We start from the raw sequence: 120,640 nt of genomic DNA on the forward strand, positions 1-120,640 counted from the left end.
TGTGTCTCCTTTTGAGATCGCTAAATTATGTTTTAGTTTTAAAAAAATGCTGAAACCATTGGGGGTGAATTACCTCCAAAGGAATTATTGAAAATAAATGTAATGGTGGGGGCTAATATTGGCCAACCTCATAACCCACATAAACTGTTGTTGATAGGTGCTATGAACAAATCTAACACTCTCCCATTGTATAAAAAGGGTTTGAAAGAAGTTCAGCAAATTAATACTAAGTCTGCTCAATTTCATAAAAAGGTTTTGTGCCAGACACGTGTAACAGAAACTTGTGAGTTGGACATAGCAGTATAAAATTTTGGAAAAAGAGCAAACTGACTTTCGGAAAGATAGATCAACTTTACACCACTTAACTAGTCCTACACCATTTAGCTGAAAAATACACCACTCAAGCTCAGGGAAAATATTATGTTTCATATTCATGTATTCATAGATATGAAGACAGCATTTGATTCAGTTTCTAGGAACAGCATATGAGAAAAATTGATTGTCACTTCATTGACTGGCATCTCCTTACTCTAATTATGAAACTACACGAAAACAACATAATTCAGGTTAGATATGGTGTTCTGAAGAACATCCCTAACTTCCTCCTTTATAGAAAGAAACTTTGTTTCGGTCATTGACCAATAAAAGTGCATTTTATAAAACAATCAAAGCAAAATTATCCCCTAACATCAATAACTGTTAGCAACCATTTGTGGATGAAGCCTTTATATACTGTACATTCAGAAAGAGATGAAACAGAGCTACATTTTGGCACCTTTTTAATGTAATAGTTACATACAAGTCTTTTGGTGCAAGTCCTATCACAGAATTCCATTTCTCCTCCTTTGGTCAATAGGAGTTACTGTATGCAGATGATTCAGGAATCCTTTCTACATTTCAAATGGGTCTGTGAAGATGCCTCAGGACACTTGCCCCTCATTGCAAAAATAATGGCCTAATCATCACTCATGACAAAAGCACTAGTAATATGCTCAGGAACCTTTGGAAAACGTATCACACCTACATCAACCAAAGAAATATGTGGTTCTCAAATGAACAGACAAGACTCACCACATTGCAGATCTTTAGTGTCTGCAAGATACTAAAGGAAAAAGGTTGTGAGCTGCTTGACCTATGTCACACTGGTTGACAAATATCATGTCAAAGCTGTTCAGTCAAAAATCTTATGGGCCCTGAGTTGTGTGCTCCACTGAATGTATCCAGCTCTTCATTACAGCTGGTATTGGGCACGATGCAGCTGTCATTTAACATACTAGCTTATATTAATCTGTTTTAAGAATCCCCAGCCTCTATGACCCTGTAGGAAATCTTCATAGACAGTTAGGGTAAATTCAGATTTAAAACCCTGTAGTCTTTTCTACTAATAATTGAGCTCAACTGCCATTGAAACAGCCCTATCAAAGCTGGAACTGCAGGCAATAAACCAAGATCTATAGAAAGACCTAAGCTCCAATTCAACATTGTTTAGCTCAAGCTTATTCAGAAGACTCATCTCAGTTGTATCCTATCTTGCCAGTATCCTTTGCCAAGTGCAAAGGAGAGGCTTCACATTACCCAAGCATGCTGCCTTAGTATTAGAAGGGAGATTAAATGCCATTCCCCTAACAGAACAAATGTATTCTTGCCCACTTGAGGAACGTAAACCAGTTGCCCATGTCCTTCTCCACTGTCCTTTTATTTTATTTACTTTACTTTACTTTACTTATTTTATTATTTCATTTTGATCTGGCATAATGACTTAATTAGTAATTAAATTACATAGAATGTAATTTCTATGAGTAGTGACTAAACACTCTCATCATTATCCCTGTAGCAGTTAAATCAATGACAGCCTTTAAGAGAGTGGTCAAATTTTGTTTAACCATTTTAACGTAGAATGGTATAGCTTTGCTGTATAGAAGAATGCAAACACTACTGTGCAGAGTTTTAATAATATTCTTTCATGGTTTAGTTCTCACAACAATGTTATGTAGTTATTGACAACAAATAAATTTCATTCTATTGTGACATAAACTTGTCTCCACATTTTTTATTGATCTGAATGTAAATAATAGCTCTACATAAGATCCAGGACCTGAATCCAGTAGGATCCTGGATCACACCTTTATACTAGACATTCCTAACAAAGATTCCTGATTTATGGAATATAAAGTATCATGTCACATTCACCATCAGTGTTGAGGAATGAAATGAACAGACTTCCAGGGAAGAAATAGTGAACTGCAGATGGTCATTCCAATGACTGTGGTGGCTTGGAGAGCTAATGAGTAGACTGGCTCTTTGTAATTCTTTGGACAAGGATAGGACTTGAGATCATCCACAAGTGCTCCAGAAAGTTGCTTCTCATGAGGAGACTGCAAAACAGCAGTTTCCAGTGGGTTTAGAGCTCTTGGAGACAAGTGAATAGCCATTTTGCTCAAATCATGGTCAACACCTTTAAAAGAACACTGGGTTCACATACTTCCTTTTCTAATCACTTTTGGAAATTGTTTGTTAATTGCTTTTCAGCTATAAAGCTGAATTGGATTGACAAGTTTTATAGCATCAGGTGGGTTTCCTTCAATCCTTTGGAAAAGAAATTTTAAATACATGTTTATGTACTAAATCCCCCCCCCCCCCAAGAATAAACAGCAAAAGGATGATTACAACTTTGATTTCAGAAAGTTACAAACAGATTAAGGGTCCAGATAAATTTGAAATAAGATTTTGGAAATAATTATAAAGAATCCTTCCCATGGAAAAATAGTTTTGTTTTGAATTCATAATAGTAATAGTAGTAGTAGTAGTAGTAGTAGTAGTAATAATAATAATAATAATAATAATAATAATAATAATAATTTAAAAATCAGACACTAGAGGGAACAAGAAGGAGCTAAAGATTACAATTAAAGGAGAATACTTAAATTTACTAATTTAATACAGAATGAAGCAGAATATTTTAACACTGGACATACTGAAGGATATTTTTGAACAATGGACCCAAAAGTTAATTTTAAAATTATCTGCCTCTATAGATAGCCCATGTTTAGAAATGCTATTGAAAACTAACAAGTATTACCTGACATGATTGAGACTGATTTGAAAGTGGATTTTAAGTATTTTAAGAGGAGGTGATAAGTTACTAAAATTGTTTATACTTGTGATGAAGGGGGAGGTCACAACTTTACACATTTCTTTTCTTTATCTTTACTGCATTCTTATTTTTTCTTTCTTTTCTATTTTTCTTTTTTTTTCTGCACCTTCTATTTATTCTTTTTATTCTTTTAGTTTGTATTAATTTTATTATTGTAAATTGTAATCTTTAATAAAAATATTATAAAAAATAAATGAAATGAACACGTGTTATTTCTATTAAAATGAATGATTTAAATAAAATTTAGCTATGCTGCAATTTACACTTATTTGGATGTTACTTTAGAGATTTCTGGATTTTATCATTAGCCTTTCTTCATTTATTTGTTTGTTTAAATATCTTAATTAGTTCCCTGGTGTTGAAAGCTTAGTGGTTATCATAGACACAGTGTAAACCTGCAAACAGATCAGCAAAGTGCCTGAGAACATTTTGCCTACTGGAGAAGTTTATTTTTCATCTTTAAATACAGCTTTTAACTCTTAGACTGAAAGAAGTGCAGATCAGGTTGTGAATGTAACATTGACTTTTTTTCCCCCCCTTAATGTAATGTAGCATGTATTATTGATTGAAGGAGGGGAAAGGAAAAGGGGATTAACTTTAAGTTATGATTTCATGGAAAGAGTTTGCATTCCGCTCATTAGAATGTAAGGATTAAAACATGCTGAAATGCCCATACTTGAAGAACCATTTCTAATGTGACAAATATTTTTAACAGTTGTACCAATTCAATTTATTAAACAAGTATAGAAAGATTTACAGAACTAAACTTGGGGATGAATGTGGATATCTTTATTTTCTGAATAACATTCATGGTGACTGAATGTCGTCCTCTAAAATTTAGAAGAATTTGAGGGTCAAGTGAACATACCAGGTGATATAAGGAGAGGAGCCTTGTCTTTCAAGTAGCCTGGTGCTGTTGTAAATCTATCAACTATTTTAAAGCTCAGAGATATAATAAGTTATCAGCCACCTTGTAAATCTATCTGCATTCAGTTTTTCTATTTCTCACAGAAAGCAAACAATTATTCTGCCTTCTGGTTAGCCTTCATCCTATAGTGAATCTGTTGGTAGTGTGGATCTGAAATTTCCTCTGAGCTAGATCTCAGCTATTCCTTTTTAATCCCAGTAGACTGTTGTGTTAAAAATGAGAATATAAAACAAACACCTTCATGCAATAAGAAAACATAATAGATAACCTTAAAATGGTCTCAGCAAGTGGCAGGATTTACTTAATCAGTTCCCAGCTTGGAGGCTCAAAGGGTCTAATTAGGGTTTTTGTTTTTTTGTTTTTTAATGAGAAAGCAAGGAAATTCCAGGACTATAGGCTAGAATGAGAAGTGAGAAAACATCCAGAAAAACAATGGCAAGTTCCTGAGTATAGCAGGTGAATATAATGGAGATTACCACTCAACTACTTGACAGGAACTTCACTCTTATTGTTATTTAAGTGTGTATATTCTTGCACATCCATACTCTATATTCACAATTCTATACTGAATACTTTAGGCCTTTTATCAGTTCTGAATAAGGAAGGCTTTTTTTCTACAGGTTCTGCAGCTCCCTGATGTACCATACAGAACAACCCATGGATAAGAGAGAAGAAAACAATCAAACGGTAGTAAAAGAATTCATCCTCCTGGGATTTGGGAATATTTATGAGTTTCAGATCCTTCTCTTTCTGGTATTTCTAGTGATCTATCTTGTGACCATGTCAGGGAACTTTCTTATTGTTGTCTTAATTGTAGCTGACCAGCGCCTTCACACTCCAATGTACTTATTCCTGATAAATTTGTCTTGCTTAGAATCATGCTACATTTCAACTATTTTTCCCAGAATGCTGGACAGCTTCCTCACTGGAAACCAGTTGATGCCACTAAATTCCTGTTTCACACAGTTATATTTCTTTGGGGGGTTGGCTACAGCGGAATGCTACCTTCTTGCTGCCATGTCTTATGATCGGTATTTAGCAATATGCAAACCATTGTATTATGTTATGATTATGGATAGGAAAACCTGTCTGTGGTTAGCAGGTTGCTCTTGGATCATCGGGTTTCTCGTGAACTCTGTTCCAACCTATTTAATAAAACAGTTAGTATTTTGTGGACCTAATGTAATTGACCATTTCTTCTGTGACTTTACACCACTACTTCAAGTATCCTGTAGCAATACTGTGAAAATTCAGCTCCTGATATTTATTCTGTCAGCTCTGTTTGGATTGCTTCCTTTCCTTTTAATCCTTGTCTCCTACAGCTGCATTGTACAAACCATTTTAAGGATTCCATCCACTGTAGGAAGGAAGAAAACATTTTCTACTTGCTCATCACATCTCACTGTAGTTACACTCTTTTATGGAACTATAGTGATAGTATACGTGTTGCCAAAAAACAGAGCACTTAGAGATCTTAATAAGATCTGCTCTGTGTTTTACACTGTTTTGACTCCCTTGGTAAATCCTTTTGTGTACAGTCTAAGAAATAAAGATATCAAACAAGCTTTGAGAAAAGCTATCAAACATTTTTCTGGTTGACTGTAAGCAACAATCTTTCCTACTTCCTGCTCCTCATACTATCGTTCTTTTTCTTTTAATGGTGTGACAAACATAAAAGTGGTGTATTGTAATGCCATCACAAAGTGATACAACTTCCAGTTTAGTAACAGTATCTACAGCTGAAGATTACAGAATAGCTTTTTCACCAGAACTTGTTTGCTGTCCTTAATTACTGTAGTTAATTAAGTGCTACTGAATTTGGTTTAACTCTTGATGGACAAATGCTGGCCCTCTTGACTTATAGCATTTTCCAGTTATATCTCTGGGGCCACTCATTCATTTTATCCATGACTTTTCCTCCGTTCCCTCAACCTTGCCTGATATACTTCTTTCTAATACCTCATCTACTCACATAACGTTCCCAAAATTTATGAGTTTCCTTGCTGGTAATTGTCTTAAGGGATCAGTCTGATACTTAGTGAACTTAAAATTGGTGATGAAAAGATGTAAAATAGAGAAAGGTATAGTCTCATTTACTTGAGCCCTGCTGATTCATTGACCAAGGGTTTGGGCTTGCTTATTTTTGCAAACAATAATAATAAAATAATAATTCTGTACTAATAATCAAAATATTTTGTGTCCGTAATCCTGAGTGATGATTTACTAAGACCAGTTCCACTTTGCTAGCATTACCACCCCCTCTGTCTCTTGCAAAGCAATTTGAATCCCATCTGGGAACATCTTTACTTCTGTTGAACCCTGAACAGAGAAGATACCGAGAATACAATGAAATTATCAGTGCTCACCACCCCAGCTGACAAAAATAATAATACCCATATAACTTATAGGAAATAACAGAAATTGTAATGAATTTTTTCTTTATTTTTTTCAAGAAATCTATACAATAAAATGAAAAAAAAAAACTCTTTTATTAATAAAGAGTCTAAAACCAAATTTCTATTGTTCCATACATACTTTGCTACAGAGTGGCACTACCATCAAAATAAGATTCTCTAGCTCCAGTTCTCTCTCTTCTGTGAATAAATCATGCAGGGAGAACTTGTAGTTCAGTGGCTCCAGCTACTCCCCTCCCCCCCCCCCATGAAAGCTATTTAAAGGTAAGGAAATCTAATATCTGGTGGAAGACGATGGGTTCATCATAAATTTTTATGCTCATGTGGTGTCTGCATACTCTGTGATGTATTTATCAGATTTTCTACTACATTTATAATCTGTTAGAACATTCAGCAAATTTTGTTACCACTCATTGTGAGATCCTGTTGGATTCTCTGTGGGAATTGGAGGCACTGTCTTGCAGTGATTCTGTTTCTACTTCAGTAGTCAGTTCCATCAGCAGTATGTATACTGTATGTATGGGGAGTGGGGAGAATGGAGGAATGGCTTGGCTGTTGGGTGCTCTAGCATGGGGTGCCCCAGGGCTCAGCTATCTCCTCATTATTATTTAACATTTAAGTAAAACACTATTATTTAACATTTAAATGTTGGAGGAGGTAATCCACTAGTTTGAGGTGACAAATATATCTTTAGCCTGATGATACAGGTAGTGCTCGCTTACCAACCACTTGTTCAAAGTTACAACAGTGCTGAAAAAGGAGACTTATGTCCAGTCCTTGAAGTTGCGGTTATCCCTGTGCCCCCACTGTCAGCAATCACAATTCCAACATTTGGCAACTGACATGTATTTACAATAGTGGCAGCGTCCCAGGGTCACATGATCACCATTTATGACCTTCACAGTTGGCTTCTGACAAGGAAAATCAATGGTAAAGCCAGCAGGATGTTGCAATCCCTGGTCACATGACATTCTGCTTAATGACCTTGTGTGATTCGGTAATGAACGCAGCTGGAAGTACCATTGTAAATTGGGCATGGTCATGTGATATTTCACTTTACAACCGCATCACGTAATGACAGAGTTGTCTGTCCCAATTGTGGTTGGTAAGTGAGGACTACTTGTACTCAAATTTACATTATCATTTCAAGTCTCGTTAACATAAGTTACCATGGTTGCATTTGAGTCAATAAGGTAGGGTGCCAGATAAGTCTTCTTTACAATTTCAGCTAGTAACATATTGCAAGTTGACTATGCAACTCTTGTGGTTTCATAATTCATTGCTTTATTTAAAATATATGAATATAGGTTGTTTTCAACAGTAAGCTAATGAAGAAGGTTTACAGATATTTCATGAAATGCAAGATAAATAGTGAACGCCAAAATAATTACAGGTGGGTAAGAAGAGCAAAATAAAGAAAATATGACAAGATCTAGTTTAATTAAGTTTTCTTATCAAATGATCTTTGCAATTAAGTCCAGGTTTCACAATTATAATATAACACTTTGGAAAAAAGATGCAACAGAGTAATCCTGCCCCAGAGGCTAGGATGCAAAAGATTTCTACAGCAACCATGTATTTCCCTTTGGTGCTTACGTAAGTGGGTACAAAGGAGACCCAAACACTACAGAACACCAACAAGCTGAATGTAATAAATTTGGCCTCATTAAAGCTATCAGGCAGGTTCCTTGCAAAGGAAGCTACAACAAAACTAGCAATGGCTAAGAAGCCCATATAGCTAAGGACACAATAAAACATGGCAACCGATCCTTCATTACACTGAGCTGTGATCTTTGTGCTCTGGGATGTCATGTCCACATCTGGAAAGGGAGGACTTACTGCTAGCCAGACAACACAGAGTCCAAACTGGCCAAGGCAGCAGAGAAGCATAATCGAGTTAACTACTCTTTTCCTCAGCCAGGTTCTCATGTTGGTTCCTGGTTGTATAGCTTTGAAAGCTAAAACTACTGTGATGGTTTTGGCCAATACAGAGGAAATGGCAGCGGAGAAGATGAGGCCAAATATTATTTGTTGGAAAAGGCAGGTCACTCTCCTAGGCTTGCCAATAAAGAGCAAGGCACAGAGGAAACAAAGCAGGAGCAAGAAAAGGAGGGCATAGGTGAGGTCCCGGTTGTTGGCTTTGACAAGTGGAGTATCCCTATATTTAATAAAAATGATCAGTATCAGAACTGTGATGAAAGACATAATGAGAGAAGAGGAAGCTAGCAGAGTTCCCAAAGTTTCAGTATAAGACAGAAAGTCTATAGATTTTGGAATACATTGATCTTGTCCTTGGCTGGAATGCTCATTATCTAGACATTGGTTGCAATATTCTGCATCTAGGAAAAGAGGGAGGAAAGGAGAAAGAGAGAGAGAGAACACAGTATATAAAATCATTTCTCTGTTTCTGTCTCACACAGATATAGACATGGAGGATTGCAAAGAGTATGATTCCAGATTCCTTGTAATTGTTATTTTGTTGAAATTAAATGTACTGCAAATAGTAAATACAATAATATCTCAATTTCAAATCTCAGTTCTGCCATATGCGTTCTAAAATCAGAATTCTAACCAAAAGTGCAAAGTAGGGTTATATGCTAATAGACCTTTCAAAATCTTTAAATGTAACTTTAATACTTCAGAACAATCATTTAAAGAGAGTCAGTAAACTGCAGTGGATAGCTGCTATACTAGGACAGATGAAGATACAGGTTTAAGTCCACCCACAATTACAGAACCAACGTTTTTTGACTACTCATGATCTCTCAGCTTCTCCTATCTCACAGGCTTGCTGCAGTGGGAAAAAATGGAGGGAAGTCTGTGTTGAACTCCTAGAGAAACAGGTAATAGAAATCTAAGGAAAAAAAATAAAGGAAATAAAACAAATAAACCAACACATGTTGTAATGAAGCTAGGGTGTCCCATCTGATCTCTAAGAATCATCCATTCCTTTTGCTCAGTGTGAGAGGTGTCTCTGTATATCTAAGCATGTTTTGCTCTATCCCTAATTGTGAGAACTTTCCATATCTTGTTTCCATAACTACCTGTTGTGTTAGAAATCATGCCTTCAGGGCATGGAAGGCAATCATAGCAGCAAATTGGTTCACCCTCTCGAAGTTGTTTATTGTATCCAGACTGACAATTCTCAGTGCAGGATGAACGGGGTGATGTCTAAACAGAAAAAGTAAACTGTTATCTTTAGTTAAAGAGTCTTCTCATTTTTTTTTATCTCAAACCCAGATTCCAGATAGCTAAAACTCAGATGTACTTATTCATTTATATAGAGCTAATATACCATTTCTCCTTTACTTCATTCCATAGTCCTCTCCCCACACAGTTAATCATTTACACAGTGTTTCATATGACTACTGGAATCATTGCATCATGGATACTTTTCACTTTAAGTTCTGGGAGATTTGTGAGGAAATATGTCTGAGATGTATCATTTTTAGAGTTACATTAAATATATTCAGTCAAAATCTTGGTATACATTGTAATAAGAAAACAAGAACCAAATCATGGCACAACTTCTTCTATGCCATCTTTAGGAGATTGGCAGCATGGATACAATCACCACCTGAGTTATCCAACTGATTTTTCTGATTCATTACCCTCAGAATGAGAAGGTATGGAGGCCTCTTTCAGCATTGCCTCCCCCAACACTTGGATGAATGTCAATGGAGATAAATGTATTAACTGATGATTTACCTGTTGCTTTCACGAGCTACATTTCCAGTTAGTTTCCACAAGGAAACTTATATTGTACCCACACCATTTTTACTTCTCAACAATTCAGTGAGGTTGCTTCAGCTCAGGGACCTTGGCCAGCCAACACAGAGAGCAGTGAGAAGAATCCGTTGCGTATCGGGGCCATTTCAGGAGTATGAATGAAAAGCATATTGCTTAATTATGAAATGCATTATAGCAGACTGACAATAGTCTCTTTTGTATTTATATTTTCTAAATGGCTGGTTGATTCCACACTAGTTCTCTCTTACAGCTCCTATTGGGACCTCATATTGCCCTGTTTGTGGAAGGCATGAAGGGAGGAAGTAGGAAAAAGAAAATGAAAAAGAAAGGGGGGGGGGAGTTTCAGTTTCACCTCTTAGAAAATAACCAAATACATTATTTTCCTGAATTGCACAGCTGCTTTAGAGGAAAAGACACAGCTATTTTAAGAATCTCCTGGAGGAACTACAGAAGCAACTTCACATATTTTGAAGGATCTTTTTTATCTTGAAAAAGATTATCTTGATATTTTGACAAGGAACAAAACTTAGTTTCACAGGCAGAAGGATAGTATTTTCCAGCATTTGTACAGGAAAGACAGCTTATTTTTGCACCCATGTGAAATAATGATAGAATTAAAATTTAGTATTTGAACTAAAAGGAGAACTAAAATGTCTCACCTGATTGAACCAGCTATTCCATACGACTGCATCATCTTTAAGTGTGAAAGCCTGGCTTTTCTGACTCTGTCGCTCCACCCTTCCAACTTTTACCTGAGAAAAAGACTCATTTGGGAAGACGATGCAATTCACAATGTCATAACCATCCATAGATTCTTGGTCCTCATTAAAATATATTTCATCCCCAGCACTATTGTTAAATCCAATGGTTTTTAAAACATGATGAAGCTAGATGAATACAGATTGACTTAGGTTTAACTGAACTATGAAGGATATTTTTTCCATGATCTACAAAATAATATTCTTGCAATTAATGACCAAATGATATAATAATAGTATTACTAATTACAGTAATATAACTGCTCATGTTTCACACACATCATGGAACTATTGTGAGGAATACAGTAGGACAAATATGTCAATATGTGACTTTTTGAAGACTTCAGAAGAAAGACTGACAGCAGATGCAATATGAATAAAAAATGGTGAATCCTTAAGTACATTTTAAAATCCTGATTGTTCTCAAAACTTAATCAAAGTAGACTTTAAAAGGGCATCAAAATAGTCTCAGGTAGTAGATTTGGCAGATACGGAGTTTCTGATGGACTTGACAAAGTCCTCACAGGAACCTCTAGAAAAATAATTTCAGTGTTCAGACTTTAAAGTTATTGTGGTTGCTCCATCAACAACAGACTGATAATTTGAAAGTGTGCATATCTTATCATAAAAGCTGATTTGGGGTAGAGAAAGATTGTTCTGTTTTTTTTTACAAAATTGGATTTATGAAAGAGTTAAAGGAATTATATTACTTAAATTAGACATGAAAACAACAGTCATTTTTTGCTTGGGCTATTATTATTATGGCTCACTAATTAAAAATCAGAGAATTGTAACATTAATTTAGAAGGAGCCTAGAGCATTTGGAAGTAAACATTTAACCAAATTATGCTGAACTCCTTTAAATGATTTTTAAAAAAAAAAAAAGCAAACTTGCCTATTCTGCCCATATTCTCCAAAAATGCACCTATTTCCTATGTTCCTCCTTGGAATACACAAAGATACTGATATCTGAAGATCTTTTTTTGGGGGGGGGGATAATTGAGTCAGTTATCTGGTTTCATAACAACATCTATAAAATGTCGGCATTGGAGAAAATACCTGCCACTGTTGAATATTCAGAAACCTTGACCCATCACGTGTTTCTAGTTGTCTGTGCTTGGAACTATAAGAATGCATTTCATGGTAAGCTTGGGCTACCATATGTACAGAATTGTAGGTACTGTAGCTTTGGCCTGACATGACCCTTTCAAAAACAGCTGCTGGCAAGGACTCCATCTTTCCTTTTCCTCTGCAGCTTATCTGATCTTTCTCAAAGTCCAGATCTTCATTATAGGAGCCCTGTCTAAATGCAAAGTTACAAAATTCCTTGATGAAGATATCACCTTTAGGGTGTAGAGAATCCAGCGAGTGAAGAAAATCTTGGAATCCTGGCACAGTGTTGGTGTGAATTGTGAAAGACAAAGCACCATGGAAAGGTTTCAGAAACCAGAGCCCCCTGGAATTGACAGCAGTGAAATCCCACTGAGCAGTCATGATCAAAACTTTCCTTATGAAAGCTTCTTTTCTGTAATAGACATTGCAATCCATCCATATTGTGAACATGAGGAGGTCCCGGGAATCCCCACTTACAACTACCACATTGGCGCTGGTTTGAGAGTATGCATTCTCAATTTTATCTAATTCAGTTTTAATTTCTGTTGGAGAGGCAGTTTTTGATGCCAAAGCCTGAGTGAATGACACACAAATATCATGTTTTGGGAGCAATGTGACCAGGAAGCTCAAAAACATTTCTCCCCCATTATTATCTGGTGCCATTATGCCTATCCACTTCCACGAGAAATGAAGAAGTAACTGAATTATTCCTTGGAATTGTAATGATTCACTAGGGATCATCCGATAGAAGAATGGGAACTGGATTTTATCACTCAGCACAGGTTCAAAAGAACCATAACTGATCTAGAGGAAAAGATAGGAGTAAGCTGAGTCATAGTGAAATTTCTATCTGCTGTCTTCACTGGAAGCAAAGACTCTCAGCCTGAGAAATCTGCTTTTTTTTTTTTTTTAAATGGCTGAATTTAGGAATTAACTTGCTTATGAAATTACAACACGTTATATAATACCATGGATTACCTTCTCTGCATGAACGCCATAGCAATTAAAAAATTAGATCTAAATATATAGATAAGCTAGTAAGGAAAATCCATGCCTTACGGGGTAGCAAAAGCATATCAGCTATTACAATCTAGAACCAAACCAATTTTTTCAGAACAAAGAAAGAAAATATTGTACTAGCTTTTTTTCACTAAGTTTTGAGAAAGACTTTCTGAGAAATTGGAGAAAGAAAACTATTTCACAGATGTTTTTTCCTTTTTTTTTTTTTTTAATTCTGTGAGGTGGTTAGGGAAATTCCTCCAAATGTTTTTGTCTCAGAGGTTTTATCGAGGATGAAAATGAGGCTGTGAATAATTTTTATAGAGAAAGTAAAATAAAATCAGTATAACTGCTTCTGCAATTTGTTACGTACAACCAGAACAAATAATGTAGAAAAAGTAATTACCCATGGATGGATTTGTGAAAATACTCATACTAATCAAAATGGTCTAAAATGCCTTAACTTGCTCTGGAGAAGTTCTAGAAACTATTTGGTTAGAATTCTCTATCTAGTCATCCTTCGCTGACAGTTATTCTCTGTATATGAGTAAATACACTTCTAGCTTTCATTCTAATTTTACATGAAATAACATTTGAAAACTGCCATAGGAATGCTATTTCACGGACTTTTGACACTGTCACTAATGCTATAAGCAAGTTATTGAAAGGTTCTCCCCCCCTCCCACACAAAGCCATAAACAAAATGTTGCAATAGACAATAAGCTTATGAATTTTTCTTCTATCATCATTGCACTATCCATAGGGAGAGATTAAACATAAATTAAATACATCTCCATTTGTAAAATAAAAGTATTAACTTTTGATCACTGACATAGCTATATGCAAAGGACACATTATGCGACATGTTGTCACAATAAAAATAAAAATCCATTGAATTGTGCATAGGCAAGATTATGGACATTATTAAAGCCAATCAAAACACCAGTAGAAATCAATTACCCTTGATAATGATAGTCTTTAATATCCCTGAAATAATTGTTATACATTTGCACCTGTTTCTTATATCTTTGTGAGGTTTACATTATTGTAAGCATCAGATTATGTTATTTGCAGCCAAAGGCTAGAAGTCCAAATGAGCAAAATTAAGAGAATATGTAAGAAGAAAACACTGCTAATCTAACTATAATTTCATGTAGCATCAGTTGTCAGCTGAATATCCACAGAAGGTGACACAACTTATCTCTCAGAAGATTCATACCTGTGGTATCTTGTAGATGCCTATAATATTTGAAATTTGGATGGAATTTTCAGAGCCAAGTCCCCCAACAATGGCCAAAAGCTGCTCTTGTGTGTCACATCTATAATTATAGCTTCCTCTTTTTCGTGTTGTAAGCAGCTGTAATGTATACAAATAATTCAGAATTCCCATGTAATAGTTGTCCACTAGGCGGAAACCCAGAGTGATATTTGATAGAAGCCTAGGATTTTTGTTGATCTCATTAACAGCAAACACAGCAGCCAAGATATGCTGATAATTCTTTGGTTGCATCCTGAAAGTTGAATTGTACGAAGATCTTAAATATTATTGAAAGTAATATTTTTATTAATAAGAAACTGAAAAAATTTTTTCCTGAGGTGGTACAATTCCTCAGTGACAATCAGTTTATCTTGATTTGGCTTCAGGTAGGAAAACTTTTTGAGCACGCACAACATCTATGTTTTCATTATCACTGAGTTATTCCAGGCTCTGGAAATATAAAGGCTGGAATGTTGGTATTAAAGATCTCACTTCAGTAAATACACTATATCTCTGTCACTTTACTCTGATTATTATCAGACATTAATCTTGTGACCTAAACCAAGATCCTCAAAGCTTCAAAATGAGAGTCCTGTTCAACCAATTTGAAGACTAAACTCTTCTTTCATCATAGAGGTTTTATGCTAAATTGGCTGAAGTTTGCTCAGTTTAGCCTGAATCAAAAGATTGCTTTTTCCTGAATTCATATGTTAGAGCAGAAAGTCCGGTTTGGAAAAATGTCATGCTTATGAAAATGATTGTGAATTGAGATTATGTACTTGTGACAAACTCTAATTCTTTAAAATGACTTTCTGGGAGGGAAAACTTTCATATTTTACAAAGGAAAAAAAAATGATAATAATCCTTACCTCTGTCTAATCAAATTAAACAACAAAGGAGGTTTTTCAAAAGTTCCCACACCAAAAAAAGCAGAATGCATAGAAAAAATCCCAGCAAAAATATAGTCCCCCATCAAATAATATTCAGGGAGGATCATACGGTGATTGTCTGCATCATAACTAATTGCCAGATGCCTGGAGATAGTATCAGATGGTAAAAGTACCAAAAGAAAGAGAAGCACATTCATTATTTGAACACGCAAGGTATGTTAACCAGTTATAGTTAATATCCAAGAGATTTAATCTGGAAGGAATGCTGTATTACTGTTGAGATGTTTGGCAGCATTTTTACTTTCACATATCATTTTTTTAAGCAGTAGCATTGTTCAGTAGAAGCAATATTTAATTCAATTGTCATCCTATGCAAACCAGTCTGATCTCCATAAAGCCATCTGACAAATATCAGACATACAACAGTCTTCTCTTCCATTGCTTTAGTCCTAATTGTGAATCTCTTAGGTTATATACAAAAGCGAAATAGTTATTGTGGTGAATCCACATAATTCAACAAATCTGATTTGCAAGCAATGTTTGTTCATCTACAGGGACATAGCAAACATTTAAATAAATCACTGTGATTTCAATAATTGTAGGGGTCCAAATGGCAATGCATAATTAGAGTGCCAGATGTACTGACTTCATGGGGGAAGGGGGAGAGTTTTCATTACTTTCTATCAGGAAAAGTAGAGAGGTACTACAGGGCAGATCCAGATGACACCACAGATTCATTACTGCAATATAGCATACTTGGGGTTTGTATAGTTTAAGAGTTTCCAGAACCTTGAACTAGTGATGCTGGCAGATTGCCTACTAACTAGTGCAGGATACCAGAATCAACAGAACTACATTAGTTGGCACTTGATGTATAAGAACCACATACGGCAATAAATTAACTTATATACGCTAAACAAAATAATTGTCTTACTAGCTGAAGGACTGAGTTACTCATTAGGAAAACAACTAGCAATTGGATCAATAGAAAACACCATCTTAAACATGTCCCAACTCTCAGAGGACCACTGCTAGCCTTGCCGGAGAACTTTTTTCCTGCATAATTCTCAAGCTATGGGATGCAGTTCGTGGAAGTTAGACCTCATTTCTAATGTTTTTGCCTCCACAAAAAACAAAAGAAAACCCTTTTATCATGCATGCTTAAAACTTCCATCAATCTATCAATTCTATCAAACATTACCATAAAACAGTATTGTACCTTTCTAATTAAAGAACACTAGCCAAACAAAGCAGATTCCAAGTTGCCCAAGGGATTAAAGAAACACAATAGAAATATGTTCTCAACTATTGAATTAATTATTAATTATAAATGGCAGCTCAAAATGACAATTAAAAACACTACATATATCTTCTACGAGGGATGGAGTATTCTGTTTTGTAATAATTTTGTCTCCTGAATTGTTAAAAACCATACCTTTAGGATGGGAGGTAGATTCATAGTGGCAAATAGGTTCTCTTTCCATAGTCATCCATGGTATTCAAAATTACAACTTTTAGCACATGCAGATTGGGTCTGCATCTAGAATTTAAAAAGGGAATACCTATGTTTCATTAGTGATTTTTTTCTAAATTTCTCCACTTCCCAGTATCTCTCAGGACTAAGGAGTACTGAGTAGCATTTTCTCTATAATGGGAATAGTTTGTGGAGGAGGAACAAGAAGAAAACAGAATCATTCATCTAACATTCAACGAAGGCCATAGTGAGGAGATGATGTGGTGACTAAAAATCTAACGGTAGGCATGTTAGGAATTTCAGGAAGGAGATCAAACCCCATTGAGACAGCAGAATATCAATTACAGTGGAGCCATCTAAGAATGTCTCTGGTTCCCAAAGACACTCAGGCCTGATGACACAACCAGGTCTTAAGGGACCTCCTAAACGAAAGCAGGGAAGGGGCACACCTAACTTCAGGGAGGAGAAAGTCCACAAAGAGGGAACCACGGCAAAGAAGGTCTGCCTCCAGGGACCCACCAAATTCAAGTCCTCAGCCAATGGAATGCGTAACCTGTCTTCCCTGCCAGTTCTAATGGGATGGGCTGGTGTGATTGGGGAGAGGCAGGTAACCTGGCCTCATGCAATGAAGCACTTTAAAGGTCAAAACCAGCACCTTGAATTGGACCCAGTAGCAAACTGGCAGCCAGTGCAACTTGGAAAGCAGAGGTGTAACGTGTGCTCTTCTAGGAGAGAACTACCCACATTGCCGCATTCTGCACCAGTTGAAATTTCTGGATATTCTTCAAGGGCAGCCCCATGTAGAGCACATTACAGTAGTCCAATCTGAAGGTGACAGGGAATGAATGACTGTGAACAGACCCTCCCAATCCAAGAAAAGGAATATGGTAGTCCTTTGGGTTTGAAGAAGAAATGTTGCTGTGTGGTTCATCTGTGGACTCGGTGGTGGCTCTGAAGTCCCAGTCTGGAAGCACAGAGTATAGTGCAATGGGGGCACTGGATGTCCATTGTTGTAGTAACTGTGAGTATTATTCTGTGATGCCACTCATCGTTTTCTATCAGTTTTTGGTGGCGCTTGTCTTCAAAGCCTGTGGAAGCTTCATAGCACAGGGCTCACCAGTGGGTTTTATCAGCAGCCACAGCTTCTAGTTCCCTTGTCTGGGTGTCACAGTGGCATAGGGTTTCTTTATAGTGCTTGCATGGTCAACCTCGAGGTCTCTTTCCAGATTCCAGTATACTATAGAGCAACTGGTGAGGCAAATGGTGGTCATACATTATGATGACATGTCCCACCAACCGCATCTGGCCTCTGATAATCAGGGACTCAATGTTAGTGGGCTCTGTACTATCCCAGACCTCCAGGTTGGAGACATACTCTTACCAAAGAATGCTGAGAATGGAGCAGAGAGCGCACATGTCAAAGTTCTCTACTTGTTTGATGCACCTTCAGTACAGAGTCCAGGACTCACATCCATGTAGGAGAGAAGGATAGCCACAACTCTGTAGACTTTCAGCTTTGTGGAGATATGGGTGTTGTGTGGATTAAGCACCTGGCATGCAGCCACCCCAGTGCCTGGCTGTGCTTGATGATCCAGGAGTCCATTTCTTTGTCTAATGAACCATTGCATGAGATGAATATTCCAAAATATTTGAAGCTGTTTACATTTGTCAGCTGGGTGTCATCAGCAGTGATTTTTGGTTCCACAGGGTTGGTATTTGGCATGGGCTGGTAAAATACTTCAGTCTTGTTCATGCTGATAGTCAGGCCGACAACCATAGCATAATGCATAATATACCATAGTAGATGTTTATTATATAAACCAAACAGCTAATGTGGTGTAGGGGTTAAGATACTGGATCAGGACAGGAATAACCCATATTCTAGTCCTCTCTTATGCACCAAAGGTGGCTGGGTGACTTGGGCTATTCATTCTTTCCCAGTCCTAGACAGGAAAGTTGAAAAACATTCATGGAATGCTCCTAAATAAATAAGTACTTGCATGCCTATTAACAGTTATGTTACATTGTTTTAATTGAAGATTGCATTGTTCTTATTATTGGCTCTTAAATTTATCAGCTTGAATATAGGTCAGTGACTATAATAAATTGAATGAATGTATTGTTCAAATTGTTCTGTTATCTACATAAAGATATGGTTCAAACATACCTGCCAGTTCCTAACTGTTATGATACTAAATGATGAAATATAGCATGACATCTCCTTGCAGGTTTGCCCCTTCATATTTGTATTGCAACATTGCAAGCAAGTCAGAAGCAAAGTTTATGTCGCAATGTTTCATTGTACATTTCAGCACTTCCCTCACCCCACTCTGTGGATACATTTGTATGTATGTATGTGTGTGTTTAAAAAATAGTTTCATAAGAGCACATATAAAAATCCATACTTGCAAATCAACAGTGGCTATATTCTTCCAGTGCTGTATAATAATGGGGGGGGGGGGGGGAGCTCACCCAGCAAGAAATGTCCATAATTCTAGGTGAATCAATTAATTCTAAATACTTGGGATATTGCTTAGAAGAATATGTGCCTGATAAAACCAAAATGTTCCCCCTTTTCCTTCCTCCTGTAGATATCAACCAAAAAAGAAGGAAGGAAGGAAGGAAGGAAGGAAGGAAGGAAGGAAGGAAGGAAGGAAGGAAGGAAGGAAGGAAGGAAGGAAGGAAGGGAGGGAGGGAGGGAGGGAGGGAGAGAGAGAGAGAGAAAAGAAAAAGAAAGAAAGAAAGGAAAGAAAGAAAGAAAGAAAGAAAGAAAGAAAGAAAGAAAGAAAGAAAGAAAGAAAGAAAGAAAGAAAGAAAGAAAGAAAGAAAGAAAGAAAGAAAGAAAGAAAGTCCTTTCATTCACAGAGGAAGCGTTCTGTAATCAAAGTAATGAATTTTAGTTCAAGGCATAGAGTCATGTATGTAAGACAATTACACCAACAAGATACTCAGGCTATATTGAGCAGTTAAAGATGTTCATGAGATACATAATCACAGATTATTTTTCCTTGGAGTCCTGCACGTCATGGAGGGGCAACCTTCTCCCACATCAATCTGTTACAATGAAGATCTGATGCAAATCTCTCCCTAGGCTCACAAGTTTTTAGACTTTTTGAGATAGAATGAAGCATAGTGTTTTGCTCAAATAGGTCACCAACCACACTTAGTTGTTGTTAAATTCTCCCTCACCAGTAAATTTCCCCTGAGTACAAGTAATAGCAAGTGTATTAACCATAATGCCAAGGAAACTGGAACAAAATTTATAAATGAAAATCATGTCCAAAATCTGTTTGGATCTATATTTCAAATGTTATGAAAGCTTTTCAGGAGGAAAGAAAGATGAACATAACTGGACATTAAAGATAACATGGTGATGTGCAATTCTCAAATTTCAACTATTTATAATAGATGAGGTGTTTTTTGATTTGCTTTGTTTTTACTTGAGAAGTGCTCTGCATTAAATAAACAAAACAGTATTTTAATCACAATTTGTTGTTAATTTGATCTAGCAAAACCAATGTAATAAAACCAACTCTATGGGTGAATAACAGAAGAAACTGAATGGTGATTCTTGAAATTAAGGTTGAAATATTTCCCTGTATAAATAAGTCATGACTACACTGATGAAGGTATGTTACATTTTACTTTTTTTCTTGCAAAATTCTATGGTTATAAACAAATTAAGTGTGCATAATGGAATTCTTTCAGACACAGATGGTAGAAACAAGTATCTGTGAAAGTCAAGATTGAAATGTTCAAAGACAGTGCCAGAAAGAACGTAGGGTTTTTTTGCTTTAATTTTGGAAATCCAATACTAATTTTGTCAGGTTAAAATAGCTGAATTAAATATATATATAGGCTACATCTTACATAGGCTACATCTTACTCTAAAGGACCAATTTTTCTTCTTCTTCCATATTTCATACATATATTATTTTGTATACATTTATTTTATCTTCTCTCTAAGGAAAATAAGTCATTAAATTTATTTTTTTTAATGAAACTTCCAACATTTGCTGGATGTCTAAGAAAGAAATTTCTTAGATATGTTCTTTAGAATATATTTAGAATAAATATAGCTTTTTTCTGCACCATATGCAGTGGGCTTAATGCAAACACACTTCTTATCAATTCATAAAAGCAAAAGAGAGGGAGGGAGGGAGGGAGGGAGGGAGGGAGGGATATAGAGAGAATTGGCAACAGAACATTTGAGGAAAGAGAAGTCAGGCTTCTGAGGGTTTATCTTTTTCTTTCATTATCGCATATTTTGATATCAAAGACAAAATATCAATATTATTTCTCACATTGTTTTTCTCAGGGGCAGTTATCTGAAACTACAGAATTAAAAAATCAGACATACATCAATGAATTCATTCTGCTTGGATTTGGAAACCAAAAAACCCTACAGATTCCTCTCTTCCTCTTGTTCCTCCTCATCTACATGGGGACCATGACTGGGAATTTACTCATTATTCTACTAGTTGCCCTGGATCAACACCTCCACACCCCAATGTATTTTTTCCTTGGGAACCTTTCATGCTTGGAGAGCTGCTGCAGCTCTAACATCTTACCACGAATAATATCCAGCTTTCTTACTGGAAGCAACATGATTTCACTCAGGGCTTGCGTTGCACAACATTATTTGTTTGGTTCTTTGGGAGCTGTGGAATGTTACCTGCTTTCTGCAATGTCTTTTGATCGCTATTTAGCGATATGCAAACCACTCCATTATGTCACCATGATGAATGGCAAAATGTGTTTCAGACTGATCACCTTCTCTTGGATTAGTGGTTTTCTAGCAAGCACTGTTACACTGATTATCATATCCAAGTTAGTTTTCTGTAATAATAGAATTGATCATTTCTTTTGTGACACTTTCCCACTTATAGAATCACTTTGTGGGGACACTTATGCTTTAAAACTCTTTCTTTATGTTTTAAGCTCAATATTTACGTTTCCACCATCTATATTAACTCTAACCTCTTATACTTTCATCATTGTAGCCATAGTGAGAATGCCTTCTACTATAGGGAAACAGAAGGCATTTTCTACCTGTTCTTCTCATCTCTTGGTAGTCACTATTTTTTATGGTACACTGATGAGTATTTATGTGGTACCAAACGCCAATAAACTGAATGGGCTTCATAAAGTCCTCTCTCTCTTTTATACTATCTTGACTCCCATGCTCAATCCTATTATATATAGCCTGAGAAATAAAGAGGTGAAGGATGCCTTCAAAAAATGTATGTCATTCCTCTTTCTTTAAATTCATGGAAAAATCAGATATCAAAAGAGTTGAATGTGTTATTTTCATGTAAATGTTTTCAAGAGGAGTTTGTCATTCTATAATTATGACATCCTTTCTAAAGAAACTTTGTAAAGATAAATTATTAATTTTTGTGTATCCAAAATGATTTTTAACTAGGATTCATTTTATAAACTGTGCAAGCATTTAACTGCAATTTGTAACATGTTGAAATAGATTCAGAACTCTTGGCTTTAGGATTACTAAAACAGGAAGTCTGTGTTTTGGTTCTTTTTCTTTTTTTACCCAACAATATTCTTACTAGTCTTCCTTAGAGAGAGGGAGAAGTAAAGTTAGAAATAGATAGAGAAAATTTAGTGAGATATATAAGATATAATATAAGAGAAGTTTAAAGAAGACAAACTGTTGTGCAGTTCACCTTTGGACACAGAGGTGGTTCTGCAGTCCCAGTCTGGAAGTGCAGAATCTAGTGTGATGGGGGCACTGGAAGTCCGTTGTTGTAGTCACTGTGGGTATTATTCTTTGACACTGCTCCAGTTTTCTATCAGTTTTTGGTGGCACCTGTCTTCAAAGCCTATAGAGGCTTCATAGCACAGGGCTCACCAGTGGGTTCTGTCAGCAGCCACAGCTTCTAGTTCCCTTGACTGGATGTCACAGTGGCACAGGGTTTCTTTCCCAGCATCTTTGTAGTGCTTGCATGGTCAACCTCAAGGTCTCTTCCCAGACTCCAGTACTCTATAGAGCAACTGGCGAGGCAAATGGTGGTCATACATTATGATGACATGTCCCACCAACCACATCTGGGCTCTGATAATCAGGGACTCAATGTTAGTGGACTCTGCACTATCCCAGACCTCCAGGTTGGAGACATAGTCTTACCAAAGAATGCTGAGAATGGAGCAGAGAGCGCACATGTCAAATTTCTCTACTTGTTTGATGCGCCTTCAGTACAGAGTCCAGGACTCACAACCATGTAGAAGAGAAGGATAACCACAACTCTGCAGACTTTCAGCTTTGTGGAGATATGGATGTTGTGTTGATTAAGCACTCTAGTATGCAGCCACCCAAGTACCTGGCTGGCCTTGCTGATCCAGGAATCAATTTCTTTTTCCAATTAACCATTGCATGAGATGAATATTCCCAAATATTTGAAGCTGTTTACATTTGTCAGCTGGGTTTCATCAACAGTGATTTCTGGTTCTTGTAATGAATTTAAGCCTTATATATATATAAATCTATATAATCATATAGCCATAGAACAGCCATGTTTATCCTATTCATGAACTTTAATAGGAAACTCACGTTGCTGGTATGTAAGAATGTTGGAATGTATGCCAGACCTGGCACAAATGAATTCTCAACACTGATAGGGCTGGAACGCTGGTGGGTGTAAGGAATAAACTGAAACATCATGAATTTCTGAGATAACGGGATGAGAGGCACCATTCTACAAGTTGCCTTACCTAACTGAACAGACATGAAACGTTCCTGATATGTAACGTACCTGGATGATGAATTGGATGAATTCTAAGTAAACAAGTTGGGTATAAAAGAAAGGATGGAAACCATGCCCATTTGGAAGTGCGAGACGACTCTTGTTGGAGCAGGGGATGTCCTGAGTCTGATTCCCAGCCCACTCTAGCACAGCCTGATCAACTGTGTTGAGAGTGTATGTAAGTATTTTGTGTGAATGAGTAGCCTTGTTGGGCAGAAATATTTACAGCAACTTGGGTAGCCTAGTAGGGCAGAATTGTTTATTGATATACTGTTGTTAGCCTAGGTGGGCACTTACATTTATTGATAGTCTTTAATGAGCATATATTTTATTGTAATAAATATTAAAGGAATTAGAGAAATTGTATGTATTAATCAACTTTGATTAAACACTGATTAAACACTTGCTTTATTCTCTGTCCAAATAACACAAGAATAAAAAGAACTAATTTTAACCCCAATTTGGAGTGGATTCAGTTAATCATTTTGTAACATTCTACAGGGTTTGCATTTGGCAAAGGCTGGTAAAATATGTCAGTATTGTTCAAGCTGATAGTCAGGCTGACAACCATAGCATAATGCATAATATGCCATAGTAGATGTTTATTATATAAACCAAACAGCTAGTGTGGTGTAGGGGTTAAGATACTGGATCAGGACAGGGATACCCCATATTCTAGTCCTCTCTTATGCCCCAAAGGTGGCTGGATGACTTGGGCCATCCATTCTCTCTCAACTGTAGACTAGAAAGTTGAAAAACATTCATGGAATACTCCTAAATAAATGACTTCTTCGATGCCTATGAACAGTTACATCACCTTGATTTAATTGAAGATTGCATTGTTCTTAGAATTGGCTCTTAAATTTATGAACTGGAGTATGGGTCAGTGACCATAATAAAAGTGAATGAATGTGTGGTTCTAATTATTCTGTTACCTACATAAATCAAATACACTATTCAAACATAAATGCCAATTGCTAACTGTTATGATACTAAATGGTGAAATATACCATGACATCTCAATGCAAATTTGCCACTTCATAATCACATTGCAGTGTTGCAACCAAGTCAGAGGCAAAGTGTATACTGCAATGTTTCATTGTACATTTCAGCACTTCCCTCATCCCACTCTGTGGATACATTTGTGTGTGTGTGTGTGTGTGTGTGTCTTTAAGATGTAATTTCATAAGTGCACATGTCAAAATCCATAGTTGCAAATCAGATGTGGTTATATACTTTGAGTGCTGTGTATGAATTTGGGGAGGCCCTCTGCCCTGCAAGAAATGTCCATAATTCTAGGTGAATTAAACAATTCTAAATACTTGGGATATTGCTAGTGCCTGTCTAAACAAAAACAAAAACAAAATGTCCTCCCTTTTCCTTCCTCCTGTAGATATCTAACAGAAGAAGAAGAAGAAGAAGAAGAAGAAGAAGAAGAAGAAGAAGAAGAAGAAGAAGAAGAAGAAGAAGAAGAAGAAGAAGAAGAAGAAGAAGAAGAAGAAGAAGAAGAAGAAGAAGAAGAAGAAGAAGAAGAACTTTTGTTCAAGGAGGAAGCGCTCTGTATTCAGAGTAATGCATTTTACTTCAAGGCATAGAGACATCTCTGTAAGGCCATTACAACAAACAATATATTAAGTTGAAGATGTTCATGAGATACATAATCACATATTTCTTTCCTTGAAGTCCTGCACCTCATGGAGGACCAACCTTCTCCCTCATCAATCTGTGAGTGTGAAGAGCAGGTGCAAATCTCTCCCTCGGCTCACAAGTTTTTAGACTTTTTGAGATAGAATGAAGCATAGTGTTTTGCTCAAATAGGTCACCAATTGCAGTTAGTTGTTAATTGCTCCCACTCCAGTAATTTTCCCCTGAGTACAAGTAGTAGCAAATGCATTAACTATAATGGTAAGGAAACTGGAGCAAGAGTTATAAATGAAAATTATATCCAAAACGTATCTGTTTGGATCTATATTTCCAAATATTATGAAAGCTATTCAGGAGGAAAGAAAGATGAACATAATTGGACATTAAAGATAACATGGTAATGCACAATTCTCAAATTTCAAATATTGATAATGGGTGAGGTGTTTTTTGATTTGCTTTGTTTTTACTTGAGAAGTGCTCTGCATTAAATAAAACACTATTTTAATTGCAATTTATTGTTAATTTGGTCTAGCAAAACCAATGTAATAAAACGAAATGTAGGGGTGAGTAACAGAAGAAATTGATTGGTAATTCTTGAAATTAAGGATGAAATATTTCCCTATAGAAATAAGTCATGACCACACTGATGAAGGTATGTTACATTTTACTATTTTCTTACAAAATTCTATGGTTAAAAAATTTAAGTGTGCATAATTGATTTCTTTCAGACACAATTAGTGGAAACAATTATATGTGAAACTTAAGATTGAAATGGTCAAGGTCAGTTCCAGAAAGACAGTAGGGTCATTTTGCTGTAATTTTGGAAACCCAGTACTAATTTTATGAGGCTGAAAGTAATTGGAATAATAATATTTTTTTTAAAAAAAACCCACATAGGCTACATCTTAATCTAAAGAACCAATATTTCTTCTCCTTTGATATTTCATACATATATCATTTAGTATTCATTTATTTTATCTTCTCTCTAAGGAAAATAAGAAGTCATTAAATAAAAAAATATATATATTATGAAATTTCCAACATTTCACCTGCTTCTTGTGCATGCTTATAGCCTGCAGAAATGGGAAAAATATTAAAAATGACCTTATGAGAGAGAGAGAGAGAGTGAGAGAGAGAGAGAGAGAGAGAGAGATAGGCAGGCAGGCAGGCAGGCAGGCAGGCAGGCAGGCAGGCAGGGAGATTGATCTAATTTGCTGGATGTCTAAGAAAGGAATTTCTTAGTTATCTTATTTATAACAAATATAGCTTTTTTTTCCTCCACCATCTGCATTGGGATTATATACATTCCCCACCCCCCAGCTCGTAAAAGCAAAAAAAAAGAAAAGAAAAAAGAATTGGAAACATTCAACATTATAAATGTATCAATCGCAGAAATAGAACATTTGAGGAAGGAGAAATCAGGCTAAGGGAGGTTTATATTTTTCTTTCATTATCACATACTTTGATATCAAAGACAAAAATATCAATATGAGTTCCCACATTGCTTTTTTCTCAGGGGCAGTTATTTGAAACTACAGAATTAAATAATCAGACATTTATCAATGAATTCATTCTGCTTGGATTTGGAAACCACAAAATCCTACAGATTCCTCTCTTCCTGCTCTTCTTCCTCATCTACATGGGGACCATGGCTGGGAACCTACTAATCATTCTACTGGTTGTCCTTGATCAACACCTCCACACCCCCATGTATCTTTTCCTCGGGAGCCTTTCATGCTTGGAGGCCTGCTGCAGCTCAAATATCTTACCACGTATGTTATCCAGCTTTATTACTGGAAGCAACGTGATTTCATTCAAGGCCTGCTTTGTACAACATTATTTGTTTGGTTCTTTGGGAGCTGTGGAATGTTACCTGTTATCTGCAATGTCCTATGATCGCTATTTAGCTATATGCAAACCGCTCCATTATGTCACCATGATGAATGGCAGAAGGTGTTTCAGGCTGATTGCCAGCTCTTGGATGAGTGGTTTTCTGGCAACTGCAGTAACCCAGTTTATCATGTCTCAGTCACCTTTATGTGATAATAAAATTGATCATTTTTTTTGTGATACTTTCCCCATTATAGAATTATTTTGTGGTGACACTTATGCCTTCAAACTATTCCTGTATGTTTTATGTTCTATATTTACATTTCCACCATCTATATTAACTCTAACCTCTTACATTTTCATCATTGTATCCATAATGAGAATGCCTTCTACTACAGGGAAACAGAAAGCATTTTCTACCTGTTCTTCTCACCTCTTGGTAGTCACTAGTTTTTATGGCACCCTGATGAGTATCTATGTGGTACCAAATGCCAATAATCTGAATGGGCTTCGTAAAGTCCTCTCTCTCTTTTATACTATCTTGACTCCCATGCTCAATCCTATTATATACAGCCTGAGAAACAAAGAGGTGAAAGATGCTTTGAGAAGGTTGTGTTATTTTTTGTTCAGATTCAGATATATGTAAAAAAAAAAAAAAAAAAAAAAAGACATGGGAGCAGATGTATTTTTTTCCTGTTTTATAATATGAAATTCAACTGTTGAAATGCTATACTTTTTAAATGTTTGTTCTGATTGTTATGATAGGAATGCATGCATTAAATTACTGTTCACTTAAAATAATCTCTGTAAATTTGTGGAAAAAAATAAATGTTTAATTTTTTGCACATTGAAAATGTTACATGGATTATTGTGGGCTAGCTTATATGGAATAATCATAAAGAATGCACTTGGTATTTTAACTTTATGATTATCTTTCAAATGTAGTTGACTAGTATGGCTTTACCAAACATCAAAACGAGTCTGGCAGCAACTTTTATCATGAAGGATAATATTTTGTGGACTGCAGCTCACCATTATATTCAAAATCTTCTTTTGTTTAATAATACTGATTAGTTGGAAATACACAGAGACACACATGCATGCACACCCACACATATCCACACACACACATATATGACTCCGTTGGATTTTGGGCTACTATGGACTAAAACATTTTTCCTCCTGAAATATATACAATGATGTCTGTGTGCGTGTGCATGTGTGTGTGTCTTTGTATGTGTGGCTCGAGTCATTGCTGCCTCCTGGCAACTGCCTGGACAAGTCCCTGCAGCTTTTTTGGCACAATTTCAGAAGTGGTTTACCACTGCCTCCTTCCTAGGTCTGAGAGAGAATGACTGGCCCAAGCTCACCCAGCTAGCTTTGTGCCTAAGGTGGGACTACAAATAATGGTCTCCTGTTTTCTAGCCTGATGCGTTAACCGCTACACCAACTAGGTTCTCACAGTAATATTGGTTAGGTAATTTATTTCTTAATAATTGTGCTCTGAGTTTTTTACATAATGAATTTCTTCCTTGGTGAATGTTGGATATATCTACAGAAATGAAGCAAGTTTTTAATAAAAAACAACAACTGTAAAATGTTTTACATTTTTAAATGTCAATTTATTGGGATGTCAACCTTGTTTGAAAGCTAGGTTCAAATTAATTAAATATGCATAAAGAAATCTCAGAATCTAAGAAATAAAAATTGTTTGAGCATAACATGGGAGAAGACATCTATGTAGCTAACTAAAATTCAGAGATATAAATTTCAAAACACTAAAATCTGCCCCACCCCACCCCAAATCCCTAGGGAAAATAACCAGTAAACCATAACCATATCCACTACATGGCAGAGCTGTGGCCAGTTTATATCATCCCTGCACCCAAATCTTTAAATCCACCTCCTTCATAAACATTAAATCCAGTCCTTAGCTATCCCAAAATTGCCCATTCCATTTCTTTGACATTATAGAAAATTCACATGGACTGGTAGATGTGCAGGCAGAAATCTTGAACTCAGATTTTCCCAAATATGTTTGGACTAAATCGGAAAGAGATTATGAAAAAAATAAAAAAAAATAAATGGGATTATTTTATAGATGAACACTGTACAATAAACATTCCCTAAATTAAAAATAATAATAATAATAAAAAGATAATTTGAAGATACTCATCTCCCTAGCCTACCTCACCCCACTTTTTCCATAATGATGTGCCTTGGGAATAAAAGAGCTTCTTCCTTCTCTGGGAAAAAAAAAATACCATCATGAAACATCAATTATAAATTTACATTAAAAACATCCAGACATTCGTGCAAGCACATTATTAGTAAGAAAGCTATGAAATAAATATAAAATTAAGCAATATACTAGGATTAAGACTGAATCTCTGTTCAAGTTTCCACTACCCCAGAGGGAGTGGTAATGTCTTTATTTATAGATGTCTGAGTAACATGTTCTAATCTCTGTTTCAATAATATTAGATCTTCTTTTATGGGATATATCTCCTCCCTTTTAGATATGTATTGTATTTATTTCAAGTACAAGTTTCCTTTCTTTGTGCTTTGTCTCATAATAAAATAAAATAAAAGCAAATGTGAGAATGAACTTGAAATATCTTTGTGGCTTTATAAACGCAGCTACAAGTTCTCTCACATGATAGGGAAAGAGATTTTAAGTTGGAAATGAAGATGTCCATATTTCTGTACTGTGTCTAACATATTCACATCTAACTTTAAAGCTTTCACTTTCTATGATGGATGTTTTTTTCTCACTGAGCACTTCATTCTATTAAATTAAAGAAGCAGTGACATAATTGCAAATATCAGGAATGCTGTGAAGTTAAGACAAAGCAGTATAACTAAAGACACTCTACAACTGAATGATTTCTGAAGAAATTCTGTCTCAGCTCCAGATGTTCACCTTTCTATATCTGTCATGACTATTCCATTGAAGGTACCTAGCTCTTTTGTTCCTATAAAGTGTTGTTATCAATGAATACTTCTTATGTGTCTATATCAATGACTGATTTCAGCAAGTACTGTCTACATACAGTAGGCTAGGAAAAAAATTCAGTTATGTATCTGAAGACTCAAGGTATTAATAAATGGTACTGAAAATTAAGCTGGAAGGGGGAAAAAATCAGTATGTCATGCTTTAAGTCAGAAAATTCTAATATGAGAGCACTACATTTGAGTCAAATGATTATTTATATTTTAAAAATCCATGTTTTTTCATATCATCATCATCATCATCATCATCATCATCATCATCATCATCATCTTGTTTTATGCCAAGTATAGATTTGATTTCCTTTTTTAGAAAATAAAATCATACTTACTTGAGACCAAGCTGTCAGTAAATGTATCACCCAGTATAATATAAATAGATAGGTGGTCCTGTAAAATAAAATTTTAGCAAAAAAGCCTATAATAAAAAGGAAGTGGAAGTGAAAATAGAAATGGAAAATTCAAGGAAACATAACCAAGTTTCTATACTTATAATTTCCATTATCACATAATTTGAAATTGAACACAAAAATATCAATATGATTTCCATTTTATTTTTAAGGGGCAGTTATTTGAAACTACAGAATTAAAAAATCAAACATTCATCAATGAATTCATTCTGCTTGGATTTGGAAACCACAAAATCCTACAGATTCCTCTCTTCCTACTCTTCTTCCTCATCTACATGGGGACCATGGCTGGGAACCTACTCATTATTCTACTGGTTATCCTTGATCAACACCTCCACACCCCCATGTATCTTTTCCTTGGGAGCCTGTCATGCTTGGAGGCCTGCTGCAGCTCAAACATCTTACCACGAATGTTATCCAGCTTTATTACTGGAAGCAACATGATTTCGTACAAGGCCTGCTTTGCACAATATTATTTTTTTGGTTCTTTGGTAGGTGTGGAATGTTACCTGTTATCTGCAATGTCCTATGATCGCTATTTAGCTATATGCAAACCGCTCCATTATGTCACCATGATGAATGGCAGAAGGTGTTTCAGGCTGATTGCCAGCTCTTGGATGAGTGGTTTTCTGGCAACTGCAGTAACCCAGTTTATCATGTCTCAGTCAGCTTTATGTGATAATAAAATTGATCATTTCTTTTGTGATGCCTTTCCAATCATAGAACTATTTTGTGGTGATACTCATGCCTTCAAATTGTTCCTTTATGTTATAAGCTCAATTTTTACTTTTCCACCATCTATATTAACCCTGACCTCTTATACATTCATCATTGCAGCCATAATGAGAATGCCTTCTACTATGGGGAAACAAAAGGCATTTTCTACCTGTTCTTCTCATCTCTTGGTAGTGACTATTTTTTATGGTACACTGATGTCTATCTATGTGGTACCAAACACCAATAAACTGAAAGGACTTCGTAAAGCATTCTCTGTGATCTACACCATTATAACCCCCATTCTTAATCCTATTATATATAGTTTAAGAAATAAAGAGGTGAAGAATTCTTTGAGAAGACTATGTTACATTTTGTTGAAATTCAGAAAAATATAAAAAGATAAGATGATTTTTCCTGTTTTATATTTTTAAATGAAATAATTTTCCTCTGATAATTTAGAAAGATTTTTATTTGTTAAGTGACGGTTCTTCTGTCTTAAAGATCAGCTCTGTAGACAGATGTTTCAACAGAAAAAAATAAATGTTTTATCTGTATTGAAATATATGTATCATTGTGGACTAAGTTATTTAGAATGTCATGAACATCACACTTCGCATGTTAACTTTTTTTGTATTTTTCAATACTATCTTACGGATCTTGCTTAGCCAAAATATCAGAATCAGTCTGATCGAACCTTTTCTAACTAACAAACATTATTAAAAGGCATAATAAAGCCCAGGAAATTTTATTTGTTTAATAATATTTGTTAATCAGAAAAAATGTTATGAGACTCCTAAATTTTGGCTCTCGTAGAATAACACAGAAACAAATATTTATTCTTTTATTTTTTAGTTTGTATTAGTTTGTATTGTTTGAATTGTAATATTTAATAAAAATATTATAAAAAAAGATAAATGAAATAAACACGTGCTATTTCTATTAATATAAATGATTTAAATATAATTTAACTACTGTATACTGAGAATTACAGTTATTTGGATGTTACTTTAGAGATTTCTGGATTTTATCATTAGCCTTTCTTCACTTATTTGTTTAAATATCTCAATTAGTTCCTTAGTGTTGAAAGCTTAGTGGTTATCATAGACACAGTGTAAACCTGCTTACAGATCAACACTCATTGCTAGAGAACATTTTGCCTACTGGAGAAGTTTCTTTTTCATCTTTAAATACAGCTTTTAACTCCTAGACTGAAAAAGGTGCAGATCAGGTTGTGAATGTGTCACTGTAACATAAACTTTTTTTCCCCCCTTAATGTAATGTAGCATGTATTATTGATTGAAGGAGGGGAAAGGAAAAGGGGATTAACTTTAAGTTATGATTTCATAGAAAGAGTTTGCATTCCACTCATTAGAATGTAAGGATTAAAACATGCTGAAATGCCCATACTTGAAGAACCATTTCTAATCTGACAAATATTTTTAACAGTTGCACCAATTCAATTTATTAAATAAATATAGAAAGATTTACAGAATTAAACCTGGGGATGAATGTGGATATCTTTATTTTCTGAATAACAATCATGGTGACTGAATGTCGTCCTCTAAAATTTAGAAGAATTTGAGGGTCAAGTGAACATATCAGGTGATGCAAGGAGAGGAGCCTTATCTATCAAATAGCCTGGTGCTGTTGTAAATCTATCACCTATTTTAAAGCTCAGAGATATAATAAGTTATCAGCCACCTTGTAAATCTATCTGCATTCAGTTTTTGTATTTCTCACAGAAAGCAAACAATTATTCTGCATTCTGGTTAGCCTTCATCCCATAGTGAATCTGTTGGTACTGTGGATCTGAAATTTTCTCTGAGCTGGATCTCAGCTATTCATTTTTAATCCCAGTAGACTGTTGTGTTGAAAATGAGAATATAAAACAAACACCCTCATGCAGTAAGAAAACATAATAGATAACCTTAAAATGGCCTCAGCAAGTGGCAGGATTTACTTCATCAGTTCCCTGCTTGGAAGCTCAAAGGGTCCAATTAGTTTTTTTTAATGGTAAAGCAAGGTATTTCCAGGGCTGCAGTCTAGAACAGGAAGTGAGAAAACACCCAGAAGAAGACAATAGCAAATTATTTCTGGACTGTTGCCAATAAAACTGTATAGATATATCTATGTAGTCTTTACCTTTTTTCCAGATAATGCAGATGATGATAATGATGACAACAACAAAGGAATGCTTTGTTGTTAAGTCTATCCTGATATCTATCCAGAAGCTCATCACCATTGGATTAAACAATTTTGTTCACTGGGAGAAAAAAGTCCAGAATTCTTTGATTGAATAGATGCCTCTAGATAGATATCTCTTTGGATAAATGCTACTGATTTTAATCCCATGTGTTCTGCTGTTCTGGATTGCTGCAATGCATTTGTGTTCTGCTCTGTGTTCTACACTGTTTTGACTCCCTTGGTAAAACCTTTCATGTACAGTCTGAGAAATAAAGATATCAAACAAGCTTTGAGAAAAGCTATCAAACATTTTTCTGGTTGACTATAAGCAACAATCTTTCCTGCTTCTCATACTATTGCCTTTTTTTTTTTAATGGTAAGACAAACATAAAAGTGATGTATTGTATGCATGCATACAATGTATCATTATTAGATGGAAGACCCATTATGATATTCTGACCTAGATGCCTTATGGATCCAGAGGATTTCTAGGAGAGCCTTGGTGGTTTTTCTGACAGTCTGGTTGTTCCACCATGCATTTTGTTGCCTGTTTGAATAAGGAGGTGATCAGGGCTTTGTATGTATACAACTGACTTCTCACTAATCACAGATCTTCATATGCCTGGATGAGTGGTGCCATGCACAAAGAGTGAACATGACCAAAGATATGACTCCATATTCAGGCAATACACTGTTGCAGTAAAGGTAGCAGGGCAGGCTCACTTCTCTGGCTTTATTGCATCTGTTCATCAGGAAGCTTTGTTCAGACCAACTGCTCTCTACTGGGTAGAGTGATGGAGTTACTCTTCCATCTGACATCTGTGATGAATTTATCAGATTTTCTACTAAATTTATAATCTATTAGAATGTTCAGCAAATTTTGTTACCACTCATTGAGGGATCCTGTTGGATTCTTTGTGGGAATTGGAGGCACTGTTTTGCAGTGATTCTGTTTCTACATCAGTAGTCAGTTCCATCAGTATATGTATGGGGAGGGGGGAGAATGGAGGAATAGCTTGGCTGTTGGGGGCTCTAGCATGGGGTGCCCCAGGGCTCAGATATCTCCTCATAATTATTTAACATTTAAGTAAATCATTATTATTGAACATTTAAATGTTGGAGGAGGTAATCCACTAGTTTGAGGTGACAAATGTATCTTTAGGCTAATGATACAGGTAGTGCTCACTTACCAACCACTTGCTCAAAGTTACAACAGTGCTGAAAAAGGAGATCTGGTCCTCAAAGTTGCAGCCATCCCAGTGTCCGTGGTGTCAGCAATCATGATTCAGACACTTGGCAACTGGCATGCATTTACAATGGTTCCAGCGTCGCATGGTCACATGATCACCATTTGTGATCTTTCAGGAAGGAGATCATTCCAGAGTTCAGACAATAACCCAAAAAAGGTCCATCTTCCAAGTAATCTCAAGATTGGAATCTACTAATCTCAGCACATACAGAAGGACTTATATTTTAAAGATACCCTGGTCTAATCTACTGAAATGTCCATGTAGATGCTTTTGCACAATAGCCTTAATAATTGGGTTTGGTCTCAGGATGATAGTTGGTAAGCAGCTCTGAATCTATGCTTTCTGTTTTATTTTTATTTTTATTTTTATTTTTATTTTTATTTTTATTTTTATTTTATTTTATTTTATTTTATTTTATTTTATTTTATTTTATTTTATTTTATTTTATTTTATTATCTTTCAACTTTCAAATTATCTTTTAATTAGGGTCATCTGTGGAAGTCATCTGTTTGCTCCAGCTGCAACTCAATAAAATATAAAACAGGACTCAAGAATGGGAAAAAGGAAGAAGAGACAGCATGTACACTCCACAACACAGATTCCACCCAAGTCTTTGCAGCAGCAGAAAATGAATGAATATACAATAAACAGACTTCAATAAGGAACTCTGATCCTACTTACTCTCCAGATTGACATGACACATAATTCTTTGGAATGGGATCTACAGACAGAAATTGAAAGTCAGTAGCTTACAGAACTTTCTTCTTCCCCAGCAGAGGATGTTTCCCCCTCCCCAGACTGCTGTTGTTTGTTCAGAAGCTGCATTGCTTATGCAAGATGGGGATGATATGAACTTAAAAAGGGAGAATGTAACAGACTGCATAATGAGGCGATGCCTGTTCAAACTGCAAACAGTCATCTCGATGTATTGTCGAAGGCTTTCACAGCTGGAATACGATGGCTGATGTGGGTCTTCCAGGCTGTGTGGCTGTGTTCTGGAAGTTTTGGTTCCTAATGTTTCGCCAGCATCTATGACCAGCATCTTCAGAGGACAGGACCACAGACAGGAGCAGTTCTCTCTGTGCCCAAGATGATGTGACCCTTTGTCGGTATTTATACCCACCATAATATATTTTATAATATATATATTATATATATATCCTAGTGGATATAGTATTTATACCCACTAGGGTATATATATTGCCCTAGGGTATATATATTACCCACTATAAATACACAATATTTATGGCAAAATGTTAGGAACCAAAACTTCCAGAACACGGCCACACAGCCCGGAAGACCCACATCAGCCAGTCATCTCAATCTTCAAATGTTGGCCTCAATCAAAATAAGGTTGACTTACTAAAGGAGTCCTTTGTAAAGTATACTGAGAGTCACACAAATAAAACAGCAGAAATTGTAAAGACGCCTGCTGCTCACACCAACAAGCAATGAGCAGCTAACAAGGAATTTAGAGCTGACCCTACTGCTGAATCTATTGTAAGAAAAAGAAATAATTGTAGAAGGCTTAACCCTCAAGCAGAAAAAGGGCAGAGACAAGTGCCTTGATAATATTACGTCTAAGGGACCTTTTTTAATATTTATGTCTAATTTTTAGTTGAGCATAGGAAGAAAAAAAAATCATATTCATATTCCCATCCTAGATGGACCTGGGTTGATTTTTCTTTGTTAGCATTGCATTGAGCAAATGTATTATCCCAAGGAGAGTAATTAATTTCTTGTTTATTTTCTGCATGAAATAATTTAATGCAGAGGGATTAAGATAAATAAAGGAGTATTCTTTGATAAGTACAATGTTTGTGGTCTGCTCTGCTGTTTTCCACTCAGCTCCCTTAAAGGGCCACAAAGAAGGTTAGCAAGAATTTGGAGAGAGCTGTGAAAATGCAAGTATGAAAGCAGATTAGTTTTAATGACTTTTCTGAATCAGTATGACATAAAGGCTTTTCTTCAGTCATGAATACAACCAATCTTTGCATTTGTTATTTCTCAGTTAGTTCAAAATAAATACGGGGTCTCTGAGCATTCTGTGTGCTTATAATATAACGTGATTATATCAAGTTTAATGTGCATCAAAAATGGATTAACCATGCATATTGAAAATGGCAAAAATAGTAGAAAAGGAAAAAGTGAAGAAATTGGAATGCAAAATCAAAAACAAAGATAGAAGTAATGGCAGGAAGAAAAGCTAGGCCAAACTTATTGCTTATTACAAATTTAGTTCCTGGCATCTCTATTTTAAAAGGATCTTAGAAAGTAGAGAGAACATTATTGTGATGGGCTAATTTTATAGCTCAAAAGGGCAGTTCTCAATGACCTACTGATTAATTTGTCATGTCCAGGGTTTTAAAGTTTTTAAAAAATTCAAATGAATATACATGGATTTAAACCTTTAGGACCAAATTGAACTGTAACATACTAGAAGAATTTGTGAAAGTATTGTCAAAATCTCTGATCTACATATATGAGAAATACTGGAGAACACAGAACCTCCAAATCATCAAGGGGAAAATAAATAAACTCATTCTGTGGTAACTGCCTTGAGAATCTCTCAATCTCTTTCATTTTTTTTTCTCTCTCACACACACAACCACACACAACCACACACACATAAATATACACACATGTATGTGCACACATATATTTTGTTCTTGGAGTGAGAAATCAGTCAAAAGTCTAGTCCAGAATTGTTTCCATTCCTGAGAAGGTTCTCACAAGAACTTTTTTCACAAACCAATTTGCATTAATAATTCCTCTGGAGATTTACTGAGCTCTCTGAATTCATTTTCTCTTTTGGATGTTCTAGTCTTAACTCATTTTCTCTCCATCCATCCATTCTTAAGTGTCTTTGAACAGAATTACCCAATATTGTTTAGAATGATCAGTAATAATAATTGTAGTAGTGGTGGCAATATTTCTTTCTATATTTTTCAGTGTTGGGAAACAAGACAAATGTGAATGACTTCATCCTTATGGGCCTGACCAACATCCCGGAGCTTCAGACCTTCCTCTTCTTTCTTTTTTTGCTGCTGTATTTTGCCAGCCTGTTAGGAAATACCACCATTTTGCTCATAGCACTGGGTGAACCACGGCTCCATACTCCTATGTACTTCTTTCTTGTAAACCTCTCTTGCTTAGATATTTGTTATTCTACAGTCACTGTACCAAAAATGTTGGCTGGCTTTCTTGTGGGACACTGGAGGATCTCTTTCATTGGATGTCTCACTCAGCTCCATTTTTTCCACTTCCTAGGCAGCAGTGAAGCTTTATTGCTGGGTGTCATGGCATATGATCGCTATGTAGCTATATGTAATCCACTGCGTTACATCACTATCATGAATAAGAAGGCCTGCATTAAGGGAGCAATAATTACCTGGACCACTGGATTCTTACATGCTCTAATGCATACAATTATGACTTCCCAGGTAATTTTTTGTGGCCCCAACAAAGTGCAACATTTCTTCTGTGACATCAAGCCCCTCTTGAAGTTGGCATGCCGTAGCACCACCCTGAACCTCAGCCTTCTCAACATCATCACAGGTTTAATTGTTTTGCTCCCTTTCATCCTTACATTTCTGTCATATATCTATATCATCTCCTTCCTTTTTTTAAAAGTTAAGACTAAGGAAAGTAGAACAAAAGCCTTCTCTACATGTGCATCACATCTCACAGTTGTGACTCTTTTCTATGCAGGGGCCATTTTGACATATGTTCCTCCCTCCTCTGGAGAATCACTACAGCAAGAAATGATGGTCACTCTTATGTACACTATTGTCACTCCAGTTATGAATCCTCTGATTTACACTCTAAGGAACCAAGAAGTAAGAGCTGTTATTAAAAAATCAATATCAAACATTCAGATATTACATATGAATTGAAGACATTATTTTTCCTGAACCTGGAGAAGGTCACTTTTTTGTTTTAGTGTAATACAACAAAGATTTTTCTAGATTTGCATGGTCCTTACTAGGATTTCTGGCCATCAAATCCATAAAAACTGCTACAGGGTCAAAATAATGACACATACAGTACCTTGATGTCATCATGCAAATACTGCAACTATGTACTTGTGTCACAACGTTTGATACAAACACAAAAGTCATCGCATTTGCATAATGGTTTTTATACTTTATCACCCCCTACCACCCACCACCACCCTGGATGTTCAAACTTTGTGGAACTTATATGGTAGCTGTTCAGAATTAAAGGTGTTCCTCCTGTTTTTATTATGGTGACATTATCATTCAGTATTCCACGTAATGATGGATAAGATATTGGATTTTTATTATGATATTTTTAGCAGATATTGTTTGTTTGACATTCTTTGACACTGAACATGTTATAACTTTATTGATTTGATTTTAGTAGCATTGTTTGAAGGTATTTGTTTATTTATTTGTTTATTGCTGTACACTGATTAATGTCATATGACTAAAGCATCTAAAAAGAACTTCAATTAATTAAATCAGTTAAATCAATAAATATGCCTAATATACATTGAATTTTGGTGTCTTTGGTAAAAATTGATAAGGATAAGTTCCCTGAGGATTCTTTCCTCTGATGGCAATTATAGTAATAGTAGTAGTTATTAAACATCTACATATTGTTGGTACACAGAAAATATGTAACCATGTGGGATAGTAAAATAATAAGATAATTTTGCAGTAATCAAGCAATTTCCTCTCAATACATTTTTTTAAACATCTCATTTAATACAGTATATATGGAAACATCATTATATACAACAGGGATTACTTTCAAATTGAAATGCACAAACTTGAACTCTTAAACTTGATGCAGGCAGTTATAAATCCAGCTTTCTTCAATGATACGTAAGCAAAAAGATAAATCATGTTCTTGGGATATTAAAATATTTTGGGAATTTAACCCATTGTTTTGAAGGAATGTTCCCATATCATCTTCCTAGGCAGTGGTTGGACCTCTTTTCATCAGATATGAACAAGGAAGTGTCCATCACTTGGAATGAAAATAGCAGAAAACTCCCAAAGTGTTACACCTATCTCTTTATAGATACCTTCAATGTATGTTTTTGAGCCTTGGAAAGGGTTAAATAAAGGTTTGTGTTTTGTTTGTGTTTTGTGTTTTGTTTTGTTTTTGTGTTTGTTAGTTTCCTATTTTTCTATTTTTACAATCTCATTTTCCCCATGTTATTTCTTTCACAAATGTTCTCTCTTGGCCTATGTAGTTCTATACATTCAAGATGATCTATCTACAAAGGTCATAGGTAAACTTTTAGGTACGAGTTTAGGACAATTATTCAAGACTTTTCCAATAACACTAACCTTCTGCTACTGCTTTACTTTCTGAGTTATTTTGCTGAATTCAGATTCCAGAGAATTACCTAATAAGTAGTGGCAAGGATTATTTCTTCCTTTCTTCTTATCCTCTTATCTTTTCCCTACTTTCCCTACTCTTAGTGTACTTCCTTTCCACTTGAAAGTCTTCCTTGTTTGATCTACTTGAAATTCTTCCTCTTTTGAACCACCTAGTAGTTTTCCAGGCTTTCTTAAGCATACCCTCTTTCATCAATTGTTCAAGAAATATTGCGGTCCCTTGTTGTTTCCTATTAATTGACTTATGCCACTCCTTCCCTTTCTTTCAGATGTCCTTGAGAAAGTCCCTCTTTCTGAATTGGCAGTCCACCTCTCCAGTTGACTTTGGTGACTCCTTTTAGTAAAGATTCTGCGCAAGATATGATACTCTTTCACATGCTGAATGATATTTGGGTGGTGAAGGTGCAGCAGTGATGGTGCTAGGCTTGTCTTCATAATTTGTTACTTTGGGCCATTAGATATTTCTGTCCCAGCTGACATCTTTGGACCTTTAATACAAATTTTGGAGAGATATGACTGCTGTGTCTAATCAATCTGAGTTGGACCCAATTTTAATTGTAACTATATAATATAGTATAATAATTGAAAACAGTGGGATTTAAGTTAATTGGGACAAAAATAGTGACCTGTTCTAAAAATGAGTATATCATTTTATATTCAGTAATATACATTGTGCCAGCAGTAGGTGATATTAAGAACAGCTTTTTTGATGTCTACCAGTCTGAACTACTTCATCTCTGGTGTTCCCATGTTACTATTTTATTTGGGCGGGGGGACAAGTCCTTGCATTTTTCTTGGCAAGATTTCAAAAGTGGTTTGCCATTGTCTCCTTCCTAGGGCTGAAAGAGAGTAGTGGCCCAAAGTCACTCATCTGGCTTTGTGCCAAAGGTGAGACTAGAACTGACAGTCTCCTGGTTTCTAGCCTGGTACCTTAACCACTACACTACACTACACTGGCTCTACACTATTTCTGGTGCTCCAAATTCCCTAAATTACTTTTAAAAATTCTCTCTTTCTCTCTCCCACCCACCCTCCCTCCCTCCCTCTTTCTCTCTCTCTCCCTCTCCATTAAAAAGACACAGGGTATAGGATACAGGCTAATGATGCAAAGCAGTTGAACGATGGGACCAAACCTCAATGCCTTGTGAATCTGGAAGTCAGGTTTTGTAGTCTATATAAAGAAAGGAAAGGAAGAAGAAAACTATCGTAAATAAAAGTGCTGCTTGTTACACATAATCTGTTATTGTTTGGTTGGTTGGTTGGTTTTGGTTTTTTTTTTGTTTTAGTTTTGTTACAGCAGTATAGAAGGAAGGGTAAGGAAGGATCCTGAAGATGATAAACAGAACCTTATGGACAGAACCCCACAGCAGAGATTCCATGCCTGTTCCTGTGTTATGATTTTTCTCACTCGCTAGTGATGGGCCGAAGAGGGGACAGGGGGAAAAACCCAGCAAAACCAGAGGTTTGAAGCAATTTCCTTATCACATACTGCACATGTAAAATCAGGAGAACAACATTTGACAATCAGTCTGAACAGAGGCAGAGCAAGGAGTGGCAACACATTTCCTGTTGGCATAGCTTTCTACGACTAGGATTAGTAGCAGCACTTTAACAGCAGGAGGAAAGGCTCAAAGAGTGGAGTACCACTTCAGTGATTAAAAAAGTTAGTTACCTGAACCCCCTCCCAATTTACCTGGATTAGCTTTTCAATTATTAGACAAAATCTAATCTATTGCTAATTATAACACCTTTTAAAAACTTCAACAGCAATCCTGATTTTTATAAAAAGATGGCATAGGACTAGATATCATCTGCTTTTATTAGTAGTTAGATTTATTTCCCATATTTTCTCTAGGAGTACAAGGCAGCAGAGAGCATTTAGCTTACCAAGAGAACTCCCATGGCAAAATGTAGATTTGAAATTGAGTCTTCCCAGTCTAGTTCAACTGTTTAACCTCTATACACTACTGGTTCTCTTGCATTTCCTCTCACCACATTTGTAGTAGCATAGAACTCCTGAATCCTCCATAATATATTGCAATTAAAAAACATGGAAGACCCAGTGCAGCTTGTGGTAATGTCCATGATGTGTCAAGGTCCCGAAACATCGGCCAACAACTTTTTGATTAAAATAACTTACAGGTTTTCCAATATGAAGATAACTTTTGGAGCTCCATTATTTGAACTGAAAGTCATCCATGTCCCATTATAGAGAAACATTTGATAAATTCATTATTTTCAGCATGCTGGTGTTTTGGTTATCCCTTTTCTCCTCTTGAGTACCAAAAGAAAACGCTGTGGAGATCTTTTCTCTCTTAGCTCCCAGAGTTGGATTTGCATTTTTTTCCCCTTCCAAATGTTACATTATTTTGCTGAAGCCTCAGCTGAACAAGAAGGAACAATTAGTAAGGGGGGAAAAGTATTTAATAATCTGTACCAGTATTCAGCTACAAGGGACAAATCAGTCAGAATTATTTTCAGATCTTTCAGTGAGATTTAGAATGTAATCCTATACTCATCAAGTGACACATATATTTATCTCTGTGTGTATGTATACATACATCCATGCACAAACATCAATAGGTAAGTACTAGTCCTGTAAGCCAAGGATCATTTTAGTTGGACAGCCGCTTAAGTTTTCTATTACAGTATTTATTTTCTCAGATTGTAGAGTAGAAATCATGGGATTAATTTAGAGTGAACCTAAACAATTACAGTTTCCAAGGGAATGATGGGGTGATACCCAGATAGAAAAGATCAAAATACTGTAATTTCTCATATGCAGTTCTGCCCATTGCAAGCCTTGCAATTCAACTACATTTATTCCAGTTCTTCAAATAAGAATAAATTGTTATTAAATATTAAATGCATAACCTGCAATATCCACCTAATAAAATGAAGAAATAGAATTTCAAGTCCAGAAGTTAAATTATAATGAAAAAGTAAACAAAATAATAACAACTATCTCTCCAGAGGGCCAATTAGCCATTTGTTTTGTAACTAAAGGAACTCTCACATGACTCCCGAACTAGGAAATATTCCAAGATTTAAATGATCTCCACAGATTTTCTGACTCCTTGATATAGGTTATGTTTTAAAATGTCAGCAGTCCTAATAATATGATGCTTTTATATTGTACAGAGAAGCTGATTTCCTTTAACTTGAGCAATAGGATGCAGACCACAGTATCTCATTAGAATTCTCTAAATGAAACTGATTGTATCCAGTGAATATGTTGAATGAATGAAAAATGCAATCTATCCAGGTATGAACTTGTTATTTAGTTTGGGAGCTAAAGGAGCAAGCCATTTCTTATATAAGGCTGCTTACAACTCCTTGTTTTTTCTCATTGTGAAGGTTTACTCATTTCATTCCATGTGGTTCATGTGCTGACTCATGTCTTCTTTCCTATCTTCTTGTAGTGCAGAAAGAAAGGAATCATAAGCTAAAAGCCTGTAGGAGTAGAAACCTCAGTTTAGGTTTTGTAGACTACAAGTAGTCCAGGCTGGGGGGGGGGGGGGAGTCTGTTTCTGTTTCCCTACCACTGTCCTGCTTTCCTGAAGCTGTTACATCAGCAGCAGTGATAGTATCTGTCCTGCCAAGGTAAATTTCACTTAATAAATTTGCATAAAACCTGGAGGGAAGTCAGAAAAACAGGTAATGACCAGCATAAGCCTGTGAATATAGAAAGAGTTTCTGATGAATTTCACCACTTTCTGATATTCAAAATGTGTTTTTTACCAAGAATCTGCAGTAAAGAATATGTCTTCCAACTGTTCAGTAATCCTATCAGGCTAGATCTTAAACTGCAGGTCAGTCCACAGAAGTTAATGGATAATAACATTTCATGCCACTTCATTAAAAACTTTTTCTGAACAGCCATCTGCATTTTTTCCCCTTTATACAGCTAGAGGAATGATTTGGAAAACTGGAAACCTTGTTCAAAAACAACATGATTTAGCTATGGAAACATTTGGAGGATAAGATGAGAAAGATGATATTTGTCAACACACATCCATGATCCTAAATTAATAGGTAAAACTCTAAGCCAAGATATAATTTTGAAAGTTCAGTAATTTAATTTCCTTACTAAGCTTGCCTGAGATGATGGTCATGGGACATTGCCATTATATCTCATTCGTTCAGGCAGGGAAAGTTGTGGCAAGTGCAAGAAGGGAGCAAAAAGCAGGAGATAGAAAACTGCTGATTTCAGGATGCTCTGTAGCTCCCTCTGCAGACATACTGTATCAGTTGTCCACTTTTGGGTGTGTGTGTGAGAGATAGAGAGACACAAGAGAGGTTTAGTAAACCAAAACTTTGATATAGCTTTAAGGTAGAAACCAAATGCTGGAAGTCATAGTTAATACAGGTAATGGTAGGGAACATTTTCTTTTCCTTCTGCTGCAGCTTTAAAGAGGATACTGAGGGTACTGAGAACTGTGGCTTGAAGTTTTCACAGGAAAGTTTTGATCAGTATGTAATTTACAATAGACTTTTTAAACTATTTTTTCACTATATTCATGGACTCAGTGTGGTGGACTAATTAAATGCTGGACTAGAAGGGGGAGACACAGCTGGGTGACGTTGAGCCAACCACTCTTTCTTGGCCCTATACTGAGAAATCCAAAGACTTATATTTATTAACCCTCTCTTTCTCTTTCTCTTTCTCTTTCTCTTTCTGTCTCTCCCTCTCTCTCCCTGGATTCTTTATTTAAAAAAGAAATTGTAAAGATTCTACTAAAAAAAACAAAAGTAGGGAAAATGACAGACATTTTATGAAACTAGCATGGTTGCACTGATAGGTTTCAAATGTGGAATTAAAAATGGTAGATAAACATATTGGAGTGGCTTAAGGCATCAGGCTAGAAATTGGGAGGCTGTGAGTTCTAGTCCTGCCTTAGGCCCAAAGCCAGCTAGGTGACCTTGGGCCAGTCACTTTCTCTCAGCCCTGGGAAGGAGGCAATGGCAAACCACTTCTGAAAAACCTTGCCAAGAAAACTTCAGGGAACTTGCCCAGGCAGTTGAGTCAACATTGATTTGAAGGCACTAAATAAGTAAGTAAGTAAGTAAGTAAGTAAGTAAGTAAATTAATTAATTAATTTTAAAAAATCATATGGAGGATCATAGAGCAAAGGACATACAGTTAAAGAAGACAAAAAATGACACCAAGAGAATAGTTGAAATCCATTGGAATTGTGGAGTCTTAAAACATGATGGAGCTTCTCAGGTCTTTTTTCTTCTTTTTGGTCTTTTTAATTGGAAATAGTATAAATATTAGATAAGAAGAGAACTTGCACTGAGGATAAGGTCAACTTTTGTTTCCTTGCTTATTTCAGAGTTTAGCTCAACTTGTGGTAAATTCATGGAAAGTTTTCTTGGCAACGGTATGGAAGTGGATTGCCATGGCCTTCTCCCAAGAGACGTTTTTGACTTTCCAGTCTACCTACACCATTGGTATTCCCTGGAGGTCTCTGTCCCATACCAGCCAGGGCTGACATTGCTTGGCTTACTAGTTCAGACAAACTGAGTCAGGTTGGTACCTGCTTGGAAGTTAAACTTGTACTTAGTCTATCAACAACAGCATTTCTCAGGTATTCATCCAGTTTACAAATCAGCTTTTCCCTTACTTAGCCATGATTTCAATTCTCTTTAACAGCAGCATTCTATTTACACTGGTTGAAGATAACTCTATATGCATATTGCCAATATTTTATTATTAATAATTTAAAAAGAGAATGGAAAGAATTTCAAAGCTTCATATCCATCAAAACACAGTCTGTTTTTTTTTTTTTTTTAAGTCCCATTCTGCTGTGGAACCACTGTCCAATATTCATGCTTGTTTTCTATTTGTACAGAAATGGAGAACTGGACAGAGGTGCCTGAATTCATTCTCCTAGGCCTAACAAATGACCACAGTCAGCAACGCATTCTCTTCACAGTTTTCCTACTGATGTACCAGGCCTGCTTGCTGGGAAATGGGGCCATCTTGATAGTTGCCCTCATTGAGCCACGGCTCCACACTCCCATGTATTTTTTCCTAGGGCATCTATCATTTTTGGATATATGTTGCTCCACAGTGACTGTGCCAAAAATGTTGAATGGGTTTGTAACAGGGCAACAAACAATTTCCTTTATTGGCTGCCTCACTCAGCTTCATTTCTTTCACTTCTTAGGTAGCAGTGAGGGTATGCTACTGGGTGTCATGGCATTTGACCGTTATGTAGCTATCTGTAATCCTTTGCGTTATACCATTATCATGAACAAATGGACTTGTGTTATGCTAGCTGGGGCCACTTGGGCCACTGGCTTCTTTCATGCCCTGATGCACACAATTGTGACTTCTCAGCTATGGTTTTGTGGCCCTAATGTTATCCAGCACTTTTTTTGTGACATCAAACCTCTCCTCATGTTGGCTTGCAGCAGCACACTCCTAAACCTCACACTTCTTAATGTTGTCACTAGTGGTATTGCTCTGGCTTCCTTCTTCCTTACTCTCTTGTCCTACCTTTACATTATCTCATTCCTCTTTTTTAAAACTGGGTCATGGCAAATCCGTTGGAAAGCTTTCTCCACCTGTGCTTCCCACCTGACAGTTGTGGCTCTTCTGTACATCCCTGTTATTTTCAACTACATGCTTAGATCTGCTGCTGAATCTTCTGAAAGGGAGATGAGCATCACTCTATTGTATAGTGTTTTCACTCCAGTTTTAAACCCGTTGATCTACACTTTGAGGAATCAAGAGGTCAAATCTGCTCTAAGGAAGATCCTATGCAGGAAAGCTCCTTCTGGAGGGACATAAACACACAGATAAGGAGGATTACAGATGCAACATTTAAATTTCTTTCTTTGGGTAATCTTCTCCATTTTTGGAAAGCAGTAGGCCTCTCAGTCTCTCTCTCTGTCTGTCTGTCTCTCTTTCTCGTCTAAGGCTATCAGATGAAGGTGACTTTGTGCATATGTATGTATGCATGTCACCTTCATCTGATAGCCTTTGGTGATAACTACAGCAAAGCAAGTTCAGCTAGATACATTCCCACTGCTCAGGTTTATAATAACCTGGCACACTTGATAAAAATCCCTCAGCTTCCAAACTTACACATGCAAATCTGAAAATTCACCCCTTTAAACTTGAAAGTACTCCCTCCTATACAAACATACACAGGAATGCACTTCTGAGATGCAGGAAGCTTCCTCTGGTCCAACCCTATGCAACCTTCATTAATTAAATTAGGTGGCTGACTTTCAGCTTAATCAACAGGAAGGTGTATCCAATAAATATGAATCTACTAAAATATGCTGCAGTTGCTCAGAAGATAGTGAACACTTAACTAGCTATTTGACATTGGCCATACATGCATCAGCCTCTCATTGTGAAACCTTTCCTCATCTGAGATTAAGTTTTCAGACGCTGCCAGCATTGCGTTATAGCTTCCTATGATGATGAACATGGAGTGGGTAGAACAAAAAACAGATAAGAAGCAAATTCCTTCTTTAACAAAAAATAGTTTTGGATAGAATGAAATGTATGTTTGAATAATCAAAATTATTTTGCACATTCTCATCTCTTTTTTAACAAGGAGCAGGGTTTTGTAAGGGAAATTACATGTATCTAAGGGTCTTTTTCACAGTGCCGTGACTATTTTTTTATATGAATAAAGCATATATAAAGTTTTGTATACAGTAAAATTTCACCACCACTCTGGGGGCAAGGAATGTATTTGATTTTGAATAGCATGGTAAAGGTAGAACCAGAGCACCCACTCAATTTCAATTTAAATTCTATTTAAATTATATAAAATCACAAATAGTGAATATGATTATTTCTCATTCATATTATATTTTTATTCTTTAACTGTATTAAAAATTACAATTTGGGGAAATTTGGGTGGGATTTATTTTATTTATTTATATAATCCAATTTCAAGTCAGCCCAAATCTTGACAAATCTGGCCAATTTACAGATAAATAAACAAACAAATGTAAAGAAAAAAGATGGCTGACCAGAAGAACAAACTTCCAATCTTAAACCAGATGAAACCAAATTAAATTAAAAGTGGCTCCACAACCACCCTATTCTAAGACCTGAGAAAACAACCAAGTTTTAGTAATCTCTTGAATGTTATAAGGATGGAAGCTACACAAACCTTTTGGGGAATATCATTCCAAAAGGCAACCACTGCAACCAGATAGGCACACTTCCTGGGTCCTGCAAGATGACACTGTTTGATTAGGGAAACCCAGAGTGCACCCATCCTGCTTGACTCCATTGAACAGACAGAAATAATTGGAGAAAAGCAATCCCTCAGATAGCCAGACTCTATGCCATGAAAGGCTTTAAAGGTGATAACCAGCAGCTTGAACTGCCCCCGAAGCTAACTGATAACCAGTACAGCTGGTGAAGCTATGGGATCACATGAACATGATGTGTACCTCCCATTACTGCCTATGCAGCTGCATTCTGGACCAGATGTAGCTTCTAGATGGTCTTCAAGGGCAGCCCCATGTTTAATGCATTACAATAATCCAATCATAAGGTGACAAGGGTATGAGGGATTGTCTGAAAAGCCCATCCAGGAAAAGATGGAAGTGGTGCACCAGATGCACCTGTGCAGAGGGCCTCTTGGCCACCTTGCCATCTGCTCACCAAGCAGGAGCTGAGAGTCCAAGAGACCCCCAAATTGTGCACAGGTCTTGAATGAGGAAGTGCTATCTGATTAAGAGTTAATGCTGGAATATTGCTGGAACCAGGGAGTTCAAACAGACACAGCCACTCAGCCTTCCCAGGATTGAGCCTGGGTCTGTTTCTCCCCATCCAAACCTGCATAGCCTCCAGGCATTGGACTAGGAATTTGATGGCATTACTCTGTCAGGCTGGGATCGAGATGTACAACTGGAGATCTTCAGCAAACTGCTCATACCTGACCCCAAACTGACAGATGACCTCACCCAGAAGTTTCATGTAGACGTTAAACAGAAGGGGAAAGAGATTTGAACCCTGTGGCATGCCACAGGTGAGGGACTGTGGATGTGATCTCTCCCTATCCACCACACTGATTGGAACCAGCCACAGAGAAAGAAGGACAGTTGCCATAAAACGGTGCCTCCCACCCCCAAGACTCAAAGCTGGGCCAAAAGGATACCAGTGTCAACAGTATCAAAAGCCACTGAGAAATATAATCTGATCTCCACAGCAGACTAATAGCAATGTCCTCCAGAATCAGATCTTGTCTCAAATGTCCCAAGACAAAAACCAGGTCTAGCATGTGAGCCGAACTCCTGAGCTGCTCCAGGTGGTAAATCGAAATCTCTAAGAAGCAGTAGCCTTGGGGTTTCAACCACCAACCCAGGCAGAGGAGATGTTTTGCAGCAAGGAGGTCAGGACAACAGCAGCTGGACCCCAGCTTCATCAGAGTCTGATACTCAGTATTTGATGGGACAGAGCCTCTGAAAGTGCACAACAACTTGCGGATAAAAACTGCCACTGACCCCTTCCCCAGAGTCATGACTGATGCTAAATCCAATACCCACGTGCACAGATTTCTGAGTGGGGATCCCCCGCCCTCTTGCCCCACCAAAATCTCAGGAATACAATGCGGGTCAGCTGTCTCATCCACAATCAAGTCATGGATGAGGACAGATTTATGGCAGGCTGACCTGGCATTCAGTAGTAGCTGGAGCCTGGGGCCACAAGGATCCAGAAACCTGGCCTGGGAGGCAGATCCTATAGTCTGGACAGCAGGATTCCTCTCAGACAGCAAGCTCACCATCCCTGAGTGTAGCCTGCCACTGGGATATCACCATCATGGTGTTGATATTCCAGCCTCCCCTCTCATCTCCCCCATTATCCCCTCACCCCTTGTTCCCACTCCAAGACAAATAATCCATTCACCTCACTCACTCACTCACCCACCCACCTACCAGTCACACAAAATCCTACAACCATCAAAAAATACCAGAGAACTAAAATCAAACATAACATACTTGTCCCAGGCCCTCAGGACTTCAACCCCATCTCAGGGTGACCAGCCCTTAGGTGCTCCCATTGGGAAAGTCAGGCTGCAGTGGCAGCTCCCCCACCCCGATATTCTGCCAACCCCACCCCACCTCTCCAAGAAAGGAACAACCTTTCATAGTTTTGGCTACTAAATTTGGAATGATCAGGAAAAGAAGGACAAAGTCGACTTTAACTACTGTATCGTAACTTCCCCCTCCTTTTTTTTTTTTTTAATGCTGTCTTCTGCCCTGAGAACATTGTCATCTATTAGATGTATTTGAAGAGTGACATATTCTAAAATGGGAAGATGAAGAACATAGTTAATTTATATTGTAAAGCAAATGAAATAGTTGTCACTTCTCAAATCAATACAAGGACTGAAAAACAATTATCTTTGCATTCTGCAATTTTATGAATATTCTATCTTATAAATGTCTTATCATTCAGGACAATTTCCCCCCACTCTGTCTCAGGTGCTGGACTCTTAAACATGTTCAAGGCTTCTCCACATTTTTGGAATGAAACAAAAGCTGGCCAACATTCTCCTAATGAAACAGCCAGAAAAAGAATATGCTGGAAGGTGTATTATATCCAGGCCTGGGATGATGGTGAAAAAAAAATGTTTCTCCAATAACACTATGAGAGTGATTTTTTTTTTTTTAATAATAATTTTCACTCTGGCCTGTGTAATGATGATGGGCAAGTCCTGCAGCAGACCCACAATGAGTAAAATTCAGCTATTAGTTCTTCTTTAAAATACCACAGACATTAATGGAAACCACATAACATATAAACTATTGTAGACACTCCTGTTTTGATTGTCAAAAGAGAAGAGATTGTGCACTATTATAATGCTTCAGGGGAAAAAAAATATTCTTAGCCTTTTCCAAACCAAACCAAACCAAACACCTGTCTGCATTATTAATTAGATGAACAAATTGTTTACACCCTCAAATTAAACAGATTTATCTCCACTTGAACACATTGCTTCATCAATTTATCATTTTTCCCCAATGGCAGAAACAATATCTTATAAACCAAGCACAGGATGCAAGTTACAAATCATTCAGAAATGAGTTGTATGAGGTTTTATTTCTGTATCTCCTCCAAATATACCTAGTTGTTCTCTTAGCTCTTAGGTAATTCTTCAATTACCATTCTTACTTAATTGGATAGGAAATTTCTGCAAGGTAAGAACTGTCTCAATATCTAATAGATAATCGATATTGGCATTTTATTCAAGGACTTCTATCTGATCTATACTTTCCTTCTGTTGTGGAAATGCAAAAGCATCTATTTTTGAGGTATGTTAACTTTAGTGAGGGAACACCAGAATGGGAGGGAAAAATGGAATGGTAACCATGACAACGTGAGAAAAGAAACTCTTATTAATCCACCTCTCTATTTGTGGACTGTATAGACTTAGTATGATATACCTGAATAGTCGATTGTTCCCAAGCAGCATGTCAGAAGAATGTTATAAATGATTTTGTCCTAGGTTTCCCAGGCAGAGGCACTCCATTAGAAATCAAAAAGGAACCAGGCTTTCTGTATCTCTTGGGAGAATTAAAAGATTAACACTAAAACATACTTCCCCGTTTTTTTTAGCCTCCTCTCCTGTATTATATGAATTTAGTCTCTAGGAAAGCACGTATGGAAGCTGTAAGGTTTGCCCCGTTCGACAGAGAAACTCCCCTGACACGTGTGGTTCACAAAAGAGGTTTACTCATGCGTAACGTAGCAGTCACAAGCAAAGCCAGGACTGGCTTGGTACATTTACATTACTCCTTTATAGTTGTCTCAATCCCCCCGCGGGCCCCGTTGCTAGGTTACATATTACAAATTAGATTGCAGATTGCCCCCTGTCATCCCCCCCTTCTACTGGAATGGCAGGTTCAGCCCAGTTCTCTTGTTTCTTTGATTGTTGTTGCCTATGGTGTGGTCGTTGCCTTTGTTGGGGCTTCTGTCGCGCGCCCAGCATCCCCTGATCTCTTCCTCAATTCCGCGGCCCTCTCCTTTGTCCATAGTGCCCGCGGCCCTCTGGCGTTAACACAACGCATCCGCTCCAGATTAGTGAAGTGGCGCCAGGGGGCCCGTTCATTAGCTTGCGGTTTCGCATTTCCTCTTTCTGCGCTAGCGCTCGAGCGGTGAAATTGACTAAAGCGCGGCTGGGCAAGTTCCTAGGCGTGCGGTGCCAGCTGAACCTGACAGAAGCAACTTGCAATGGAGAACAGATGACAGCCTGTGGCTTACCTACCTGATGCTGGCCAGTTTCATGTTATCCACCATAAAATAGGTTTATAGATATATTCAGTAATGTGTAGGATGGTGAGAGAATGTCAGAATTCATCTGTTTCCATCAAGGTCAATAAAACAGTTCAGAGTAGGGCTTCAAATTGAACAGTGGAAACTAACTGCAGATAAACCATCTCTTTTGAGATTATGACAGTGCAGTTGGCTTCCTGGGTTTGGACAGTATTCTTTACAACAACTGGGTTTATGCAACATGAGGGCTCAGATAAATCCCATTAACTATCCTGGTTCATGCACCATGGTCCCACACTGGCTACTACTGCAAAATTCGACAAACGTTGAACTGCAAATTATTCAGTCCTCTTTAAGACAAGCCTGATACCTTGATTCGGATGGAAGCATGTAAGTACAATTGCACTTTATTTTTGTGATACTGTTCAGTGAAAACAAATGATCTCTGAAGCATGCATTGTATACAAGCAGCTATGGTGAATATTATGTGTTCCTCAGAAGGAGAAACCTAACAACTTGAATAAAAGCAGATGAAAGGAAATTCATGGACTTGGTAGCCTGAATAGAGGCATTTGGGGAGGGAAAGTAAATCCAACTGATCCTGAATTTAACACACGTTTAGAAGCTTTGCAGTCATGTCACAAAATTCTGTGTGACATTTCTCTTCCTCAGATGTGAAAAAAACAATTTTATACTAATTCTACATCTTCAGCTGCAGAGTGCATTTCTACTAACAAACATTAGTAAACCCTGCAAACTTTTACCACTCTAGATCTCTTCTTGTTACTATGTCAATAAAATTATGGTCCAGATTTATTCAAATAACAATGGCTGGTCTCTTCCTACTATAGGCTTCATGTATCCAAAATACAGTAGGTTAAAAAAAAGCATGATAGTTATATAAGTGTATTAGAAATAAGTATATTTATACTTCTATAATATTTGCATTAGGTAAGTATATAATATAATGATATATTATACTTTGTTTCTTTTTCCTTTTTCCTGTTGTTTTGGAAATTGGAAAACTTGTAATCTATCTTTTGTTACTGATTTCTACATTATGAATCAAATTCTACCATTTTTCTCTTGTCACACCATTGCATTCTTTTTCTCTCTTTGCCTTTATCACTTTGTGCTTTCTTTGGTTTCACCATCTCAGTTCTGAGGATGAATACATCTGGATAAAATGAAAGTTTCTAACTTCTTTCCTTTTAACCCACAAGAAAGGCTACCGAGAAAGCAAGCAGGTAACCCTTGCTCATTTGGCATTAGGTGAATTGATTCATCATATCTATTATGTTCAGTTTAATGTGTATGTTTAGTTCAGTTTAATTTTTCAGACTGTGTATGTTTAATTCCAAATAATGGCATACTAGCTCATATTTTCCACTTTTTTGCCACCCCCCACCCTGCCTCCATTTGTCAAGCTCCAGACTGGGGACACCAAACAGCTTTACATGTCTATTCCTGGAAATCAGAAATCTAATGGTAATATATGAAAGCATGAAGTATTTGTATGAACTGAATTTAAATATAAGATTCATGATTGAATGCTACACACTGTCTGAAAAATGGCTTTGTTTGGTCTGATCTAGCACTGTGAGGTTTTCTCAGATCACTCCCTCCCCCCCCCCCCCATTTGCAGAAATGAAGAACTGGACAGAGGTGTCTGAATTCATTCTGCTGGGTCTAACCAAGGACCACGGGCTGCAACAGGTTCTCTTCACAATTTTCCTGCTGTTCTATGTAGCCTGTTTATTAGGAAATGGGACCATTCTGGCAGTCACCCTGGCTGAGCCTCGTCTCCACACCCCCATGTATTTTTTTCCGGGAAACCTTTCTTGTTTGGATATGTGCTTCTCTACAGTGACTGTGCCAACAGTGCTAACTGGCCTCCTAATAGAGCATCAGTCTATCTCCTTTATCGGCTGCCTCACTCAGTTGCACTTCCTCCACTTCCTGGGCTGTAGTGAGGGTGTGCTGCTGGGGTCATGGCATGTGACTGCTATGTGGCTATATGTAATCCACTGCCTTATACTATCATCATGAATAAATGGGCTTGTGTTACACTAGCTGGGGCCACTTGGGCCATTGGCTTCTTTTATGGCTTGATGCAAACAGTGGTGACCTCTCAGCTAAGTTTCTGTGGCCCTAAATTTGTCTCAAACCTTTTTTGTGACATCAAACCCCTCTCATGTTAGCATGCAGTAGTACCACACTCAATTTTATCCTGATGAAACTTGTCAATGGTTCTATTGCTTTCTGTTTGCTTGTTTTCACTGTTCTCTCCTATTTTTACATCCTCTCCTTCCTCTTCCTTAAAGTCCAGTCATGACAGAACCGTTGGAAAGCCTTCTCCACCTGTGCATCTCACCTGACTGTTGTGGCAATCTTCTACATTCCAGTACTGCCCAACTACATGCTTGCTTTTGCTAGTGGCTCTTCTGAGAAAGGCCTAATCACCTCTTTGTTATTCACTGTGGTTACACCAGTTTTAAATCCTCTGATTTACTGTTTGAGGAATCAAGATGTCAGATCTGCTATAAGGAAGATTCTAACTCAAAATACCCTATTTAAAAGGACCTGAATAGTTCTCCTTTTGGAGAAGATAAGAAATGGTGATGAGTATCTTCAGAGCATTTTAATTGCTTTGTGTAGTTAAACAATACACTTCTTCACAGTCCCCATTTTGCTGTTGTTACTGAGGACCAAAGTATTCTCTGGATAACTCACACAACAGATAATATATTCCATTGTAGAAGATTACTCTTCAATCTGATAGGCTTTGATTTTACTTGCTTCTATATATGGGACAGTTAGAATGAAAGTCACATACACGCAAAAATTGTGCATGAGAAACCAAAAAATGATGATGATGATGTTGATGATGATGATGATGATGATGATGATGATGATGATGAATATTATGTGGGATTCCAAGGAACTTAATAAAATAATGCACAGTAGAACAATTAGCATCTTTGATACCAAAATCTTAAATTTCAAGGTTCCAGGCACATCTTCGTCTCCCGGAGCTCCTCAAAGAACAAAGTGTGTAAGAGATCAGCACAGGGACAAGAGCCACATAGGAGCAATCCAGTCTAAGGCCTCTACAACCTCCCCATTCTAGGCTGTGATTAAGGCCTCAACCAAGATGCCACCAGACTTCCAGGGAACACCCCATTCTTTCTCTGGAACCCATCTGGCTTATTCAGTTTTCTGGCCCAGGCCAATGTAACCAACCCTATGCTCCTACTAGGACTGTAGCATCTCACAGTAAATGGATGATGATAGATTAACAGTAGACTGACCTGGCATTCAGCAGCAGCAATCAAACCTTGCAGCCACTGAAGATCCAGTAACCTGGCCTGGAGAGTAGATCCTTGGGCTGGATGGCAGAATTCCTCTCAAACAGGAAGCCCACCGATCCTGAGAGTGACCCACCCCGGGATCTTGCCATATCTCCCTCTGCCCAATGCAGTGTTTATATTCCAGACTGTCCTTTCATTTCCCCATGATCCCTTCACTCTGTCCTTCCCATTCCCAGGCAAGGTATCCATTTTGCCTCCCTCATCTACTCATACAGTCACTTACCGGTACACCAAATCCTTCATCCACCACAAATACCACAAGACCAAAACCAAACATTCCATACTTGTCCCAAGCCCTCACAGCAGAACTTCAACCCCACCTCACAGAGTCTGGCCCTTAGTTGCACAGCAACCCAGTGGGTGGGGAGTCAGGCCACAGTGGCAGCCCCTTCACACACTGCACCAGCTCCATCCCACCTCCATAAGAGGGAAACAACCTATCACAGGCTAAAAGGCTAAGGTGCCAGTCCCTGAGCCCAAGAGAGGGAGTCAATGGGCCAGTGTCTGTGAAGGAATGTATCTACAAGGAGGAGAGTGATGTGGGAGATCAAGGCTATGAGGAAGGAGGGTGTGCATTCCAGTAGGGGAAAAGGGACAAGAGGCAATGTAGTCCCCAGAGGGAGCATGAGAAGAGTAAGAGATTCAGGATAGCCACTCCCTAGAATCTCACAGGGTATACCCACTAGTTGCCATAGTATAGATTTAGTTTGGCAAGATTCTGTCTATAAGGTGTAAGCCAATAAACGAACCATACTGCACTGGACTGTTTCATCATTGTTCTTGGGCTGGGCCTGACAGTCTCCAGCCCCAGTCCAAAGGACAGCCCCTCAAGCTTCTGTGAGACTGGCACAGATTTTCCAGTGGCAAGAGGACAAAAACAGCACCTGGCCTAGTCTGTCCTTCTAAGTCTTCTTCAGGGCACTTCCGAGAGTATCTGTCCACTGGGCAGAAGTTCCTCAGGGATCAAGGCACCTAAAATGCCAACCAATGCTTAGAGGTCCAACTTCAGGTGGGGGAGGGAGGAACTAGAGATGGGCTTAGCCTAGAGAGCTACAGTGACATCCATGAAGTTGCAGATTGCCTCCATACCCTCACTTTGTCTAGTCCCCCTCCAATTCCACAGGCCTCTAGCTCAACCTCCAGCTTGTTTGCACCATTGTCATAGGCTCTGCATCTAAGCTGACCTCCATCTCTGATGCCACTCCTAGAGGCCTCCAGGTGGCCAGCAGTCATTGGGCTCCAACATCTCCAGAGGCTCTGCAAGGGCCAGTAAATATGATACCATCAACCTCTGCCCTCTGCATGATGGTCAGCCACAAACCTCTCCCCTTCCATCCACATAAAGACAACAAAACATGGAAAACAAACAACACACACGTAAGTCTCAAGCCCCCTCAAACTAACCAGGGTCTTTCAGTCAATGGTTCTTGAATGCCATAAACACCCAAATTTTGGGGGGGGATCCAAGCGGCCTTGGGGCTTCATGTTAGGCATATTTGACTAGCAAATTTCCCTGAAATACAGATTGTTATACCAAACTATTCCAAATATATGGCATTTTAGAAATTTTTCACGCTTCATGTATGCTTTAAGAGTCTGACACCAGTTTTGTGATATTTTGAAAACGAACTTTTTTTTTTCTGATATAACTTTTTATGGACTACAATCTGTTAGAAGCTGCTATCTGTGAAATGAATGTTTGTATACAACTTATCCTCTTTCAATCCTACCCCCTCCTTATTATTTCCCAAAACGTCGAGGAGAGACTGGAATGCTAGCAGAGGGCATCCATACTCCATCAATAGCCATCCTGAAGAATCAGCAATTTGCTTCCATGCAGAACCATAGCATTTTTTCTTCATCTCCCTTATCTGAGCAGTTTAATCATCATTTTTATCCCCTAGGTTTAACCAGTTATATTTTCAAAACCATTACAGCATATCTATGTCCCAAGACTCAAATCTCCTGAATCTTTTTCCCACATGAAATAACTTGGGTGAAAAAACAAAGTAGCTCTGCTAAATGAGTATCCTTAAAAGGATTCTGTGGGGAATGGCTGCAGCATCTTCTGCTTATATAGGAGTAAAGGAAATGTTTTGATGAGGCTTAACTGAAGATCTGGGAATGACTTTTTATGTACAAAGGACCACAACCTGTCCAGGTAGGAGCTGAAGGGACAATTCCCCCCCCCCCCAACAATTCTACCTGTTCCTCATGTTCATCAAATCATAGTTGCCATGAGCATGTCTCACGTGCCCTTCCCTTTATGCAGACCGTCTGGAACTGCAAGGCTAAGAAAGGGAAGATCTGCAGATTTACGTTGCCATGTGTCCTGGAGGGAAAGATGGGACATGGATATTATAAACTAATCAATCAATCAATACTCCTTCCTTTAATTTTCATCTGATAATTCATCCCTATGATCTACTGAAAATTGTTGGAAGGATATACCTTCATGCATGTTATACCATAAGCTGTTACCAAGAGTTTGGAAATTAAGTGTCACCCTTTTTATCCCAGAACTACAAGAGGTCACAGATAATTTTGTGAGGAGTGATTGCAAAACTAGTTGGGGACATTACATCTACCTAGGTGAACCAAATTCCTGTATTTGAATGGTTTCTAATGCTGCATTTAAATGCAGCCAGTGCCCTTTCTTAGACATTATGGAAATATAAGATTGCCATACAGACCTTGGCATTTGGATCTCACTATCCCATTCACAGTTTAATCTTCTGATCTTTAAAATGGGCTATAAAAATAATTTTATTAAAGTCTTAATAATCTTCTTTGTATGCCAGAGAGAGGCAACTCATAAACTGATGCATAAACTCAGCTAATCATGACTGCAAAATTTGAAATAAGAGTAAGAATAAGACTCCACCAATAGTAAAGGAAGCAATTGATTTGCCTAAATATTGTCCCTCTTAGAAATGTCTATTTTCATTTTTGCTGGGCTAGTGTCTTGCCAGCAGTTTACAGTTTGATAAATCTGAAACGAATGGATAAACTATTAGTTACCATGGAAAGAAGGAGAATGAGTGAGCCTCAGGCATACTTACGGTAGATCAATTAACTCCCTCAATTAATCATGCTGCCTGAAATTGATTTCCATATATTAGTTCTGACTAAGTCTAACTCAGGATCCAGAGCAAGTAAATGAGAGCCTATAAACTCCTTCCCTGTGATCCGCAGGAAGAAAAAAAAAATGCTGATCTAAAAATCAGGCTTATTCTTGCTCAGTTTTCACTCATTCTTTTCTCTTGCTTCTGAGTGTCATTTTCCATGCTTTCAACCTATAATTCCAAACAACATTATGATATTTAATAGCATTTTTCAATTAATGTTTGAAAGTTCAGAACATTAGAAACATCAAACTGTTTAACACGTGCGTTCCTTGACATAATCATTTGGAAATAATAATGAAAGCATTTTTTTTCTATAGAATGAATATAAATAATTGATTCATGTCTGAATGCAAAAGCCTTCCAGAATGTGACTTCCCATTTTCATATTGAGCACTGAAGCCTTCCGTTTCCTTACACAGCAGCTGACCACCTGTCCACCTTTCATTCTTATTTACAGAGACGAAGAACTGGACAGAGGTGTCTGAATTCATTCTCATGGGTCTAACCAAGGACCACAGGCTGCAACAGGTTCTCTTCACACTTTTCTTGCTGTTCTATGTAGCCTGTTTATTAGGAAATGGGACCATTCTGGCAGTCACCCTGGCTGAGCCTCGTCTCCACACCCCCATGTACTTTTTTCTGGGAAACCTTTCTTGTTTGGATATATGCTACTCTACAGCAACTGTGCCAACAGTGCTAACGGGCTTCCTTATAGAGCATCAGTCTATCTCCTTTATCGGCTGCCTCACTCAGCTGCACTTCTTCCACTTCCTGGGCTGTAGTGAGGCTGTGCTTCTGGGGGTCATGGCATGTGACCGCTATGTGGCTATATGTAATCCACTGCGTTATACTGTCATCATGAATAAATGGGCTTGTGTTATGCTGGCTGGGGCTACTTGGGCCATTGGCTTCTTTTATGCCTTGATGCACACAGTGGTGACCTCTCAGCTATGTTTCTGTGGTCCTAAATTTGTCTCAAACCTTTTTTGTGACATCAAACCCCTCCTCATGTTAGCATGCAGTAGTACCACACTCAATTTTATCCTGCTGAATCTTGTCACTGGTTCAATTGCTATCTGTATGCTTTTTTTTACTCTTCTCTCCTATTTTTACATCATCTCCTTCCTCTTCCTTAAAGTCCAGTCATGGCAGAACCGTTGGAAAGCCTTCTCCACTTGTGCATCTCACCTGACTGTTGTGGCAATCTTCTATGTTCCAGTACTGTCCAACTACGTGCTTGCTTCTGCCAGTGGCTCTTCTAAGAAAGACCTAATCACCTCTTTGTTATACACTGTGGTTACACCAGCTTTAAATCCTCTGATTTACTGTTTGAGGAATGAAGACGTCAGATCTGCTATAAGGAAGATTCTAACTCAAAATGCCCTATTTAAAAGGACCTGAATAGTTCTACTTTTGGAGAAGATAAGAAATGGTGATGAGTATCTTCAGAGCACTTTAATTGCTTTGTGTGGTTAAACATATTTAAATACAATACACTTCTTCACAGTCCCCATTTTGCTGTGATTACTGAGGACCAAAGTATTCTCTGGATAACTCATGAAACAAATATCTTTCATCGTAGAAAATTACTCTGCAATCAGATAGGCTTCAATTCTACTTGCTTCTATATATGGGACAGTTAGAAAGAAAATCACATGCACGCAAAAATTGTGCATGAGAAACCAAAAATGGTGATGATGATGATGATGATGATGATGATGATGATGATGATGATGATGATGATGAATATTATGTGGGATTCCAAGGAACTTAATAAAATAATGCACAGTAGAACAATTAGCATCTTTGATACCAAAATCTTAAATTTCAAGGTTCCAGGCACATCTTCGTCTCCCGGAGCTCCTCAAAGAACAAAGTGTATAAGAGATCAGCACAGGGACAAGAGCCACATAGGAGCAATCCAGTCTAAGGCCTCTGCAACCTCCCTATTCCAGGCTGTGATGAAGGCCTCAACCAAGATGCCACCAGACTTTCAGGGAACACCCCATCCTTCCTTTGGAACCTGTCTGGCTTAATCAGTTTTCTGGCATAGGCCAATGTAACCAACCCTATGCTCCTACAAGGATTGTAGCATCTCACAGTTAATGGATGAGGATAGATTTATAGCAGACTGACCTGGCATTCAGCAGCAGCAATCAAATCCTACAGCCACTGAAGATCCAGTAACCTGGCCTGGAAAGTAGATCCTTGGGCTGGATGGCAGAATTCCTCTCAAACAGGAAGCCCACCGATCCTGAGAGTGACCCACCCCGGGATCTTGCCATATCTCCCTCTGCCCAACGCAGTGTTTATATTCCAGACTGTCCTTTCATTTCCCCCATGATCCCCTCACTCTGTCCTTCCCATTCCTAGGCAAGGTATCCATTTTGCCTCCCTCATCTACTCATGCAGTCACTTACCGGTACACCAAATCCTTCATCCACCACAAATACCACAAGACCAAAACCAAACATTCCACACTTGTCCCAAGCCCTCACAGCAGAACTTCAACCCCACCTCACACAGTCTGGCCCTTAGTTGCACAGCAACCTGGGGGGTGAGGAGTCAGGCCACAGTGGCAGCCCCTTCACACACTGCACCAGCTCTACCCCACCTCCCCAAGCGGGGAAAAACAATACAGATTGTTATACCAAATTATTCCAAATATATGGAATTTTAGAAATTTTTCAAGCTTCATGTATGCTTTAAGAGTCTGCACCAGTTTTGTGATATGTTAAAAACTACTCTTCCCCCCCCCACCCCGATATACACACTGAGGAATCAAGAAGTTAAACTGGCTATAAAAAAAGACTGTAAATAAAAAACTCCATTTTGAAAGGGCCTAAATATCTTTACGGCTGAAAAAGAAAAGAAATGATGATGAATATTGTCGAACCATTTTATGGGTTGAATCTGTTAATCTAAGAAAACTCATTCTATGCTCTCCTTCCACTGATATCATGTTAGAGTCACTCACGGTCCATCTCCAGTCCTTTCAAATCTCTACAGGACTGTGAACCATTATTCACATTTCTTTGGCAAGCTTGTTAAGTTATTTTTTACAGATTGTTTAAAGATTAATTTGGAAGTTAGCCCCACTTTAGACCTTTGTATTTATAAACTTAGCAATAAATTAAAAAAAAAAAAAACATTGCAAAAGATTCTGAACAAAATGATTTTCACTTTTTGGAGTAACAAAGTGCTGGAAATATACTCCATTCATGATTGTTTACTTCCAAATGTGGAATTTATACTTATCCCCATACTAGCATTTTCCAGTTAAGCTGAGTATATATATTAATTTTTATTAAAATGGTAGATGTATCCAACCATATCTCTACACATTTGGATGCAGTACTATAAACTATAGCAGTGGTATAAGAAAAAATCAGTGTGGAGGATCTATTACTATTCTTTATCAATAAGTTCTTGTATCTCAGAACGAGAAGAAGATTTAAAGTAGTGAATTTTTTAAAAAATATTTTAGCTGCTTTGAAATTCCTGCTCAGGAACAGTGGAGAGACATTTTCAACCTTGCTTCATGTGAAATTCCATATCAATGTTGAGATACCTGCATCTTTTTCCTTTAGAAGAAAACAAAAACTAATGGAAAAAAAATATTTGAGATAGTCATAGAAAGAAAACAAAAGTCTAAGTTTTCCCCAATATTTTAAAGAAATATGCAACTATTTCCTTACACAACTATTCCATACATACATCAGAAAAGGCAGTATTTTTCCACTTTATGTTTAATTTTCTGCACTTAATTCGATATATGTAAATATGATTCTCAGTTCATTTCTTTTAAATATGGGTCGAAAACTGAAGGTTATTTTACTCCAATTTTAAAATACCTTTCCTAACTGATTCATCATAAATGTAAATCAGAAACCAACCTTCTTGTCTTTGTAATGAACATAATGTGTCTAAATATGCTTTCATAGTCTAAATGCTTCCCTCCTGCATGCCTAGAAATGAATTTTCATTTCACCTATTTTACATACACATGCATTTATTGTGAGAAGTTGTTCCTTACTAAATTTGGGTGGAGTTGCCTTCAGAAATTGAAGAAATACTGAAGAATAGTGTCCAGCTAATAGTTTTATTCCATATTGCCTTTAATAGCAGAGGTTTAGTAGGGATTGTTCTTGTTTCCACTGGAATCCATGGGACTCAAATAGCTATGAGTTTGGGAAAACATTAACTCGTGGAAGTCAATCAGCAATATACTCTGAATTCTTTAAAGGAAAGGGGAAGATAGAATGGTTGGATGAACAATATTTGCCATAAAAAAAAACACTGGTTTTCATCTTGTTCCTGTTCTCTGCTTAGTTTTCTGGGGATATCTGAAGCTTACCTCAACATGGGTAAACCCTATTGTGTGATGAAACTGTATAGGTACAGAAATCAATATCCTCCTGAAATTACTTTAGTATAACCCTAAGCAGCCCCAGCCAATGCATTGAGGTTTGCTGGAGACCAAGTACACTTCATTATCCATAAAGCCCTCAGCAGCATGGCACTGGGTTGTATTAGGGACCGTCTTGCTAAACATGACTGTTGGTCAGGTCTTTTTCTCTGCAGAACACTTGCCTAGAGTTCCAGCCACAAAGGAGGTAAGAGGGCATGGACAGCCTTTTCAATAGGAGACCCTGCAGTTTGCACTGAAGGCTAGCCCTTAGGTACAAATGTCCCTTAAGCCTCTGCAATTTGGGAAGACATTTAGGACATTTTTTTTTCTTAACTCTTTAGGGCCTGGATGAAGATATTTATAGGCCATTTCACTTCTTGATGAAATGTTCTATTGATTTTACTTACTTTGTTTTGTATACTGCTTGGAATCTCTCCAGCTAGGACAATCTATTACCATTGAAAAGGGAGGGAAAAATAAAACCTCTGCCTTTGAAGTTTGTCTCTGTAACATACATACTCTATAGGTGCCTCCAGTTTGATACTGATTTATGATCAGCATTTTCTGATTGCTACACTGTTGTCTCTTTTTCTTCTTTCTTCCTTTTTCTTCCCTGAGAACAGAGATGATTCTGATCCTCATATGAAACGGCTCTTTTTCTTTTTCTTTTTCCAAACAATGACATCAGACAAACAGAGGCACTCATAACAAGAAAACAGTATAGATAAATGTCTTTTTCAATGCCAACTGAATTCTTACTGTGGATTTCTTCCTATTTTTTTTTAATTTGTATTTATTCTACTATTGCATTTATAGTTTTAACTACTTGCTTCCTGCCCAATGTCTTTTGAGCTGTGTGGATTCTTTCTTTCTTTCTTTCTTTCTTTCTTTCTTTCTTTTTTTCTTTCTTTCTTTCTTTCTTTTTTTCTTTCTTTCTTTCTTTCTTTCTTTCTTTCTTTCTTTCTTTCTTTCTTTCTTTCTTTCTTTCTTTCTTTCCAATCTCCCTCTCCCTCTCCCTCTCCCTCTCCTTCCTTCCTTCCTTCCTTCCTTCCTTCCTTCCTTCCTTCCTTCCTTCCTTCCTTCCTTCCTTCCTTCCTTCTTTTTTTTCAGTTTCTAATGAACTGAATTTCAAATCCATTCTCCTGGGTCAGACAAAGGACCTCAGTTTGCAACAGCTTCTCTTTTCACTTTTCCTGCTGTTCTATGTAGCCTATTAGGAAATGGGGCCATTCTGGCAGTCTGTTAGAAGCTACTGTTCCTGAAATAAATGTTTGTATACAACTCATCCTCTTTCACCCCTCCCTCACCCTTATTATTTCCCAAAGCTTTGGGGAGAGACTGGAATGCTAGCAGAGGGCATCCATACTCCATCAATAGCCATCCTGGAAGATACATCAATTTGCTTCCATGCAGATCCATAGCATTTTTCCTTTATCTCCCTTACCTGAGCAGTTTAATCATCATTTTTCTCCCCTAGGTTTAATCGGTTATATTTTCAAAACCATTATAGCATATCTATGTCCCAAGAATCAAATCTCCTGAAACTTTTTCCCACATGAAGTAACTTGGGGGGGGGGGGTGGCTCTGCTAAATGAGTATCCTTAAAAAGATTCTGTGGGGAATGGCTGCAGCATCTTCTGCTTATATATGAGTAAAGGAAATGTTTTGATCAGGCTTAACTGAAGGTCTGGGAATGACTTTTTATATACAAAGGACCACAACCTATCCAGGTATGAGCTGAAGGGGCAGATGTCCCCCCCCCCCAAATTCTACCTGTTCTTCATGTTCATGAATCATAGTTACCATGAGCATGTCTCATGTGCCCTTCCCTGTATGCAGACCGTCTGGAACTGCATAGCTAAGAAAGGGAAGATCTGCAGATTTACGTTGCCTTGTGTCCTGGAGGGAAAGATGGGACATGGATATTATAACCTAATCCAATCAGTACTCCTTCCTTTAAGTGTCATCCAATAATTCATCTCTAGGATCTACTGAAAATTGTTGGAAGGATATCCCTTCATGCATGTTATACCATAAGCTGTCACCAAGAGTTTGGAAATAAAGTGTCACCCTTTTTATCCCAGAACTACAAGAAGTGACAGATATGTTGTGAAGAATGATTGCAAAACTAGTTGGGGGCATCTTCTGATCTTTGTAATGGGCTATAAAAATAATTTTATTAAAGTCCTTATCATCTTCTTTGTATGCCAAAGAGAGGCAACTCATAAACTCATAAATGCATAACCTCAGCAAATCATGAATGCAAAATTTGAAATAAGAGTAAGAATAAGACTCCACCAATTGTAAAGGAAGCAACTGGTTTGCCTAAATATTGTCCCTCTTAGAAATGTCTACTTTCATGTTTGTTGGGATAGTGTCTTGCCAGCAGTTTACAGTTTATTAAATTCTAGTTTACAAAATTGAAACAAACTATAATTTACCATGGAAAGAAGGAGAATGAGTGAGCCTGACGCATAATTACTGTAGATCGATTAACTCCCTAAATTAATCATGCTGCCTGAAATTGATTTCTATATATTAGTTTTGAGTCAGTCTAACTCAGGATCCAGGGCAAGTAAATGAAAGCCTTTAAACTCCTTCGCTGGGGTCCACAGGAAGAAAAAAAAATGCTGATCTAACAATCAGGCTTATTCTTGCTCAGTTTTCACTCATTTTTTTCTCTTGCTTCTGACTGTCATTTTCCATGCTTCCAATGTACAGTATAATTCCAAACAAGAGTATAATATCTAATCGTATTTTCACCAATTAATGTTTGAAAGTCCAGAACATTAGAAACATCAAACTGTTATACATGTCTATTCCTTCACATAACTATTTGGAAATTATAATGAAAGCATAATTTTTTTTCTATAGAATTAATATAAATAAGTGATTCATGTCTGAATGCAAAAGCCTTCCAGAACGTGACTTCCCATTTTCATATCGAGCACTGAAGCTTTCTGTTTCCTTACAGAGCAGCTGACCACCTGTCCACCTTTCATTCTTATTTACAGAGATGACGAACTGGACCGAGGTGTCTGAATTCATTCTGCTGGGTCTATACAGGCCTGGGATGATGCTGAAAAAAGATGTTTCTCCAATAACACTATGTGAGTGGTTTTGTTTCTGTTCTAATTAAAATTTCCAATTTGGCCAGTACAATGGCCATGGGCAAGTGCTTCAGCAGATCCACAATGATTACTATTCAGCTATTGAATCTTCTTAAAAATACCAAAGACATTAGTAGAGCCCACATCAGATATAAAGTGTTACAGTCTCTCCTGATTTCATTGTCAAAGGAGAAGAGATTGTGCACTATTATAATGCTTTGAAGAAAAAATACCCTTAGCCTTTACCAAACCAAACCACACCAAACCAAATATCTCTCTGCTTTATTAATTAGATGAACAAATTGTTTACAGCTTCAAATTGAACAAGTTTATCCCCACATGAGCACTTTGCTTCATCAATTCCTCATTTTTTCCCTAATGGCAGCAAACAATATTTTATAAACCAAGCACAGAATGCAAGCTACAAAACATCCAGGACACATTCTGATATGAGGCTTTATTTCCAGTATCCCATCTAAATGCACCTAGTTGGTATCCTAGCATTTAGGCAACTCTTCAGTTAACATTCTTACTTAATTGGATAGAAAATTTCCACAAGGAAATTGCTATCTGACCTATACTTTCCTTCCAGATTGAGCAATGGAAGCTAACTGAAGATAAACCATCTCTTCTGAGGTTATGACAGTGCAGTTGGCTTCCTGAGTTTGGACAATATGTTTTGCAACAACTGGGTTTATGCAACATGAGGGCTCAAATAGAACCCATTAACTATCCTGGTTTGTGCATCATGATCGGACAGTGGTTGAGAGGGAAGCAGGTGAGCAGAATTGCATTTGATAATTGTTCAGTGTTGTCCAGTCATAAATGTTGTGAGAACACTCAGGGTCAGTGTACTGGCAATGAATGAGCTCTGAATCAAGTTTGTGTATAAGTCGCATCTGTTGCCCAGAAGAACAACGTTCACTGCTTTGATAAAAGGAAATGAAATGAAGTGCCTTGGACTCTGGTAGCCTGTACCTGAAGAGGGGAAAGGAAGCTCAAAGTATGCTGAATTTAACACACATTTAGAGGTTTTCGACCTATGGCACAAAATTCAGGGTGCCATTTCTCTTCCTCAGAGGTGAAAAGCAACTTTATATTAACTCTACGCACTGGACTGCAGAGGTTTACTTCTACTAGTAAATGTTACTAAATCCAGATATGGTTTTTTTTCCCATTATAGGTATCTTATTGCTGCTCTCTGAATAAAATAGAAATAATAAAATGGTCCTGATTTATTCAAATACCAAAGGCTGGTCTCTTTCTTTCTACAGCATTGTCGTCTTCACATAAGTTAGAAAATTGTTATTTATCTTTTGTTACTTATTTCAGCATTATGAATCACATTCTATTATTTTTCTCTTGAGACTACTTTTTTTTTCCTTGTTACCTTGAGAGACATTCTGTCTCTGCCTTTCTCACTTTCTTTTTCTCTCTCTCTGCCTTTATCAGTTTGTGCTTTCTTTGATTTCACCTCACAGTTCTGAGGATGAATACATCTGGATAAAACAAAACCTTCCAACTTCTTTCTCTTTAACACACAAGAAAGGTTAAAGAGAAACCAAGCAGGTAACCCTTGCTCATTTGGCATTATGTGAATTGATTCATCATATCTATTATGTTCAGTTTAATGTGTATGTTTAGTTCCAAATAATGGCATATTAACTCATATTTTCCACTTTTCTTGCCCCTCCCCCACCCTGCCTCCATTTGTCAAGGTCCAAATGTCTATTACGTGTCTATTCCTGGAAATTACAAATCTAACGGTAAGATATGAAAGCATGAAGTATTTGTATGAACTGAATTTAAATACAAGATTCATGATAGAATAATAAATGGTGTCTGAAAAATGGCTTTATTAGGACATATCTAGCAGTGTGAGGTTTTCTCAACTAATACACTTTTTTCCCCCCCTATTAGCAGAGATGAAGAACTGGACAGAAGTGTCTGAATTCATTCTGCTGGGTCTAACCAAGGACCACAGGCTGCAACAGGTTCTCTTCACACTTTTCCTGCTGTTCTATGTAGCCTGTTTATTAGGAAATGGGGCCATTGTGGCAGTCACCCTGGCTGAGCCTCGTCTCCGCACCCCCATGTATTTTTTTCTGGGAAACCTTTCTTGTTTGGATATATGCTACTCTACAGTGACTGTGCCAACAGTGCTAAGTGGCCTCCTTATAGAGCATCAGTCTATCTCCTTTATCGGCTGCCTCACTCAGCTGCACTTCTTCCACTTCCTGGGCAGTAGTGAGGCTGTGCTGCTGGGCGTCATGGCATATGATCGTTATGTAGCTATCTGCAATCCTCTGCGTTATACTCTCATCATGAATAAATGGGCTTGTGTTACACTAGCTGGGGCAACGTGGGCTGCTGGCTTCTTTCATGCTTTGATGCACACAGTGGTGACCTCTCAGCTATGGTTCTGTGGTCCTAATCTTGTCCCACACTATTTTTGTGACATCAAGCCCCTACTCAAATTAGCTTGCAGTAGCACAGCCCTCAACTTCATCTTGCTGAATCTCATCAGTGGATGCATTGCTTTCAGTCCCTTCTTTTTCTCTCTTCTCTCCTATTTTTACATCCTCTCCTTCCTCTTCCTTAAAGTCCAGTCATGGCAGAACCGTTGGAAAGCCTTCTCCACCTGTGCATCCCATCTGAGTGTTGTGGCAATCTTCTATATTCCAGTACTATCCAACTACATGCTTGCTTCTGCTAGTGATTCTGCTGAGAAAGATATGATCATTTCTGTGTTATACAGCATAATCACTCCAGTTCTAAATCCCCTGATCTACACACTTAGGAATCAAGAAGTTAAATTGGCTATAAGAAAGTTTGTTTATAAAAATCTCCATTTTGAAAGGGCCTAAATATCTCTATGGCTGAAAAAGAAAAGAAATGAAAATGAATATCGTCAAAGCATTTTATGGGTTGAATCTGTTAATCTAAGAAAACTCATTCTATCCTCTCCCTCCATTTTTTTCATGTCCATCTCAAGGTCCATCTCCAGTTCTTTCGAATCTCTGCAGGAGCCTAAAGCTTTTATTAACAATTCCTTGGCAAACTTATTGATTTATTTTTTTTTAAGATTAATTTAGCACTTACCCCCATTTTAGAGCTACATGTTTATTAACTTAGGAATAAAGAAAATTTCAAAAACATTGCAAAAGATTCTGCACAGAAAGATTTTCACTCTTTGGAGTAACAAAACACTGGAAATAGACTCCATTCATGATTGTTCACTTCCAAATGTGGCATTTATAGGTATACCCAAACTGGCATTTTTACATATTATAAATTTGCTAATTAATAAATATTTTATGGTATTTGTTAATGTGTTTTTTAAATATTTTTCTGTTCTTTTTATATTTCCCTTTTTATCTGATTGTTGTATACCTCCCAGAGTTGCTTTGGTGAGATGGGCAGCTGTATAAATTTGCTAAATAAATAAATAAATAGAATAAACAAAGCTGACTATATTCATTAATGTTTATTCAAATGGTAGATGTAGCCAACCATTTCTCTATACATGTTGTTGCAGTATTATAAACTAAAGCAGTGATATAAGGAAAATAAATGTGGAGGAACTATTATTATTCCTTAGAGATAAGTTCTTTTATTTCATAAGAATATTTAAACTAGTGTCACTTTTAAAAGTATATTAGCTCCTTTGACATTCCTGCTGAGTTATAGTAGAGAAATATTTTAAACCTTGCTTGATGTGAAATTCTATATTAATGCTGACTAACTGCATCCTTCTCCTTTAGAAAAAAAGAATAGTAATGGAAAACATTTGAGATAAAGTCATAAAAAAAAAAGTCTACGTTTTCCCCAATATTTTTAAAAAGTATGCAACTATTTCCTTACACAAGTATTCCATACATACATCAGAAAAGGCACTATTTTTCCACTTTACATTTAATTTTCTTGACTTAATTCCATATATGTAAATATGATTCTCAGTTCATTTCTTTTAAATATGGGTCGAAAGCTGAATGCTATTTTACTCCAATTTTAAAATATCTTTCGTAACTGATTCATCTCAAATGTAAATCAGAAACCAACCTTCTTGTCTTTGTAATGAACATAATGTGTCTAAATATGCTTTCATAGTCTAAATGCTTCCCTCCTCCATGCCTAGAATTGAATTTCAATTTCGCCTATTTTAGATAAACATGCATTTATTGTGAGAAGTTGTTCCTTACTAAATTTGGGTGGATATCCCTGAGCTGCCTTCAGAAATCAAAGAAATAGTGAAGAATAGTGTCCAGCTAATAGTTTTATTCCATATTGCCTTTAATAGCAGAGGTTTAGTAGGGACTGTTCTTGTTTCCACTGGAATCCATGGGACTCAAATAGCTATGAGTCTGGGAAAACATTAACTCTTGGAAGTCAAAGGGCAATATACTCTGAATTATTTAACAGGGCGGGGGCAGGGAAAGAAAGAGAATGTATGAATGGTCAGATGAACAATGTTGGCGGTAAAAAAAACCCTACTGGTTTTCATCTTGTTCATGTTTTCTGTTTAGTTTTCTGGGTATAGCTGAAACTTACCTCAACATGGGTAAACCCTATTGTGTGCTCAAACTGTATAGGTGCAGAAATCATGCTCCTCCTGAAATTACTTTAGTATAACCCTTAGCAGCCCCAGCCAATGCATTGAGGTTTGCTGGAGACCAAGTAGACATCATTATCCATAAAGCAATCAGCAGCATGGCACTGGGTTGTATTATGGACTGTCTTGCTAAACATGACTGTTGGTCAGGGCTTTTTCTCTACAGGACACTTGCCGAGAGTTCCAGCCACAAAGGAGGTAAGAGGGCATGGACAGCCTTTTCAATAGGAGACCCTGCAGTTTGCACTGAAGGCCAGCCGATAGGTACAAATGTCCCTTAAGCCTCTGCAATTAGGGAAGACATTTAGGACATTTTTTCTCTGAACTCCTTAGGGCCTGGATGAAGATTTTATTGGCCATTTCACTTCTTGATGTAATGTTCTATTCATTTTACATACTTTGCATTGTATACTGCTTGGAATCTTTCCAGCTGGGACAGTCTATAACCATTGAAAAAGGAGAGAAAATCAAACCTCTGCAAATGCCTTTGAAGTTTGTCTCTCTAACATACATACCCTCTAGATGCCTCCGGGATGATTCTGGTTTATGATCATCATTTTCTGATTGCTGCATTGCTGTTCCATTTCTGATCCTCATATCAAAAAGTATTTTTCCCCCTCTACATTAGAATCAGAGAAAACAGGGGCACCACTAATAACAACGAAGCGAGTAGAGATACAAATGCATTTTTCAATATTAATTAATTTCTGATTCATTCATTCATTCATTCATTCATTCATTCATTCATTCATTCATTCTTCACATTTATATAGCCATCTATCTCATAAACATGACTCTGGGCAGTGTAGAATAAAAAATAACAACAAAAAAGAAACATTAAAACATTCCACAGTAAAAGGTATCAACAGTGTTTTAAAGAAAGACTAAAAGAGCATCTCTGGTATTACAAACACTGCAGCCATCTCAGCAATTCTCGATTTCCATTAGACCCCAAGCCTGTAAACAAAGCCATGTTTTGAGGGACTTCTAGAAGGCTGCCAAGGATGGGGCCAGTCTCACCTCAGGGGGTTGTAATCCATGGGAAGGGGGGCACAGCAGAAAAGGCCCATCTCCTGGATCCCAGCAAATGCAACTCCTTAACAGACGGGACCCACAATGTGTCCCTTCTGCTGGACCTGATGGGAGCGGCAAACATGATTGGGAAGAGTCAGTCCCTCAAATAAAAGTCAAAGACAGCACCTTGAATTTGACCCGGAAGAAAACTGGAAACCAATGCAGCTCATGGAGCAGAAGTGTACTGTGTGCGGTTCTCAGAGCACAGATAACTGCCACTGCCACCCCATTTTGCCCCAGCTGAACCTTCAGAACAATCTTCAAGGGCAGCTCCATGTATGGTGGATTATAGTAGTCCACTCAGGAAGTGACTAGGACATGAGTGACCATGAGATTTGTCATGAATTATTTATCATTTTTTAAAAAATAATTTTGAATTATTCTATAATTGTGTTTATGATTTTAATTAATTGCTTTCTGGTCAGACACTTTTGAATTGGATGAAACTTTGTGTGTGCCTTCTAGTCAGTCCTGACTCCTAAAACACTCTGGACAAGTTCCTGCAGTTTTCTCAGGGAAAAAACAACAACAAACATTGTAGCAGCACGCCATAGACTTCTTCCTAGGACTGAGAGAGAATGGCTGGCCCAAAGTGAGCAAGATGGCTTTGTGCCTATGTTAGGACTAAATCTCAGTCTCTCAATTTCTAGCCCTGTGACTTTACCCAATACACCAAACTGGATCTCTGTATGGATTATGAAAACTGCAGAAGCAATCAATGAGTCAATGAGTCACTCAGTTAAAGTGCTAAACAAACAAAGAAACAAATCCCTATTCCTCTTCTTCTAAGGAATGTAAATGCAGAAGCCTTTCGCTGGTTGGGCTACTAAATTTGGAATGACCAGGAAAAGAAGGACAAAGTAGACTTTAACCACTGTACCATGACTGCCCCATTCCTTTTTTTGTTTTAATTGTCTTATGTCCTAAGAGCATTATCATTTATTGTATGTAACGTTATCTATAATGGGAAGATCAAGAACATTTTTTTACTTGACATTGTAAAGTAAATGAAATAGCTGTCACTTCTCAATCAATGAAAAGATTAAAGAACAATTATCTTTTGTATTCTACAATGTTCTGAATATTCTAGTACAAACCACTGTACTAAATCCATGTATGGATTTTCATGTGCATTTGGGCGTTTTAATGGATCCCTGAAAATTAACAGAATAGACAGAATTAAACTGGCAAGGTCTAGAAAGACAACAGTGCCACCTCACTGTGTGCAGGATTTTGAAGTCATAATCAAAGTATCTTATCATTCAGGGTAACTTTTCCCAAATTTGCATTCAAAACACTGGCTCTCAAAAATGTTCAGGGGTTCTCCATGGGTTTGGACTATAACAAACACTGAGCAACATTCTCCCTAATGAAATGGCCAGAAACAAAATACACTAGGAGATGCATATTATGCAGGCCTGGGATGATGCTGAAAAAAGATGTTTCTCCAATAACACTACGTGAGTGGTTTTGTTTCTGTTCTAATTAAAATTTCCAATTTGGCCAGTACAATGGCCATGGGCAAGTGCTTCAGCAGATCCACAATGATTACTATTCAGCTATTGAATCTTCTTAAAAATACCAAAGACATTAGTAGAGCCCACATCAGATATAAAGTGTTACAGTCTCTCCTGATTTCATTGTCAAAGGAGAAGAGATTGTGCACTATTATAATGCTTTGAAGAAAAATATCCGTAGCCTTTACCAAACCAAACCACACCAAAACAAATATCCCTCTGCTTTATTAATTAGATGAACAAATTGTTTACAGCTTCAAATTGAACAAGTTTATCCCCACATGAGCACTTTGCTTCATCAATTCCTCATCTTTTCCCTAATGGCAGCAAACAATATTTTATAAACCAAGCACAGAATGCAAGCTACAAAACATCCAGGACACATTCTGATATGAGGCTTTATTTCCAGTATCCCATCTAAATGCACCTAGCTGGTCTCCTAGCATTTAGGCAACTCTTTAATTATCATTCTTACTTAATTGGATAGAAAATTTCCACAAGGAAATTTCTATCTGACCTATACTTTCCTTCCATTATGGAAATGCAAAGGTATGTATTTCTGAGGCATGGTAACATAAAGGAGGGAACACCAAAATGGGAGGGAAAATGGAATGGTAACCATGACAACATGAGAAAAGTAATCTTCCTTCTCTAATCCGTCGCTCTATATGTGGACTGGATTGATTCTAGTATGATATACCAGAACAGTTGATTGTTCCCACAGAGCATTTCAGAAGAATATTATGAATGATTTTGCCCTAGGACAGAGGCACTCCATTAGAAATCAAAGAAAAACCAGACTTTCTGTGTCTCTTGAGAGAATTACCATTTTATCAGAAAAACATGTTTCCCACAATCCATTTTAGCCACCTCTTGTGTATTATATGAACTCAATCTATAAGAAGGGATGCATGGAAGCAACTTGCAATGGAGAACAAATGACAGCTTGTGGCTTGCCTACCCCATTCTGGCCAGTTTCAGGTGATACTCCATAAAACAGGTTTAGAGATTATTTAGTGTTGTGTAGGATGGTGATAGAATGTGAAAATTCATCTGTTTCCACCAGGGTCCATAGAACGATTCAGAGTGGGGCTTCAGATTGAACAATGGAAGCTAACTGCAGATAAACCAACTCTTCTGAGATTATGACAGTGCAGTTGGCTTCCCCAGTTTGGGCAGTATTCTTTGCAACAACTGGGTTGATGCAACATGAGGGCTCAGATAAAACCCATTAACTATCCTGGTTCATGCATCATGATCGGACAGTGGTTGAAAGGGAAGCAGGTGAGCAGAATTGCATTTGATAATTGTTCAGTGTTGTCCAGTCATAAATGTTGTGAGAACACTCAGGGTCAGTGTACTGGCAATGAATGAGCTCTGAAGCAAGTTTGCATATAAGTGGCATCTGTTGCCCAGAAGAACAACGTTCACTGCTTTGGTAAAAGGAAATGAAATGAAGTGCCTTGGACTCTGGTAGCCTGTACCTGAAGAGGGGAAAGGAAGCCCAAAGTATGCTGAATTTAACACACATTTAGAAGCTTTCAACTCATGGCACAAAATTCAGGGTGGCATTTCTCTTCCTCAGAGGTGAAAAGCAACTTTATATTAACTCTACACACTGGACTGCACAGGTTTACTTTTACTAGTAAATGTTACTAAATCCAGATAAGTCCCCCCCCCCCCCCCCCCGTTATAGGTATTGCTTATTGCTGCTCTCTGAATAAAATTGAAATAATAAAATGGTGTTGATTTATTCAAATACCAAAGGCTGGTTTCTTTGTACAACATTGTCATCTTCACATAAATTAGAAAACTTGTTATCTATCTTTTGTTGCTTATTTCAGCATTATGAATCACATTCTCTTTCTCTTGATACTACTTTTTTTTTCCTTTGTTACCCTCAGAGACATTCTCTCCCTGCCTTTATCACTTTGTGCTTTCTTTGGTTTCACCTCACAGTTCTGAGGATGAATACATCTGGATAAAACGAAACCTTCAACTTCTTTCCCTTTAACCCACAAGAAAGGCTACCGAGAAAGCAAGCAGGTAACCCTTGCTCATTTGGCATTATGTGAATTGATTCATCATATCTATTATGTTCAGTTTAATTTTTCAGAATGTGTATGTTTAGTTCCAAAAAATGGCACATTAACTAATATTTTCCACTTTTTTGCCACTCCCCCAACTGGCCTCTAATTTCATTTGTCAAGGTCCAAACTGGGGACGCCAAATTACTTTACATGTCTATTCCTGGAAATTACAAATCTAACGGTAAGATATGAAAGCATGAAGTATTTGTATGAACGAATTTAAATACAAGATTCTTGATAGAATAATAAATGGTGTATGAAAAATGACTTTATTTGGTCATATCTAGCACTGTGAAGTTTTCTCAAATCACTCTTTTTTTTCTCCCCCATTAGCAGACATGAAGAACTCGACAGAGGTGTCTGAATTCATTCTGCTGGGTCTAACCAAGGACCACAGGCTGCAACAGGTTCTCTTCACACTTTTCCTGCTGTTCTATGTAGCCTGTTTATTAGGAAATGGGGCCATTCTGGCAGTCATCCTGGCTGAGCCTCGTCTCCACACCCCCATGTATTTTTTTCTGGGAAACCTTTCTTGTTTGGATATATGCTATTCTACAGTGACTGTGCCAACAATGCTAAGTGGCCTCCTTATAGAGCATCAGTCTATCTCCTTTATCGGCTGCCTCACTCAACTGCACTTCTTCCACTTCCTGGGCAGTAGTGAGGCTGTGCTGCTGGGCGTCATGGCATATGATCGTTATGTAGCTATCTGCAATCCTCTGCGTTATACTGTCATCATGAATAAATGGGCTTGTGTTATACTAGCTGGGGCAACGTGGGCTGCTGGCTTCTGTCATGCTTTGATGCACACAGTGGTGACCTCTCAGCTATGGTTCTGTGGTCCTAATCTTGTCCCACACTATTTTTGTGACATCAAGCCCCTCCTCAAATTAGCTTGCAGTAGCACAGCCCTCAACTTCATCTTGCTGAATCTCATCAGTGGATGCATTGCTCTCAGTCCCTTCTTTTTCTCTCTTCTCTCCTATTTTTACATCCTCTCCTTCCTCTTCCTTAAAGTCCAGTCATGGCAGAACCGTTGGAAAGCCTTCTCCACCTGTGCATCCCATCTGAGTGTTGTGGCAATCTTCTATATTCCGGCACTTTCAAACTACATGCTTGCTTCTGCTAGTGATTCTTCTGAGAAAGATATGATCATTTCTGTGTTATACAGCATAATCACCCCAGTTCTAAATCCCCTGATCTACACATTTAGGAATCAAGAAGTTAAATTGGCTATAAGAAAGATTGTAAATAAAAAATCTCCATTTTGAAAGGGTCTAAATATCTCTATGGCTGAAAAAGAAAAGAAATAATGATTAATATCGTCAAACCATTTTATGGGTTGAATCTGTTAATCTAAGAAAACTCATTCTATGCTCTCCCTGCATTAATGTCACTCATTGTCCATCTCCAGTTCTTTTGAATCTCTACAGGAGCCTAAACCTTTATTCACATTTCTTTGAGAATCTTGTTAATTTATTTTTATACATTTTTAAATATTTATTTGGCAGCTACCCCCATGTTAGACCTACATGTTTATTAACTTAGAAATAAAGAAATTTTAAAAAAGGGTGGCAAAATGTTCTGGACAGAAAGATTTTCACTTTTTGGAGTAACAAAATACTAGAAATGTACTCCATTCATGATTGTTCACTTCCAAATGTGGGATTTATACTTATCTCCAAACTGGCATTTTCCAGTTCAGCTGGCTATGCTCATTAATTTTTATTCAAATGAGAGATGTATCCAACCATTCCTCTATACATTTGGATGTGGTATTATAAACTATAGTAGTGGTATAAGAAAAATCAATGTGGAGAAACCCTTACTATTCTTTATTGATAAGTTCTTTTATTTCACAACAAAAAGATTTAAACTAGTGTCATTTTTAAAATTTAAAAAACTTAAGAACTTCTGATTTTTTAAAAAAGTTAAAGAAATGTCACCTTGAAATTCCTGCTGAGGAATAGAAGGGAATGATTTTCAACTTTGCCTGATATGGAATTCCATATTAATGCTGACTAACTGCATCTTTTTCCTTTAGCAGAAAACATAGTAATGGAAAACCTATTTCAGATAGTGTCGTCTAAAGAAAAAAAAAGAGTCTTTCATTAATACTTTAAAGAAATATGCAACTGTTTCCTTATGGAACTATTCCATGTATAAATCAGAAAAGGCAGTATTTTTCTGCTTTTACATCTAACTTTCTAGAATTGATTGCATATATGTAAATATGGTTCTCAGTTCATTTCTTTTAAATATAGGTAGATAACTGCATGTTACTTTACTCCAATTTTAAAATAATATCTTTCCTAATGGAACCATCTCAAATGTAAATCAGAAACCAAACTTCTTGCCTTTGTAATGAGCATAATGTGTCTAAATATCTTATGTGAGTAAACATGTTTCCCTCCTACTTGCCTAGAAATCAATGTTAATTTCACTTATTTTAGACTTGCACGCATTTATTGTGAGAAGTTTTTCCATATTAAATATGGGTGGAGTTTCTGTTTTCTTTGTGTGTGTGTGTACCTTCAAGTCATTGTTGCCTTCTGTTGCCATTGCCTACTTGCTAGGTCTGAGAGAGAGTGACTGGTCCAAGGTCACTTAGCTGGCGTTGTGCTGAAGGTGGGAATAGAACTCATGGTCTCCCAGTTTGTAGCCTGATTTCTCAACCACTACACCAAACTGGCTCTCTATTTATTTATTGGCTAGATTTATAACTCTGCCCAAATGAAGCAATGTAGTTCTGCGCAGTGTAAAACAAAGTAAATTGCTTTCAGAAGTCAAAGAAACAGTAAAAGTTTCATTGCCTATTGCCTTTAATAGCAAAGATTAAAATATTGTTGTTGTTGTGGGTTGTTCTTGTTTCTACTAGAATCCATGGACCTGGAACAGGGAGGACTTAGGGGTAATTTAATCTTCTGCAGTTTTCTGGGGACAGACAAGCTAATCTCAACATGTGTAAACCCTTCTGTGTCCTGAAACTGTAGGAGTACAGTTTCTGTAGTCCTCCTGAGATTACTATGGTACAAAGCTTAGGAGCCCCAGCCAATGCATTGAGGTTGGCTGGAGGCCAAGTACATATCATTATCCATAAAGCCATCAGCAGCATGGCACTGGGTTGTATTAGGGACCGTCTTGCTAAACATGACTGTTGGTCAGGTCTTTTTCTCTGCAGAACACTTGCCTAGAGTTCCAGCCACAAAGGAGGTAAGAGGGCATGGACAGCCTTTTTAATAGGAGGCATTGAAAAGGCAGCCTTTTCAATAGGAGACCCTGCAGTTTGCACTGAAGGCCAGCCCTTAGGTACAAATGTCCCTTAAGCTTCTGCAATTAGGGAAGACATTCAGGACATTTTTTTTCTTAACTCTTTAGGGCCTGGATGAAGATATTTATAGGCCATTTCATTTCTTGATGAAATGTTCTTTTGATTTTACTTACTTTGGATTGTATTTTTTTTTTTTTAATCTGCGCTCAGTCGTTACCGACTCTGCAGTGACTGCTTGGACGAGTCCTTTTGCAGTTTTCAAGGCAAGATGTTTCGGAAGTGGTTTGCCAGAGCCTCCTTCCTAGAGCAGAGCCCAGCTGGCGAGCACAGGAGGTGGGGTTCCCATTGGTTCACTCCCTTTTCGGGCGCATGCAGTTTTTTCGCGCTTACTGGCAACTGCTCCCGACTCCTTTTTGCAAGGCACCGCCAGCATTTTTCCTCCCACCGGAGTGAGAGTACCCATTTATCTACTCACATGAGTTTTCGAACTGTTGGGTTTACAGGAACTGGGGAGGACACAGGAGCTCACCCTGCTAACACAAAGGCTGGACTCGAACCGCTGAAGTGTCGACCATTTCTGGCAGGCAACTTTCAGCGTCATTAAGCCGCTGCACCACCGCGTCCCCTTTGATTGTATACTGCTTGGAATCTCTCCAGCTGGGACAGTCTATTACCATTAAAAAAGGAGGGAAAAATAAAACCTCTGCTTTTGAAGTTTGTCTCCGTAACATACATACTCTATAGGTGCCTACAGTTTAATACTGATTTACGATCAGCATTTTATGATTGCTACAGTGTTGTCTCTTTTTCTTCTTTCTTCCTTTTTCTTCCCTGAGAACAGAGATGATTCTGATCCGCATATGAAATGGTTCTTTTTCTTTTTCCAAACAGTGACATCAGAGAAACAGAGGAACTCATAACAAGAAAACAGTATAGATAAATGTCTTTTTCAATGGCAGCTGAATTCTTACTGTGGATTTCTTCCTATATATATTTTTTCTATTATGTATTCTAGTATTGCATTTATACTTTTAACTACTTGCTTCCTGGCCAATGTCTTTTGAGCTGTGTGGATTCTTTCTTTCTTTCTTTCTTTCTTTCTTTCTTTCTTTCTTTCTTTCTTTCTTTCTTTCTTTCTTTCTTTCTTTCTTTCTTCCTCTCCCTCTCCCTCTCCCTCTCCCTCTCCCTCTCCCTCTCCCTCTCCCTCTCCCACACCCTCTCCTTCCTTCCTTCCTTCCTTCCTTCCTTCCTTCCTTCCTTCCTTCCTTCCTTCCTTCCTTCCTTCCTTCCTTCTTTTTTTTCAGTTTCTAATGAACTGAATTTCAAATCCATTCTCCTGGGTCAGACAAAGGACCTCAGTTTGCAACAGCTTCTCTTTTCACTTTTCCTGCTGTTCTATGTAGTCTATTAGGAAATGGGACCATTCTGGCAGTCTGTTAGAAGCTACTGTTCCTGAAATAAATGTTTGTATACAACTCATCCTCTTTCACCCCTCCCTCACCCTTATTATTTCCCAAAACTTTGGGGAGAGACTGGAATGCTAGCAGAGGGCATCCATACTCCATCAATAGCCATCCTGGAAGATACATCAATTTGCTTCCATGCAGATCCATAGCATTTTTCCTTTATCTCCCTTACCTGAGCAGTTTAATCATCATTTTTCTCCCCTAGGTTTAATCAGTTATATTTTCAAAACCATTATAGCATATCTATGTCCCAAGACTCAAATCTCCTGAAACTTTTTCCCACATGAAATAACTTTGGGGGGGGGGGGCTGGCTCTGCTAAATGAGTATCCCTAAAAAGATTCTGTGGGGAGTGGCTGCAGCATCTTCTGCTTATATAGGAGTAAAGGAAATGTTTTGATGAGGCTTAACTGAAGATCTGGGAATGACTTTTTATATACAAAGGAGCACAACCTGTCCAGGTAGGAGCTGAAGGGACAATTCCCCCCCCCCCAACAATTCTACCTGTTCCTCATGTTCATCAAATCATAGTTGCCATGAGCATGTCTCACGTGCCCTTCCCTTTATGCAGACCGTCTGGAACTGCATGGCTAAGAAAGGGAAGATCTGCAGATTTACATTGCCATGTTTCCTGGAGGGAAAGATGGGACATAGATATTATAAACTAATCCAATCAGTACTCCTTCCTTTAAGTGTCATCTGATAATTCATCCCTAGGATCTACTGAAAATTGTTGGAAGGATATATCTTCATGCATGTTGTACCATAAGCTGTCACCAAGAGTTTGGAAATAAAGTGTCACCCTTTTTATCCCAGAACTACAAGAAGTGACAGATATGTTGTGAAGAATGATTGCAAAACTAGTTGGGGGCATCTTCTGATCTTTGTAATGGGCTATAAAAATAATTTTATTAAAGTCTTTATAATCTTCTTTGTATGCCAAAGAGAGGCAACTCATAAACTCATAAATGCATAACCTCAGCAAATCATGAATGCAAAATCTGAAATAAGAGTAAGAATAAGACTCCACCAATTGTAAAGGAAGCAAGTGGTTTGCCTAAATATTGTCCCTCTTAGAAATGTCTACTTTCATTTTTGTTGGGATAGTATCTTGCCAGCAGAGTACAGTTTGTTAAGTTATAGTTTACAAAATTGAAACAAATGGATAAACTATTATTTACCATGGAAAGAAGGAGAATGAGTGAGCCTGAGGCATAATTACTGTAGATCAATTAACTCCCTCAATTAATCATGCTGCCTGAAATTGATTTCTATATATTAGTTTTGAGTCAGTCTAACTCAGGATCCAGGGCAAGTAAAGGAAAGCCTTTAAACTCCTTCGCTGGGGTCCACAGGAAGAAAAAAAAAATGCTGATCTAACAATCAGGCTTATTCTTGCTCAGTTTTCACTCATTTTTTTCTCTTGCTTCTAACTGTCATTTTCCATGCTTCCAATGTAAGGTATAATTCCAAACAAGAGTATAATATCTAATCGTATTTTCACCAATTAATGTTTGAAAGTCCAGAACTTTAGAAACATCAAACTGTTATACATGTCTATTCCTTCACATAACTATTTGGAAATTATAATGAAAGAATATTTTTTTTCTATAGAATGAATATAAATAAGTGATTCATGTCTGAATGCAAAAGCCTTCCAGAACGTGACTTCCCATTTTCATATTGAGCACTGAAGCCTTCCGTTTCCTTACACAGCAGCTGACCACCTGTCCACCTTTCATTCTTATTTACAGAGACGAAGAACTGGACAGAGGTGTCTGAATTCATTCTCATGGGTCTAACCAAGGACCACAGGCTGCAACAGGTTCTCTTCCCACTTTTCCTGCTGCTCTACGTAGCCTGTTTATTAGGAAATGGGACCATTCTGGCAGTCATCCTGGCTGAACCTCGTCTCCACACCCCCATGTACTTTTTCCTTGGAAACCTTTCTTGTTTGGATATATGCTTCTCTACAGCGACTGTGCCAACAGTGCTAAGTGGCCTCCTTATAAAGCATCAGTCTATCTCCTTTATTGGCTGCCTCACTCAGCTGCACTTCTTCCACTTCCTGGGCTGTAGTGAGACTGTCCTGCTGGGCGTCATGGCATGTGACCGCTATGTGGCTATCTGCAATCCACTGCGTTATACTGTCATCATGAATAAATGGGCTTGTGTTACACTAGCTGGGGCTACTTGGGCCATCGGCTTCTTTTATGCCTTGATGCACACAGTGGTGACCTCTCAGCTATGTTTCTGTGGCCCTAAATTTGTCTCACACCTTTTTTGTGATATCAAACCCCTCCTCATGTTAGCATGCAGTAGTACCACACTCAATTTTATCCTGCTGAAACTTGTCACTGGTTCAATCGCTATCTGTATGCTTTTTTTTACTCTTCTCTCCTATTTTTACATCCTCTCCTTCCTCTTCCTTAAAGTCCAGTCATGGCAGAACCGTTGGAAAGCCTTCTCCACCTGTGCATCTCACCTGACTGTTGTGGCAATCTTCTATGTTCCAGTACTGTCCAACTACATGCTTGCTTCTGCCAGTGGCTCTTCTGAGAAAGACCTAATCACCTCTTTGTTATACACTGTGGTTACACCAGCTTTAAATCCTCTGATTTACTGTTTGAGGAATCAAGATGTCAGATCTTCTATAAGGAAGATTCTAACTCAAAATGCCCTATTTAAAAGGACCTGAATAGTTCTACTTTTGGAGAAGATAAGAAATGGTGATGAGTATCTTCAGAGCACTATAATTGCTTTGTGTGGTTAAACATATTTAAATACAATACACTTCTTCACAGTCCCCATTTTGCTGTGATTACTGAGGACCAAAGTATTCTCTGGATAACTCATGAAGTAGATAATATCTTTCATTGTAGAAAATTACTCTGCAATCAGATAGGCTTCAATTCTACTTGCTTCTATATATGGGACAGTTAGAAAGAAAATGACATGCACGCAAAAATTCTGCATGAGAAACCAAAAATGATGATGATGATGATGATGATGATGATGATGATGATGATGATGATGATGATTGCTTTCCTAGGGCTCCAGCCACAAAGGAAGTAAGTCAGCATGGACCAGGAAGCAGCCTTTTCAATAGGAGACCCTGCACTGTGCACTGAAGGCCAGTCCATAGGTACAAATATCCCTTTTGTTGTTGTTATTCAGCCATTAAGTCATGCCCGACTCTTCGTGACCCCATGAACCATATTGCGCCAGGCCTTCCTGTCCTTCACTACCTCCCTGAGTTTGCTCAGTTTCATGCTCATTGCTTCAGTGATGCTCTCTAACCATCTCATCCTCTGCCATCCCCTTCTCCTTTTGCCTTCAATCTTTCCTAGCATCAGGGTCTTTTCCAAAGAGTCCTCTCTTCGCATTAGGTGGCCAAAGTACCTGAGCTTGAGCTTCATTATCAATCCTTCCAATGAGAAATCAGGGTTGATTTCCTTTAAGATTGACTGGTTTGACCTCCTAGCAGTCCAAGGCTTAAGAGCCTTCTCCAGCACCACAGTTCAAAGGCATCAATTCTTCGGTGCTCAGCCTTCTTTATGGTCCAGCTCTCACAGCCATGCATTACTACTGGAAAAACCATAGCTTTGATTATGCGGATCTTTGTTGGCAAGGTGATGTCTCTGCTTTTTAATATGCTGTCTACGTTTTCCATAACTTTCCTCCCAAGGGCAAGCATCTTTTAGTTTCATGGCTGCAGTCTCCGTCTGCGGTGATCTTGGATCCCAGATAAATGAAGTCTGTTACTGCTTCCATTTCTACCCCTTGTGTTTGCCAGGAATTGATGGGTCCAGATGCCATGATCTTCGTTTTTTTAATGTTGAGTTTCAAGCCAGCTTTTGCATTCTCCTCTTTCACCCTTATCAAGAGGCTCTTTAGTTCTTCTTCACTTTCTGCCATTAGATATCATCTGAATATCTGAGATTAGTAATGTTTCTCCCTGCAATCTTAATTCTGGCTTGTGATTCTTCCAGCCTGACATTTCTCATGATGTACTCTGCAAATATCCCTTAACCTTTTGCAATTCGGGAAGACATTTAGGACATTCTTTCTCTTAACTCTTTAGGGCCTGGATGAAGATTCTTATTGATCATTTCACTTCTTGATGTAACGTTCTATTGATTTACTTAATTTACATTTTATACTGCTTGGAGTCTTTCCAGCTGGGACAGTCTATAACTACTGAAAAAAGAGAGAAAATCAAACCTCTGTAAATGCCTTTGAAGTTTGTCTCTGTAACACACATACTCCCTAGGTGCCTACAGTATGATTCTGGTTTGTGATCAGCATTTTCTGACTGCTGCCTTGCTGTTCCATTTCTGATCCTCATGTCAAAGAGTATTTTTTTTTTTCTCAACAGTGGTTTAAGAGAAAACAGGGGTACCACTAATAACAAAGAGGCAACTACAGATAAATGCATTTTTCAATCTTTCTTTCTTTCTTTCTTTCTTTCTTTCTTTCTTTCTTTCTTTCTTTCTTTCTTTCTTTCTTTCTTTCTTTCTTTCTTTTATTCTTCACATTTATATAGCCACCTATCTCATAAACATGACCCTGGGCAGTGTAGAATAAAAAACAACTGCAAAAGGAAACATTAAAACATTCCATAATAAAAGGTATCAATAGAGTTTTAAAGAAAGACTAAAAGAGCATCTCCAGTATTACAAACAATGTAGCCATCTCAGCAATTCTCGATTTCTGCTGGAGAAAGACAAAGACTGAATCTGACTGAACACAGGTTAGAGCCACTATCAAGGCCCACATTGTGGCAATAAGAGCACTGAAGTACCGATACTTCTCTGCCCTTATCGTGTCTGCAGAGTGCCGCCCGGCAGCCCTGTTTGGGATCAGTAGATCCCTCCTTGGTAGGGGGGATCTGGGGATTCATTTGCAGGGCTGTGTGGAGGAATTTTGAGAGCATCTGCAGGATAAAATCGCTCGGATTCATTCCAAGTTAGTCTCCGAGTGTGACGCAGGGTCTGGGGAGATACCAGGGGATTGTTCTTACACAGTTATCTGGAAACAGTTTGATCCTGTTGTTCCTGAGGAAGTGGACAGGATCCTCCAGACTGTGAAGGCCACCACTTGTCATCTGGACCCATGCCCCTCCTGGCTGGTGAAACCAGCTTGGGAGATGACATGCGGTTGGATCCAGGCGATACTTAATACATCCTTGTGGGAGGGAGTGTTTCCAGCTGCCTTTAAAGAGGCATTGGTGCACTCCCTCCTCAAGAAACCCTTCCTGAATCCTTCTGTACATGACAATTTCTGTCCAGTCTCCCATGTCCCCTTTTTGGAGAAGGTGGTTGAGAAAGTGGTGGCATCACAGCTCCAAAGGGTTCTGGAGGAAACGGATTATCTGGACATTTTTCAGTCAGGTTTCAGGCCCAGCTATGGAATGGAAATGGCATTGGTCGCACTTATGGATGACCTCTGGTGGGAGCGGGATGGTGGAAGTGTGACCATCCTTGCTCTCCTCGATCTCTCAGTGGCTTTCAATACCGTCGACCACGGTATCCTGTTGGGACAGCTCAGGGAATTGGGGGAGGGCAGCACGGTCTTGTGCTGGTTCGCCTCCTTTCTCCAGGGCTGATCCCAATCGGTGGTGATAGGGAATGAGAGGTCCCATCCTCAGCCCCTCCTTTGTGGGGTGCTGCAGGGTTCGGTTCTCTCTCCGCTCCTTTTCAACATCTATATGAAACCACTGGGTGAGATCATCCACCATCATGGGATGAGGTATCATCAGTATGCTGATGATACTCAATTATACATCTGCATCCTAGGTGTGGTAAGTGATGCCGTGACCACCCTCTTGCGGTGCCTGGAGGCTGTAAGGGTCTGGATGGGGAACAACAATCTTCAGCTGAACCCTGGTAAGATGGAGTGGCCGTGGGTTAATGGCTCCTCTGTATCCGGGACTTTGTCACCGTTGGTGCTGGATGGGGTAGCACTGCCTCAGACAGACCCAGTGCATGATCTGGGGGTCATCCTGGACTCATGGCTCCTGCTTGAAGAGCAGGTGGCAGCTGTGGCCAGGAGGGCCTTTGCACAACTTCAGGTTGTGCACCAGTTACACCCTTTCTTGGATTGGGATGCCCTTTAAACAGTCACTCATGTCTTTGTTGTCTCCCAGATAGACTACTGAAATGTGCTCTACATGGGGCTTCCCTTGAGGAGTATCTGGAAGCTACAGCTGGTCCAGAACACAGCCGCATGAGCTATTTTTGGGGCCTGAAGAAGGACCCACATAACACCATTGCTCCGCGAGCTGCATTGGGTTCCAGTTTGCTTCTGGGTCCAATTTAAGGTGTTGGTTATCACCTTTAAAGCCCTACATGGCATGGGACCAGGTTACCTGAGGCACCGCCTCTTCCCCATGACTTCAATCTGTCCTACCCGATCAGACAGAGGGGGCATGCTCCGGACCCCAATGGCAAAAGAGCTCCGATTAGTGGGGCCCAGAAGGTGGGCCTTCTGTTCTGTAGCCCTTGCCCTTTGGAATATCTTGGCCCTGGATTTGAGATTGGCCCCCTCACTCTTGGCCTTTCGGAGGGATCTGAAGACCTGGCTCTGCCATCTGGCCTCAGGCGAGGAGAGAAGTCATCAAGTGTGGGGTTGGCTAGCCCCTTAGAGTTCTCCCGTTGTGGCCTTGAACCATTGGCCTCCTGGACTTTTTCCTTTATTTTTTTGTAATTGAGTATATAGGCTTTTAATTGTATATTTATTTATTGTTTTTAATTGGTTGTGAGCCACGCAGAGTCCCCCATTGGGGGAGATGGGCAGGGACAAATTTAATAAAATAAATAAATAAACAAAGTACTGCAGTTTCTCCTGCATTGATTGTCAAAGGAGAAGAGATTGTACACTATTATAATGCTTTGAAAAAAAAATATCCTTAGCCTTTACCAAACCAAACCAAACCAAACCAAACCAAACCAAACCAAACCAAACCAAACCAAACCAAACCAAACCAAACATCCCTCTACATTATTAATTAGATGAATAAATTATTTACAGCTTCAGATTGGACAGGTTTATCCCCACATGGGCACTTTACTTCATCAATTCCCCGTTTTCCCCTCAATAGCAGCAAACAATATTTTATAACCCAAGCACAGGATGCAACTTACAAAACATTAAGGATACATTCTGATATGAGGTTTTATTTCCAATATCCTATCTAAATGCACCTAGTTGGTCTTCTGGCTCTTAGGCAACTCTTCAATGGTCATTCTTACTTTATTAGATAGAAAATTTCCACAAGGTAAGAACTGTCTCAATGTCTAATAGATATTAAATATTGGCATTTTATTCAAGGATTTCTATCTGACCTATACATTCCTTCTATTATGGAATTGCAAAGGCATCTATTTTTTACGTACGGTAATATAAGTGAGGGAATACCAGAATGGGAGGGAAAATGGAATGCTAACCATGAGAATGTGAGAAAAATAATTCTTATTACTCCATGTCTTTATTTGTAGACTGTATAGATTCTGGAATGATATATCTGAACAGCTGATTGTTCCCAAAGAGCATGTCAGAAGAATTTTATGAATGATTTTGTCCTAGCTTCTGAGACAGAGGCACTCTACTTGAAATCAAATAGGAACCAGGATTCTGTATTACTTGAGAGAATTAAGTTTAACATTACTTTGCTGAATTCATTTCAGCCTCCTCTAGTATATTGTATGAACATAGCTTGTAAAAAGGGATACATGGAATCAATTTCTAATGGAGAACAAATGACAGCTTGTTGCTTGCCTACCTGATTCTGGCTAGTTTCATGGGATACTTGATAAAACAGGTTTACAGGTAAGTTCAGTAATGTGTAGGATGCTGAGAGTGTCAGCATTCGTCTGCTTCCATCATGGTCAATAGAATGGTTCAGAGTAGGGCTTCAAATTGAGCAGTGGAAGCTAACTGCAGATAAACCATCTCTTCTGAGATTATGACAGTGCCGTTGGCTTCCTGGGTTTGGACAGTATTCTTTGCAACAACTGGGTTTATGCAACATGAGGGCTCAGATAAATCCCATTAACTATCCTGGTTCATGTACATTGGTCCGACAATGGCTACTAGTGCAAAACATTGAACTGTAAATAATCCAATCCCATTTTAGACAAGCTTAATATTTTGTACAACAGCACACCCTGTGAAGACACATTGTGTTTTGGAAAGACTGACAGCACCAGGTCACAGCCTGATATCTTGATTCAGATGGAAGCATGTAAGTACAATTGCAGTTTATTTCTGTGCTACTGTTCAGTGGAAAGAAATGTTTTCTGAAGCATACATTATATACAAGCAGCTATGGTGAATATTACATGTTGCCCAGAAGGAGAAATCTCAGATAAAGAAAACTTTATTCGTAACATGAATAAAAGGAAATGAAAGGAAGTGCCACAGACTCAGTAGCCTGAATAGTGGAACTTGGAGAGGGGAAAGTAGGCTTCATGTTAGTTGAAAAACTTGTAATCTATCTTTTGTTACTTATTTCTACATTATCAATAAAATTCAATTATTTTCCTCTTGTCAGACCATTGCATTCTTTTTCCTTTGTTATCTTCAAAGTCAGTCTCTCTTTTCCTTTACTCTCCCTTTGTCTCTACTTCCTTTTACTTCGCAATCTCAATTTTGAGGATGAAATAAATATGGATAAAATGAACTCTTCCATGCTTTGTCCCTTGTACTCACAAGAAAAATGACAGAAAGGAGAAAGCAAGCAGATCACTCATCCTTACTGTGCCACCAATTTCGTAAGTCAAGGTCCAATATAGGGACACCAAAATTATATAAATCTCTATTCTGTGAAAACAAATCAAAACAAGACAAATCAAACAGTAATATATCAAAGCTTAAATTTTTTGTGTGGACTGAATTTAAATACAAGATTCATGAGTGAATGCTGAATGCTGTCTGAAACATGACATTATTTGGTCATATCTAGCACTGTGAAGTTTTCTCAAATCACTCTTTTTTTTTCCTATTTGCAGAGATGAAGAACTGGACAGATGTGTCTGAATTCATTCTCCTGGGTCTAACCAAGGACCACAGGCTGCAACAGGTTCTCTTCACACTTTTCCTGCTGTTCTATGTAGCCTGTCTGTTAGGAAATGGGGCCATTCTGGCAGTCACCCTGGCTGAGCCTCGTCTCCGCAGCCCCATGTATTTTTTTCTGGGAAACCTTTCTTGTTTGGATATATGCTACTCTACAGTGACTATGCCAACAGTGCTAACTGGCTTCCTTATAGAGCATCAGTCTATCTCCTTTATCGGCTGCCTCACTCAACTGCACTTCTTCCACTTCCTGGGCAGTAGTGAGGCTGTGCTGCTGGGCGTCATGGCATATGATCGTTATGTAGCTATCTGCAATCCTCTGCGTTATACTGTCATCATGAATAAATGGGCTTGTGTTACACTAGCTGGGGCGACGTGGGCTGCTGGCTTCTGTCATGCTTTGATGCACACAGTGGTGACCTCTCAGTTATGGTTCTGTGGCCCTAATCTTGTCCCACACTTTTTTTGTGATATCAAGCCCCTCCTCAAATTAGCTTGCAGTAGCACAACCCTCAACTTCCTCCTGCTGAAAGTTGTAACTGGTACTATTGCCCTCAGCCCCTTCTTTTTCACACTTCTCTCCTATTTTTACATCATCTCCTTCCTCTTCTTTAAGGTCCAATCATGGCGGAACCGTTGGAAAGCCTTCTCCACCTGTGCATCCCATCTGAGTGTTGTGGCAATCTTCTATATTCCAGTACTATCCAACTACATGCTTGCTTCTGCCAGTGGCTCTTCTGAGAAAGACATGATCATTTCTGTGTTATACAGTCTCATCACACCAGTTTTAAATCCCCTGATCTACACACTTAGGAATCAAGAAGTTAAATTTGCTATAAGAAAGATTCTAAACAAAAATCTCCCTTTCAAGAGGGGTTAAATCCCTGTATGTTTAAAAAAGAAAGGAAATGGTGATGAATATTGTCAGAACATTTTTATAAGTTGGATCCATTAAAACTCATTCTATACACACCCTCCTTTGATGTCATGTTATACTGACCCAGGGTCCATCTCAAGGGGTTTCAAAAGCATACCCTACAGGACCCTAAACCATTAATTCACATCTCTTTGGCAAGCTTGTACGTTTGTTCATTTTAATTTATTTTTATACATTTTTGAAGTTTTATTTGGCAGTTACCCCCATGTTAGACCTACATGTTTATTAACTTAGAAATAAAGACATTTTTAAAAAGGGTGGCAAAATGTTCTGGACAGAAAGATTTTCATTTTTGGAGTAATAAAATACTAGAAATGTACTCCATTCATGATTGTTCACTTCCAAATGTGGGATTTATACTTATCTCCAAACTGGCATTTTCCAGTTCAGCTGGCTATGCTCATTAATTTTTATTCAAATGAGAGATGTATCCAACCATTCCTCTATACATTTGGATGTGGTATTATAAACTATAGTAGTGGTATAAGAAAAATCAATGTGGAGAAACCCTTACTATTCTTTATTGATAAGTTCTTTTATTTCACAACAAAAAGATTTAAACTAGTGTCATTTTTAAAATTTAAAACTTAAACTTAAGAACTTCTGATTTTTTAAAAAAGTTAAAGAAATGTCACCTTGAAATTCCTGCTGAGGAATAGAAGAGAAAGATTTTCAACTTTGCCTGATATGGAATTCCATATTAATGGTGATTAACTGCATCTTTCTCCTTTAGCAGAAAACATAGTAATGGAAAACCTATTTCAGATAGTGTCATCTAAAGAAAAAAAAGAGTCTTTCATTAATACTTTAAAGAAATATGCAACTGTTTCCTTATGGAACTATTCCATGTATAAATCAGAAAAGGCAGCATTTTTCTGCCCTTACATCTACCTTTCTAGAGTTGATTGCATATGTGTAAATATGGTACTCAGCTCATTTCTTTTAAATATAGGTAGATAACTGCATGTTACTTTACTCCAATTTTAAAATAATATCTTTCCTAATGGAACCATCTCAAATGTAAATCAGAAACAAAACTTCTTGCCTTTGTAATGAACATAATGTGTCTAAATATCTCATGTGAGTAAACATGCTTCCCTCCTACTTGCCTAGAAATGAATGTTCATTTCACTTATTTTAGACTTGCACGCATTTATTGTGAGAGGTTTTTCCATATTAAATATGGGTGGAGTTTCTGTTTTCTTTGTGTGTGTGTGTACCTTCAAGTCATTGTTGCCTTCTGTTGCCATTGCCTACTTGCTAGGTCTGAGAGAGAGTGACTGGTCCAAGGTCACTTAGCTGGCGTTGTGCTGAAGGTGGGAATAGAACTCATGGTCTCCCAGTTTGTAGCCTGATTTCTCAACCACTACACCAAACTGGCTCTCTATTTATTTATTGGCTAGATTTATAACTCTGCCCAACTGAAGCAATGTAGTTCTGGGCAGTGTAAAACAAAGTAAGATGCTTTCAGAAGTCAAAGAAACAGTAAAAGTTTCATTGCCTATTGCCTTTAATAGCACAGATTAAAATATTGTTGTTGTTGTACGTTGTTCTTGTTTCTACTAGAATCCATGGACCTGGAACAGGGAAGACTTAGGGGTAATTTCATCTTCTGCAGTTTTCGGGGGACAGACAAGCTAATCTCATGTGTAAACTCTTCTGTGTGGTCCTCCTGAGATTACTATAGTACAACGCTTAGCAGCCCCAGCCAATGCATTGAGGTTGGCTGGGGGCCAAGTACATGACTTTACCCATAAAGCCCTCAGCAGCATGGCACTGGGTTGTATTAGGGACCGTCTTGCTAAACATGACTGTTGGTCAGGTCTTTTTCTCTGCAGAACACTTGCCTAGAGTTCCAGCCACAAAGGAGGTAAGAGGGTATGGACCAGGAGGCAGCCTTTTCAATAGGAGACCTGCCCTCCCCTCCCCTCCCCTCCCCTCCCCTCCCCCTCCCCCTCCCCTCCCCTCCCCTCCCCTTCCCCTCCCCCTGCCCCTGCCCCTGCCCCTTCCTTCCTTCCTTCCGTCCTTCCTTCCTCCCTCCCTCCCTCCCATTTTTTTTTAAGTTTCTAGTCAACTGAAATTCAAATCCTGCAGATTTCTTAGCAATTTTTTTAGAAACTGTGTGCCATAGACTTCTTCCTAGGACTGAGAAAGAATTACCCACCTGGTTTTGTGCCTAAGCTGCAACTAGATTTTGCAGTTTCCTGGTTTCTAGCCCAGTGCCTTTAACCAGTACACTAACCTGGATCTCTGTATGGACTATAACAAGTGCAAAATCAATCAATCAGTCAACCAACCAACCAACCAATCAACACAGATCTATTTAACTTTTTTTTTTTTAAGTGTGGAATCAAGCTATGATTTGTCTAGTAAATTTGAAATGATGAGAAAAAAGGAGGATAAGGTAGATTTAAGCACTATACCGTGACCCCCACTTAAACAACAACAACAACAACAACATAGGATTCTGGTTAATATATGTATTTGAAGAGTGAGTTTATCTATAATGGGAAGATGAAGAACATTTTTACTTGACATTGTAAAGCAGACTGACATATTGTCACTTTTCAAATTAATACAAACTTGAAGAAAGATTATCTTTTGCATTTGCAATTCTCTTAATACTCTAAACCAAACCAGTGTTTATTTTTAAAGAATGTTTATACTTAGGAGATGTATAGTGAAAACTAATTGTGTATTTTCTTGTGTGTGTTTGTGAGTGTTTAGTGGATCTATTATTTATTTATTAAATTTATATAGTTACCTATCTCATATATGTGACCATGGGTGGTACACAGAATTAAAATACCAATAACCAAACAATTAAAATAATTAAGGGGAAAAAAACAATTTAAACACAGTTAAAACAGTAAAAAATATAAACTAAAAAAAACAAACAGGAAAGTTCATTTAAAATACATATAGAACTGGCAAGATCTATAAATACATGTCACCTCATTGTGTGCAGGATCTTGAAGTAATCAAAGTATCTTATGATCCAGAGCAATTTTCCCCCACTCTGTCTTCAAGTGCTGGACTCTCCAACAAGTTTAGGGCTTCTCCATGGTCTTTGGAAAGAAACTGAAGATGGGTAATGTTCTCCCTAACGAAATGGCAGGAAACACACTATGCTGGAAAATGCATTCTATCCAGGCCTGGGATGATTGTGAAAAAAATGTGTTTCTCCAGTAACACCAAGAGAGTAGTTTTTTTTTGTTTTGTCTTTGTTTTAATTATGATTTCCATCCTGGTCTGTGTAATGGCCATGGGCAAGTCCTGCAGCAGATCCACAATTAGTAAAATTCCGTTATCAATTCTTTTTAAAAATACAAAATATTTTCATGGAAACCACATAATAAACTATTGTAGACTCTCATGGGGGAAAAAAAATCCTTAGCCTTACCAAATCAAACCAAACACCTCTCTGAATTATTAATTAGTTGACAAATTGTTTACATCCTCAAATTCAACAGAATTATCCCCACATGAACACATTGCTTCATCAGTTTATCAATTTTTTCCCCAATGGCAGCAAACAATATTTTATAAACCAAGAACAGGATGCAAGTTACAAACCATTGAGGATGGATTCTGATATGAGTATTCCAGTATCCTATCTAAATGTACCTAGCTCTTAGGCAACTCTTCAATTATCATTCTTACTTAATTGGATAGGAAATTTCCACAAGGTAAGAACTGCCTCAATATCTAATAGATAACAGATATTGGCATTTTATTCAAGGATTTCTATCTGACCTATACTTTCCTTCCATTATGGAAATGCAAAGGCGTCTATTTTTGAGGTATGGTAACATAAGGGAGGGAACACCAGAATGGGAGGGAAAATGGAATGGTAACCATGACAACATGAGAAAAGTAACACTTATTAATCCGTCTCTCTATTTGTGGACTGGATTGATTCTAGTATGATATACCAGAACAGTTGATTGTTCCCACAGAGCATTTCAGAAGAATATTATGAATGATTTTGGCCTAGGACAGAGGCACTCCATTAGAAATCAAAGAGAAACCAGACTTTCTGTGTCTCTTGAGAGAATTACCATTTTATCAGAAAAACATGTTTCCCACAATCCATTTTAGCCACCTCTTGTGTATTATATGAACTCAATCTATAAGAAGGGATGCATGGAAGCAACTTGCAATGGAGAACAAATGACAGCTTGTGGCTTGCCTACCCCATTCTGGCCAGTTTCAGGTGATACTCCATAAAACAGGTTTAGAGATTATTTAGTGTTGTGTAGGATGGTGATAGAATGTGAAAATTCATCTGTTTCCACCAGGGTCCATAGAACGATTCAGAGTGGGGCTTCAGATTGAACAATGGAAGCTAACTGCAGATAAACCAACTCTTCTGTTATGACAGTGCAGTTGGCTTCCCCGGTTTGGGCAGTATTCTTTGCAACAACTGGGTTGATGCAACATGAGGGCTCAGATAAAACCCATTAACTATCCTGGTTCGTGCATCATGATCGGACAGTGGTTGAGAGGGAAGCAGGTGAGCAGAATTGCATTTGATAATTGTTCAGTGTTGTCCAGTCATAAATGTTGTGAGAACACTCAGGGTCAGTGTACTGGCAATGAATGAGCTCTGAATCAAGTTTGTATATAAGTGGCATCTGTTGCCCAGAAGAACAACGTTCACTGCTTTGATAAAAGGAAATGAAATGAAGTGCCTTGGACTCTGGTAGCCTGTACCTGAAGAGGGGAAAGGAAGCCCAAAGTATGCTGAATTTAACACACATTTAGAAGCTTTCAACTCATGGCACAAAATTCAGGGTGGCATTTCTCTTCCTCAGAGGTGAAAAGCAACTTTATATTAACTCTACACACTGGACTGCACAGGTTTACTTTTACTAGTAAATGTTACTAAATCCAGATAAGTCCCCCCCCCCCCCCCGTTATAGGTATTGCTTATTGCTGCTCTCTGAATAAAATTGAAATAATAAAATGGTGTTGATTTATTCAAATACCAAAGGCTGGTTTCTTTGTACAACATTGTCATCTTCACATAAATTAGAAAACTTGTTATCTATCTTTTGTTGCTTATTTCAGCATTATGAATCACATTCTCTTTCTCTTGATACTACTTTTTTTTTCCTTTGTTACCCTCAGAGACATTCTCTCCCTGCCTTTATCACTTTGTGCTTTCTTTGGTTTTGTCATTACAGTTCTGAGGATGAATACATCTGGACAAAATGAAACCTTCTAACTTCTTTCCTTTTACCCAGAAGAAAAGTTATGGAAAAAGCAAGCAGGTTACTCATCCTCACCCTTGCTCAATTGGCATTATGTGAATTGATTTATCATTTCTATTATGTTCAGTTCAATTTTTCACAATGTGTATGTTTAGTTCCAAATAATGGCATATTAACTCATATTTTCCACTTTTCTTGCCACTCCCCCACCCTGCCTCCGTCAAGGTCCAAATGTCTATTACGTGTTTATTCCTGGAAATCAGAAATCTAATGGTAATGTATGAAAGCATGAAGTATTTGTATGGACTGAATTTAAATACAAGATTCATGATAGAATACTAAGTGCTGTCTGAAAAATGGCTTTATTTGGCCATATGCAGCACTGTGAGATTTTTTGAAATCACTCACTTTCCCCTCCCCCTTCCTCTTTGCAGAGATGAACAACTGGACCGTATCTGAATTCATTCTGCTGGGTCTAACCAAGGACCACAGGCTACAACAGGTTCTCTTCACACTTTTCCTGCTGTTCTATGTAGCCTGTTTATTAGGAAATGGGGCCATTCTGGCAGTCATCCTGGCTGAGCCTCGTCTCCACACCCCCATGTATTTTTTTCTGGGAAACCTTTCTTGTTTGGATATATGCTATTCTACAGTGACTGTGCCAACAATGCTAAGTGGCCTCCTTATAGAGCATCAGTCTATCTCCTTTATCGGCTGCCTCACTCAGCTGCACTTCTTCCACTTCCTGGGCTGTAGTGAAGCTGTGCTGCTGGGGGTCATGGCATGTGACCGCTATGTGGCTATATGTAATCCATTGCGTTATCCTCTCATCATGAGTAAACGGACTTGTGTTATCTTAGCTGGAGCCACTTGGGGCACTGGCTTTTTTTATGCCTTGATGCATACAGTGGTAACCTCTCAGCTATGTTTTTGTGGCCCTAATCTTGTCCCACACTTTTTCTGTGACATCAAACCCCTCCTCAAGTTAGCCTGCAGTAGCACAGGATTTAGTTACATCCTGCTGAAACTTGTCACTGGTTCAATTGCTTTCTGTTCATTCTTTTTCACTCTTCTCTCCTATTTTTACATCATCTCCTTCCTCTTCCTTAAAGTCCAGTCATGGCAGAACCATTGGAAAGCCTTCTCCACCTGTGCATCCCATCTGACTGTTGTGGCAATCTTCTATGTTCCAGTACTATCCAACTATATGCTTGCTTCTGCCAGTGGCTCTTTTGAGAATGACCTAATCATTTCTCTGTTATACAGTGTAGTTACACCAGTTTTAAATCCTCTGATCTATTCTTTGAGGAATCAAGAAGTCAAATCTGCTATAAGGAAGATTCTAACTCAAAATGCCCCATTTGGAATGACCTGAATACGTCTATTTTTGGGAAAGATATGGAATGCTGCTGAACACATTCAAACTACTTTCAGGGCTTGGATCTACATTACATAAAGAGAATTCTTTCTATATCCTCTCCTTTTAAGGTCATCTTATGATGACCACAAGTCTCTTTAGCTGCTAATGTGTTTTTCAATACCCTCCCTAATTCCTTTCTTCATATATCTTTCAGTAGGGTTTCCATTTTTATCATTTAATTTATTTAAATTAACATCGAAGATTTTTATTTTTAACTGGGTTTATCCTTTTTATTGCATAACACTGAAAGACATTAAGAGCTAGTAGGATCAAAATCCAAATATATGGATGGACGGATGGATGGATGGATGGATGGATGGATAAATGAATCTTGAATTCTATACTGTAACTATTTTTACTTCATCCTTTACTTAAAGATTGACACAACAGAATACTGATGATTCTAGCACGCTGTAGATCTATGGTTTTAATAAACATAATCAAGGCTATGCAGCAGGAGATTTTTTCAAAAGCAAAAGAGAAAATGAAGACTTTCAGTATGATTTAAAAAGTGTGTGTTAATTATATTCTCATACCCTATGGTGAATAAAGCATTATTGTGAAGTCCAGAAAAAGGCTATATTCATTTTCTCAGTCCTTTTTACTGTGATCCTTTTAGGTGGAACTTCAAGAATCAGATGATAAGTTTCTATTCATATATACCAATATGTACAACCACTGCTCTTTTGGGGGATGGGAGGAAGGGGGGCCCAACACAATCTAGTTTTCCAAACTGCTTCATGAAACATAACAAATTGCTTCATGGGACATGTTTAAGGTTGTCTTCATTTTACTTGAGAAGGCAGGGAACAGGTTTGATTGACATTTTAAAATACCTTTTTTTAGAGCATTTTAATTCATTTGTCTGGTTTAATATACTCTTTTAAGACTTCTTCACAGTCCCCACTTTGGTGTGATCACTGTGGACCAGGGCATATTTTTAAAAGCTGACAATGACTCAAAATAGAACTGTGCCATCCCACTTTTTTTTTTTTGGTTCATTTTTTTTAAAAAAATTGCATTCCTCCTCCAAGCACACTAACCCCACTGCACACCTCTTCCGCGTAATCTTCATTGTGTTTGACTCTACAACATATTCAGTCCTCTCTATAGACAGCATTATGAAGCAGAAGTTGGAGGGTGAGGTGAAGGCATCATAGGCAGCCTCCTTAGCATAATGTCTAGCAATGCAATATACAAGAAGTTGCATTGCCTCTTGGCCTGAGGTGATTTCCCCCCACCCCCAAAGTGAACTATACAGTAATATGCCAATGCTGATATGCAAGCTATATTATGTAGTGGAGACTGGCATGCACTGAGATGATGTGGGGTGCAATTCTCAATTAGTAGAATATATAGATTATTTCATACATCCCTAGTTCTTAACACTACTTTAAAGGTGATCTTCAAGCATCATGGGCTAATACCTTATAACAGACTCTCCTGTACATATTTTGTTGAAAATACAAGAGAATCACGGCACTATTTTAATGCCTGGGGGGGGGGGAGATAATTTTGTCCATTGTAGTTGAGTAATTGACTACACAAATTATGTGCGTATTTAAACTCAGTAAATATATCCCCACATGACCAATCAAGAATTACTAGTTCGTGGATCATTCCTTTTTTTTTTCCTAATGGCAAGAATTATGTTTTATAAGCCAAACATGTTTTGCAAAGGTGGAAATCATTCAAGATTCATTCTGCAAGGAAGGTTGATTATTTGTATCCCTTCTAATTACACCTGTTTTTGTTTTTGTTTTGTTTTGTTTTTTGGCATTTGGGCCATTTTATCTTCAGTGATCATTTCTTCTTATTTAGTGGAGAAAAGGTCTCATTAAGGTATGAACCATCTAAATATTTAACTTAGACTTGAAATACTATTCAGGGGGTTTGTTTGACAAATACTTTTTCCCTTCAAAATAATATACAAATACTTATTTTCAGAAACAGGTAAACTAATGATAATTCTGCATAAGCAACAGAACAGGTGGAAAAAATAAGAAAATATTATTCATCATGATGACATGTGAAGACCTAACACATATTAATCCAGAGAGTAGTAGCTGTACAGTATAATTCCTGTCTTGTCCAACACAGAGTTTCTAAAGGTTTCAATAGAAGGATAGGCCTTCTCAGCTTTCTTGCTAGATGAAGGCACTGCCAGGAAAGAAATAGGGGGTACATGTCTGGATAATTTTGAAAGGTCCTGCAGAGATTTCACTCACCAGTTTCCATTGTTGCCTTAAAGAATGAAACGATGTATGGCAAGCATTTTATAATTATATATTATGTAAAAACCTATGTTGTAAGAAATTGTAACTCAGCATACCTGTGGTGAGCCTGCTCTCAGCCATAGCAGCTTGCTAGTTGTTCAGATATCCATTCATACAGACAAAAAAAAAAAAAAGTCCAAACTGCTTACACCAGTGTTGTCCAAACTTGGCCACTTTAAGATGAGTGGACTTCAACTCATAGCTTCAACTCATGGTTGGCTGGGGAATTCTGGGAGTTGAAGTCCACTCATCTTAAAGTGGCCAAGTTTGGACAACATTGGCTTATACCTCCTTTGTTGGTAAGGAACTGAGAGGGGCTGTTAGTTTTGATTCTAATAGGAAACCATTCTTGTAGGAGAAGGAGGGGTGGTAGATATTGAGTAGCAAAGAGAAGGGATCTTTAAAAATACTCAGGAGTACTCTGGAAGAAGCTCAGAATGGGGGTAACAGCTGGCAGCTTCAATAAAGTGCCAACAACATCTATGTCATAATCCTGCAGGACAGGTTCAAAATCTCATGCATCTTGTATTTTATGTACAGCCTATCATGTTGTATAAAAACATTCTCAATATTTCCCTGTTTTTCTTTGTTTCTTTTAAGAAGATAGCCTGTTGTTTCAGTGTCTGCTGGTTATGGTTCTCATAGCTTTATTTTTATCATGACAGTAGCATCCTGCATTTCCCTTTCTTGGGTCAGAAATGGAGAATTGGACAGAACAACAAAGAGTCGTTAGTGAGCACTGAACGCATTTCCAGCTTGATAGATAATTCCAGAATATGGAAACCTAGAACACTGTGATCTAGAAAAGGGGACGTAAACTAGGGGTATTAACACAGGAATAATTTGTGTAGATTAAAACTGCTGAATTGAGGGGACCATCTTTCTCCTTCCAAAGTGACCCCAAACATTCCATTACTTCTACAAAGTGATAGGGGCAGATGCATACTATTTAAAACATATTTATAGGATGACTCCATGCTTGTTACCACTGTAGATCTGTCACTGTGGCAGCATCAATAAAATTGTGTACTTATTTATCTAGATACCTGTATCCCATTATTCTATTCCCGTTATGTTCAGCCTTGGGACTGAGTTAAAAGAGATGAGATTTAGTTCTGCATAGATATTTATCTGTAGTTAACATTTCATTTTTTGCCATTTTTCTTTCTCTTTTAGTGATGGAGAACCAAACAGAAGTGAACAAATTTATTTTAATGGGGTTGACTAGTCCCTTCAATTTTCAGAATTTGCTATTTACAGTCTTCCTGCTGTTGTATCTGGCTACCTTAGTGTGGAATGGTGCTATTATTGTTGTACTTTTAGCTGAACCACACCTTCACACTCCCATGTATTTTTTCCTTGGAAATCTTTCCTGCCTTGACATCTTCTTCTCCACAGTCACTGTACCCAAGATGCTGGCTGGATTTTTTTCAGAGGTACACACAATATCTGTCAAGGGCTGCTTGGTCCAGCTGCACTTTTTCCACTTCTTGGGAAGCAGTGAAGTCATTCTCCTTGGAATCATGGCCTACGATCGCTATGTTGCCATATGCAACCCTTTGCGTTACACTCTCCTCATGAGAAAAGAGATCTGTGTCTTAATGGCAGCAGCTGCCTGGTCCACTGGCTTTTTCCATGCCTTGATGCATGCAGTGGTGACTGCTCACCTTCCCTTCTGTGGACCAAATCATGTTGAGCACTTTTTCTGTGACATCAAGCCTTTGTTGAAACTGGCCTGTGGCAGCACATATATCAATCTCATGCTCCTCAGTATTGTGACCAGTTGTATTGTTATGGGCCCTTTTATCTTCATACTCCTCTCCTACCTCTACATTATTACTTTCCTTCTTTTAAAGGTTAAGTCCTGGAGTAGTTGGCAAAAAGCCTTCTCTACCTGTGGATCCCACCTAACTGTGGTGGCTTTACTTTATGTTCCTGTGTTGTTTAATTACATGCTTCCCACTGTGGGTACCTCATCACAACAGGACATGATAGTAACCCTCATATATAGCGCAATTACCCCAGTTTTAAACCCACTTATATATACACTGAGAAATCAGGAAGTTAAAATAGCAGTGAAAAAAATGTGGACAAAAAAAACCAAACTCCCACTTTCTGGTGAATGGAAATCTTGAAAAGATATTGGATCCATAATGGTTAGTGGACCTTCTACCATTTCCCAAACTGGCATTCTCCAAATAAGCTCATGATATGCTTAAGGAAGATGAAGAGATTATATATAATGAAAGGAAATGCTCTATATTTGGTAGCTGGAATTTATAGATGGGAATACAAACATTATGGAGTCTGAGACTAACTGATATTAAAGTTTGGGACTCCAGGTCCTAAATTCAGGAGGAAACACCTCTTCTTCAGAAGTGAAAATCAGTATTATAGTACCACAACATGCTTGACTGGACAAGTTCATTCTTACCAACAAACATTGCTAATGCCTGCTAAGCTTTTGCCAATATAGATCTCTTATTGCTTCTACCTGAATAAATTATAGCACTGATTCATTCAGATTCTTATGCTTTGTTGCTTTTTTACTATTGTACATGGCTTCATTTGAGTTGGATAAATTGTTTATGTTACTTACAACTAACGGCCTTGTTTTAATGACTGATAGAAGTTATGATGGAATAAAAAAAGAAAAATGAAAAAAAAAACAGCTTTGTGACCAATCGTCACATTTATGACCATCACGGTCACATGATCACCATTTGTGTGCTTTGCAACTGACTTGCAGCAAGCAGAGTTAATAGAGAAGGCAGAAGTAAAATCATAAGTTGCAAAAATCATGATGTTTCACTTAACAACTGAAGGGGAAGTGAAGTCGTAAGCCTGTCACAGTCATGTGATGTTTTCCTTAGTGACCATGGTGTTTAATGGTGGAGTTGCTGGTGCCAGTTGTGGTCACTAACTGAAGACTACCTGTATTTTTTAAAATATTAATCAATTATTAATATTAATAATTCCAGTATTTTTGTCTTACCACATTATAGCTTCCCCCCCCCCCTTTATTACATTCATAGACAGTCTCTCTCTGCCTTTGTCACTTTCTGTTCTCTCTGATTTTATATTCTGAGTTCAAGGATGAATAAATTGGATAAGATGACACCTTCTTACTTATTTCCCTTGCATCCATAGAAAAAGGGAGGAAAAGCAAAAAGTGTATAGATTACTCATCCTTTGACATTATCTGAATAGATTTCTTTTACTATCATGCTGACTTAATTTTTCATAATTAATTTCCAAATAATGGCATATTATCTCATTTTTCTACATTACCAAGCCCCTGCCCCCAATTTCATTAATCAATGTCCAAACTAGAGAAACCAAACTGCTTTAATATCTATTCCTTGAAAAAACTAATCTAATAGCAATATATGAAAGCATTAAGTGTTTGTATAGACTACGTTTAAATAGGACATTCATGACCATATGCTAAATGCTTCTGGCTTTATTATATCTAGTACTGTGATGTTTTCTCAAATCACTCACTCCCCCCCCCCTTATTTTCAGAGGTGAAGAACTGGACAGAAGAGCCTGAATTCTTTCCCCTGTATTCATTCTCACAACTGCAAAATTCTCTTCATGTTTTTCCTGCTGCTTTATGTAGTCTGTTTATTAGGAAATGGGGCCATGTAGAGTCCTTCAAAAGGGGGATTTTGATTTAGAATCTTCCTTCTAGTAGATCCTTTTAGCTGAAATTTCTAGAATTAGATGACAAGTGTCTATACGTTAAGGCTCTCTGACTCTGAAGCTTTCACACCCAGTCCCAAGCAAAGGCCTGCTCTAAAGATACCACGGCAGAGGGCTGAGCTCCACAGGTCAGATAGACTGGCCAAGAAGCAGGCTGGCAGGAGAGTAATGTGCCTCAGCTGGGCATCTGGGTAGTGGCTCAGCCTGCCTAATGTATTGGCCTCCTGACCTGACAGAAAATGCTGAGAGTGACTTTTCAAGCCTCAGCTCTGTTGGCTTCACCTTGTTGTGTTGTACTTTGAACTCTGGATTCTACCTCAGGGTGTCTCTTGCCTTTTCCCTTGGATTTGTGGCTTATTTATTGGACTCCTAGTCTCGATCTGTGCCAACCCTTGATCACGTCACCATCTTTAGCTATAGGTAAAAAAGACTCTTTGCTTTTAAAAAGTTCTGCTTGAGTTTGCAGATCTATGGACTGTGGCAGGTATCCAGCTTGCTATCTTGCTCGCTGGAGCTAGCCACACTGGCACAGAAAACTACATGTACTATGTACAAATATGTACAACCACTGCAATTTTGGGGGTGGGGCAGGGCTCGGAGGCAATCTAGGACAATGTTTCTCAGCCTTGGCAACTTTAAGATGTCTGAACTTCAACTCCTAGAATTCCCAAGCCACGGTGGGAAGTCCAGACATCTTAAAGTTGCCAAGGTTGAGAAACACTGATCAAGGAGTTCTCCAAACTCCTTCATGATATTTAACCAAACATGTTAGATGTATAGAACTACTGGCCAAGTAAAATTTCTTTTCAGACGTGATCATTACATTCATATTAAACATTTTTTTCCCCTTAAATGCACTAGGATTATCTACTTCAAGTTCCTTTTCTTGGTGTAGATGGAAGCAGTCATCTCTTCACCTGATCAAGCTGAACAGCCTGTGAAGGAGTTTTAGTGGCGCTGGGTAACTTTGAGGCAGAAATTTTGTTGTTTAGTCGTTAAGTCGTGTCCGACTCTTCGTGACCCCATGAACCAGGCGCCAGGTCTTCCGGTCCTTCACTGCCTCCCTGAGTTTGCTCAGTTTCATGCTCATTGCTTCAGTGATGCCATCTAACCATCTCATCCTCTGCCGTCCTCTTCTCCTTTTGCCTTCAATCTTTCCCAGCATCAGGGTCTTCTCCAAAGAGATCTCTCTTCGCAGAGGCAGAAATAAATTGGTCTATAAAAGGGAATTTTTTATCACCCTTTTCCACATGGAGTAAGAGTCTCTGCAAGAGATACAGCGCTGGCTTTCCTTAGGAATAAACTGTTTTCATAAGGGGAAATATTTGGGGAGAATTCATTAACCCAGATGGAAATAACTTAGTAGCAAAGTAAATGTTCAATATATGAACTATGAAGAAAATAGAGATTGGGCATTGGTCATGATTTCAATTCTGAGAGTAATATATGTTTAAGGTTGTCCTTACTTTACTTGAGAAGGCAGGGGACAATTTTGATCCACATTTTAAAGCAAATTGAATGCTCTGAAGTTCCAAGATCAATATAAGGCTAGGAGTGAAATTATGCCTTGGATCCTTCATTTATCTCAAATTTGCAACACAACCCTATTTATTTTGAAGAATGTGGTATCTGGGAGATATGCATGGAAAAGTAGATGTGGGTTTTCTCATGTGTTTTAAATCAAATAAATTAGCAGAATAGACATGATTACATACAGTTGAAGCTGAAATTAATGACTCAAAATAGAACCGTGCTATCCCACTCTTTTTTGTTAATTTTGTAATCCTCCTCCAAGCAGATTAATCCCACTGCAACCTTGTCCCAGTTAACTTTCATCATGTTTGACTCTCAAACATCTTCAATCCTCTCCACAGACAGCATTATGAAGCACAAGCTGGGGGGTGAGGTGGAGGCATGATAGGTAGTCTCTTTAACACAATGTCCAGAAATGCAATAGTTGTGCTACTTTTGGCCCTGAGGTGATTTTTTCCCCCCAAAGTGAGATATAATATACCAAACTGCTTTGCAAGCTATAGTATGTAGTGGAGACTGGCATGCACTCAGATGATGTGGGGTACAATTCTGAATTAGTAGAATATTAGATTATTTCATACATCTCTAATTCTTAACACTACTTTAAAGGTTAATTTCAGTCCTCATCAGTTTATACATTATAACAGACTCTCCTCTCTCTTTTGTTGAAAATACAAGAGATTCAAGCTCCTATTCCAATTTTTCCACTGACATTATAGTTGAGCAATTTGCTGCACAAATTATGTGCATACTCAAATTCAATAAATGTATCCCCATGTGAACAATCAAGAACTATTGTCTCTTGGATTGCTCCTTTTTTCCCTAAAGGCGGGAAATAATGTTTTATAAGCCAATTACATTTTTGCAAAGATACAAATAATTCAAGATGCATTCTGCAAGAAAAATTGATTACTTGCACCCCTTCTAATTATGCCCAGCTGATGATGATGATGATGATGATTTTGGACTCTTGGTCCATTTTATCTTCAGTGATCATTTCTTTGTACTTTAGTGGGAAAGAGGTCTCATTAAGGTATGAAGAGTCTAAATATTTAGATTTGAAATATGTATTATTGAGGGGATTTCTATTTGAACCCCCCCCCCTGCTCAACTTAGGTAATATACAGGTACATATTTTCTATGGAACGTAATTATTAATCTATGTAAGGAAAAAAGTGTGTGTGGGGGGGACAAAATAAAATTGCTCATGATGAAATGCCAACAGTTAACAAATATAAATCCAGAGATCTGTAGCTGTATGGTGTACTCTTTGCTTTGTCCAACACAAGAAATCCAAAAATTCTGATCGAAGGAGAAACTTCAGGTTTCTTGCTAGATGAAGGCACTGCCAAGAAACAAATATGGAGATTTCTGAAAATTAATAATAATTATCTGCAGAGATTTAACTCACCAGTTTTCATTGTTGATTTAAAAGAAAAGAAACATTGCATGCCAATTGTAATTATATTTTATTTAAAGGTAATCATTCCAATTACAAAATTACTATTTACAGTCCCAGACCAATAAAAGCAATCTATTGTGTAAAGATAATGCCTCAGCATACCTGTGATGACCTGCTCTTGGCCACAGCAATTTGCTGCCTCTTCTCATATCCATGCATACATACTGACAATTTTGCTGGTAAGGAATTCAGGTGGAGTGTTACTTTAGATTCTGATCGGAAATAATTTTTGTAGAAGAAGGAAGGGGGGCTGATATTGAGTGGCTAAAGGGGAACTCTTAAAAACAGAACTCCCAGACTCTGGGAAGAAGAAGCTTGGAAACAGAGGTAACAGCTGGCATCTATGATGATGCACCATCAACATTCTATGGCATAATCCTGCAGGACAGGTTCAAAAACAAGAATGAGTATCTCATGAATCATACTGTATGTACAGCCTAGATTTATCATATTGTATAAAACAGCATTGTTATTTCCATGTTTTTCTTCCTGTCTTTTAAGAAAACAAACTAATCAAACTGCTTCAGTGTCTACAGCCTCTGTTTCTTATTATCATATCTTTATCAGTATAATAGCATCCACTTGTCTGAATCAACAACAGTTTCCTTAGAGATCATCTTCTGGGGAGAGATAATCTGTGGCATGTGATAACAGGTAGGACAGACTTTTCTTCTCTAGGGGCAGAAAATGTGGATGCGACACTGAAGAGACCATCTATGTGAACACCTGGAGGCACATTTAAAATGACAGCTCATGCCAGAATATGGTGGCCTAGAACTTTGTTATTTGAAAAAGAGAAAGTAAACCCTAGGGATCTTAATTCAATAATCATGTAGAAGATTGAAATTCAAAGGAGAGAATTCAGGAGGTCCTTCTTATTCCATTAATCATCATTCTACTATATCTATATGGTAAGCAGAATCAGGTTCACACTTTGTAAATATATATTCGTGATGCAGTAGCTGTATCACTGTGACTGAATGAATAAAATTGTGCCCTTATTTATCCAGATCTCTGTGTCCCAATATTATCTTTCTGTCATGGTCAGAAGTTGGATTCAGTTTGGGTAGATAAATATTTAGTGTTCTTAGTCATGTATAACTTGTTAACATCTTATTTATCTGTCATATTCTTTTTCCGTTTTAGTGATGGAGAACCAAACAGAGGTGAGTGAATTCATCTTAATGGGGCTGACCAAGGCCTTCAAGCTTCAGAATGTACTGTTTACAGTCTTCCTGCTCTTATATTTGGCCACATTAGTGGGGAATGGCGCTATAATTGCTGTTGTTTTAACTGAACCACTCCTTCAAACTCCCATGTACTTTTTCCTTGGAAATCTTTCCTGCCTTGACATCTTCTACTCCACCGTCACTGTTCCCAAAATGCTGGCTGGATTTTTTTCAGAGCTTCACATAATTTCCTTCAAAGGCTGCATGATCCAGCTGCATTTTTTCCACTTCTTGGGGAGCAGTGAAGTCATTCTCCTTGGAGTCATGGCCTATGATCGCTATGTTGCAATATGTAAACCTTTGCATTACACTGTCATCATGAGAAGAGAGGTTTATCTCCTGATGGCAGCAGCTGCCTGGTCCACTGGCTTTTTCCATGCCTTGATGCATGCAGTGGTGACTGCTCACCTTCCCTTCTGTGGACCAAATCACGTTGAGCACTTTTTCTGTGACATCAAGCCTTTGTTGAAACTGGCCTGTGGCAGCACATATCTGAACCTCATGCTTCTCAGTACTGTGACCAGTTGTGTTGCTATGGGCCCTTTTATCATCACGGTAATTTCCTATCTCTACATTATTACTTTCCTTCTCTTCAAAGTACAGTCCCAACATGGTCGGCAAAAAGCTTTCTCCACTTGTGGATCCCACCTGACCGTGGTGGCTTTACTCTATGTTCCTGTGTTGGTTAATTACATGCTTCCCACTGTGAGTACCTCATCACAACGGGAGATTATATTAACTCTCATATACAGTGCAGTTACCCCAGTTTTAAACCCACTTATCTATACTTTAAGAAATCAGGAAGTTAAGATGGCAATGAAAAGGATTGTTAACAAAAAGTTTTTCACTTTCTAGTGAAAAGAAATCCTGGAAAGACATTCCGTACATGATAGTTCAGTATCACAACTGGAATTTCTAATTTTCCAAAACTGGCATTAGTCAAATTTGCTGACTTTATTTATTTGTTTGTTTGTTTATTTATTTATTTATACTATTAAATTGTTATCCCACCTGTTCTCTTACATTTTATACCAGCTAAAATAATATATTGAGGTAATTTGCTCTTTGGGAGAGTGAGTGACTCTAAGCCATATGGTGTGGTTTTCTCTTTCAGAGTGGAGTTGATCATGTGTCTTCCCAATCATAGTTCAATAAATTGACCCTTACACAAATCTGGGTCTCCCATAACCCCTATCTTTTCATTCATCCCATTGGACAAGAATTGACTGAAACCTGTTTAAGTTACATATGGTGGGGAAGATTGATTTGCAAGCACCACATTAATCTACAATATTAACCTATTGCATAATGATAATTAAAAAATGTGGTAGAACCATAAATGCTCCTTGCTAATCCCAATATGTCCCTGTAAATAAAATAAAATAAAATAAAATAAAATAAAATAAAATAAAATAAAATAAAATAAAATAAAATAAAATAAAATAAAATAAAAATTATAAATTATACTCCCTTGAAAAAAATTCAGCCCCTTTGAAAATTCTGCTGATGAGGTATTTGAATGTCATCTACAACTTTGGTTTAGTAAAAGTATGTGTCAATGCCTGTTAGCAAACTGGTTCCCTAGAAATACATTTGCCCTGTTATCTTGACATTTTTCCGAGCTGAAGGGGGCACATGGACTTTAGGCTATAGTGTGGAACATTATCACCTTGCTGATTGTGTCTCTTTTCTTTTGCACAAAAATGGTCATGAAAACTCATTTCAGAAATTATTGTACAAGGGGAAAAATCTGAGATTTTCATTACTTTGTGCTCTCTCATTTTAAAGTATAAAGTTTCATTCATATTTTCTATGTTTTCTTAATAGATTTATTCCAAATACAAATAGAAACAGGAATTTTTCTGACTTTGCATTAGACTTTTGTATGTGTAAACACACCTCTCTCCTTCATGGTTGGAAATGTATTTTCAGTTCACCTGTTTTAGATACATGTGGGTAACTGCAGGACACTGGATGCAAGATATTGTCCATAGGTTTCCTTTCCTCGGAATAAGGGTTATTAGGGAAGAAAACCAAAAGGGCAAAATTTTGCCTTGTTCCCTTCCCTTCACATGCCAGTGAAAGTTACCAGTTATAGGGGAAGAGGAATCAAGTCTTTGTTTGCTCCAAACCACAGAGTGAGCTCATCAGTTAAACTGGGCAATTCAATTTTACTTTGCCATCCTAAGCTGGTCCAGTAATATTGAACTAAATTTGGAGCCTGCAAGGGAATGCATTGGGAGAAACAGTCTCACATTAAACTCTAGGAGGACCAAGGTGCTGTCTCCCCCCGCCCCCCCACCTTGCATTGGGCTACCCATAACCAGCAGTTCAGATGGTTATCTATAGGATCATTTGAAACATTATTTGCAGTTTATCCTTGGGGCTACTATTTAATGTTCTGCCATAACTGTTGTTAGTATTTCCCATAGATAGTGAACTGGTAATGAATTATCTGTAAAGCAAGCACTGCATATACACAGCTAACATATAATTTACTTATTTATTTACTTATTTATTTGTCAAATATAGATGGCTGCCCATCTCACATGAAGTGACTCTGGATGACATACAATAAAGCCAGCAATTGAAACATTCTTTAAAACCAATTAAAACAATAAAGATAGATAAAACAAAGACCACAAGAGGGAAGGTATTACATATAATGCAGTCAGTGCAAGGGCTCCCTGTGACCAGGGGATCCCCAGGCTTGATAAAAAAAAAAAAACACCCTTCTTTAATTTTTATTTTATTTTATTATTTATTAATGTATTTATTCATTTGAACGCTTTCCATAAGACCATAAGGGTTGGAGCTAATCTCACCTTGGGAAGGATGATGTTCCTGAGCCTGGGTGCCACAGCCGAAAAGAGAGAAATATACTTTCAGACTTGCAAGGTTCTGTTAATGTAACCTTACAATAAAGTATAATTAGTTCATCTGGGTGTACTTTCTGTCTGGACTACTTCACAAGGTTGACAGCCTTAAATTTCAGTGTATTACAATATAGTCCGAGAGAGAGAGAGACTGACTGACTGACTGACTGACTGACTGACTGACTGACTGACTGACTGACTGACTGACTGACTGACTGACCGACCGACCGACTGATCCACCCACCCACTTTGGAGCATACCTGAGGCAGAAAAGGTTAAGAAAAATGCTACATTATCTCTGTGGTGATCTCCCTATTCCTGTCTGAGATAGTCTCATGCATAAGTGCATGGTCTTTAAGTGCTTAATAGGAGTTTACTGCAGGAGCACTCCCTGTAGGGCCTGCACACAGAGTACATGTGCAAAATGTACTATAATAAAAATCCAAGATGGCAACTGGGAGGGAGCACTGACCAATGTGCTAGGTTGGGCAAGGAGTTTGCTTGTCTGTTAGCTTACCAGAGTGCCCTGGAAGCTGTTTGAGGTTGGTCTTTGGGACTGCGCTGGTACCCTGTGCCTGGCAAGGCTTAGTGGGTGCTAATGTGGCTGAGCAGAGCTTCATGGTTTTGTTGGGTGGCACAGCATGGCAAGCAACGAGCAGGAACTGTTTTGCGCAGCATGGTGTGGCATGGCAGACAGTGTGCAGCAAGGACCCATGGATCCAGAGACCCAAGGAAAGGAAGAACTTTAGCACCAGACTTTCTCCCATATGTGCAGAGGTTGGTGAAACCCGACGGGGGCCAGTGGGGCTAGGCAGAGCTCTATGGTTGTGCCAGGCAGCACAGTGAACAAGGAACAAGAGTAAGGTCCTGGGCTGCAGCGGCCTGGAATACGACTGAGTTTGATGCCAGGCCAGTCTGTGGGCCCCAAAATCGGCCAGGTTGACAGTCCAGGTCCAAGGTCAGGGCATTGAATGGACAACTGAATTGGAAGCTAGCACCTGAACAGCAGTTGTGGCCTGAGGAGGCCCAAAGGACTCAGGGACCATATAGCCCATGCAGCTATGATTCGAGCCCATGCAGGGTGCTGGGGACCCACCAGGGTTAATAGCTGGGACTCCCTCCCTAGTGTGAGAGACAGGGAGGGGAGTCTGAGAATGTTTGGTTGAGTGTCTGGGTGTGTGTGTGTGTGAATGAGGATACTCGTCCTTGAATGAGAGTTAGGGTGAGTGGGGAAAAGGAGTGGGTGCCCCTACCAGCCAGTGAGAGAGGCCAGTAAAAGGGATGCAGTGGGTGAGGGCTAGGACTCCCACGGCACTGAGAGGAGGAGCTGAAATGACAGGAAACCCACCACCACCCCCTGATGTGTTGAATGTGTGACCTGACATGCATCACCAAGACCTGGCTGAGCCCTGAAGGGGGGGTGCCCCTTTTGGAAATGTGCCCAGCCAGGTTCATGGTCTGGCACAAGATGAGACCCCAGGACAGGGGAGGAGGGGTAGCTCTGTTATCTGGAAACAGTTTGATCTTGTTGGACCTGAGGAAGTGGACAGAATCTTCCGGGCGGTCAGTGCCACCACTGGTCGGCTAGATATTTGTCCTTCCTGGCTGATTAAGGCTACTCAGGAGGTGAAATGTGGGTGGGTCCAGGCAATGGGGAATTCATTCTTGAGGGAGTGTTCCCATCAGCCTTTAAAGAGGTCCTGATGCATCCCCTCCTCAAGAAACCATCACTGCATCCCACCATATTGGACAGCTTTTGTCCAGTCTCTCACCTCCCCTTTTTAGAGAAGGTGGTTGAGAAGGTGGTGGCATTGCAGCTCCAGAGGATCCTGGAGGAAACAGATTATCTGGACCCTTTTCAGTCAGGTTTCAAGCCTGGATTCAGGACAGAAATGGCATTGGTTGCACTCATGGATGATCTCTGGGGGAAGTGGTATGGGGGTAGTGCATCCATCCATGTTCTTCTTGACCTACCAGCAGCTTTTGATATCATTGACCATAATATCCTTTTGGGTCAACTTGGAGAAGTGGGAGTGGGTGGCACAGTTTTGTGCTGATTCTCTTCCTTCCTCCAAGGTTGATCCCAGCTGATATTGATTGGGAGCAAGAGGTCCAGCCAGCAACACTTCCATTATGGGGGGGCCACAGGGTTTGGTACTTACTCTGCTCCTTTTCAACATTTACATGAAACCACTGGGTGAGATTATCCACCACCAAGGGATGAGGTATCATCAGTATGCAGATGATACCCAGCTATACATCTCCATCCCGGGTGACCTGAGTGATGCTGTGACCACCCTGTCCAGTGCCTGCAGGCTGTGGGGGTCTGGATGGGATGCAACAGGCTTCAGCTGAACCCTGGTAAGTTGGAGTGGCTGTGGATTGGAGGTCCCTATGTGTACGGGAATTTACCTTCTTTGGTTTTGGATGGGGTTACACCGCCCCAGACAGACCTGGTGCGTAATCTGGGGTCCCTCCTGGACTCACAACTCCTGCTCAAGGAGCAAGTGGTAGTCGTGGCCAGGAGGGCTTTTGCCCACCTTTGTTTGGTGCACCAGTTATGCTTCTTCCTGGATCAGGAGGCCCTCCAGTCAGTCACTCATGCCCTGGTCATCTCTTGGTTAGACTATTGCAATGCAATCTACATGGGCTACCCTTGAAGAGTGTCCAGAAGCTGCAGCTGGTTCAAAATGTGGCTGTGTGAACAATCTTGGATGCCCCTAGGATGGCACATATACCACCTTTGCTGCAGGAGCTGCATTGAGTGCCAGTTTGCTTCTGGGTCCCATTCAAGGTGATAGTTATCACCTTCAAAGCTCTACATAGCATGGGTCCAGATTACCTGAGGCACTGTCTTACCCCCATTACATCCATCCCCCAGTCAGGCAGACAGGGCATGTTGTGGACCCTGTCAGTAAGAGAAGGAGAGCCTTCTCTGCCATTGCCCTCACCCTTTGGAATATTCTTCCCCCAGAGGTGCGGCGGGCCCCTAACCTCCCAGTTTTCTGCAAAGGACTTACAACCTGGCTCTGCCAGCTTGCATGGGACAATAAGAGTTTTAATCAATTCTGGGCGTGGCTGGCACCCTGATGTCACTCCTGATTTATTCACCAATTTCTTCATTCCTGGAATTTATTTATTATTTTTAAGATTGTTTTTATATTGCAGTTTAATTGATTTTATCTCCTTTGTAAACCACCCAGAGTCGCTTTTCATTGAGATGGACAATGACAAACTTGATATATAAATAAATGTAAATGTAAATATATAATGTGACATCAGGATATTTGCAGAATGCACTACAGGGATTCTGCCCAGTGTGTGTTTCAAGTCTTTCACCCTACGAACTCCTGGCGTTGGCTGGTTTACAAGGTCAACCTGCTAAGGGCTTCTGCCTACCTTCTGCTAGGGTTTGTATACAAATTAGGGCTCTGCCCACTAGCAGACAGCTCCATGGGGACTGAGAGCAATACAAAAAGACAGGCCTGTTCTAGTTCTCCTTTGCCTGGAAAGCTGCCTGTTGCAATCAAAACATGTCTGATTGTTTTTTGAACATGATCTTCTGACATTGTAGATTATTTCATTCATCCCTCATCTTTAATGCTACTTAAAATGTTAATTTCAATCCACACCTGGTTATACATTATAACAGATTCTCCTGTCTATTGTTAAACATACAAAAGATTAGTGGCTCTATCCTAATGCCTTGGGAAACAATAATTTTATTCATTAATATTAACTGGCTACACAACTTATGTCCATACTCAAATTCAATACCTTTATCCCCATGTGGGCAATCCGGAACGACTGATTCTTCAATTGTTCCCTTTTTCCCTAATGGCAGGAAATGATGTTTTATAAGCCAAGCATACTTTGCAAAGGTACAAATCATTCAAGATGCATTCTGCAAGACAGGTTGATTACTTGCATCCCTTCTAATTATACCCTGTTTATTTTTCACTTTTGAGCCATTTTATCTTTAGTTATCATTTCCTCATACTTTAGTGGGAAGGAAGTCTCATCCAGGTATGAACTGCCTAAATATTTAACAGATATAGACATTAGACTTGACAGATATAGACATTCAGGGGATTTCAGTTTTACACATTTGGTTCAAACCTCCCCCCCACCCCCAACTTCATGGCAATATGTAAATACTTTTTTTTTTTTAAGGGCAAGTAAACATTTGATAAATATGAGTTAAAATAGGATAGGGAAAAATAGAATATTTACCATGATGATACAACAAAACCCAGGACACATTAATCCTGAGAGTAGTATTTATATTGTGTACTTACTGCTTGATCCAAGTAAGGATTTATAAAGATTCTAATTGAAGAATAACCCTTCTCAGGTTTTCTGCTAGATGAAGGCACTTTCAGAAGCAAAGATTGAGTCATTGATTGTCTATGACCAATATTTAAAAGAGGATAATATGAAAACACGTAAAATAAAACAGTATAATGACAAATATTTAAAAGGAGATGAAATAAAAGAAACACAATATAAAACAGAATAATAAAATAGCAATAAAATAAATCTTTTACAATTACCAATGTAAAGGAGGCACACGATTTCTGACTATTCTTAAAATTTAGCAATGTTGGTAACAGCTGAAATTGGTTTCTGTAGGAGAAAAATGTTAATGTTCTGCTCAGAGGAATAATTCATATTTCTTTCAATTGGTATTATGAGTTCTGTCCTCCATGCCTTGTATAGAGGTCACTCTAGCAGTAGATGTGAACAGATTCAACTTCTATATCATAACATATGCAAGTGTGATTTTCAGCAGGGATCCTGACATAGCCACCAGTTGTTACTCTTATATGCAATATGCCGATTTAGGCCAAGGTGAAGAGACTTCTAAAGTGTAGAAAATTTTGTATAAATATCTGGGAATGAAGCAGGGAAGGGTGATTATTGAGATGTAATGGAGTTGGAAAACTCTCTTTCCATCACTTTGGAGATCTAAATCCAGATACTGTGCTAATGTGTAACTATGGTTTTACCTGGAGTGAGATCAGGTAATGGTAGAAAAGGAAGCCTCAGTAACCTACATCAACACTGATTTGACTTCTTTTTTTCCCTCTTTTTTCTTCTAATTGAATATGATTAACAAACATTATCAAGTAATTAATAAATCTAAGATGAATAGAGAAAAAAAAGGATATAGAAAATAGAAAAAAACCTGAGAAGTAAGTAAAGAGACAAGTATTATAAATGTACAAATTTACTATATTTCTAAAATATTACCACAGTATAGTCCATTGCTATTGAGATAAGGTATAAAATCCATTCAAATTTGATAGAATTGTGGTTCCTGCCTCTGATGCTTCAGTATTTTAACTTTGTCTCTTTTTTTTTTTTTCAAATGTAGCAATTGAAGAGGCCTGGTCAATCCATATTTCCATCATTATGTTCTAGGGTTTTCCAAAGTTGGGCCATTATTATTTTAGCTGCTAAAATTAAATAGATAATAAGTTCCTTATTTTAAAACTTGAGAGTTGCTCCTGTAAATAAACTCTAGAGAACATTAAATTCTTTGTTTTGTAATGGTAATTATCATACCAAAAATTTTACACAAAAAGGGTGCAGATTTATTGCATAATTACCACAAATAAAATACTTTTTTTTTTTTTTTTACAATCTCCCCAACATGTAGAAGAATAATTTTGATATATGTGTGCTAATCTAACTGGAGTCAAGTGCCAGCAATGTATAATCTTCCACTGCCATTCATGTGTTGAAGCTGAAGTGAATCCATTTGATTTCCTTAAATCCTGTCCATTTGCCTCCTATCTGGATTTACCCAGATTAGTATCCCAAGCTTCCTTTCAGCCATGGGGTGGATCAATAATAACCTACATTTTTTGAGACTGTTTCATTTGGTTCTTCTAGGTAGTAAAATATTACATTCTTAATGGTGGTACAAGTCCAAATTGCTGAAGTTCTACCATTCCTATTGCCCAAAAGAGATTTGAGCTGATACCAGAAGAATCACGGTAACTTATTGCCTATTTGCTGTTCTATTTGATCTTTATTGAGAGGTTTGTTATTGCTACACAAATCCATATTTGGGTTTAATATAGTTTCAGTTTAGATCCATTGTTAAGGAGTCTTCCACAATGAATGGAATCATACGCCCTAACTATGATGCTTCATAATCTATTATCAAATTGGGCATTTATTTATTTGTCACATTTATATAGCCGCCCATCTCACACAAAGTGACTCTGGGTGGCTTATGCCCCACCCTCCCTATTTTTGAGGTCTACATAGAGAAGAATAGGAACAGGGAGATGGGTAAGACATGGAAAGTGAAATTCTGCTTTCGCAAAAACTTCAACCATATTCTTTAAATATAAATGAAACAATAATGGGAGTAGAGTTCTACCTTGTTTTACACATTTCTTTCTTGGTCATCTTAAATCTTCACCAGCTGGTCATCTTATCATTATTTTTTTCTTTTCTTTTTTTCTTTTATGTGTATCTTACTAATATCTCATTTATTTTGTCATTTTCTCTTTCCTTTTTAGTAATGGAGAACCAAACAGTGGTGAGTGAATTTATATTAATGGGATTGACCAACCTCTTCAAACTTCAGAATCTTCTATTTACAATCTTCCTGCTGTTGTATCTGGCCATATTAGTGGGGAATGGTACAATTATTATTTTAGTTGTAACAGAACCACGCCTTCACACTCCCATGTATTTTTTCCTTGGAAATCTTTCCTGCCTTGACTTCTTCTTCTCCACAGTCACTGTACCCAAGATACTGGCTGGATTTCTTGCAGAGGTACACACAATATCTGTTAAGGGCTGCTTTGTCCAGCTGCACTTTTTCCACTTCTTTGGAAGCAGTGAAGGCATTCTCCTTGGAGTCATGGCATATGATCGCTATGTTGCCATATGCAATCCTCTGCGTTACACTCTCCTCATGAGAAAAGAGATCTGTGTCTTAATGGCAGCAGCTGCCTGGTCCACTGGCTTTTTCCATGCCTTGATGCATGCAGTGGTGACTGCTCACCTTCCCTTCTGTGGACCAAAACACATTGAACACTTTTTGTGTGATGTTAAGCCTTTGTTGAAACTGGCCTGTGGCAGCACATATATCAATCTCATGCTTCTCAATATTGTGACCAGTTGTATTGTTATGGGCCCTTTTATCTTTATACTCCTCTCGTACCTCTACATTATTAGTTTCCTTCTCTTCAAAGTAAGATCCCAGAATGGTTGGCAAAAAGCCTTCTCCACTTGTGGGTCCCACCTAATTTCGGTGGCTTTACTCTATGTTCCTGCACTGTTTAATTACATGCTTCCCACTGTGAGTACCTCATCACAACAGGACATGATGGTAACTCTCATATATAGTACAATTATCCCAGTTTTAAACCCACTTATTTATACACTGAGAAATCAGGATGTTAAAATAGCAATGAAAAAGATTGTGGACAAAAAAAGAGTAACTTTCTGGTGAATGGAAATGCTGGGAAGATATGGCATCCATTGTGGTTTTCTATCACAAGTAGAACTCTTCTCCAAACTGGCCTTCTCCATCTACATGAATGAAATTTTCAATTTTGCTTTAAAGAAAATTAAGTGTCAATGTTTGTTGTAAAAGTGTTCCCTAGAAATACAGTTCCCATGTCACCTTTACATTTGCTCCAACTTCAGGAAAACGATGTTAGCTTCTGGATCTTAAACATCTGGACTGGGGGCTAGCTCTGTAGAACACACTGAGTGTGTGGTTCTCTCTTTTTTTCTTTTGCACAAAAATGGTCATGAAAACTGATTTCAGAAATCATTGCATGGGGAGAAATCTGAGATTGTCATTCTGAGAAGAGATTGTCATTCCTTCATATTCTCTCATTTTAAAATATAAAGTCACACCAGTATTTTTGAATAATTTCCTATTTCATCTTTTCCAAGTCTAATTTGGGAACAGCGTTTTTCAATATTTGCTTTCAACTTTTACATGTATACAGCTGCCACTGTCCTGCATTACTATTACTGCAAATGGGTTTTAACCTATTTTAGATATATGTGGATAACTGCATACACGGAATACAAAATATTATCTTAAACTGAATTGGCGTGGAAACACTAAAGGTACAACCCAGTTAAAGTTTCATGCCCTTTATAATTCAATAGAAGAGATTTAAATACTATTTTGTGGTTACTTATGTTGGTTAGTTAGGTATAGACCAGAATGTAGGCCCTTTGGGTAGTAGACCCAGAACTATGGAATCCAGTGTTCCTGAAAGTATGTATGGCCCTTAACCTTTCTATTTTTCATAAAGCAGTTAAGATAATTTATTTCAACAAACCTTTCACAGAAGACGAAGTTTCTGGTCAGCCATTTTCCATTTTTATCTAATACTGGATTGATTGTTATTGCTCCTTCTTTGTATACTGTCTAGAATCTGTATAATACAGGTGATCGGTAAGCATCAAAGTTCTGTAAAGGTATTTGACCTCTTTCCTGCACCTCAGACTCTATATATTGCAGTGGTCAAATTCTGGTGCACACCAGCACTAGCTGATTCCCTCCACTTTATTCCCTGGAATGGATTCTCTTCCTTGCATCCAAGGGGCTTTTTTTCCCACCTGCAGCAGCATGGAAAGCAGGGACACTGGTGATGACATGGAAACAAGTAGGGATAGATTGAACTGTCAACATTGACTGCACTTCTCTCAGTCTTGCAATAGAAAGAAAGATCTATTGCTCTATCTGACTTTGAGATATTTAAGTGTGGAAACCTTCTACAGATTTGGCTGCTCAGTATGGAAAGATCAGGAAAATGGAGGACAATACAGAGATGATAGGTACAAGCAATGCACATACTGCCTTACACACATCATTTTTCCACTCCTCACAAATGGACGTTAGACACATACATACAATATTGGTTCTAAGGTTGCACCTTCATGCCTTTTTCCCCCCCCAGATAGTTCTGTCTTGATATAATAAGAAGCAAGATCCCATTGGTTAATTTTCTCTTTATTTAATCTTTGTGTATTTGGTATTAGCTGGAATTTCTTAAAATGCACCTATCAGTACAATGAGTTAGTCCATCATGAGAAGGTGTGGAACATTTTTGGTGCACATTTGAAAGTAAACTGAGCAATATGCATCTCTCAGATTAATACAAAGACTGAAATTCATTCATTCATTCATTCATTCATTCATTCATTCATTCATTCATTCATTCATTCATTGGATTTCTCTCCCGCCCATCTCCCCCACAATAGGGGACTCTGGGTGACTTTAAAACATTAAACATTAAAACTATAAATATATCTAAAACACACAATACATCCAAAATTAAAACAATACTAAAAAAGGAAGATCCAAGAAGATGGAAAATCAGGCTGTGGACAGCTGGCCACTATGGGGCTAGCCATCCCCCTCCTTGAAGTGTTCCCTCCCCACTCCAGGCCAAGTGGCAGAACCAGGTCTTCAAGGACCTTTGGAAGACCAGGAGTGAGGGGGCCAATTGCACCTCCGGGAGCAGAATATTCGAAAGAGAATGCAGATATTATGGGCATCCTGTACTTCTGTAAATCTTCCAATACAAACAAGAACTCATTTTTAAAAGAAAATGTATACCCAGGAGATATTCAAAGGATAAATGTGGATTTTCTTGGATGATGATGGTGGTGATGATGATGATGGTTGGTTGCCCAGTCTGCCAAGGACAGGAAGGCCTGGCATGATATGGTTCATGGGGTCACAAAGAGTCAGACAAACAACAACAGCCCAGTCTGCCAGATGTTTAGACTGGCTTTGGCATTTTTATCCACCTATGAGTCCTTCCCAAGGATTTAATCATTTAATTGATCAATGTAAATTAGCAGAATGAGCATGACTAAACATGGCAAGATCTAGGAACAGAACTGTGTTACCCACTATCTGTCCAATTTTCAAGTCCTTCTCAAAGCACTTGAACATTATCTCACATTTCTCCCCCACTTTTTCTTCATGCTGCCAAATTCTCAAACTTATTTCCAGCTTCTTCAGGATGCTCTGTAAAACACAAGTCAGGCCATGGTGGACACTCTGCCAACAACAAAACACTCCATAACACCACAGTGTGCTGCTAAATGTATTTGAAGGAGGGGACTGTTTCTTTAAGACAAGCCACATTGGGTGTTTTCATTCTGCTTTACTGAGTTGTGTAATGGCTATGAGTATGTCCTGGTGCTGAAGAAGGACATCACTTTCAATTAGGAAAGTTTAGGTACAAAATAACTCATCCCATATCCCTTATACCACTAAAGATTTTAATTCAGTACAGAACAGATTTATGGCGGTATTCCAATGCCTTAGTGGAGAAAAATGTCTTGGCCATTAAAATATAGATAAATAGTCTTAATTGGTGGAAGAAATTGTTTATATTCTGAAATACAGTTGGTTTATCCCCAGAGGAGTATGCTGCTTCATGGATTTGCCCTCCCTCTCCAAAGAGAGCTAATAATGTCTTGCAAACCGATTGCACTGAGTATATATTTTATTATGAGGGCTTATTTCTTGCACTCACCTAAATGAATGTAGTTCATCTACCTCTTACGTTATATCTCTCTTACATTTTCATTATTGGTTGGGCAAGAGGTTTCATCAAGGTACGGATTGTCAGAATATTTCACAGAAATAGATATTAGCTATGAGTATTTAATTCAGGGATTTC

General features: G+C 38.1%; 16 protein-coding genes and 1 pseudogene across 16 annotated transcripts; 16 read left to right on the forward strand and 1 right to left on the reverse strand.

The window, feature by feature from the left end:
• Window positions 1-4,739: 4,739 nt before the first annotated feature.
• On the forward strand, window positions 4,740-9,213 carry LOC107326576 (olfactory receptor 11L1-like). Its single transcript, XM_015890832.3, has 2 exons — window positions 4,740-5,668; window positions 9,132-9,213. The coding sequence occupies exons 1-2, from the start codon at window positions 4,740-4,742 to the stop codon at window positions 9,211-9,213; spliced, it is 1,011 nt and encodes a 336-aa protein (XP_015746318.3).
• Window positions 9,214-9,478: 265 nt separating this feature from the next.
• Window positions 9,479-14,626, reverse strand: LOC103055259 (vomeronasal type-2 receptor 26-like). Its single transcript, XM_007442983.2, has 4 exons — window positions 14,336-14,626; window positions 12,064-12,921; window positions 10,906-11,133; window positions 9,479-9,667 (listed from the first exon to the last, which is right to left on the reverse strand). Exons 1-4 carry the CDS (start codon window positions 14,624-14,626, stop codon window positions 9,479-9,481), a joined length of 1,566 nt encoding a protein of 521 aa, XP_007443045.2.
• Window positions 14,627-20,349: 5,723 nt separating this feature from the next.
• Window positions 20,350-22,004, forward strand: LOC148215618 (olfactory receptor 6C4-like). Its single transcript, XM_088143089.1, has 2 exons — window positions 20,350-20,367; window positions 21,057-22,004. Exons 1-2 carry the CDS (start codon window positions 20,350-20,352, stop codon window positions 22,002-22,004), a joined length of 966 nt encoding a protein of 321 aa, XP_087999215.1.
• A 3,773-nt stretch (window positions 22,005-25,777) lies between these two features.
• Window positions 25,778-27,619, forward strand: LOC148215619 (olfactory receptor 8G50-like). The gene is made up of 2 exons (XM_088143090.1): window positions 25,778-25,795; window positions 26,660-27,619. Exons 1-2 carry the CDS (start codon window positions 25,778-25,780, stop codon window positions 27,617-27,619), a joined length of 978 nt encoding a protein of 325 aa, XP_087999216.1.
• A 2,292-nt stretch (window positions 27,620-29,911) lies between these two features.
• Window positions 29,912-31,504, forward strand: LOC148215620 (olfactory receptor 6C4-like). The gene is made up of 2 exons (XM_088143091.1): window positions 29,912-29,929; window positions 30,545-31,504. The coding sequence occupies exons 1-2, from the start codon at window positions 29,912-29,914 to the stop codon at window positions 31,502-31,504; spliced, it is 978 nt and encodes a 325-aa protein (XP_087999217.1).
• Window positions 31,505-34,850: 3,346 nt separating this feature from the next.
• LOC103055012 (olfactory receptor 12D1-like) lies at window positions 34,851-38,439 on the forward strand. The gene is made up of 2 exons (XM_088143092.1): window positions 34,851-34,860; window positions 37,496-38,439. The coding sequence occupies exons 1-2, from the start codon at window positions 34,851-34,853 to the stop codon at window positions 38,437-38,439; spliced, it is 954 nt and encodes a 317-aa protein (XP_087999218.1).
• Window positions 38,440-45,772: 7,333 nt separating this feature from the next.
• On the forward strand, window positions 45,773-46,714 carry LOC103063319 (olfactory receptor 12D1-like). Its single transcript, XM_015891308.1, has one exon. The coding sequence runs from the start codon at window positions 45,773-45,775 to the stop codon at window positions 46,712-46,714; it is 942 nt and encodes a 313-aa protein (XP_015746794.1).
• A 7,107-nt stretch (window positions 46,715-53,821) lies between these two features.
• On the forward strand, window positions 53,822-54,761 carry LOC103063085 (olfactory receptor 12D1-like; annotated as a pseudogene).
• Window positions 54,762-58,567: 3,806 nt separating this feature from the next.
• On the forward strand, window positions 58,568-61,956 carry LOC107326752 (olfactory receptor 12D3-like). Its single transcript, XM_088143094.1, has 3 exons — window positions 58,568-58,586; window positions 59,131-60,052; window positions 61,848-61,956. Exons 1-3 carry the CDS (start codon window positions 58,568-58,570, stop codon window positions 61,954-61,956), a joined length of 1,050 nt encoding a protein of 349 aa, XP_087999220.1.
• A 6,163-nt stretch (window positions 61,957-68,119) lies between these two features.
• Window positions 68,120-69,061, forward strand: LOC112543083 (olfactory receptor 12D1-like). The gene has a single exon (XM_025177232.2). It carries the CDS (start codon window positions 68,120-68,122, stop codon window positions 69,059-69,061), a length of 942 nt encoding a protein of 313 aa, XP_025033000.2.
• A 6,764-nt stretch (window positions 69,062-75,825) lies between these two features.
• LOC148215621 (olfactory receptor 12D2-like) lies at window positions 75,826-77,209 on the forward strand. The gene is made up of 2 exons (XM_088143095.1): window positions 75,826-76,731; window positions 77,069-77,209. Exons 1-2 carry the CDS (start codon window positions 75,826-75,828, stop codon window positions 77,207-77,209), a joined length of 1,047 nt encoding a protein of 348 aa, XP_087999221.1.
• A 1,161-nt stretch (window positions 77,210-78,370) lies between these two features.
• LOC148215622 (olfactory receptor 12D2-like) lies at window positions 78,371-82,921 on the forward strand. The gene is made up of 2 exons (XM_088143096.1): window positions 78,371-78,398; window positions 81,978-82,921. The coding sequence occupies exons 1-2, from the start codon at window positions 78,371-78,373 to the stop codon at window positions 82,919-82,921; spliced, it is 972 nt and encodes a 323-aa protein (XP_087999222.1).
• A 6,315-nt stretch (window positions 82,922-89,236) lies between these two features.
• LOC103064867 (olfactory receptor 12D1-like) lies at window positions 89,237-90,178 on the forward strand. The gene has a single exon (XM_007434985.1). It carries the CDS (start codon window positions 89,237-89,239, stop codon window positions 90,176-90,178), a length of 942 nt encoding a protein of 313 aa, XP_007435047.1.
• A 5,709-nt stretch (window positions 90,179-95,887) lies between these two features.
• On the forward strand, window positions 95,888-96,826 carry LOC103064626 (olfactory receptor 12D1-like). Its single transcript, XM_088143097.1, has one exon. It carries the CDS (start codon window positions 95,888-95,890, stop codon window positions 96,824-96,826), a length of 939 nt encoding a protein of 312 aa, XP_087999223.1.
• Window positions 96,827-100,325: 3,499 nt separating this feature from the next.
• LOC103064379 (olfactory receptor 12D3-like) lies at window positions 100,326-101,282 on the forward strand. The gene has a single exon (XM_007434984.1). The coding sequence runs from the start codon at window positions 100,326-100,328 to the stop codon at window positions 101,280-101,282; it is 957 nt and encodes a 318-aa protein (XP_007435046.1).
• A 5,713-nt stretch (window positions 101,283-106,995) lies between these two features.
• On the forward strand, window positions 106,996-107,931 carry LOC103064143 (olfactory receptor 12D1-like). The gene has a single exon (XM_007434983.2). The coding sequence runs from the start codon at window positions 106,996-106,998 to the stop codon at window positions 107,929-107,931; it is 936 nt and encodes a 311-aa protein (XP_007435045.2).
• An 8,559-nt stretch (window positions 107,932-116,490) lies between these two features.
• LOC103063898 (olfactory receptor 12D3-like) lies at window positions 116,491-117,429 on the forward strand. The gene has a single exon (XM_007434982.2). It carries the CDS (start codon window positions 116,491-116,493, stop codon window positions 117,427-117,429), a length of 939 nt encoding a protein of 312 aa, XP_007435044.2.
• Window positions 117,430-120,640: the final 3,211 nt, after the last annotated feature.

The sequence above is a fragment of the Python bivittatus genome, unplaced genomic scaffold (assembly GCF_059951505.1).
Source record: "Python bivittatus isolate LINGU-HERP-01145 unplaced genomic scaffold, Pbiv_v1 ctg000470_np1212, whole genome shotgun sequence".
Classification (NCBI taxonomy): domain Eukaryota; kingdom Metazoa; phylum Chordata; class Lepidosauria; order Squamata; family Pythonidae; genus Python; species Python bivittatus.

Bases quoted from the DNA above. Each gene is read 5' to 3' on its own strand.
- LOC107326576 (XM_015890832.3), top strand. From the start codon at position 4,740: ATGGATAAGAGAGAAGAAAACAATCAAACGGTAGTAAAAGAATTCATC. The intron at 5,669-9,131 runs TTTTTCTGGTTG...TGTAACTTTAAT, and splicing joins TTGAGAAAAGCTATCAAACA to ACTTCAGAACAATCATTTAA.
- LOC103055259 (XM_007442983.2), bottom strand. From the start codon at position 14,626: ATGCAACCAAAGAATTATCAGCATATCTTGGCTGCTGTGTTTGCTGTT. The intron at 12,922-14,335 runs GTATGAATCTTC...CTTTTCCTCTAG, and splicing joins GCATCTACAAGATACCACAG to ATCAGTTATGGTTCTTTTGA. The intron at 11,134-12,063 runs GTATTTTCTCCA...GTATTCATCTAG, and splicing joins TGAATATTCAACAGTGGCAG to CTTCATCATGTTTTAAAAAC.
- LOC103063319 (XM_015891308.1), top strand. From the start codon at position 45,773: ATGGAGAACTGGACAGAGGTGCCTGAATTCATTCTCCTAGGCCTAACA.
- LOC107326752 (XM_088143094.1), top strand. The intron at 60,053-61,847 runs TGCCCTATTTAA...TCTGAACAAAAT, and splicing joins AGGAAGATTCTAACTCAAAA to GATTTTCACTTTTTGGAGTA.
- LOC112543083 (XM_025177232.2), top strand. From the start codon at position 68,120: ATGAAGAACTGGACAGAAGTGTCTGAATTCATTCTGCTGGGTCTAACC.
- LOC148215621 (XM_088143095.1), top strand. From the start codon at position 75,826: ATGAAGAACTCGACAGAGGTGTCTGAATTCATTCTGCTGGGTCTAACC. The intron at 76,732-77,068 runs ATTGTAAATAAA...GGGTGGCAAAAT, and splicing joins TTAAATTGGCTATAAGAAAG to GTTCTGGACAGAAAGATTTT.
- LOC148215622 (XM_088143096.1), top strand. From the start codon at position 78,371: ATGGACCTGGAACAGGGAGGACTTAGGG. The intron at 78,399-81,977 runs GTAATTTAATCT...TCTTATTTACAG, and splicing joins GGAACAGGGAGGACTTAGGG to AGACGAAGAACTGGACAGAG.
- LOC103064867 (XM_007434985.1), top strand. From the start codon at position 89,237: ATGAAGAACTGGACAGATGTGTCTGAATTCATTCTCCTGGGTCTAACC.
- LOC103064626 (XM_088143097.1), top strand. From the start codon at position 95,888: ATGAACAACTGGACCGTATCTGAATTCATTCTGCTGGGTCTAACCAAG.
- LOC103064379 (XM_007434984.1), top strand. From the start codon at position 100,326: ATGGAGAACCAAACAGAAGTGAACAAATTTATTTTAATGGGGTTGACT.
- LOC103064143 (XM_007434983.2), top strand. From the start codon at position 106,996: ATGGAGAACCAAACAGAGGTGAGTGAATTCATCTTAATGGGGCTGACC.
- LOC103063898 (XM_007434982.2), top strand. From the start codon at position 116,491: ATGGAGAACCAAACAGTGGTGAGTGAATTTATATTAATGGGATTGACC.